Genomic DNA, 134,334 nt, shown 5'->3' on the forward strand with positions numbered 1-134,334 from the left:
GGCAATCAATTGTTTCTGGCATTCCATTTTATCTATTGAATAGGTTTCAGTAGCCCCTTCTTGTGTACATGGTGTGTCCCCACACCCGTGTCCTAATATGTCCCTTAAGACTCATTCAGTATTGTTACTCGTCATCTTTAGTGCATTAAGAAAGAGAAAGTGACTTCAAATGCTATATCACCTCCTGATTATCCTGCCATTTCCTGCTGCCCCTTCTTGATCTCTACTTCTCCTTCTCCGTATTTTTCCGTCTTCCTGTTGGTCACTGGCTCTCGCAAGGCCTACGTGTCCGCTCTTTTCATAGGGACACTCCTATCAAGACTCCTGCATTTCCTTCTTCTTCGGCATCTCCGCCTGCTTCCCGGGCCCTCTCCTCCAACCCTTTCCTTCAACCGTTGCCACCTTGGCTACTTCCATCCTGATCTGAATCGATGACGAACGTACCTGACCGATGAAGCCGTCGCTCGTTCTTCAGCCTTGTCTTGATCTCGACCAGCTTGGGCACAATGTCATCAAGAGCCTTTGGTCTGAGATGAGGCTCATTTTCGCAGCAGTGCTCTCCCACCATGACGAGCTCATCATCGTCAATAAACTGACCGATCATGTTAAGCTGTACCCCAACAGCGAAGATGTCCGTGCTGGCTGAAACTTGTGATCCAGCAATGTCAAGTAGCTCAGGAGCGATGTGTGGAAACTTGAGCCGCTGGGATTCTGGGATTAAATCTGAGAACGATCTTTGCTCAGTATAGGCCATGGTCGTCACCAGCCCCATGTCGATGATCACCCCATGCCAACGCTCTCCCCGATGTTCCAGGAGGATGTTATCTCCCTTGATGTCATTGTGGAGGAGACCAAAGTCGTGGATGATGCTCACACCCCGAACCAGGTCCTCGGCAATAGCAACCATGTTCCATATTGAAGGATATAATATGGGATCTATCACCTGCAATGCATCATGAAGCCGGTATGGCCTTCCCGTCTGACCGCTTCCAACGAACTCTGTTACAACACAAAGCTCTCTGCCAATGGTAATCGTACCAACCATCTGGGCGAAGTAAGGACAGCCCTTGAGCAGTTGTAAGACCAGAGACTCTTTTCTGGTGCGTCCTTGATTAGCCTTCCACTCGTTTTCGGCTGCCTCTCCCTTCAGATGAGCTGGAACGTATGGTCTCTTAATGGCCACTGGCTTGGAGAGTCCATCTAGATGACCAAGCAAGACAATTCCAAAGGATCCATTGCCAATCATATCCAGCTCCAGCTTGGATGAGTCGTCGGACTTTGATTCTCTCAGGGTTGAATGGTCGAGCTTCTTGCAGCGGAGAGTGGTCAATGAGGCAATAACAGCATGGTCGGATTGGCTCTGGACATCGTTGATGGCGCTGTTGGGATACATTTCATTGTATCTCATCCTGCAGATAACAAAACAATTAAATAAAGTTCAGAAATGAGCCACAACATGAATTAAAGTAGATTATGGATAATACACTATGTTTTGCAATTTTAACAGAGAGAATAGATATTGATATTATCTAGCCTGGAGGAACCAATTTACTATAATTTCTGGACAGTTGAATTCTGACTCCGATTGATCAATTCAACGTTATAATAATACTATGTGAGTAAACAAATTGGTGGAAAACATATTTCATCCTAACATCATTTCTTTTCGCTGCCCTACATTAATTTATTCTCACGCACTATGCATTTTTTAAATTGTCTCTCTTTTTGTGATGGTTTAATCGTAGAAATAATATTTTAAGATTAAAAATTTCTCTAACCTTTCCATGAGGTCGTAGAGGCGTTTGATCTTATCAGTCTGTCCGTCTGTCTCATATTCCAAGAGCCCGACTTTCTCCTCCATGTCCTGGTTTTCTTCTTCCAGAGTCTTATTCTGCTCCACCAGTTTCTCTGTGAGTCTCTTGGCTGCTTTGTCGCACTCCATTAGTTTCCCGATTTGAGACTCCAGAATGGCCTTGTCTTTTTCCAGGGAACTAGAAAGAAAAGAAGATTGAAATTCCGCAACATTATCCATTAGATGTATTTTAAAATTAGAGATAACTAACCAGTTACAATATTAGAATAAACATAAAAGCAAAGTATATTTTGCAATGGTTTCTTAGCATTACATGTGTAAAAAAAAATAGGAGACAGCGCTTTTCCATCAATTGATCTTCGATTTTGGAAGCTCATCCTATTCCTTTGTTCATAAACGATTAAAAGTCATCTCCAAACCAATGCACTAATTTTATCAGATTTATTTTAGTGAATGCACAACTTTCTCCGATTTCTATCTCTATTCTTTCTCTATCTCTCTCTCTCTCTCTCTCTCCATCTATCTCCCTTCCCGTTTATCAAAACTGTTCGTCTTGTACGTTATTACTTTATATGCATTTACATCTAGCCCTCTGCAGATTAGTAATCAAAACAACACAAATTTGAGTATGAAATTCCGATAGCATCAATATCAAATTGTAAGTTTTCATCTCATAATATTGATTGTAGGCTGTATTTACTCACTTGATGCGAGAGTTCATCCTTTCGATATGCCTCCTCAACTCAGATTCTTTCTCGACGATGAGATTTGTCTGAGCCTAAGAAATAGATAGATACACATTATGAAAAAAGAAGAACGATTTTAAAACCTTGATCTTAGTCAATTTCTCCTTCTCGTGATTTTTTGACAGTGAGAGAGTGGGGAGGCGAACAGAAAAATATTTTTGATGAGATAATGCGTGTTTTGAGTGATGTATTCAACGATTAGATAAAATGAAAGAAATATATCGAATTAATAAACTCATTAGTATGATATTGGCAAGACAAAGTTTATACAGACTGATAACGAATGAGAATGGATCATAATATCAAAATCCTTCGCATTTTGTCATATCACACTTCAATTATTTTCAAAGTTTTGATATATTTATTGATTTTTTTTTTAAAGTTCTAATATATATTTATTTCTGCCTTCTTTCATAATTTGACAAAAGAATATTTGATATTATTATGTTTTAAAAATCAGTTAAAAGGTGATTAGGAACAGAAAAAGGTTATGTGCATGGTTGTGTAATTATTCCAAAAAGGCTTTCTTCCTTCAAAACTTTATATGTATCATGCTATAAATATTGTGAAATAAGCTTGACGTAATTATAATCTATAACCCATACCTCTTGATGTTCGATGCCAACTTTGTTCTTCTTCCTGAAGAAGCGCCATTTCTTCGATCGCTTCTTAGGGGTGGGGACTTCTTGAGATCTCCTCAGGGCTGCTAACTCCTCTGTCAGTGCCTAGAAGGCAGAAATTTGTAATGATTATACTGTAGTTAAGAGTTAAATTCCTAAGAATATTCCCAAAAAGCAACAATCTATACTCCCCCTCCCCCCGTCCTCCATCCATTCCACTTTGGGATATAACCAAGGTTCAAAAGCTCTTTTTGCTTGATTAGGAAATTAAATCAAGAATCTTGATCAAGCAAAATATATATTCAAATATCCTCCTCAAGCGCTCTCTTGCATAATGTTAACATTCTTAAAAATGACTTTAATCACAAATGAAAGTTTACCCAAACTTTATAGGGTCAGTAAAAGGAGTTTTTGATGAAGAACTTCATAACATCTAAAAACTTTTTTGAAGTATAGTTCCCCTTCATATTGACCTGACCCGAAAGTAGTCAATTCCATTGTAATGACGGCTTAACACATTCCAAAAAAATTCTTAAAACGTACCTATTTCCTACTTGATTCGCTATTATTTTGTTTGTTCATGTGTTATGTTATGATTTTTTGTTATATTGTTATATTGCATATTATTGTAAGCGCTGTGAATATGGTAGCTAAATGCCTAATAATTATAATACTACCAGTATTTACCCGAATTTTGCTGGAATCTTCTCTGAACAGAGCTCTCTCCTCTCTTAGATATTCGATCTCTCGACGAAGTAGTCAATTCCATTGTAATGACGGTCTAACAGACTTCATACTACCGGTATTTACCTGAATTTTGCTGGAATCTTCTCTGAACAGAGCTCTCTCCTCTCTTAGATATTCGATCTCTCTACGCAGTTCAGCTGTCTTGGTGTGGATCTTCGAGACGAGCTTGACGGTTCGAATCTCAGTAAGGTCCTCGGCAACTCCAACATCAATGGCAAAGATCTACCAAGTAAAATTGGAAATGATAATTTTTGAAAATTGATTGTAAAATTAGTATTATAAGACATATACTTTCTGATGATTCATGATAAAGATATATCAAAGGGGAAAGCATTCCAAATGCCATGGATTTATTTTTTTACGATTTTTTTTTTTTTTTTTAAAATTCATTTTTGGTTTAATATGTAAAGTGATAAAGTTTTCTTGCACATTAACAAACAGGGGTTTATATTTCTATCGTTCACTTTTACGCAGCATACATTTAGATCATCCATTATTGAATTTAAATATTAGAATACAGAGAGTAAATATACCAAAGTCTGTAACGGTACCTCCAGTGACTTTGCTATAACAAAATGTCCGTAGTTTACACTCCAGAAATAGTGGACCTATCTACGAATGCCATGTACTTTAGTCTCCCATATTGACCTGTTAATTATCTAAAAAAAACTTATTTATTTCTTAGAATAGTCATAGGCAAATTTACCTTGATTCTCTCCAGAATCGACTTTGCTTCTACTTCCAAATTAACGATTTTCTTCATTTGGTCCTGCAAAACAATGATAACATTTAGACATCGTGATCAAAAATATATTATGAAACGAACTCAGAAAAAAATAGATAGACATACATGTATATCAATATTGAATTTAAACAAATTATTGCAAAAACTGTATCAATTTTGTTTCGTACAAGCATCATGTCATAGGTAAAATATCTGAAATATATATATTTTTTTGTATTGACAATATCATGAGAAGTATGTGTTTGATTTCTTAATAATACTCATGGGCTGAAAACGTTATTTCATTGATTGCACTTTTGTTTGTACATTTCAATCTTGTTATCTTTCTTAACAATCGTATTACATACAATATGATATATCTAGCCAGAGAAAAGTTAATCATTCATAAACAAAACACGTTTCCCTCTACACTGCGTATTTGATTTGGCCGCAGTACAAGACGACTTACGGTTCAATGAACTGGAAATTAATTATGGATCGTAATTATACCTTGATCTGCCTCTCAAGGCATATCATCTCCTGATTATCCTGCTATTTCCTGCTGCCCCCTTCTTGATCTCTACTGGCTCTCGCAAGGTCTACGTGTCCGCTGTTTTCATTGGGACTCTCCTTTGAAGACTCCTGCATTTCCTTCTTCTTCGGCATCTCCGCCTGCTTCCCAAGCCCTCTCCTCCAGCCCTTTCCTTCAACCGTTGCCACCTTGGCTACTTCCATCCTGATCTGAATCGATTACGAACGTACCTGATCGATGAAGCCTTCGCTCGTTCTTCAGCCTTGTCTTGATCTCGACCAGCTTGGGCACGATGTCATCAAGAGCCTTTGGTCTGAGATGAGGTTCATTTTGGCAGCAGTGCTCTCCCACCGTGACCAGCTCATCATCGTCAATAAACTGACCGATCATGTTAAGCTGTACCCCAACAGCGAAGATGTCCGTGCTGGCTGAAACTTGTGATCCAGCAATGTCAAGTAGCTCAGGAGCGATGTGTGGAAACTTGAGCCGCTGGGATTCTGGGATTAAATCTGAGAATGATCTTTGCTCAGTGTAGGCCATGGTCGTCACCAGCCCCATGTCGATGATCACACCATGCCAACGCTCTCCCCGATGTTCCAGGAGAATGTTATCTCCCTTGATGTCATTGTGGAGGAGACCAAAGTCGTGGATGACGCTCACACCCCGAACCAGGTCCTCGGCAATAGCGACCATGTTCCATATTGAAGGATATAATATGGGATCTATCACCTGCAATGCATCATGAAGCCGGTATGGCCTTCCCGTCTGACCGCTTCCAACGAACTCTGTTACAACACAAAGCTCTCTGCCAATGGTGATCGTACCAACCATCTGGGCGAAGTAAGGACAGCCCTTGAGCAGTTCTAAGACCAGAGACTCTTTTCTGGTGCGCCCTTGATTAGCCTTCCACTCGTTTTCGGCTGCCTCTCCCTTCAGATGAGCTGGAACATAGGGTCTCTTAATGGCCACTGGCTTGGAGAGTCCATCTAGATGACCAAGCAAGACAATTCCAAAGGATCCATTGCCAATCATATCCAGCTCCAGCTTGGATGAGTCGTCGGACTTTGATTCTCTTAGGGTTGAAAGGTCGAGCTTCTTGCAGCGGAGAGTGGTCAATGAGGCAATAACAGCATGGTCGGATTGGCTCTGGACATCGTTGATGGCGCTGTTGGGATACATTTCATTGTATCTCATCCTGCAAATAATAAAACAATTAAAAAAAGTTCAGAAATGAGCCACAACATGAATTATAGTAGATCATGGATAATACACTATGATTTGCAATTTCAAAAGAGAGAATAGATGTTGATATTAGCTAGCCTGGAGGAACCAATTAACTATAATTTCTGGACGGTTGACTTCTGACTCTGATCGATCAATTCATTGTCATAATAATGCTTTGTGAGTAAACAAATTGGTGGAAAACATATTTCATCCTAACATCATTTCTTTTCGCAGCCTTACATTAATTTATTCTCATGCACTATGCATTTTTTTTAAATTCTCTCTTTTTGAGATGGTTAGTAGAAATATCATTTTAATATTAAACATTTCTCTAACCTTTCCATGAGGTCGTAGAGGCGTTTGATCTTATCAGTCTGTCCGTCTGTCTCATATTCCAAGAGCCCGACTTTCTTCTCCATGTCCTGGTTTTCTTCTTCCAGACTCTTATTCTGCTCCACCAGTTTCTCTGTGAGTCTCTTGGCTGCTTTGTCGCACTCCATTAGTTTCCCGATTTGAGACTCCAGAATGGCCTTGTCTTTTTCCAGGGAACTAGAAAGAAAAGAAGATTGAAATTCCGCACCATTAACCCTTAAATGTATTTTAAAATTAGAGATAACTAACCATTTACAATATTAGAATAAACATAAAAGCAAAGAATATTTTGCAATGGTTTCTTAGCATTACATGTGTAAAAAGAAAATAGGAGACAGCGCTTTTCCATCAATTGATCTTCGATTTTGGAAGCTCATCCTATTCCTTTGTTCATAAACGATTAAAAGTCATCTCCAAACTAATGCACTAATCTTATCAGATTTAAAAATTTTAAAAGGTATAGGAGGAGCTTGGATACTTTGAACAGAAAATATAACGCCACATAAATACTGCGTATATTCATTAATATAATGATCATTTAAAAATTATTTTAGTGAATGCACAACTTTCTCCGATTTCTATCTCTATTCTTTCTCTATCTCTCTCTCTCTCTCTCTCTCTCCATCTATCTCCCTTCCCGTTTGTCAAAACTGTTCGTCTTGTACGTTATTACTTTATATGCATTTACATCTAGCCCTCTGCAGATTAGTAATCAAAACAACACAAATTTGAGTATGAAATTCCGATAGCATCAATATCAAATTGTAAGTTTTCATCTCATAATATTGATTGTAGGCTGTATTTACTCACTTGATGCGAGAGTTCATCCTTTCGATATGCCTCCTCAACTCAGATTCTTTCTCGACGATGAGATTTGTCTGAGCCTAAGAAATAGATAGATACACATTATGAAAAAAGAAGAACGATTTTAAAACCTTGATCTTAGTCAATTTCTCCTTCTCGTGATTTTTTGACAGTGAGAGAGTGGGGAGGCGAACAGAAAAATATTTTTGATGAGATAATGCGTGTTTTGAGTGATGTATTCAACGATTAGATAAATGAAAGAAATATATCGAATTAATAAACTCATTAGTATGATATTGGCAAGACAAATTTTATACAGACTGATAACGAACGAGAATGGATCATAATATCAAAATCCTTCGCATTTTGTCATATCACAATTCAATTATTTTCAAAGTTTTGATATATTTATTGATTTTCTTTTTAAAAGTTCTAATATATATTTATTTCTGCCTTCTTTCATAATTTGACAAAAGAATATTTGATATTATTATGTTTTAAAAATCAGTTAAAAGGTGAGTAGGAACAGAAAAAGGTGATGTGTATGGTTGTGTAATTATTCCAAAAAGGCTTTCTTCCTTCAAAACTTTACATGTATCATGCTATAAATATTGCGAAATAAGCTTGACGTAATAACAATATATAACCCAAACCTCTTGATGTTCGATGCCAACTTTGTTCTTCTTTCTGAAGAAGCGCCATTTCTTCGATCGCTTCTTAGGGGTGGGGACTTCTTGAGATCTCTTCAAGGCTGCTAACTCCTCGGTCAGTGCCTAGAAGGCAGTAATTTATAATTAGTAATATAATTTAATTAAGAGTTAAATTCCGAGGAATATTCCCAAAAGGCAACAATCTACCCCTTCCCTCTCCCCATCCATCCCACTTTGGGATGTAACCAAGATTCAAAAGCTCTATTTACTCGATAAGAAAATGAAATCAAGAATCTTGATCAAGCAAAATATATATTCAAATATTCTCCTCAAGCGCTCTCTTGAATAATGACAACATTCTTAAAAATGACTTTAATCACAAATGAAAGTTTACCCAAACTTTATGGGGTCAGTAAAAGGAGTTTTCGATGAAGAACTTCATAACATCTAATAACTTTTTTGAAGTATAGTTCCCCTTAATACTGAACTGACCCGATAGTAGTCAATTCCATTGTAATGACGGTTTTAACACATTCCCAAAAAACTCCTTAAAACGTACCTATTTCCTACTTGATTCGCTATTATTTTGTTTGTTCAATGTTATGATATGATTTTTTGTTCTGTTATATTGTTATATTGCATATTATTGTAAGCGCTGTGGTATAGTGTACTATGAATAACGTAGCTAAATGCCTAATAAAATTATTATAATACTACCGGTATTTACCTGAATTTTGCTGGAATCTTCTCTGAACAGAACTCTTTCCTCTCTTAGATATTCGATCTCTCGACGCAGTTCAGCTGTCTTGGTGTGGATCTGTGAGACGAGCTTGACGGTTCGAATCTCTGTGAGGTCCTCGACAACTCCAACATCGATGGCAAAGATCTACCAATAAATTGGGAATGAGAACTTTTGAAAACTCAATTTAAAATTAGTAATATAAGACATACTTTCTGATGATTCAAGATAAAGACATATCAAATGGGAAAATATTCCAAATGCCATGGATCTTTTTTACGAAAGATTTTTATTAATTTTTGGTTCAAAATGTAAAGTGATAAAGTTTTCTTGCATATTAGCAAACAGTGGTCTTTATTTCTATCGTTTACTTTTACGCAGCGTACATTAAGATAATCCATTATTGAATTTAAATATTAGGATACAGAGAATAAATATACCGAAGTATGTAGCGGTAAGCCGTACCTATAAAGTGACCTTGCTATAACAAAATGTCCGTAGTTTACACTCCAGAATTAGTAGATACACCAACAAATACCATGTCCTTTGGTCTCTCATATTGACCTTTCACTTATCTAGGAAAACTTGATTATTTCTTAGAATAGTCATAGGCAAATTTACCTTGATTCTGTCCAGAATCGACTTTGCTTCTACTTCCAAATTAACGATGTTCTTCATTTGGTCCTGCAAAACAATGATAACATTTAGACATCGTGATCAAAAATGTATTATGAAACGAACTCAGATAAACATAATATCAATATTGCATTTAAACAAATTATTGCAAAAACAGTATCAATCTTGTTTCGTACAAGCATAAGTCATATCATAAGTAAAATATTTAAAATATTAATCTTTTTTTTGTCTTGAAAATATCATGAGGAGTACGTGTTTGATTTCTAATACTCATGGAGTGAGAGGTGAGAACGCTATTTCATTTGTTGCACTTTTATTTGTATATTTCAATCTTGTAATATCTTTCTTAACAATCCTATTACATCCAATATGATAAATCTAGCCAGAGAAAGGTTGATCATACATTTAAAAAAAATACACTATTTTTACACTTGAAGCCTAATTTTGCCACAGTACTAAACGACTCACAATACGGTTCAATTAATTGCTGGGAATGAATTATGGATCGTAATTTTACCTTGGTCTGCCTCTCAAGGCGAGCATTCTCCTCCTTCATCTCTGTCCAACTCTCTACGATGTCATGTGACAGGTCACCTGATCCCAAGTCACCCGATGTTCCCATGACTTTTTTCAGAGAGTGAACAAGATCCTGGAATACAAATAATTAGTATTATAGTATCATATATATTATATATAGTATTTTATGAATCATATTTTGCAAAAGAAAAACAAATGTATCTAAGAGGTCATTTTATTAGACAAACAAGTGTGCTAAAAATGCAAATCCTGTTCAACTCAGTCAATACTTGCCGTTTAAAGGAACTCATAACACTAATCAGAACATTATTTCGTCCAGCATTTTTCTCTCTCTAACCAAAGAGCTCATGACTCAAACATAGATACTGTATGAACTATGAAGTAATATCTAATAGTGGAAGAGTACGAAGTTACGACGCCTTCACGGCTTTTTATGATCAATGTAATTCAGTATTAATTGTTAATGTTTATAACTTTCAGATAACACTTTTGACTTGTAAAATTATGTTTGTAAGTATTGTTTATCTACTGTAGTTTATAAAAGAAATGACTTATTCTCATTTTACAATCCATGTACACTTTTATATGTTCATGTATTCGATTGTACACTCATATCCCGAAAAGGGGTCGAAAAGTCAATAAAATCAACTCAACTTAACTAATTTTAATTTTGATAAAAATTGCTCCGGTCTCACTTCTTCCTCTTTAAAATCAATGTTATGCCAGTGGAGAATGTGAGTAATGTTTTATAAAGACTTGAAAACAAAGCCAGTAGAGCCTTCTTACTTTATAGGTAGATTTTCGAAATACTTGACAATTCTAGTTTACTATAATTAATCCTCGCCTCGTCCATGTTACCCTACATCATAATTTGTTCATTCAAATTATTGCGTATTATCTGGACTCATGGTTTAATAGTTCACGCAAGGTACTCAGTTTTGGTTAGAGGCACACGATGATTTTAAGCCAGGGTTACAGAAAGAAAAAAAAATTAATCGCACCCCCCCCCCCTTGAGCACCAATGGAGGGGCCCGTCTCCAAATAAAGGTAACATTAACGTGTTTTTACCTGTTTTTCCCCGCCCCCCCCCCCCTCCTGGATCCGCCACTGCCCCTCCCCTACCTCTCTCTCTCTCTTTCTTACTCTCTCTGTATCTCTTTCTCTCTCTCTCTCTCTCTCTTGTATTATTTTAATATTTGTGGACAAAATATTGATACCTTGAGCTCATCTTGGACCTGCTCCTTCTCCGTCTTGATGTGCTCGATGCGAGTTTCCATCTGGTCTTGATCGAACCTCTGCTCACCCCAGGCATCCATGAGACTCTTAGCCAGAGTCTCGGGAGGGGTGTCAACTGTGGATCCTGTAATTGCAGCAGCAGCATGGGCGAGACCCTCATACCTCTGAAATAAACATGAAATATTACCCCGGAATATTACACACAAATTATTATTGTAATTATAAGAGCAAAATTTGTATAAATTCTCATTTCCTTTATTTCCTCTCCCCTCCTCTCCCCTCCCCCCCCCCTCCCCCCTCTCTCTCTCTCTCTCTCTCTCTCTCTCTCTTTATCTATCTCTCTCTATGTCTCTCTTTTTCACTTCATACACCCATCTTTCAATTATTTATTTTACATGAATGAAATAAGCCGCCACTTGAATTACTATATAAAACGTTTGCCACGTATATAGGCCAATTTCCAATAGTTTGATCACTTTAAAAAATAAAATAAAATTGGCAACATGCACAGGTGCAACAGAGTCAACAACACCTAAGAAGTTAAAGATCTTCAGAAACTGATCAAATAAATTTTCAAACATTCTCAGTACACCATTCATCAATACTATTAAAATAAAAATGGTAACGACTAATACCTTAAGCTGGGCCTGGGCGGATTCAAGTTGTTTCAGAAGGTCTTCGTCAGCTTGGCCACTGCTCTCACCGGCCTGGCAACGAAAAACAAAAATAAAAGGTAAATTACCATCAATGTTTTTTTTTTTAGGCCTTAGTTTCTTTGGGTGAATTTGTTATTAATTCTGAAAAGTATATTGCGAACTGAACAATTTATTGTCTATTTTGTAAAGACATGGAGGAAGTGGAAATTCTCTTTTTGTAAATTGATGATGTGTAGCAATTAAACTTACATTTCAAACAAATGATTTGATGATAAATTTACTAGAAGTATAACAAAAGGTTTAGAGTTCCCATGTCACAAATACATTTTTAACAAATTCTTCTAATTATTAATTCTAACAATTCTGATATGTCCTACCTCCATATTCTTCTGAAAAGCCTCGAGACAGACGTCTGGTCTAGCGGTCGTCATCCTGATAACCCTCTCCTGGTTTACAGAGCGATCGTCCGTCTCAGGGGCAAGTAGTCCGGGTGCAAGTGATCCAGGGGCAAGTTGCCCGGCTGCTTGGCCACTCGCAACTAGTGCGCCACCATCGTCTGTGGCGCGGTTTGTCTGTTGAACTGCAGCAAGCACCTCAGCGGTGTGACCGTCGTGAGGCCCGCTGGTCTCGCGGCGGCGTCTGTTGGTCATCTGCTGGGCGCGGCGCTGGGGCTTAGGGGATGAAAGTCCTAGGTCGGGATTCTCATCCATGCTTCTGTGTATTGGGTTAGTTTAAAAAGTATAAAGTCAGATAAATTTTAATAGGATCTTAATTTTAATCAATATTATTAGTTCATCCAATACACCAAATGACATACAGCCTGTTAACAGAACCCTGTTTTATCCAAAACATTCCAGGCATAAGAAAAGCACTTTTTACATGATCTAGGAAGTTTTTACATGTACAATACAAAAAACATGCTCTTTGTCAATAGTTTTTTTTAAATTTGTTTAGCAAAAATAAAAGCTTTTTCTCCCTCTTTAAATATCTAAGCCTCAGTCTGATGATTAATTCAAGAAACTAAAGTAAGAGATCATGTGTAGTCCCCCCCCCCTCTCTCTCTCTCTCTCTCTCTCTCTCTCTTTCTCTCTCTCTCTCTCTCTTTCTCTCTCTTTTTCTCTCTCTCTTAGACTGATGACACCAATTACAAATAACATCTGAACATGAAAAAGTAATAAATCATGTAGTCTACGTCTGTGCATAAGAAAATAAGAAACCAACATGAATGTCAAAACTTGCTTGGATAAAGTAGTTCGCAGTGAACTCGGATGTAATGACGCATCGTTCATTTTCTTTCATAGGCTAATGTTTTTCTAGAGTGATATCTACTGTTTAGTCATTAAGAAAAATGATTTCAAATTTTGCACACGGAAATAGAGAGAGAGAGAGAAAACAAAATTACCATATTTTGCAAATGATTACGAATTGTGTATGGATATGATCATATAATGTTACAACCCGTTTGTGTGAATTACACATACACGCACACAACACACATCACGCGTCCGGGATATTGTATGATTTAAACATAGAATGATAATTTCATGAAATTTCAGTTCCTCATTGATTTGTTAAGTTTTCACCAGTGAATATTGCAATAACATAGCTTACCAGATATCCTTGATGACTTTTCGATTGAAATTTTCCAAGAATTTTGCCAAAATAATGACAGTTTTCCGCTTCCAAAATTCACACGATTCGCAAAACGCAGAAGAAAGAAATAATAGTTGTGGTAAGTATCGCGCATGCGCGCATGCACCTGTTTGGTGCGTTGCCAAGAAGGTGACGTCATAAAGAAAACTTTCCGCGAATCAGATGCTGGTTACAATTACTCAGCCCTCGTACGTAGAAGAAAAATAATTCCATAGCGCTGTATTTTTGTTTTGAGGGGGGGGGGGAATCCGTGGTGTGGGAAATATTTAACACCGACGATTTTTTCGTAATGTCGCTCTAGAAGGAATGTGATAAAATATGATCGACAATGGTCCGGTTTGGTAATCAAGGTTTTTCCCTCCATTTCAATCAATATGTCATTCATTTTCATCTTTGTTAACTTCCGTTTTGTATAGATAATTCTGGAATGTTCAAATATCAAAATGAATGAAGCCATTTGCCATTCAAGTTGGTCAATAGGCAAGCCATTTAATATCCATCAGTCGATTTTCGTCACTTCGTCTGACCAAAAGTACATTCTATAGATTATAATCTGAAAAAAAAATTCCGTTCAAAATATCGGAGTGTTTCCCCGTGAACAAGGTTTTCCCATCAGAGTCTGCAATGAATACATCTTCTTTCCTATTTTGGCATGCCTTCTTTCCATGCTTCCGTATTGTATAGACCAAAGATTTGTAAAGGTATTCAGAAGTTAAGAGCTTTACTGTTACATTATAAAAAAAATCGATGATAAAACCAATCGAGTAGATAGTAATCCTACATCTTATGACTTATTTCAATGCAGAATGAACCGGGGATATGTTCAAAGACTTTCAGTTTTCGAATTACTGCAGGAGAGTGAGACATAATATAATAGTGTATCAAACATTATCAAATGCTTCTTTTACTTGTGAATTTTTAATCGATACAACCCACTTCATCTAAATTATCTAAGTCTAGAAGAAAAGGTTGCACCTCAGCAATAGACATAAAAGGGATATTAATAAAATGCTGATGTGTAGAAATCCGGCGTGTCATTCATAGCAGAAACCACTTTCAAAAGTGAAAAAATTTAACATTAAAAGCAGCAAGCAAAGTTCAGAAATCAATCTTAAACAGATCAGAATAAAGACGGATGAGTGACGGAGAAGCAGTGAATAGAAGTAGTTTGTATGAAACGCATAGTCCTTAAAACTCTCTTTCTTTCTTTCTCTCTCTCTCTCTCTCTCTCTCTCCCTTTCTATCTAATCACCCACTCTCTTATTCTCTTTTCTTCTTTCTTTTCAAACTTCTCCCCTCGTCTCCCTCTGTCTCTATCTGTCTTTCTCTCTTCATAAATATTAGCATGCTTGATAAACTAGCCTTGCCTCCTCAATCTCCCTTACATTCTTGAGAAAAAATATGACCTCGTGTAAACAGTTTTTATTCTATGGATCGGGGGATCGTATTTTTCCTATTAATATATTATCCTCCCCTCTTCTAAATTATTAGAACTCTAAAAAAAAATGTTGTATTATATTGATACACGCCTTAAACTTTTTTTTCTTCTATATTTATTGATATACCTGGAAAAGCTTTAAAACCCTTTTCACTTAAAGAACGATATATGCTTTAAAATTATTGTTTGCGGATGCGAAGCTGACCCATTAGTAAGAAGACAGACAAGGTATGATAAGCGCCAGCGGTGGACTGCGTCAGTCTCAAAGTCTGGAAGAAGAAAAGAAAATCAAGGATTGTCTATCCTAAAGGGGAGAAAAAGCAATGTCTAAAATTTATGACAAGCATAGAAATATTGTGGCATTTAGATACATCAGGAGTGAGACTGCAATCCCTGCAGGTATGCGAAATGAATCATCTGTTTCATCGACCCCCCCCCCCCCCCCCCCCTCCACAACCACCATCACACAATCCCCCAACATTCAGCGTCGGAAAGGCAGAGGCTTTGAAATACAGGGTTTTCCCCTTCCTTCTTTTTTTTGTTGTTCATGCATTCCACTGAGTATGTTTTTTTTAAAGAAATTACGGCAATCAGCTTTAAGTACTTACCATGAAAGATCAATATGCAGTTCGTTCCTTCTCTCGCAATTGTATTAAAACAGTAACAATTTGGATCGACATGATGATAGCCCCGTCCATTAAAAGTGACAACTTTACGATTATTAATATTTAAAACAAAACGAAATGCACCAGAGTAACCATGGTAGCCTGGCGTTGGTATAAGGCGCCATTTTTTCACTCGTTCAATAGCTCTAAGTGCACTTGCTGTTAGCAAACACAGATGTATAATCCGTCATGAAGATGAATTTGCATTGCTGGTTTTCGATATGGTGGATAAGTGGCATTTCTCTGCTTACGAGCTGTCGGCAACATCGGGTAATAGATAGATAGATAGACTTTCCGTGAAAGTGTCAAGAGTAATCAAAAGTAATTACAATCTAAACTTGACACTTTCACGGAAATGTCCATAATGTTTTGATATTATCTGTAGAGTATAACGGAACGAAAACCACTCTTTCCCTGTTGTATAAAGACTGAAAGATTTTTAAAAAGGGGTGCAGAAAGGTGGAAAGTCGAAGAATGAACAAACATAAGGAGAGATTGTTCGACCATCACCAACCCAATCTCTAACTCGCATTCCAGCCACCATGAAATACACCCATCCAACCCCCCCCCCCCCCCAAGCGTCCATGGTGGACATCGTTGATCCAAATTCGTTGATCCTTTTTTTTTTTTTTCTAGATGATATGAATTCGATTAATTCTGTCGAAAGAAAACGTGGTGTTACCGCAAACCTGGCTCAAAATGAAGTCGGCTGGTAATCGTTAAAAAACGTTAAAAAATACAACACTAAGAAAGGAACACAAATAAATTTAGTGTATGAAGACTGACGCTTCTACAATACAAAACTGTCAGGCGATCTGTATAATCTAGAATCCTTACACCCCCCCCCCCCCCGTCCTCCTCCTCCTCCTCATCTCATTACGTACACTAGCTCTGGTCTGTATTATCTTCTAATTGAAAACAAATCAATAGTCTGCATCAAGCATGCATTCATTTCCAGGAGAGCTTTCAAGCATAAGTAAACGCTTCCGATATTGCCAATCACATCTAATGGACTGAAGGTTCCATATACTTACCGCATTTCCGATTCGTGATGGAGAATTAAAGGACTGGTAAACTCATGCCACAAAGGGTTTGACATACAATATTAAGCCGTTATATTTCATTCTCATTTTTTTAATAGGCCAGGCCGCGATTCCTTCAATTCAATTCAATTTGTTTTCCATTAAAAAACAAAATAATTACTTAATGAATATATACAAAAAAATAATTGGAAGGACCTTTAATAAAACAAAGCTTATTGCGAGGGGCCCTGTACAAAAAAAAATATTTAAAAAAAAATTTAAAAAAAATTAGCATACATAAAATTTGAATGAAATTAATCAACAGCCAATAGTAACAAAATAAAAATCATACGCCCACAAACACCTATTCATTCCAATACCTATACCACACCCGTATTTACATACGCGGACACAAACACACACATACACACACACACACACACACACACACGCACACACACACCACACATCAACAGTATATATTAAATACAACAGACGCAGAACCCTTTCACAGAAGAAGAAATGAGATGGACACCATGAGTTAGATTCACGCAAAACCAAGCACTGCCAATCTTACAACGAATTTCGGTAAGCTAATGATATCACTTGAATATTGTCTTTAATAATATATGACAGTGTAAAAGATATTTCTTTCTTTTTTGTTATCATTCATCGATTTTCACTTTGTCAGTAGGTATATTTGCGTTTCTCGTTCGGTCTCTTTTTTCTCTTTGGATTGTATCTTGTTTCAAACTTTCTTCATAGAAATCAAAATCGGACCTGTCAAGAAAGTTCTATGAATTATTTTTTTCTTCATTTAAGTCAAGTGAAGTTGCTTTATTCATGGTTCTATCTGAAGTTGACTCGGTCGATGTGGAATTAATTTTCTGAGTTTTCCTCCCATGCACTAGCGGAAGAATAATATAACAATATAAATTCATAAAAGTGACAAGAGTAAATAATATGATATAAAGTTGCAATGCGAATGGAACGTCACATTAATCATGAGTAAAACCAATGATACAATTTGTCAGCAGGTATACTTGCCTTTCTCGTTTGGTCTCTGGCCGAAGAATAATGTAACAATGCAAAGTCATAAAAATGACAAGAGTAAATAATATGATATAAGGTTGCAATGCAAATGAAACGTCACATTAATTATGAGTAAAATCAATGATACCCTTTGTCAGCAGATATATATTTGCGTTTCTCATTTTGGTCTCTTTTTTCTCGTTGGATAGGATCTTGTTTTATACTTTCTTTATAGAAACCAAAATACGACCTGTCTATCAAAGTTCTAAGAATTATTTTTGTCTTCATTTAAGTCAAGCAGAGGCTTATTACAAGTCACACTTTTTCATTCACGTAAGGGCCCCTTGTCATATCTGGTCATTGCCTCTTTTCAGGTGTGATAAGTGCCTCTTTTCACCTATGGTAATTTCCCTTTTAACAGTAATAATATCTTATATAATATATATTCATATATATATATATATAATAATATCTTATAAATGCCCCTATTAAAATCTAATGGGGGCCCTTTTTCCGTCGACAAATGCCCATTTCTTATTCTCATGACTGACTATTTTCATCCCTGGTGAGTGCCTCTTTTTGAGGATGTAAGAAATGCCCCATTTTTCACCTCTGATAATTACTCTTTGTACTTTGGCACATGCTCCTTTTCTTTCCTGATAAGTGTTCCCTTTTCCTCTCATCATTAAACGCGCCCTAGCTAATTTCAAGCGACTAAGAGCAATTTCCCCCAAAGCTCGCTTGCTACGCTCGTACAGATCTATAGATGATATACTTGTGTTACTTATCAAAGTTTTTTCAGTCTTCCGTTAAGAGAATGTGCTTTATAACCCCATTAGGATTGGGTTTTTCCCTCTTTATAAGATCTAATTTTTCGCACTGCGACCTCACACATCTTAAAAATTTTCCTCGCTCGCAAACACCTTTTTAGACAATCAAGCCCAACTGCAAGCATGATGCTTCAGCAATATCTTGTATGGTGTATAAAGTGAAACAAATATTGAAATCATCCCTGATAATTGTAATCCCAATGTAGGGGAATATACCAATGGCTAAAAAATCGTATATTTAGGCTTTGAGATTTCCCTTTGTAGGTGCCCTTTTTTCCAGAAAGTGCCCCTTTTTCTTGGTACCCCCCCCCCCCCCACTTTGGAAGTCACTCGGCCGCCCCTGAAGTCAAGTAAAGTTGCTTTATTCATGGTTCTATAGTTGACTCTATCGATGTGGAATCGATTTCCTGAGTTTTCCTCCCGTACACTGGTAAAAGAACAAAGTCGTAAATGTGACAAGTATATAATATGAAAAGGTTGCAAAACGTATGAAGCGTTACATTAATCATGGGTAAAATCAATATTACACTTTGTCAGCAGGTATATTTGCGTTTCTCGTTCGGTCTCCTTTTCTTCGTTGGATTGTATCTTGTTTCAAATTTCTTCATAGAAACCAAAATCGGACCTGTCTATCAAAGTTCTAAGAAATTTCTTTATTATCTGAAGTTGACTCGGTCGATGTGGAATCGATTTCCTGAGTTTTCCTCCCGTATATAAGCAGAAGAATAATGTAACAATGCACAGTCATAAAAGTGACAAGAGTAAATAATATGATAAGGTTGCAATGCGAATGAACCGTCACATTAATCATGAGTAAAATCAATAACACACATAGAAATGTCAATCTCCGCAAAATGCAATTTTATGATTAAAATCTGTCGTCTGCACATATTGATCAGTTGTATCCTGCCTCAAATGTACCCAATATTTGTCATCTTTTTATCTCCTTAGAAGATTTTTGTCACACAACACCCCATTTTTCCCAAAAATAATACTGTAACCTTCGTTTAAAGGAAACCGAACCCCAAGTAATAACGTTACTTATTCCGAGAGATTTATTATGTTATTACCCATACATCTAAAAGATTCCCCACCAAAGTTTATGAGAGAGGTATAAAGCAAAAATAAAGTACACTTTCTCAGCACGACATGGGCATCGCCATTTTCTTGATAATGTGACGTATTATGCGAAGTCGGTTATCAAGTAAATGTATTCAAATTTATGGATGCTTCTTTCCCAGACGTGTGTGGTGATGAAGCATTTCATTCACCTGCTATTATCCTTTGTACTATAATTGCCAGAACGCAAATTGCATAAATTAGTTAGTGCTCTTCTGGGTTGAAGGTTTCTCATAAATGAAATAGATTTGTCAACTGCTATAGTGTAGTATTTATAAATAAATTTGTTACAATTGTGCCCCTTTTATTTATTTTTCACCTTATATAATTTCTATCATCTCAGTTGTTTTTTTTTTCATTGAAAAGTAAAGGTTTCATTATTGATTTAAAAATTCTTTCCAACTAAAGCTTGGTGCATTATACATGTACAACTTCAACAGATACGTCACATTTTTAAGAAACTGGCTGCGCCCATGTCATGCTGACAGGCATCACATCATGCCAGGAATATCGTCATTTATATATATCTTGTACATTTTCGTAAGGAATATTGTACATCAAAGGGCAGGAATACATCTCATTTTTCAGAATACCTACACTTATTCTTTGGGTTTAGGTTTCCTTTAAGGAGGAGATTCATTAATATGTCTATTGGGAAGGTCATTTGGTACAATGCAATGCAAAGCCAGATTGTGAGAAGACCGTTCGAGCATTTTGTTTATAGATCTGCGCGAAAAAGTAATAAAAGGACGATTAAACGTGTTTGACAATTGCAAATAAAACCAATCAGACAAATTGCTTTAGCTGAAAGCCGCAAGACGGTGCCACAAGGTACTGGTGATATTATGGGGTGATACCGTTTATTTGCCAGTTTCGGGTGACGCAAAACATTCCTAATTGCCTTGGAAATATAATGGGCAGTTCTGGAAAGAAAGGAAAAAAAAACCTTTTAAAAACAAGGAGTGACTGGCTTGTTAAATCAGATACACTTGCCACCAGTTCATGCAACGAAGTGGTGAGCTCCGATCATCGAGATATGTTTGTATAGAGCTCATTGATTTTATTTATTTATTTTTTTTTTTTTTTTTAAACCTCGATCGCAATTCATATTGCTCCGGTTGTCTCATTTTCGCTCGCTGGACCATTGCCAGCACAAACGTAGCTAGTTCGCCGTCACTACCAAACTAGAATGTTCAACTATATTGCAGGATGTATATGCCATTGGGTATGATGTGTGAACCGGGTGTGCGGAAATGGTGTGTTGGGGAGGGGAAATGAGAGTGTTCATGTGTGTGGTAATTGTATGTGTGTCAACAATTAAAGACTAATACATGAAAGATGGCTAATCATAAATCTACAATGACGAGTAAACTAGCTGTCTACATCACAGTCCACAGATAAATGTGCCTTGAACGTATACAGCAGACGGCAAATGGCGGATCAGACGACACTTGATATTGATTTTGTATGTGAGATTGCTTTGCTAAATATAAAATACAAGAATCTTTTCCATATCTTTTAACTATCATAGATATCTGATGATTAAACAGCTGGTAAAATAAACCTACCAAACTACATAATACAATGAAATACATGAATGAAGGTAGGGGGTTTGATGTGGTACACAATTGCACCCCTCTGTAAATAATCGAATAGTCCATGACGTTCATGAATATTCATGTTTTTGCTTACCTCAGCAAAATGATTGCCTATACTAAATGGAAAAATTACGGAGGGGGGTTGGCTGAAATGGACATAATGAACCCATCAGAACTGATCTATGATAATTCATGCTTGTTATCTTTCGTGTGCTTGACCTATAACCTTACAATCGCGTGACAAATTGCGTCCAAAGTTCGACTTTTTGCGCATGTGTTATATAGGCAATGGCGAGCTGACGACCTATTTTGATCAAATTACATTGGGTGAACATGAGGGTTCCAATGACAGAGCTATTGCCAACGTACGTCGGGTTGGATGTGCTTTTCGTTTAAACAAAAAATGAATTTTGAACGATTATGGGGTAAAAGTCCATAGGCTAACATGTTAGGCTGGTGGACTCTGACGATAGGGGGCGTTGTCAGATGAGACTACACGGAGCTATTTTGAAAAGCCATATCAATGCTTATTTCAATGCCCTAAAGCATATACCCCGTAGAAATCGTGTTGAAAGGTGCAGCATAAGGCTATTTAAATAATTGCCCTAGGTTGATTTTCTCGAAAGTAGTTGCTATCGTATTCCAGTTTTTTTTGTGTTGTGTCTTTTTCTTCCTCTTTCAAAATACATCCATTTAACACAATCGCAAACAACTTTCAGTAGCATTATCCTTACAGAAATGTGCGAACTTTATTAGTGACATATTGCGTAATCCGAAGTTGATTTCTATGGGCTACGGGTATTTCCATAGCCCTTGGGTCAAATATTTCGAAAGTCTTTGTGATCTTGTCTATATTTGATTTTGTTTTTCTTTCTTTCATCAGACTCTAAGGATTTATTTTTCCAATAAACGTTTCAACCTGTACGCATTTTACTTCCCACTTTCTATCCTATTATAGGGTCGCCAGAATGGATATCGTGACGGATATCACAACGTTCATCTCGAATACAGAGAATGGTCCGACGAAACCAACGATACCTACCCCATCAACACCTGACATCACTTCAGGATCAACCTCAGTTTTCTGTGTTGAACTTCTAATATCAATTATCACAATGTCGCTAAACGTATTGATTCTACGAGCGTTCCACATCGAGAAAAGACTGAGGACCTACCCCAACTGGTACATCCTAAATATCACAATCTCTGACTTATTGGTCGGGTTCATCATGGCGATTCGTAGTACTTTTGCTCTCTACAACCAATGGATATTTGGTCCAGTGCTCTATCACTTGTTCGTCGGCGTACAGAACACTGTCCTCGGAGTATCTGTCCTCGGCATCATCGCCATCTGCGTGGACCGTTATGTGGCGACAGCCTACCCACTCGAGCACTTCCGACGTCGGAAAAAGAGCATTGCGAACATCGCCAATGGCATCACCTGGGTGGTGTCCACAGCTTTCTGGATACCTTTGGTGACGGTCTGGCATTTGGTGGAACCCACCGAGTTCACGTCCCGTGGCAAATATAAGATGAATTACATTGAAAATAAATACATAGTGAATGCAGTCACAGTCGCCCGGATAGGTATACCATCGTTTCTCATCATTGCCTTTTACGTGAGCATTCACTTTAAGATAAAAGCTGCTGGTATCCAACGTCTCTCTGGTACATTTGGCCAGAGCCGCAAACATAGTAGAAGCACCGGAAGTGAAGTCACATATACGAGTCAATGCGATGACCTGCACATTGAGGCCTCTGTCGCAGATTTGCGAGGCAACAAAAGAAAAGATTCACCTAAAGCAACAGCTCTGGCTCAATTTGATGTGTCTGTCACTGATAAGAAGGGGGAGGAACTTGAAGCAAAAGGTCACCAAAAGATTGATTTAGACGTTAGAAAGGACCTTGATGTGGATGACGATGTCATAAACCTTGCGGAGGTTAATGTCGAAGGCCTTAAAGATCAAAGCATTGATATTGGAAACCGAAAGGGTGTTGATGCAAAATACCATCAGGAACATGATGCTGAAAACCATGAGGAGGACAGTATTGAAAACCACAAAGATGTGGAAGTCAATCAGGAAGTTGGTATGAAAGCCAATTATGGAATCGTTGTTCAAGCACATCAGGATAATGACATCAAAGTCCATACGGCCAACTCTTTTAAGGAAGGCGTGTCAATCATATCCGATACAAATATCCATGGCCAACACGCCGACTTCAGAGTAGACCGATTGACAACAAATTTGCCAAAGCAAGATAAACTACAGATTCCATCACAGTGCCCATCAACTGGTGCCATATCTTCAAAATTGTCAGGACCCCAAACCGATCACAGCAAGCAAAGACGCTTAGCTCCATCCGACTTCAGCAAAGTAATGCGCACTTTGACCTTCATCATCCTGGCTTTCTTCGTGACCTGGTTGCCAGGCACCATAAACCTCATCTTTTTTAAAGTCCCGACGTTTGGTGAGGTTTCCTTTTGGTTGACCTATAGTAACAGCCTCATCAACCCGATAACCTATGTCATGGCACAACCTTTGTTTCGCTCGACTATATTAAGGATCATGAAATGTCAACAGTGAAAAAAAGATCTCGTCACAAATCACTCATCTATTTGTATTCTATAGAATGTAAAAGTATGTAATGTTAAAGACTCATAGTAATGGATTCTTATGGGGAATTCGACACCATTAGGGTATTTGCTCCATAATGGGTGTTGTCAATCACCGAGAGTGGACTTCACTTTTAAGATAGACAGGTTTTACGTAATACACTGTGTCCTCGACGTACTGCCTCATAAAGAATACTCATCATCAATTTCATCACCCTTTGAAGGCAAGCTTGAGTAATTTTCTGGAGGGCTACCGATTTGCAATCAACCAAATCTGGTGTCAGCGAACTACTGATGCTATGTATTTACATGGAAACATAGGACTGTGTGGATTTAGGAGCTTGTGTCTATAAAAAAGGATGCGTACACATGGTGTCAAGTTCATGTGGGCACCGGACTAGCCTAGGCCGTATTTCGGTACAGACATACTTTCTTTGCACTGGGTATGACGTTTAGATTTGTTTTATGTACAGTAATTTCCTCAGAATTATTAACCCTATAAATAATGAAAACTCTTAATCTCCATTGGCTCTATGCATGGATCACCTAGTTCTAGTATGTGATGGGTGAAATTTGCAATAACGCTTTCATGACATTAACCTTTCAAAAGAATGTTCGGCTAGAAAGATAGGTAATTACAGAGTCAAGATGGTGAAAATTTTGAAATTCTTTTTCTCTTCTCATCTTATTTTCGCTGCATTCTTGTGGCGATTCGTCGACATCGATACGCTGATTGGTTCAGCTCTCTCTAGAGAAGCCATTGGCTAAGTATATGATTACATCCACTTTAAGAAAATATATTGCCTTTGGAGAGCCTTCAAGAAAAATACGACAAATAACGGATTGCAATTAAAAAATGCATCTTTCTGAATATAGTGCAACTAAACGACCTATGAACTTCATTTACCAATAATGCCCTTTAGGACTGAGGTGTGTTTTTTCCCCTTTTCAATTATGTGTGCTATTATTCAGTTTTGTTAAACCTTGTTTTATTTCCGAAGTGTAAATGATTTCATGTTCTAGAAAGTAATCAATTAGAAATAATCAGATTAGGTACAAGAATTTTGTTTCAAATGTTGTCATTGCTGCTGCCAATGTTAGGCCTAAAAAAAAAGATGTCCCAATAAACAGAACACCAAAAAATAACCTCTTTTGGGAGTGTTTTTTTAGGTGATTTTAAAGTATGGTGCCTTTTGAACTAGATTTAAACGTTATCGACACGTGCCTTCATTTAAACAAAAAATGTACTCCTGTTCACGTTTTCATCTAACCCAAAAAATCGCGACTGGAGTAACGTGATTCGACTTACCTCTGTAAATCAAGTGTTTATGACCAAATAACCACTTGACCAAGCAACGAGTTTTTAATCCGTTAACCGATGGTGGTAATAAATAAGTAATTATTTGGTCTTTTAAGCACCTTTATCGATCGGTTTCACAGGTTATCCAAGGTTGATGGTAATAATCACGCTACTTACACCGGCTAATCGTCTTATTGTTCTGTCCGTGAATCTCTGGTTGTATTAAATTAATAATTTTGAGGTGTCTTACACCTGATTATTAATCTGAGCTGTGAATCCGTGATATTTAGGTGTGAAAAATTTGTAATTATTAGGTGTCTGAAAACACCTTTTGAAATGGTTTCACAGTTACCATAACTTTCTTGGTGATGATCACGTAGCTCAAGCTAATTACTAATCTAAGCTGTGAATCCGTGATATTTAGGTGTGTAAAATTAGTTTTTATTAGGTGTCTTAAAACACCTTTTTAAATGGTAGTCAAGGTTGCGATAAATTCCGCGGTAATGGTCTCGTGACTCAAACGGATTATTAATCTAAGCTGGGCATTCGTGATTTCCAGGTATGAAAAATTAGTAATTCTTAGGTGTCTGAAAACACCTTTTGAAATAGTTTCAAAGTTACCATAACTTTCTTGGTGATGATCACGTGGCTAAAACTGATTACCAATCTAAGCTGTGAATCCGTGATATTTAGGTGTGAAAAATTTGTAATTATTATGTGTCTTAAACCACCTTTTTAAATGGTAGTCAAAGTTGCCATAACTTTTTTTGGTGATGATCACGTGGCTCAAGCTGATTACTAATCTAAGCTGTGAATCCGTGATATTTAGGTGTGAAAAATTTGTAATTATTATGTGTCTTAAACCACCTTTTTAAATGGTAGTCAAAGTTGCCATAACTTTTTTTGGTGATGATCACGTGGCTCAAGCCGATTACTAATCTAAGCTGTGAATCCATGATATTTAGGTGTGAAAAATTTGTAATTATTAGGTGTCTCAAAACACCTTTTAAAATGGTTTCACAGTTACCATAACTTTCTTGGTGATGATCACGTGCTAAAACTGATTATTAATCTAAGCTGTGAATCCGTGATATTTACGTGTGTAAAATTAGTTATTATTTGATGTCTTAAAACACCTTTTTAAACGGTAGTCAAGGTTGCCAGAACTTCCGCGGTAATGGTCTCGTGACTCAAACGGATTATTAATCTAAGCTGTGAATCCGTGATATTTAGGTGTGAAAATTTTGTAATTATTAGGTGTCTGAAAACACCTTTTGAAATGGTTTCAAAGTTACCATAACTTTCTTGGTGATGATCACGTTGCTCAAGCTAATAACTAATCTAAGCTGTGAATCCGTGATATTTAGGTTTGTAAAATTAGTTTTTATTAGGTGTCTTAAAACGTCTTTTTAAATGGTAGTCAAGGTTGCGATAAGTTCCGCGGTAATGGTCTCGTGACTCAAACGGATTATAATCTAAGCTGGGCATTCGTGATTTCCAGGTGTGAAAAATTAGTAATTCTTAGGTGTCTGAAAACACCTTTTGAAATAGTTTCAAAGTTACCATAACTTTCTTGGTGATGATCACGTGGCTAATACTGATTACCAATCTAAGCTGTGAATCCGTGATATTTAGGTGTGAAAAATTTGTAATTATTATGTGTCTTAAACCACCTTTTTAAATGGTAGTCAAAGTTGCCATAACTTTTTTTGGTGATGATCACGTGGCTCAAGCTGATTACTTATCTAAGCTGTGAATCCGTGATATTTAGGTGTGAAATTTGTAATTATTAGGTGTCTGAAAACACCTTTTGAAATGGTTTCACAGTTACCATAACTTTCTTGGTGATGATCACGTGGCTCAAGCTAATTACTAATCTAAGCTGTGAATCCGTGATATTTAGGTGTGTAAAATTAGTTATTATTAGGTATCTTAAAACACCTTTTTAAATGGTAGTCAATGTTGCCATAGGTTCCGTAGTGATCTCGTGGCTCAAGCTGATTACTAATCTAGGCTGTGAATCCGTGATATTTAGGTGTGAAAAATTTGTAATTATTAGGTGTCTTAAAACACCTTTTGAAATGGTTTCACAGTTACCATAACTTTCCTGGTGATGATCACGTGGCTAAAACTGATTACTTATCTAAGCTGTGAATCCGTGATATTAAGGTGTGAAAAATTTGTAATCATTAGGTGTCTTAAAACACCTTTTTAAATGGTAGTCAAGGTTGCCAGAAGTTCCGCGGTAATGATCTTGTGACTCAAACGGATTATTAATTTAAGCTGGGCATCGGTGATTTTTAGGTGTGAAAAAATTTGTCATTATTAGGTGTCTTAAAACACCTTTTAAAATGGTTTCACAGTTACCATAACTTTCTTGGTGATGATCACGTGGCTACAACTGATTATTAATCTAAGCTGTGAATCCGTGATATTTAGGTGTGTAAAATTTGTAATTATTAGGTGCCTTAAAACACCTTTCGAAATGGTTTCACAGTTACCATAACTTTCTTGGTGATGATCACGTGGCTAAAACTGATTATTAATCTAAGCTGTGAATCCGTGATATTTAGGTGTGTAAAATTAGTTATTATTAGGTGTCTTAAAACACCTTTTTAAATGGTTTCAAAGTTACCCTAACTTTCTTGGTGATGATCACGTGGCTAAAACTGATTACTAATCTAAGCTGTGAATCCGTGATATTTAGGTGTGAAAAATTTGTAATTATTAGGTTTCTTAAAACACCTTTTTAAATGGTAGTCAAGGTTGCCAGAAGTTCCGCGGTAATGGTCTCGTGACTCAAACGGATTATTAATCTAAGCTAGGCATTCGTGATTTCCAGGTGTGAAAAATTAGTAATTCTTAGGTGTCTGAAAACACCTTTTGAAATGGTTTCAAAGTTTCCATAACTTTCTTGGTGATGATCACGTGGCTCAAGCTGATAACTAATCTAAGCTGTGAATCCGTGATATTTAGGTGTGAAAAATTTGTAATTATTAGGTTTCTTAAAACACCTTTTTAAATGGTAGTCAAGGTTGCCAGAAGTTCCGCGGTAATGATCTCGTGACTCAAACGGATTATTAATCTAAGCTAGGCATTCGTGATTTCCAGGTGTGAAAAATTAGTAATTCTTAGGTGTCTGAAAACACCTTTTGAAATGGTTTCAAAGTTACCCTAACTTTCTTGGTAATGATCACGTGGCTAAAACTGATTACTAATCTAAGCTGTGAATCCGCGATATTTAGGTGTGTAAAATTTGGAATTATAAGGTGTCTTAAAAAACCTTTTTAAATGGTAGTCAAAGTTGCCATAACTTTTTTTGGTGATGATCACGTGGCTAAAACTGATTACTAATCTAAGCTGTGAATTCGTGATATTTAGGTGTGAAAAATGAGTAATTATTAGGTGTCTTAAAACACGTTTTTAAATGGTAGTCAAAGTTGCCATAAGTTCCACGGTGATGATCACGAGACTCAAACGGGTTATTAATATAAGCTGGGCATCCGTGATTTCCAGGTGTGAAAAATGATTAATTCTTGGGTGTCTTGATGGTTTCACAGTTACCATTTAATATTCCGTGGTGATAATCCCGTGACTGTTGGCATATTTATATTTGCACCAGTAGATAACTGACTGTTGGCATATTTTCATTGCACCAGTTGACAACTGGTCTGTGTGCATATTTCCAGTTGAACCAGCTGACACCAATCAATTTGCATATTGAATATGGGGTGCGTGCAGATCTATGTTTTTTTAACAATTTATCTAAATTTACAGCATATTTCTTAATTACTGATGATTTAGTTATATGCAATTCATTTCGAAAATACTACAAATATAAATTACCAGTTATTAGGACATTTCGCTACTTCGTATAAAATACTTTTAATAAAACATAAGGGAAACATTAACCATGAACTGAAATAATTTCAATAACATACAATTATATGGGAAAAATTCGATTAATTGTGAAAGTCGACTTATTACCAATGTCTGTACATTGGAAATACAGACGTACCAGTATTGAAGTGTTGTTGCCGTTCAACTGGTTGGAAGTTTTACCGAATGGTTCTAATGGCTAAGCTAGACCAGTTGAATTTTAACTGGCCTTTATCAACTGGATCAATTAGCCCATTTCAATTTCCAGGTTTATCAGTTGGCATTAACTGGCTCATCAACTGGACCAGTTGCAACTAGTTGCACCCACCCACCCACCTTAAGGGCAATACAACATCTTTTTTTGTTAGGCCTTATCAATATGTATCATTTTTAAGGCCTTGTTGCCTTGTACATCATTCCAAATTGCAGACTTTGGTGAAAGTTTGATAACATTAACGAAACAAATACATGTACATGTACATCGCCGAACTGAGATTCACATTTACACCATTCCTTTCATGACATCTCTCAAATAAACGCTTCAAAAAAGTTTGGAAAATCGAGTTTGATTGATTATATCTCTCTTGTTATGGCATAATCATTATGTTCAATATCATAAGAAAGTGTGTTTCTTTTTTCAACATGATACCCCATTTGTTACGATATTTCAGTCATGGAATGTGCATTACATCAAACTAGGGTGCAGGGTAAAAAGTTAAAAGTTGCCAAATGCACTGCACTTGTTCGGCTGTGCATTCTTCTTTCTGTGAAGAGTGTGTGGTTTCTGTGTAGTGCACTGCATAACAAATGAGTATGTGTGTGTGATGGGTGTGTTTGTGTAAGGGGAGAGGCAGGTAGGAGCAGGCATTAATTGTTCCAGTAAAATTACCTCCATATTTTTAAGTTGTTTTTTTATACATGGCTGCAAAGTCACAACAAACATGGCATCATTTGAGGTGTTTAGTTATCAAGGCAAAAACAAGAACAAAAGTACAAGCAGGGTTCAAATAGTAATACTCTCAATATAAACATGTTTATTAAAAAGAACACAACGTTTGCAATGTACAAACAAAAATTGTCAAGCCATTACATCAAAGTTTGGATGAACTTCTAAAATAATGAAAAACATGGATCAGTAAAGAGCATAACATCAACTAGTTTAAAAATTAAAGTTAAATAATAATAAAGCTTGCACACTTTCCATGGTTTTGTTTACTGTTCCATCTATATTGAAAAGACTGAATTTCTAATTCACAGATGTCAACTTGAAAATAAGTAATGTGTGTACACTCAAAAACACACCATCAGATTAGTATTTCGAGAATCCATTTTAAAAGGATATAAATTGAATCTTAACAGCCAGCTCTAAACGTGTTGCATACACAAGCAGTCCAATAACCAATGCAGTACTTGAACATAACATCAACACCTTTTGTACTCTTATCTATCATACAAAAGCTTAAAATTATATAGCGTCTTTATTCGTACCATGTTACACATCGGTCCTAATCAGTCCTCCCAAACTGTTAAAGGGGTCCGGTAACTTTGTCTTAGATCCTTTTAAAAAAATCCTTGATTTAGCTCATGTTGCAATGACAATTATAAACCTTTAGGTCAGTCAGAAACCACATGACTTTTACAAGCCTGTCTGATTATTAAGATATTTATGATTGAAAATCAAATTTTGCGTTTGCCAAACGGTTTTCATAACACTACAGTCTATTGGGGAAAACGAGAATGGTAAAACCGGTCACTCAAAGGTTTTTACATTTTTTAGACCCTTCTTGGTCATTTTGAAGCGGAATTTTTTTAGGGCTTCAATATTACACCATATCACAGACACTGATAACACGTAGGGCCGTGCATCTCAGATTTAACATTGTTAAACGATCCCTTTAAGGTCCAAAAGAAAACTTAGGACAGTTCTCATGAGCTTGGCAGGCAACCTTGGAGTATGAACTGAAAGAGAGACGTGGGATCATTTATTTCATATCACTTTGCTGAACAGAGATGCTAGACTTTGAATAACTGTAAAAATCTTTTCGGTTTATTTGTTTGTTTGTAAGAAAAAGAGAGTAAAGTGCATGCCATTTTCAAGAAGAGTTTATGTTTCTTTATCCAGTTATTGAAGAAACGTTGCATTCAGGATTCTTGTACATTTCTACTATACAATAACTACTTATAATGATTCCTTCTCAAATGCATTGTGGGTAGAGGTGGCACTTGTAGAACATATTTTGTTATACGCAATTATCAGCATCCTATTAAGTTCTCTACACTGAAATGTGACTACATTCAGACAAACAGGTTAAGCTACTGTACTTTACAAGGCACTTAATAGTAAAATTAATCAAAATCACTGGTGATTAAAAAACAAATTGACAACATAATTGGATAAAATAGTGATTAAAATGATGATGACTGTTGATGGATGTAAGAAAGAAATAACAAAACACAAAAAACTGTGATGATTTCTGCTCGCGATTGCAATTCTACAAAACTATTACACATTGCCAAAGAAATTGTCATTCTCCATTGGATAGTCCACTGAGAATAGAAAAAAACTCATGCTATAATGCACGATAGTGGCAAGTGAATTATTAAAAAACCAGCAGTGTTACTAGGCGATACAAGATGCACATACACTCCCTCGTCTTCCAATCAATCGTAAAAGGAGGGTTGTCTGAGGGAAAAGATAACATAATCCTCTGCAACATTGTCATCTCTCTCTTGCATCACCCTGCTACTGTACCGGTTTATTTATACTTGGCATAATCTAGAAAACTTATATGTTCCTTGCTGATCGTCCAACTATGGTTGCATCAATACCTTAGGTAGTATTTATACACGGTATTAAACTACCAGTGTTTCAAACGTGGTCGGGAACACTAGCTCGGCTGTGACTGACAAGACTTTCAGAAGCAACTACAGCTATCAAGGGAAGGATTCACTAGTTCAGTAGATCACAGGTCATCCAAAATTATACCATCCCATTTCTAGCTGTAGCATACATAGGCCTCCCCTGTGAACAAACCCTCTTGTGTTCCACAGTTGATCCATAGAGAACCAAAGTTGTGACGTCATAAAAATCTATTTTTAGAATTTCTCAATTTTTTTCTTCATTTTCTGAAAGAGCATCAAAAATAATGTCCAAATGTCGAAAACCAATTGAATATGTTAAGTATTGGCTGAGATATGACCATCTGAATGAATATATGTCCTATGGGAACTCAGTGTTATATGCTCTGGCTCCTAATGGTAAGGAGCCAGAGCATATAACACTGAGTTCCCATAGGCAATCTTTTTATTCAGATGTTCATATCTCATTCGCACAATCAACTGGGTAAAATCCCTTACATGTCCTGATAGTTCTGAACTCACTGAAAAAACCCTGCATAAAGCAAAAACATGAGATTAAAGGATATAAGAAGTACAATCTTTATCAAAGACTCTTTCAAATTTCAGTTAACTATATACATGACATGGTTATTCCCTATCTGATGAATGTGTAGCCTTGGCCTGTAAGTAAAGTGAATTATGATAATTTTTGATAAAATACCTTGCCTTAGGGAATACTGAAAACTTGGTAATTCGTGTGATACATGAATTTTCAATAATTAGCTCTCCCACGACACATGCACATTTTAAGACCACTTGAAAGTATAAGTTTGTACACAAGTACCAATGGATGAAATGTAAATAGCATATATGAATGAGCGCCTCTGCAGCAAAAATTTCATATATGTCTTTGCCTCGCTCAGCATAAAATCTTCAGTCCCTTGGATAGGACTTGAAATGCTGGCGCTGCATTTATGAGACCCACAACCTGAGCATGTAAAGAATCTATTTCATGCTCTGTAGCATGGAAAACTCTGATGCAGCGTTGACACGAGGGGGGCGTTTCACAAAACTTTTCATCAGTGACAAATGACAGTTTTTGTTATAAGCTACTGAAATCCCTGCTTCTGATTGGTTTGTCACTGATTTTTGACATTTGTCATCAAAAGAAGGCTTTGTGAAAAGGGTCCCAGTACGTTCAGCATACTGGTAGAAGAGACCCCAAGTGTTATACCGATATATTCTGCAATTCTGTTCTCAGAACACAGTTAACATCAAATAATATAATCTAATTTAATGGAATTTGAATCGTTGTAGTAAACACAGAATTGGAACTGGTACAAAAAAGCTCTAGAGCTGAAAGTGCCTAACAAGGATGTATCGTGACTCGACAGTGTTTTTTAAAAGAAGTTCACAACAAGACTAACTCTGTCATCCTCTTTGAGCCTTTCTCATCATTTATTTATTTCTTTTCGGGGCATCATTAGATTTAAAGAAAAGCTTTAAGTTTGGCAGGTTTATGACATTCTCCTTACGGGACCACATTAACATAAACAAATTGTTTTGAAATCTTATGTAAGAGACTAGGCATCAATAGATCACCTATTTTGACATCCTATTTGAGGGACTGGGCCTGCATGAGGACCCTCTTGAGCTGTTTTGTCTGGGGATGGTTGGGTTGCGTCTGTAATACCATGGTGACCTGCCGACGGAGTTCCGTGATGACTCCGGAGAGGTGCTCCCTAGTGACGGGGAAGGTGGTATCCACGGCCAACAAAGCCTCATCAATGTATCTACGGTAGGCAGAAAACGGAGAAAGGAGAAACATTAGATTTGTAAGAGATTTTAAAAAGTAAATGGAAAATGTGATGTCATTATACAATAAAGGTATCAACATAGACAAACACTAATCTTTCTACCTTTTTTTTAATTGCCTCCCTATATTTTTCCAAAACACCCCTTCACGGTTGAGGCCGCCATTTTAATTTGCGAGTCAACATTGCGTCATCAATTTTTTTTCAGGCGCATGTATTGTTAGGTCACGGGCTGTGCTGTGAACTCATATCACATCGACACATGCGCTTTGCATGCTGCATTAAATGCTGCATTAAAATGGCGCCCATGTCAGATGAAGATGAAGAGCTAGTTTGCTGAATTTAGGTCACAGTTCCTATTATCGAGTCAAACATATCTTATTGAATACATGGTTATCTTTATGCTTTTTGAGCAAAAAAATGATGTAGCCGGAAGGTAATTTGGTTTTACAGGAATAGGAAAACTGAGATTAAGAAAACACAAAGTGAAATGTCATAAATTGACCAACATTTCAGAGGATTTCAGGGCATACTTTTATACAACTGCCATATGGACAGCGTCTCCTCACTTTGCTGTCATCTCCACGAATAGCATGTTCATTTTAGTAAACATGTTTCAACTTGTATTATAAAATGATGAAGCGGATCCTAATCCAATGATTGGTTAAGAGCGTACACATGACCAGGCATTTATTTTGCCTAACACATAATTTTTACTAATGACCGGTCATTAGTAAAATCATGTTATAAAACATCATTTTATAGTAAAATTACCCACACTCAGTACCTTCGAAACAGTCCAAACATCCTCAACCAGCGCCTCCGCTGAGTTAGACTGTTCCAAAGGTACCTTGTGTGGGTAATTTTTACTAATGCCCTCACTGCTGTGTATTATTTGTATACTAATGACAATTTTGTGATATACTGCCCAGTAAGTTTGGTAGGCTGCTTACATGCACTTGATCTTGGTTTGTGAGCCCAAGTCCTGAGAAAGCTGTTGAAGGAGGGAAAGAAGTACGGGCTGCTCCAGGAGACATCCATCATCGCTGAAGATGGTGTCTGGGGTCACCTCGTGGCAGGTGAAGACCACGACTCGCAGGTCAGCTGCATTCAGAGCCTGAGGGAATGAAATATTGATTGGTTAAAGGTAAAGACCAGTTTTGGAAACACCCCCTGTCAAAAAATTAAATGGAAGCTCTCATTACCAATCATGAATATGTTTTGACTAATAATAATAATAATAATAATAATAATAATAGCCTAATAGTCCACTCCAAATTTTATTAAACCGAAACGGAAATCTTTTTGCCCAATTGATCGTGAGCCCCGCAGCCACTGAGCAGCGCCAGATCGACGTTGCTCTATCCCTTTATTGTTGAACGCCAAACAAGGTAGCAACAACTCCCATCTTTAAACGTCTTTTGGTATGACGCGGCCGGGGTTCGAACCCACACAAACTTTGCCAGGAAACCGCCTACTAATTGATATATTTGGCAAATTATTATATCTATCCAGTCCAGACAGATATAATAATTTATCGTGTAGTCCCATTTACGTCTTTCTGTGTACAGTGCTTGTAACTTTACAAAGACTGGGCCAAATTTCTTATCATTTTGATGATTCCAGAACCTTGCAGTACACACCAATACTTATATGCTAGATGATTAACCTTTTCTGATCGATTCCACGTTTCTTTCACAATGCAATCGCATGACCAGAACTCAACTTTATCTTTAATACTGGTTCAAAGAGCTTTGGCTTCATGTGGTGGTGATGACTTTAATAGACACTCAAAGCACAATTGAATGATCATCAAGCATTTAGAGCATGTAAACAAACTTGTATGTCCTCCCTCAAAACAAAACAAATGCAACCCATAACAGTCTACAGAAGACCCCGTTCCTTCTACCGATAAGGGGTCAGCAAGTATGAGGAGGAAAAAATAATTAGATAAGTTGGATTTAAGGCAATACCTGTTCATTTACAATTTACATTTTTTTCTTTCTGTTGTTGAGTCCCGTCCAAACAAAGCCTATTAGAGATTACTCCTCCCTCCCTCCCTCCCTCCCTCCCTCCCTCCCTCCCTCCCTCCCTCCCTCCCTCCCTCCCTCTATACTTAGTGCTGGTGTTACCCACATGTTGGAAGGCAGCATTGATGTGTTTCTGTTCAATGAGTTGCCTGATCTTGGCCTGTATGTGCTGTATGTCCTGAGCCTGGGGTACGGGCGTGGCCGCCTGGGACCGGATGGCGGCCATCACGTCCTGCTGGAGACTGGTCTGCTGGTCCTTGAGCGCCGTCCCGATCTCCTCCTGGACGATGATCTGCACCCTCTCCAACATTTCTTTCTTTAACCTGCACAAAGAGAAGGGTTGTATGCATTTCTATTACCATTTTAATGTTAAAGTGTAGCAATCACCTTGAACAAATAATTTGATTATAATCAATCTCTAAGAACATTACCTTGCATTCTATGGGTAAACAGTTAAGAACTATGAATAAACTAAAGGATGTCATAACACTCCACGTATGCGAGGGTGCACTCTTGCATTAATTAGTCTACCGTACCCAACAAGACATGTTTCTGTTCACCAAGAATGCACTGAAAATATAATACCGGTATCTCTTTGTAGAGTTGGTATTTAAAGCTCATATTCTAAATACAGTATAGCTACATGGAACCCATAGAAGTGTCATAGTTGAGTGGTTTAAGCACTTCACTTGAAATTCAAAGGTTGTGGTTTGATCCCGGACACAGGACTAATGTCCTTTGGCAAGGCATTAATCTTCATTTGCCACACTCGACCCAGGTGAGGTAAATGGGTACCCGGCAGGAGTTCATTCCTTGAAATGCTGGAGCGCTGTAATGGCAGCATGGCTAAAGCCAGGATAATAATTAGTGCGCCTCGAAATAGAATTTCTAGATAGACAGCGCTGTAGAAATGCCTATTATTATTATTATTAAAACCTTGCTTCAAGAGCAAAACATGTTTTGGTGATTGGTACATGACTTTAAGCCCAAGACTTTGGATTGAACCACCATGGAAAGACATGCTAAAGAACAATGAAACTATTTCTAGCAATTGAAGAATAGTTCAATCTCAAAGCAGTTCACATACGTACAGGAAGGTTAATTCATTATAAAGTGTATTTATACATTTTCTCTAATAGTTAATGCTATAAGCCCTTTCTGAAGTCAAGGACAAATCACATAGTCACATACGTTTCACAACATGACTATAATTTAGTGTGCTACTTTCTTTTACACTGATTAGGCACACTTTAGGCAAATGTATACACACTGACCAGAAATCGTTATAAATATCCTCATATCAAATGCATTTTTAATAAAATACTTCAGTCTGCTTTGTCTTTGCTTTTCCTGCCTGCCACAGACACCAAAATCTGAGCATCTTTCAAGAGATTCATTCAATCCTGACTTCAGAGCTGACAACCTTGTGCGACCAAAAAAAGGAACCATGATGGCTAAAAAAAGGAATTTCAAGCAAAAAAAAAGGAATTCATTAAAACGAAACTTACAACCACGCCGACACACTTCTGATGCAGAAATGTCCATTCCTCATGCTGTTTTTTTCAATACAAGCAGGTATTTTTGGTGGTTATTTGGTATTATCTGCATTTCATTCATTGTGAGAATATTTTCTATATGTTCATATTTTGAATATGTTTTCAAGTATGTTTTAAGCTTAGTTTTCTATTAAATTTGTGATCAAATCAACATTTTAGGGCAGTTGTTTGACGTGAGGTATGTAAAAAACAATATAAAAAAAAAAAATTATGAAGAAAAAACGTACTACCGTAATTTGGACGAAAAAACACAGTATTTCCGGCAAAAACGGAATGGTTGGCAGCTGTGACTTGGATGTATTTGGTTCATTAATATAGGTGAATAATCATTTCTAAAAAGCTCACTTTTCTGTGGTTGTGTGGAGCTGCTCCGAGATCTCTCCCTGTACATTCGTGAAGATGGAGGATTTGAGGTCTTCGGCGCTCGTCCTTTGTGTTTCCACCACGGCTTTGAGCTCCTTCAGAACCGGCTCCTGTCCCTCCCTCTGCTTCTGCTTCATCTTGGCCAGGTTCGCCTCAAGCTGGTTCACATCTGAGGAATCAAACATTAAACAAAACGTGAAATGATTGTACTATGTCAATGCTAAGTTGACATTTTGCTATTTATAAAGAAAGAAAACACACTTTCTGACTGAAGATTCTCTTAAGATGCTCAAGCTTGGGTGTATAGTCGTTCGTGAAGTAGGCAACTTGGCGAAGACTGAGCCAACAGTTATTACGCTCCCGTACCGACGTACGCATAAAGGGACACTAGTACGCACCCGCCGGCTCAGTGTGCTGCCCTCTATATACCCAAGCTTGAGCAACTTTAAGATAATTCTCAAATTCTCCTTTTTTTTCTACATTAAGTTATTTTCATTTTTTTTTATTTATAGAAACCCCATTATTTTTATCTTTTTGTTTCCCCCATGTTTGTTTCAATTTGTGTATTTTTTTTTATAACATATTTTTATAATTTATCATTGTTTATATAATCACAGCTTTATTATTATGTTGCATATTTGTTCTTTTCTCCTCCTTTTTGCCCCTCATATATTTCTAATTTTCTTTTTTATTTGTGCATTTGAATGTATTTCCTCATGTTTATGTACAAAGTATTAGCATTTTATCTGTTTGAATTGTATTCTTAATGGAATCATGGAATAAACGAAATGAAGTGAAGTTAAACAAGCTGAACCCAAGCACAAAATGTCATCACTGGGAATAGCAAAAAGTGTACAATCAAATCTGAAACACTTTTCGACTGCTGAAATGACTTGACTTCAAACTGCACGAAAGGTGGTTCAAAACCTTGAACAGCACTTTAAATTATAAGTGAGAAAAAAGTGGATCAGATTGAGAATATAATGTAAAGTACCTTGATCAATTACATGTGTCAGAAGCATAAATATAAGCTGGATTTATATAGCTCTCAATACAAAATACAGTCTCTAAGTGCTTTACAGATGGTATCACCCTGGTCATTGGATTCATTCATGCACAATGTGCACCATCTCCACTCCCTGGGGAGTGTTCCTACCATATGGTCATTGTGAGGGCATATGGCAATTACTAACACAAAGGCTTTCGTCATCATACTGAGTCCCCATTTCTCTCCTGGGTATGGAGTGGCAAATGTAGATTAATGCCTTGCCAAAAGACAATAGAATACCCAGAAACTTACATTCTCTTGTGCCTGCATCAAAGATGGTATTGATCTGTTCAAACATGGATGGCAGATTACTGCCTTGCTAAAAGACATTAGAACACCCAGAAACTTACATTCTCTTGTGCCTGCATCAAAGATGGTATTGATCTGTTCAAACATGGATGGCAGATTACTGCCTTGCTAAAAGACACTAGAACACCCAGAAACTTACATTCTCTTGTGCCTGCATCAAAGATGGTATTGATCTGTTCAAACATGGATGGTAGATTACTGCCTTGCTAAAAGACACTAGAACACCCAGAAACTTACATTCTCTTGTGCCTGCATCAAAGATGGTATTGATCTGTTCAAACATGGATGGTAGATTAATGTCTTGCTAAAAGACAATAGAATACCCAGAAACATACATTCTCTTGTGCCTGCATCAAAGATGGTATTGATCTGTTCAAACATGGATGGCAGATTACTGCCTTGCTAAAAGACACTAGAACACCCAGAAACTTACATTCTCTTGTGCCTGCATCAAAGATGGTATTGATCTGTTCAAACATGGATGGTAGATTACTGCCTTGCTAAAAGACACTAGAACACCCAGAAACTTACATTCTCTTGTGCCTGCATCAAAGATGGTATTGATCTGTTCAAACATGGATGGCAGATTACTGCCTTGCTAAAAGACATTAGAACACCCAGAAACTTACATTCTCTTGTGCCTGCATCAAAGATGGTATTGATCTGTTCAAACATGGATGGTAGATTAATGTCTTGCTAAAAGACAATAGAACACCCAGAAACTTACATTCTCTTGTGCCTGCATCAAAGATGGTATTGATCTGTTCAAACATGGATGGTAGATTAATGTCTTGCTAAAAGACAATAGAATACCCAGAAACTTACATTCTCTTGTGCCTGCATCAAAGATGGTATTGATTTGTTGAAACATGGATGAGCAAGCCCTCTCAAAGGCAGGCACGACAGTACTGTGGAAAGCATCTCGATATGTGCTCTGAATGGTGTCTGAAAGAGCATGGGCTGCAGCTTGTCCCATCGTTTCTGCCACACCCTAACAACAACAACAACAATAACAAAATATTTAAAATGTGGAGATTTCTTTTAGTGTGTACTTTTAGTGAATATTCTTATCAATGTTTCCTATCGTTAATAGCGATAAATGTTCTGTAAATGTAAAGGTAAAAAGAGGCATTTTCATGCATGAATATCCTAGGTTGTTGTATCATTACACTGTTTAATGATGTCATTATAAATAGTCTAATTATAATGATAAATGTAAGCGTGGCCTCTTATCAAATGTTAGCACACTGGGCTCTCTATCATGACTTCCTTCAACTTCACTAATTTGCGAAAATTTACATCACATTATGTAAGAGAGCCATAAAAAAGATATTGGCAAAAAAAGAGGTGTCATGTCGTACAAATATTTGTAGATATTCATGGGTCATCTGAGTTCTAGAGTTGCTTGACCTAGGTCAAATTGAGCTCTCTATCATGTCATACTTTAGACTTGACCAGCTTGAGAAATATTCATTACATTTGTGTCACAGGGTCAAAAACAAAAGGGGCCCTGTTTTACATCTCTATGGGATAACTATTACTATTTGAGGGTCATCTTAATTCTTGAGGGTCATTTGCCCTCGGACCACTGTGATCACTGCTCCAATGCAGACCCTTTTTGATTGACTTTTCATGTGGCTCGTAGTATGGCAGGAGATCGCACATTCACTGTTGCAGCAGCTAAGGAGTGGAATAACTTTCCTCCAGTATTAAAGCTGCCTAATCAGTGGATGTTTTTAAGAAACTCCTTAAAACTTATATATTTCCTACTTGATTCGCTATTACTTTTGTTTGTTCAATGTTATGTTAAGATTTGTTATTATATTGTTATATTGCATATTATTGTAAGTGCTGTGATATAGTGTATTATGAATAGCGTAGTTAAATGCATAATAATAATAATAATAATAATAATTGCTAAGGCCCTGGATGAAGTCTTACCTTTGACTTGACCAGCTTGTGAATATTCTCCTTCATGAGCTGGTCAGTAGCGGTCAGTTTCTGGGCTATGCTGGTGTTCAGCTGCTCGGTGACCGGAACAAGCACTTTATGTAGCTCTAGACACGTGAAAGCAAAGAAGACATTTTACTGTACAAGTGATGAATTCATACGTCAACATATTCAATCTTTTGAGTGGTAGAGCAGTGGTCTCGTAACCGGGAGGTCCCGGACTCTAAACCAAGTTGATGTGCTGGTGCACTTTGGAATGTCATTACCAAGTCCCTCAGAGAGGACTTAAAGCTCTTGTTCCCCTGCTTGCTTACTTACTTATAAACATATACATTCTGTCTTTAATAGCAGTCAGGTAAAACAAGCAAACCAACCGAACCCCCAAAAATGTCAGAACATTTTAAACAAACTCATTTCGCATCTATAAAGAGTGCACAGTTTGCACGCTAGAGTATATATGATCTACATGTAGAGGGCCATTCATCATGACAGTAACAATGTGTCATACACACACATGAGCAGACAAATATTATGTCATGCCAAAAAATTATATCAAAGCTTTCGGAATATCATTGCTTATCACATATTACAAAAAGGGTCTTCCTTCTGTTTAAGAAAAATAAAACAGATTTTAAAAAAAAATCTCAATTAAGTTTGAAAATCCTTTTAAAACGATGTCACAAATGACCTACTATATTAGACCTCTGAAAATGTATTTTAAAATGTATGATCATTGTTATATCTGCAGTCTATTCGTTATAGGCAGCCAATTCTTTTAAAGCTGAAGTAGGAAATTCATGCAAAAAGGTGTGGCGAAGTAATCTGAAAACAATAATTTTTCATAATTTGGGTAAACTGCATGATTAACAATGGCCATGTAAAGTCAAGCACAGGAATCTTCAAAACAGTTCTTTGACACATGCTCCAGCAAAAATTCCTCTAAGAACTACTTCTGACACTAAAAGAATTCTTCACACTTCAACCCTGGACTAAGACATCACCCTAACCCTGTATCTCAACCCCTGGGGGGCGTTTCACAACACTTGTCATCAGTGACAAATGACAGTTTTGTTATAAGCTACTGAAATCCTTGCTTCTGATTGGTTATCAGCAGATTTGTCACTGCTTTTTGTCATTTGTCATTGAAAAAAGGCTTTGTGAAACGGATCCCTGGAGCAGATATGGCTGGATCACCTACAGAACTGTGGCCTCACCTGGTATGACCTTGCTCTCAATCTCCAAGCGGACAGTCTTGTCCAGTCTGCTGGTGACCTGTTGCTTGAGGGTCTGGCTGACCGTCTCCAGGAGACGCTCCTGCTTCTGTTTGTCCAGGTTGGTCTTCTCCTGCAATGCGAGGGTCAGTCTTTGGCCTGAAAGCTCTAGGTCAAGGAAATTCCTATACCAACCGGTAATGATTTTGAGTTGCAAATTTCTTTAAAGCTTATCTGTACTAGTTTATAGGAGGGATTAGACCGCCCTGCAAAGGTCACTGGACAGGTGGTTATCTCATCAACTCAGCTCTCAATTAACATAAGAAAAAGAGGATCATGGGGGACCAATAGTCACTGATTAGGCATTGTTTTCTATATAGAGGGAGAAAGTAGCTACAAGTAGGACAGTGTGGCTTTAAACATCCATGCAAGATGATACAAGATTTCTAGACCATAATACAAATCTATTTTTCAGGGTGTATAATTATGTTGACTCATCTCTAGGCAATAATCGCTTTGTCTAGTTGGGAAAATAATAACCTTATTGTCAACTCAAAACAGAGGAAAAGAAAAGATATATGTCAAACTTGAAGGAATTTTTTTACAGAACTGGTACTAATGATATACCAGTAGATCTTTATATAGCTCTCATGTCTGTCATACTGTGACGCTCCTGATGCTCCCATTTGCTGAGCAGAAAAACTTGTAGCACTCTATCATATCAGGTACTTATGTTTACCTGGGTGGAGAGTGGCAAATGTGGATTAATGTCTTTCCAAATTATGTAAGAGTCAGGCTTGGATTTGAACCCTAATCCCCATGCTTGAGAGTCAAGTGTATGAACCACTATACCAAAAAACCCTCACGGTTATGACAACTACAAGTCGGTAAAGCAAAGATACATTGTACAGGGATGCCAGTTAGAATTGATCAGAGGGCCTGAAAATCACCTAGAATGAGCTATTTTGTACACAAAAAAAGCCTAAACTATGGTCTAAAAATAACTCGCCAGGGTCTGAATTCAGGCTATTGCCTGAAAACTGGCATCCCTGATTGTAAAGGAACTGACTAACGGAGAGATAACAAAATAACTTTAGCAAGGCATGGTAGCAAACAAAAAATCTTATTTTTCTAATTGTTAAAAAAAAAAAGTCAAATCTAGTTGTGGCATTTGATGGTCAAGGATACGTTCTTGTTCTGATTGCTTAGTGAACATGGTATCCAGCTTGGTGCCCAACCCCTTCTCTAGCTTGTCTATCCTAGCCTTGGTGGACTGTATGATGCTGTTACTCAGCTGAGCTTTGTTCATCTCCTGTCTCAGGTGCTTGATCTCCTGTTGCTGAGTCTGTAGCAGTGACATCATCTGCTCCAAGCTGCCCATGATCTGGTGACCAAGGTTTAAAAAAGTTGTATTTATTTGTTTTTATTAAAGTACAAGTCCACTCCAAGAATAACTTACTTTCAATAGAAGCAGAAAAAACAGACAAACCAATCAAAAAAAGTTTGAGCAGAACCGGATAACAAATAAGAAAGTTATGGATTTTTAATGACATTAAAAAAAAAGATTTTTCTGCTTCTATTGAAAGTAAGTTATTTTTGGAGTGGACTTGTACTTTAAAGGGATGGTTGAGTTTTGTTGCAGAGGGCGCTACACAAAATAATTTTTTGTGAGATACATGTAATGGAAAACTGTCAAATTTGAAAGAACATACATTTTAAATGACAAAACCATCTATGTTGATCGAAATCGGTTCAGAGACGGCACAAATCAATTCAATAATTTAAACCAGCCGTTGATAAAACGAGATAGCGCCTTATACGTTTTTATTCCAGCCAATGCCGATGTTGGCTTTTTTGTCTGCTTTTTCGTGTTGGTTATAATATGCACAACCAGCCGACCTGCGTATTGTTATTATTGATTAATTAATTAATTAACGGTCACCATATTTTTTTGACAGTGGAACTGAATTGGTACGATCGTATTGGCTAAATTTCACACATTTTGGGGTCTAAAATTACCTTCATAGCAATTTTAGGTCCTAAAAGAGCACTAGAAATGTCATGAATAAGAATAAGAGCAATAACCATGCACTTTGAATGCATTTGCAGTCTGAACAAGAACTTAACTATCCCTTACAAATCTTTTTACTTATTTATTTCTGATATCTACCTTTCATGAGGTTTGGTAAAAGGTAAATGCAATATTAAACAATCATGAATACAACTCCTAACACTAACAGACCAAAACATGGAAGAAAATAAGTATAAACATGTATACAAATCCTTTGGTATCCTCGCAATAAATGTGGACTTTTTCAATAAAATAATGTTGTATGTATATTTGTAATATCGTATTACATGTACAGAGGGTAAACTGTTTTTTTAAAAGGTAAAATATAATCATTACTTTTTAGACATTTTCACCTTTTTTTTCAATAGCCTCTGAAGCTCTTAAACAAAGTAGAAAGACAATCTAGGCTCTATATAGATCCACGCTTGAGATACCAAAGTTCTATATACAGTGCATCCCAGAAAAAACAAAACCAAGAATTATCGAAGAAGACGAAAGACTTGATGCATGGCTGATCATCAACGAAACAAGGTTTAGTCTTTTGTCAACTGTTTGTTGCTACGGCAGGCAGCCAGTGAAAATGAACTTGTTTAATCAAATTATGGAAATGCAAGCATTACATTATACAAACAGAACTTTGTTATTCCTGGCTCATTTTTCCTGATGGAGATGTCATATGAAAGGGCAGAAATTGACATTTCTAGAAATGTTATTTTCTCTTTGAAATTACGATACTGCCCGCCAAATTACTTTTTTGTTTCCTCTCTTCATATCATTTTTAATCACTCATGCATGAAATATGCATCATATGAGTTGCATCAAACGAAAGAGGAGGATCTAAGCTTTACAACTATGTGTCATTTAATAATTATAATTGTGATTATGTTATGATAATTGTATTATTGTATATGAGTTATGATAAAACATCGTTAATTCTTGGTTTCGTTTTTCTGGGATGCACTGTGCATATTTCCATGGCATATATTACATATTCATACTGATAGCAAATGAGGTCATTCATTCAATTTGAAACGCTTCATGTCATTCTACATTGTGAGAACTATGAAGCAAAGTCCATCATCATATGAGCAAAATATGAATTCAACAGCGTGTTTTTGAGCCGTAAAAAGAAGATTAATCTCTACCTGTCCAAGATCTTGCTGGTTTACTGGTACTGATGTACGGTACATTCCATCAGGGCTGGATGTTTCATTTCTGGAGAGAGAGGAAAAAACAAACATGCATTTTGAGTAAGAGTCTTCACACTAAGGTAGCATACATTCATCTGCATACAAATTGTGAGGAAGCCTTGATTGTGGAATGCATGCAAAGTGACAGAATAAGTGAAGTGGGACAGTGTGCTTGTCTCGTATTTTCAAGAGTGACTGCGTGCATCTAGGGTCTGTAAATCTAACTACTTTTTTTCTTTTAAACATTTACATATGCTGCCAGAGAAAACTCTTCCCTCTTTTTTTCCTGCTCCCTCTTTTTTTCCTGCTCCCTCTCTATCCAGTATCTCCATCCCCCTCTCTTCCTTACTATTTCTCTCCCCTTCACTTTCCTTCCTCTCTCCTTCCTCTCTCCTTTCCCTATCACCTCTTTCCCCTCTCTCATTGTCTGTCTGTCTCTCTCTCTCTCTCTTTCTCTCTGTCTCTATCTCTCTCTCTCTCTCTCTCTGTCTGTCTTCCTGTCCGTCTGTCTGTCTGTCTCCCTGTCTGTCCCTCCCTCCCTCCCTCCCTCCCTCCCTCCCTCCCTCCCTCCCTCCCCCCCTCCCTCCCTCTCTATCTCTCCACACAACTCTAACTTTCTCCTAGCATCTTTATCTTTCCAATTTATGTATCCCCACCGTCTAGATGTCAAGTACAATCCTTCGCATGTACCTTGAAACCTGGTCCTCCAGCGGTAGGACGACAGGGCCTCCAGGTGACTGGACGCTACCCCTCTCCTCCTCTCTCATCTCACTGCCAGCTGATACAGCTTGCGAATCATCATCACCATCATCCATAAGATCAGTTCTACCCCAATACAATCAATCAATCAATCAATCAAATTAAATCAAATTAAATCAAATTACAGCATTTTGTGCATTGTGCAAAGCAGTGAAATCATAGAAAGTGACATTCTGCGAAAAAATACAGTGGAATCTGCTTAATAAGTGACAACTAACGAGTCTATTTGTAGCGTTTGACTGCACACTTGTCATAAATCAGTAATGACAAATAAATTCTACAAAGGAATAACTATATATCAGATCTCTTTTTATCAGGTATTGGCGATTATGTGTACATCTGGTTTAAACAAGAATTTAAATACCTTAAGCAAAATGAAGTGTTACTTTTTAGAAAAAGACTGCACAAGGCTAATGACCAATCATCTTTAACCTATCTGGGATCTAGCTAGTCGGGAAAGACTAGTTGTAATTCAGACTTTCATGTACGCCTGCCCCAGCTAGAATGACAGATAAGGGAAAGACATACATTGATGAATGCATGGATACCTTTGTTAGAATCATTGAGCATATGTATTATCTATACACTGTTTCAATTTATATTGTACAGCTATGTTTGACATACTAACAAGTGCCATCAAAATTAAGAGTAAATAATTGAAAAGAGAGATAATGATTAGCCTTTAATACTCAAGCCCCAGCAGGCACAAGTGAATTGTTGGTGTGGGGTGACTAGACTTACCTTGCAGATTGTACAAGTCCCTCAGTTTTCTTTTGGTCTTGCGTATTGGTTTCTTGTGCAACAAAGCTCCTGTTCTCATCCTGGTCAGCATCAACATCCGCTTTCCCTGTATCCATGGTAACAGGTGAATCATGCCCATCATCATCATCTCCATCATTAACCTCCTGTTCAATCACATCATCCTCTAATTCCTCCTCCTCCTCCTCCGCCTCTTCCCCTTCAATGTTCGCGCCGAGGATCTGCGCCACTTCCGCGCTCGAGTCCGAAATACGTTTCTCCTTGATCCTCGCACTCTTCTGCAAGAGCTCAGCGACGTTTTCCGACGACTCCAGCAACTGGTCGCCCTGGAGATCCTGGATGTCGCCTCCCACGGGAGACGGGGGTGGCGACTTTGGGCCCTCATCATCGTCCTCCTTGATCTGATCGTATGTCTTTGGCAGGTGACTTCCCCCGACCGGCGATGGTTTTCCCACCAGGGGAGAAACCTGATTTGACGGAGCAGACGAGGGCGTCGGGGTGAGAGTCACAGAGCTGTCCGGGGTGGCAGCCAGAGCGTTCATCTCTGAAGTCCCGCATGAGCTCAGGAGATCATCCACGGAGACATTGGTCCCTGTGATGTGGGTGAAACTGCTACTGGAGCTGGCGGTGCTGTCCTGGAGCAGGTTCTGAGGCGTGGTGGTCTTGGTGGGCGAGCGGGAGCTGTTCATGAGGGACTCCGGGGTCATGAGGTAGGGCTGGCCGGACGAGTGCGTGGACTCGGAGGTGAAGGAACTCGTCTCTGCCGAGGGGGTCTGGGGGTCGCGATGGGGTGAGAATAGCGATGCTGGGTCAATGCGAGGCGGTTCGGTGTCTGTGGATGCCACAGAGCGATCCGTGGCACTGAAGCTCACATCGGAGAGTCCATCCAGTAATGCTGCAGATAGAAGTTGAATCAAATGCAAAAGCCTAGAGTCAGCTCAATATTTCCACTTCAACATATATGTGAACTCTACTGCTTGACATTTCAGAGTTGTTTAGAACATGTCAAGAGATGCAAATGCGTGTACAGGATACTACATGTAGTGTCACAACCATAACAAAACTGGTTTAGAAAGTTACCTTGAGCTAGATGAGAGGAATCTAGAAAAAGTAAAATCAAACTCATTATTTATTATTCAAGGAACAGGAAATAATGTTTCCTTCCGGACCTGGGATGTATTACAGTGTCTTCCTCTAATCACCTTGATGGATATCTTTTCTACAAAATATATATACATATATATATATATATATGTATATATACGTATCAAACAAACCACATATACATTTTACATCCTAAATATGTGATCTAATTAAAGACCCTGTTGGAAGTGAAAAATGAAATAGATGAATTATATATCAACAGAAAGCTTATAAGCCGTAGATTACATTCATATTAATTATATGCTATGTTAGTGTCTGTCAGAGCAGTAACAGCTTTGAAAATCAGAAGTTGATAACCTAAAAACTAGCTTTCAACTTGATGATATCATCTTATGTAGAGTACATATATTCACAATGACTTTGCAATAATTTAGCACAGCCCATCGCCTTAAAAGCTATATAGCAGAGATAATCAGTTCCCCATAATTGGCCAATTTTACCCCTCTTGACCAGTTATTTAGAGAGGTGCGGGAATTAGGGTTTCGATTCGCTTCTGTGCAATACTGAAAGGGAAAATCTTTCTTATTCCTTTATATTTGTATTCTACATTTATTCAGCTTTCCATTGATATAATGTTGTGTTATCATTGGATAGGGTCTTTAAAGATAAACTTGAGTTGTGCTAAAAAAAAGAAAATGAATTCTCACAGAATCTAACGAAACTTACACTGAATGTTCAAGATTACAAATAAATGTCATGTGCCAAACAAGTTTGGAAGAAAATGTATACTGGCTGAGTAATGAGCATAAAAAGATAAGGAAATCAGGGTAGTACCAGCCCCGACACCATGTGTGTTGTCCCATATACATCTTTCTGTGTAAGTGATTGTTACTTTACCAAGACTCTGCCAAATTTATGATGATTTTGATGACTCCAGAACCTTGCATTACACACCATTACTTACATGCTGTATGATCAACTTTTCTGATCCATTCCACACCTTTTCTTTCACAATGCAATCGCATTACCAGAACTCAAGTTTATCTTTAAACTGTGCGCACTGTAAAATATTAGCAAAATATTTCTCCCATCATATCCTTAGGTAAAGTCATCAGAATTTTCGAGAAAAACATTCACAGACCCACATACACAGTAGAATATTAACAACACATTGATAGATACATGCATTTAGATATCTAATTTCTCAACCTTGTATCCTGAGATGTTTTACAGGAAATTTAAAGAAATCAATTCATCAAATAAATGAAGAAAAACAAAAACTGGATGGAATAACAAAGTTGTATAATTCTATGATTGATGAACAAACTATGCTTTCCATTTGTTTTGTGTGAGCCAGAAGGAAATTAAAGGTAATGCAAAATTTTGGGAAATTTTGAAAATTGGATTCTTTAACATTTCTATATATTTGGATGCCCCTGTGGATGTATTATAAGCACTAGAAAATTTATCCCCTAAAAACACTTCTGCTTTCAAGAAATTGAATAATCAACATTTACCGGTGCTCCCGGTAAATTTCAAATATTTCAAATAGAGTCTAAGGCCATTCCATGGTAGCTGCGACCATGAAAATCTCAGAATATGCAGTTCTGATATATAATTTCCAAGCGGGAATAGCAAATTGGTCGATTGTAGTAAAGAAACATTGTTTTAAAGCTAAAGTAATATCAGTCTTGAGAGGGAGCTATACAACATAAAGAGTTTATTATTTACAATTTCATCACTTTAGACTCGATTTCAACCGCGACAATGATCATTGAATATTGTAAAACCGCATATGCTTCCAATATGTTCATTTGAACCAAATTCATGACCCCATACCAAAACTTTGTATTACCTTTAAGTATTTAACACAGATTTAACGCACTCCTGGCTCTAAAGAGACACTTTGCAAGTTGCACTCAAACTTACTATTATCTCCATGTGATGTCGTTGTGTTTATAGAGCCAGCCATGATTTCTTGCTTCACTGATGGGGACGGCTGGAAACGGATCTGCAGTTCTTGAAGCGCCCTGTGCCGATGGCGGAATTCAAACAGAGAATAATACTTTACGTGATTGGCTCATAGTTGATATATTATAGGAATAGCTAGCAATAACAAACCCAAACAAAACATACCTAAATGATAATATACCCACATAAATTCATCAAATTGAATCAAGAAAGATTGACTAGATATCATTGTAGTTTAGGTTGAACTGCTAGCAAAATAAAAGTCTGAGGAAGAGTAATCTACTTTCACACGATGATTATCAATATTTTATTTCAACATAACGATTGATAAATTATATTCCTTGATTCGTTCCTTAATCTGATTTATTTTTCTTAATTTGTGTGTATTCGGAATGTTTTGTATTGTAAAATGAACAGTTTCAGCACTTAGGCTACATGAGACTGGATTCTTTAGGACAATGGAATTATTCAATCAATCAATTAATCAATCTGTATGGCAATGCATTTTGTTATGTCCTTCAAACCTAGGCTATGAAGATACAATTACATCCATTTATGCCTGTACAAGCTATCAGCTATCTCTGTCATTTCAAATCACATTTTTAAAAGACATCTGTGCCTGTAGATTTGTGGCATAATTATAGTAACCAAAGACAAGAACTCGGCTGCTCTTGAGCAAAATTCTGTAACCAAATGGACTGTTCTCCACTGGACATTACCTTGAGAAGACACAAAACATCTTGACCAGCACACTAACTGCTTGACCGTTGTTCATATTGTCACCGTCCTCTCCTTCTGCAGCTACTTCTTCAAATTCGCCTGTAATGGGGACGTTTCATAAAACAATTATGGTTAGGCCAAATAACAAAAATAATGTGTTTCTCGTCCAAATATTTTTTTAAAAGGAGGAGGCAGGGCATTACTATTAACTATTTTGCTATTTTTTTCCAAGATGGCTGCCATGCTACTTATAGATGGCCAAGCCTATTGTATTCACAGATATTGTGCTATGTGAGTATACTGGTGCAATGTAAGGCAAAACAAATGATTTGTATCACTTTAGTAGCTATTTAAACAAATTGTATATCACAGACTTTTTTTTGGGGGGGGGGCTTTTTTTTCTGAATAGTAAATAGTAAATAGTAAAAAAAAAAAAGGAGGCGGGCAGGGACGAGAAACACTTCATTTTTGTTAATTGGCCTTATTTATGTAATTAAATGTAGTCACACTATCAGTTAGTGTCATTAAAGATTCTGTCAGAAGCGAAAAACGAAATAGACGAATAATTTATCAACGGAAAGCTTATGAGCCATTGATTACAATAATATAAACTATTTACTATTTCAGTGTCCGTCAGAGGAGTACCAGCTCTCTGAAAATTCGAAATCTAAAGCTCATGGAACTAAAAATAAGCCATCGACTAGATGACATCATCTCATGTGAAGTACTGTACGTATATTCACAATGACTTTGCATTAATCAAACACGGCTCGTTATGCTGTAACCTTTCTAGCTTTTCACAAGACATGTATATATACATGTGATGTATTGAGTTCACTGGGGTCGTATTGTATATATCACCATGTATAAATAAGGAACATGAGGGCCCTGTCTTACAAAGAGTTGATATTAATCACAGCTTATTTGCGAACTATGAACATAAGAGATACAGAGCTGCCAACCTTGTGCGACCAAAAAAAGGAATCATGATGGCAAAAAAAAGGAATTTCAAGCAAAAAAAAGGAATACATAAAAACGAAACTTACAACCACGTGGGCACACTTCCAATGCAGAAATGTTCATTCATCATGCTGTTTTTTCCATACAAGCAAGTAATTTATTTGGTGGTTATTTTGGTATTATCGGCATTTCATTTTTTTTAGAGAATATTTTTCTCTTCAAGTATGTTTTAAAATTAGTTTTCTATTGAATTTATGATCAAATCACCATTTTAGGGCAGTTGTTTGACGCGCGGTATGTAAAAAAAAAAAAAAAAAAAAAAATTATTAAAAAAAAAAATACGTATTTTATGCAGAAAAAACGTAATACCGTAATTTGGAGGGAAAAACGGAGTAATTCCAGCAAAAATGGAATGGTTGGCAGCTCTGGAGATAGGAGATTGCAAACTTACGATTGATTAGAGGACTTGCGATTGATTTGGATCAATCGCAACTCTTTTTAAGACAGGACCCTGAGAAAACAAAGTCTGAACACAGATAGGGTTAACATAGATGGACCAACCTGTTTGGAGCTCCTCGCCATCTTCGGCCTCTTCTTGGGTCTGCTTGGTTCGACATCGTCCGGCATCGACGATGGCGAAGCTGAGCATCGGTTGCATCAGGAGAAACTCTGTCACCGAGCTGAAGTGAGCTGTGCCGTCATCGTGTTGTTGGTACAGCTGGATCACGTACAAAACCTTTGGGGTGTTTCATAAAGATTCTAAGTTGAACTTATCTCTAAGTTGGACTTAACAATTATGGAAAGCTGTTAGCATCTTTGAAAATATTTTGTAAAAGTTAGTTCAAAAAGCATTAAATGTTTGATTCAAATCATTCAAATTTTCTATTATTAAGGAGATTTCATGTTCTTGATGTGGAATTTATGAAAAGTCTAAAATACTTGAATTTTTGCTTTTGATTATATTTAATTTCAAGGCTACAAATGGCTCTCCATAATTTTTAAGTCAAACTTAGAGTTAAGTTCAACTTGGGATCTTTGTGAAACACCCCCCTGCACAAATAGAAAATTATATGAAACACCATTGTTATGTTATCTCCCAGACTAGACCAAAGATCTTGATTATCAGGGCTCTTGAAGAACTTCTTATTGGGTTGCCAGCTACTCAGCAAAGTAATGTTACCAAATTAAACTTTTAATGGTCATTGAGGATAACGTGCTTAAAATTCAAGTGAAACTCATCTATCAATCAACTGGTTTAATGATGTTGCCTATTACGTGTATAAATGTGTCCAGTATTTTTATCCTTTTATATGTCATTAATTTTATTTTATGTCAACATGTATAATGCTCAGTGTATTTTAAATATCATGTTTTTAACTTGTACAAATGATCTGCAATTCAGCTTCGGCTGCCAGAACATCATACGAATAAACCCTTATTGACTTGAATTGAATTGAATTGAAATGTTAGGAGACTTCCTTTAAGTTCGACCTGAGCAACAAAAGCAGTATTTTTCACTTTGCCTGAGAGGAATTACGGTGGTCAAATGCAACCAGTCAACTGGAAAATTGTGTTATTTCATTACACTGTTTAGCGCTTTTCGTGGCCTGGCTTAAATGAAGGAACTAAGGTTTTTTACACAGAGTCAATAAATAAAATCAAACCCGAAATCCACCAGTCAGTAGATGTATATATCCTATAGAAGCCTAGTGGGAGTAACAACTTAACCTGTTGACTACCAAATTCTGTTATTCCCAGAGGCTTAGTACAGGAATCAACTGGTTTTAGGTTTTAAGGGTGAACAAAGTAATAATAATAATAATAATAACAAAAGGCATTTATATAGCGCCGTCTATCTAGACAATTCTATTCCGATGCGCACAAGAAAAATAGAAAGGATGAGTGAGTTTGGATGAGTGTCATAGTGCCAAGTACAGGTATTGTTAAATATGATAAGATTTCAGCTTGGATTTGAAGGTCTCTAAAGAAGTTATGATTCTCAAATTAAATGGTAAATTATTCCAAAAAGAAGGTGTTGCAGCTAAAAAGGCCCTTTCACCACAGGCTACTCGTGTCTTGGGAATCTTAAGAAGATGCTGGTGTGATGATCTTAGACTACGAGCTGGTGTATAAGGCATAACAAGGTTTTGTAAATAGTTTGGTGCTAATCCGTTTACAGCCTGCTAATCCATTTACAGCCTTCCATGTGAGGAGAAGGATTTTGAATTCTATGTGCTTGCGGATTGGCAACCAGTGCAACTTTTTGAGAACAGGAGAAATGTAACATAATCTTGAAGACAAGGATGACCTCTGACCTTTCTCCTGATGTCCGTAGCCATGAGGAAGCTGGCGCTGAGGTCCAGCTTGACCTTGAGACAGGGTTGAATGTCGTTAGGCGAGGACCCAAAGCGGATCTTCTGGAGGCAGATCCACTGGACGGTGCACCACACCTTCAACTCTCTGTTCTGGTCTGCCCCAGTGATCAGGAATCGCCAGAACGGCAAGCTGGAGAGGAAGAAGAGACAAGTGAGTTACAGTGGGTGGCCAAATTTGTTTAGGTTCAAACAGGGTCAGAGCTTGGTACAGGGTTGGATGTTGTTGGTTGTTGGGTACTGTATCGTCACCTACAACTGCAACTACAAGCACAATAACAACCACAAACACAACCAAAGTTACACCAACCACTCTTCCCTTGGCAGTAAAGTCATTTTTTTCTCTATGTATCATTATTAGAGTAAACTTTATCACACTAAAACTGTTGAAATTTTTTGGATTTACAAGTACAATTTCAACCATACGCTTAATAACGCCATCCACAACTGTTAGAATAAGTAGATATTCACTTTTCATTTTGCATGAATCTCCATCACTCACCTCGCATCTTGTTGCTTGTGATTGTCACAGAATAGGAGAGACATGACCGGTTCACCGTCGTGGGGAGCGAACTGATGAAGACATCTTGGGGGTTCCTCAGACACCTCCCAGTACATCTGCCAGAACCTGACGGTACCGTCCAGACTGGCGCTGGCCAGGACTGACCCGTCGGGCGACACCGCCATGTCGGTGATTGCCTGCATCAATGAAAAGGGAATTAAAAGTAAAGACCAGTTTTGGAAATGCCCCCCTCTCAAAAAATGAAATGGAAGCTCTTATTACCAATCAGGTGAAAGAATATGTTTTGACTAATACGTGATGATACAAATTTTGCTGAGAAACCGCCTATTAATTGATATATTTGGTAAATTATTATATCTATCTGGACCGGATAGATATCGCGCACGTATCACGTAGTCCCATATACATCTTTCTGTGTACAGTGCTAGTAACTCTACCAAGACTGGGCCAAATTTATTATCATTTTGATGATTCCAGAACCTTGCAGTACACACCAATACTTATATGCTATAGATAATCAACCTTTTCTCGATTCCACACTGTTTCTTTCACAATGCAATCGCATGACCAGAACTCAACTTTATCTTTAACTAGAGCTGCATTAATACTGAGCACATATCCATTCCACGGCATCCCAGAGCTAGAGCGAGAGTCAGCAAGTAAGTGTCGCCAGACATCTTTTCAAGAACCCCCCTCCCCAAAAGAGGAAAACTTGTAAAATATGTATTTTATGGAAGGGCAGAACATGAAAGTAATCTACATCCAGGGGTGATAATGAGAGTTTTTTTTTTTTAATGGTTTTAGTAAGAAAACATGGAGCAATTGTATTTGGAAATTGTATCGTTCAATTCATTTCTCTGGTACATGAACATTCCCTCAATATAATATTACTATTAATATTCATATAATTCTATTACAATCCTCTGTAACTCCATTTGTAAACCTATAAATTCTATAAACCCTAATAGGTTAATTTTTTGAGTTTTTAAGCCACCTATGAGGGCCAATTAACCCATTTATTGGGGATTACCCCAGTTATTTTATCCCCCCCCCCCCTCCCCCCTCCCTTCTGCATACCAATTCATCCTCATTACTCATTATTTGTCACTTACTTGTTTGTCTCTTTATGTAAGTATTCCTCTGTACAGGAATATCATAATGTAAATTATATTCTATTTGCAAATTTTTTCTTTAAAGTCACACTGTCCTACTTGTAGCTACTTGCTCCCTCTATATAGAAAACAATGCCTAACCGGTGACCATCGGTCCCCAATGATCCTCTTTTTCTTATGTTAATTGAGAGCCGAGTTGATGAGATAACCACCTGTGCAGTGACCTTGCAGGGTGCTCTAATCCCTCCTATAAACGAGTACAGATAAGCTTTAACTGGAATGTGGAAAATAAATTAAAATAAATGAAAAATGATTGTACACTGAACCTACCTTTGTATGACCATTGATTGCGATGAGGCCATTGGAAACCTGTTCATACTTGATTTCACTGGTGCCTAACTCTCCAGCAACCGCTGTAATATCCCAGAGTTCAGCCTGTAGAAAAGAAAAAAGTATATATTTGGCACTTTCCGAGATTCCCTACACCATTTTCTAAAATGTATGAGAAAACAGTAACATCCAACAAGTAGATTAACACAACGTTTTTTTTCCAACCATATAACGGATGCCCCAAAATTATCAAAAATATTTTCCACGAATTACCCATACTACTTGTTGTTCTGTCTGGTAAGCCTCTCGCAAACTTTCTGGTTAGTAAGAGCAATTTCTGTAGCAAAAACTACACAAGAGATTCAAATGAATAAGTAAGATAACTACAAAAGTAATAAAAACTTCAAAAATCCAGAATTGCAAATCTGAACAACTCATTAAACAGTTGTGGTGTTTCAGTAATCCTTTTGCTCCAAAACTTAAGCCTCAAAATCCATCAGAAAAAGTCTTTCTTTGGAACAGTGTTTATAAAATATTTTGAAAGTTGAACTTCGATAAACAGTACCACTTAGCCGTTGCTTTCCTTACCCTTTCGCCATGTGAGACTGCAAGAAGGTTGCTCCACTCATTTGAAAGGTCATCATCGGGAAGGTACGGGCACCAGACGATACGATGGTAGTCACTCGGAGGCAGGCTCCTCTTCACTTGGATCTTGGGTTCATAGCTGAAATATCCAACAGAATAGAGGATTGTCTTAAAGGCCGGCTGTCCTATTTCAGCCAGAAGGGATTAGACCACACAGCGAGGTCACTGACAGGTGGCTATCTCATTAACTCAGCTCTCAATTAACATAAGAAAAAGAGGATCATGGGGGACCAACGGGCACCGATTGGGGAAGTTTTCTATATAGAGGGGGCAAGTAGCTACACGTAGTACAGTGTGGCTTAAAGAAATGTGGTCTCTCAATAATTGCTCCACACCTTTGTCTTATAACAATCCTTGACCCAACACTAAACCTAAAGGATTGTTCAGTTATACAGCGGCAAACCCCGCCAAAAAAAAAAAAGTTTTATTAAATATTTTTTATAAATGAATGGCCATTTTGAGGAGGTAAAAATAAAGCCGCCACTCCACAAATTATATTTTGTGCCATCTGACAGCAAGATTTGTTCAACCAATCAAACTTTTTACAAAGTTAGTATAAAATATGATGTCACAAGTACTTCCTAATTGGTCACAACGGCAATTCACAAATCGCAAAGATTTAGAGTTGTTTTACCATTACCTCATGACATGGGCCACTCACAAAATTTCCATTTTTGTTTTCATTTTACTGTGATAATAATAATAATACTCAGTTTTTATATAGCGTTTATTTCAATCACTAAGCGCTTCCAAACTTGGAGATTATTACCCCAGCTTTAGCTGTGCTGCCATTACGGCGCTCTAGCATTTCAAAGAATTGATTCTTGCCGGATACCCATTTACATCCCCTGGGCCGAGTGTGGCAAATGTAGATCAATTTCTTGCCAAAGGACATTAGTGCCGTAGCGGGACTCGATCTGCGGACCTTGCGATCGACAGTCTGGTGACGTTACCACTCGACCACGGCACCTGATAAAAACTTTCAAGCATTTTATTCACCTGATCACGCCGCCTTCTTCCTTGATGTGCCAGACGGAGAGGTTGCCACGCTGGTCCACACAGCCCAGGATATCTGCATTGTGAAACGCGAAGGCAATGTCGATGATGACACAAGAAAATCCTTTCAACAGCGCCCTCACAGTGCTGCGTCGGTTTAGAATCCTCAGGCCATAACCTGACTGAACTGAAATGTGAAAAGTAAAAAAGGACAAAATAATCAATATTCTGTTGGACACATTCAAGCTAAGAATATCTGGATTTTGCTCTAAAAGGGCAATCCCAAACTTGTAAAAGTTCATTCTTATTACTTAAAGGAAACCAAAACCTTCATACTAAGTTACTTTTATTGTAAAGTTTAAAAGCTTTGAATAAAATCAGTGAAAATTTGAACAAAATCGGGCAAGGAATAAGAAAGTAAGAGCTTTTTGAGATGACTAGTCACTAGAGGGCGGTATTCAATTTGATGACATCAATAGTGAACAACTCTCCATGCCTTTTGTACATAAAATTTCACAATTTTTTTGTTTTCTTTGTATTTATTTGTGTTCTTGATCCCACTTCATAACATGTGTAGTAGAATATCATTTTGCATTCTATATCTTGCTTTCGGGGGAGTACATTATCTCAATCACAAGAAAGAAGGAAAAACATGAAATTTGATGTACAAAAGGCATGGAGAGTTGTCCACAGATGATGTCATCAAATTGAATACCGCCCTCTAGTGACTAGTCATTTAAAAAAGCTCTTACTTCCTTATTCCTTGTCCGATTTTGTTTAAATTTTCACTGATATTTTTCAAATATCTTAAACTTTACAATAAAAGTAACTTAGTATGAAGGTTTTGGTTTCCTTTAAGAAGGCAGAAAAATAAGAGAAACAGAATGGCAAAAGTTTGAAATAAATAGGACCAAAAAAAAGAGAGTTATGAATGTTTGAAAATACAAGAACAATAGAACTGTGCGAATCTCACATTAGTAGTTTGGTCAGTGGATTGTCAGGTAGTGACGGACAACTTTCCAGTTTGTCATGTACAAAATATCATTAATTTCTGTTTTTCTGTGCTTTCTCCCTTGGAGTACTACTCAATATGTATTATGGATAGTATATTATTGTAAGTCCTATATAGAGCAAAGACCCTCCTGAGTCATACATTTGGAGAAAGAAAAAACATTTAGACTATGTGTTTGAACAAATGGGAAACTTATCCCGCACTACATCACAGTGACATTACCGATTCAGTCAATTTGAAGCTTCCATTCGTATAGTGATTACAATTTTCAAAAATTCATAACTTTCTTATTTTTTGTCCGATTTCTTTCAAACTGTCACCAGTCTGCTTCTCTGATTTTTCTGCTCTCTAGATTTTTTAGTTAGATTTGTTTGCTATTAAGGTTGGATTTCCCTTTGCTTCATAAGGTTATACATGCACTGTTCACTTTTTTTTACATCTAATAGAACAATGAATGAAATAGTGAAAACTAATATTTGACATTTCAAAGAAAATTAAAGATAATTTTGTTTCAGAAACATTCTGGTGGTCAAGAAGGATTACAGTCATATCGATCTGTGCTTTTTCACACAATTTTCATTATGATGAGAAGAAAAAAATTATCATTTACATCAAGTAAAATTATGTCAGTTTATATGCTATAAATTCACATATCGTATTAATTGAAATTAAATTCTCCATGACACTAGTCTTGCCTCAAGAAGAATTTCACTTGGGATCTGGGATGATACCTTGAAATCTCACAACCCTGAGAGCCTGAACGAAGCTCTAATGTACAGCTGGGCAATTCCAAGGTAACGGAAGGACACTCAGACAAGATTTTTGAACTTCAGGTTCATACTAAAAGAACTGTTTTATTAGTATAAGATGTGAAACAGTACAGATATAATACCTATATAAGTGCCTTTAATTCTCCCAAAAAAAATTGTCATTATAGTTAAGTAGTTTAAGAATGTGCATATTAATTATCTCGGTAATGGAAGGACATAAAAATGGACATGGTTTTTCCAGTTAATTAGTGTTTATCCAAACTTTGTGAAGTTGATGAAGCTTTCCACTTGACTGAAACACATTTTGTTCCCCATAGTTTTATACATACTAATAAAACATTTCTTTTAGTATGAACCTGAAGTTCAAAAATCTTGTCTGAGTGTCCTTCCGTTACCGTGGAATTGCCCAGCTGAAGAGAGCCTAAAGTATCCTTCAATTTGCATTGAATTACTCACAGGCTTTTTTCTATCTTTGAATGATCCCATCATTTCTGTAAAGCAAGTGTATTTCCATACAGATAATCCATACATCCTGAAATTGGACATTATGTACAACCATAGATTCTAGATAATGAATCCCAGAAACTCTCTGTGTTGAAACAAATCTCACTTTCGAGACAGAATTGCTCGTTTGTAAAATCAATAAGGGATTCATCTGAATTTGGACTCTTTTAGAGCTGCTTCAAATAACAATTTAGCAATTTGCCTATTCATCATAATATGAATACACAGTCAAAGTTATCAAATACTATCTATTCATGATTATCTACCTAAATCATAACTTAAATAAATACTTTTAATTAAGCATTTATTAAATACTTTTAAATGAGCTTTTATTTTGGTTGCGAATCCTGGCCCGATTAGTTACATTACACACTGTAGCTGCATAATATTCTAATGACAAACACAGATAAATGAACAATATAAAAGGGTGTCCACTTACTCCTAAGCACATACACAAGGAATGTGTCGTTGACCGCTACGAGGTTTCCAAAGTAGTATTTCGCCTCCCATTCATAGTTGACTACAGGGGTGATCTTCACCTGAAGATACAAAGAAACGGTTTGTAAGTTGACAGGGTCAGAATACATGTATCTGCTCACGGTTTAGAATGCAGAAAGGTATTTTTTTTTTTACCACTGTAAACAGTTATCTTTTTGTCTGAACTGAATAGCATCCAATGAATAGAAAAGTTTCAAAACCATACTAGTTCTAAAAAGTACCATCTTTTGTCAAATATTAATAATGGTAGTAGTAATATTAACAACAAAAACATCAACAACAACAACAACAACAATCATCATCATCATCATCACTTCCGGTATGGGTGTCACATATTTAACAATGTTTCTGTTTATTACAAAGCAGCGTTTTAAAGCCCATCTACACTAGTTTGGCCAGGGGGATTAGGCCTCACTGACAGGTGGTTATCTCATCAAATCAGCTCTCAATTAACATAAGAAAAAGAGGATCATGGGGGACCAACAGGCACCGATTAGGCATTGTTTGCTATATAGAGGGAGAGTTGAGTTCTGTTGCACAGGGCGCTACACAAAATAATTTTTTGTGAGATAATGAAAAACTGTCTGTCAAATTTGAAAGTACATACAATTTAAATGACAAAATCATCTTTGTTTGATCAAAATCGGTTCAGAGATGAAAATATTGTGTACCACCACAAATATTAGATAATTTGAACCAGCCGTTGAAAGCCATTGAAAAAACAAAATAGCGCCTTTTACGTTGTATTTCAGCCAATGCCGATGTTGGCTTTTTTGTTGGCTTTTTCGTGTTGGTTATATTACGCACAATCGGCCGGCCAAGTATTGTTATTATTAATTAATTAATTAATTAACGGACACCATATTTTTTTTTAAAGTGGAGCTGAATTGGTATGATCGAATTGGCTAAATTTCACACATTTTGGGGTCTAAAATTACCTTCTTAGCAATTTTAGGTCCTAAAAGGGCACTAGAAATGTCATAAATAAGAATAAGAGCAATAACCATGCACTTTAAAGGCATTCACGATCTGAAAACAGAACTCAACTATACCTTTAAATGTCATTCAAAAACCCTCAAATATCTCACCTTACTGCTTCCTGGGATGGAGCTTTCAACACATGAAGCCCTGCTAGGTGTTATGTCCACTTCACGGCCATACATAGGAACTGACCCTCCACGGTCATCACCTTCTAGGACACTGTAGTACAAAGAAAAACCATTTAGGACAGATTCAGTAATATAATAATAATCTGGATTTATGTTGCCCTTTATATGATATACTGTCTTTAAGCGCTTTACAGATATTATTATCCCGGTCATCAGCTTCATTCTTGCACAATGTGCACCATCTCCACTCCCTGGGGAGTATTCCTATTACATGGTCACCATGAGGGCATATGGCAATTAGTTACTAACACAAAGGCTTTCGTCATCCTACAAGATCCCCATTTCTCTCCTGGGTACTGCCTTGCCAAAGGACATTAGTGTTGTGTCAGGGATGGAATCCATGACCTTTGCATTTCAAGTCAAGTACTTAAACCACTTGACTACCACACCTACAGTACTGATTGGATATGTAATTGCACTTCATACTAGCTTAAGGGCTTAGAATGATAATCCTACTATGTCTACATAATCTCCACTTCCCCAAACTAAGACATCTATTCTCCTGTTATATTCAGTTTAAACGAGGGGGGATGTCATAGGACATGATGTACACTGTATCTGGGTATAAGACTTCATACGTAAACAATTCTACATGTAGGTGTGACCCGAGATACCAGGAATAGTTTCAATAGCGAAAAAACAATAAATTATGCATTTGTGTGTATATGTAGATCCACATAGGGACAAACTCAGCCATGGCCATCAGGATGAATGGTCCACAAACATGCATGTATATAAATGAAAGTGCTCTATTAACAGTATATAAAGGCTAGATCATTTGTGTACTCAAAAACAAATTCTTGGCTTGCCCTTCACTCTAACTGCCCTCGGTTATTTGGCAAGTTCTTTTCTCAAAGTCATTCCTTGGCATGTAGTGTCAAATGCTTACAAATGTGAATCTAAGCAGAAGTACATGCATAATGCAGTTTGACTGAGATGCTATAGAAATGCCAGATATGATACTGAAGGCATGATACCTCTAGATAGCAGTTGCATTTTTTTTTCCTTCCAAGTGGCGTTTCATATCATGATATCACAAATCCTTGAGAAAAAAATTAATCCAGTTGTTCCATTGTGATCTCAGGTAAAGTACGGCTCCCAAATAAATTACATCCATAACAACCATATCCATCTTAACCCGCTGGAGACAATTTCAAATCAAAGTTATCTTGGGATACTTTTCCATGGGTGAGAAAAGTTGAAATTGTTAGAAACAGCTGTGCCAAGAGGTGCCCTGCTTGATGAAACGTTCAGTGGAGCACCTCTGTTGACGAGGTGGCTCTAAGATTGTACATGTACCAAACATGATATTTACATACATGTACATCTCAAGAATACAATACAACATCACACCACCCCATGTTGCCATAGCAACCGGCTTGCTGAGGAGGAATCAACAGTTAAAAGATGCTGAATGTGAAGGAAACTAAAATATCCATCTGAATCAGTCTTATCAAAACAATCTAATTTAGGAGTATCTGTACCCAAACATATACAATTCAATACAACAACAACGAATCACCAGCTAAACAATAAAGAAAGTTATACTGAATATGACAATAGAGAAATTTACAGTGATATAAACATCAGCAAACATACATGTATTCTCTTTTCAAATCACTTTGTTTTATCCTGAGAATACATGACAATTAAAATCAAATAGAAGAAAATTAAAAGATCAGCCTACAGCGTTGGCTAAAAAGATGTATCATGTACCTGCGGCTGCTTACACCTGATTTGCGGAACGGTTTTGGCACGGCAAGATATTCCCGCACAAGTTTAAGCACTGTGGACAGAATGTGGAACCTGTGTGATGGCATCGTGATCACTTGCTCCAACTCATTTTGACAGCTTGTACATGTACATATTTCGCAACATGCCACATGAGTCATCACTCTGGAAATATCTCTCAGTCTCTCTCTCTCTCTCTCCCTATCAATCCCCTCCCATACTTAAATCTCCATTTATTACTTTTCTATCTCACTCTATCTATCCCCACTTAACAATGTAATATACCTCTTTGTGTGTCTTACTGTCATTCTCCCTCTTTGGCCTTTTTGTCTCCCTGTAAATTGTTTCTATCTTGCTTCTAGCTCCCTCCAGACTTTTTGTTTTTGTTTTTGTTTTTTGTATTATGTCTTATAAGTTATGGCCCCTCCTCTTCTCTTTCCCTCCCTCTTGAACTGGATCACAGTCTATATATAACTTTCTGCCTCTCACTCTTTCTCTTTGCTGCCCCTCCATCCTCCCCTCCACCCCCCCCCCCCTCTCTCTCTCTCTCTCTCTCTCTCCCTTTCTCTCCTATAAAATCTGTGTCTCCCCATCTTTCCCTCCACTCTGTTTCTGTCCGTCTCTGTCTCCGTCTCCCTGTCTCTTCCCTATTCTTTCCCTTTTCCACTATCTCCCTCTCTCTCTCTGTTTCTCCATCTCTCCTCTCTCCCTTCCCCATCTCTCTCTATTTCTCTCTCATACACATACTTTCCCTCTCTCCATTAATTTCCCCCTCTCTCTCTCTCTCTCTCTCTCTCTCTTTCCCTATCTTTCCCTTTCTCTCTGTTTATAAAATCTGTGTCTCTCCCTCCACTCTGTTTCTTGTCTGACTCTGTCTTTCTGTTCTTCCCTTTTCCACTATCTCCCTTTCTGTTTGTTTCTCAAGCTCTCCTCCCTTCCTTCCCCATCTCTCTCTAGTTCTCTCTCATACACATACTTTCCCTCTCTCCATTAATTTCTCCCCCTCTCTCTCTCTCTCTCTCTCTCTCTCTCTTTCCCTTTCTCTCTATTTATAAAATCTGTGTCTCTCCCTCCACTCTGTTTTTTGTCTGACTCTGTCTTTCTGTTCCTCCACTCTGTTTCTTGTCTGACTCTGTCTTTCTGTTCTTCCCTTTTCCATTATCTCCCTTTCTGTTTGTTTCTCCAGCTCTCCTCTCTCCCTTCCCCATCTCTCTCTATTTCGCTCCCATACATGTACACACCTACTTTCCCTCTCTCCTTTAATTTCTCTCTCTGACTCTCTCTTAGTCTCTTACCTACATAACCTCATTCATTGCATCAGGGAATCATTCAAAAAGAGCCAGCTTAAGAATATGGCTAAGAATAAACTCTTTTAAGGAAAATCAAAATCCTTTCAAGCCTTGAGAATCATCTCAAATTGATAAGCAATTCTGACAGCTACATGTATGTACATGTACATGCCAGAGGGAAGGGAGGAGATCGGGAAGAGATCGTAAGGGAACGGTGTCTGGCCACAATTGATCATGCCATTGTTTGTCACACAATGTTTTGTAGTTCCCATCACATTTTAATGCCAAACACATTATCTCTCCTTCTCTCGAGAGTTAAGGCCTATGATTTAATCTCACGCTCTCTCCCTCTCTTCCTTTTCTAATGATGCTTCCGTTCCAATTATGCACATAATTAGATGAAATCATCTTCATGTCAACTTACAAATAAGTAACTCCCTGGTTCAATGACAGAATCATGTCAAAATCTATCATCAACAAGGCTTCTTGAAGGGTCCTTTATGACTCATTAGAACACAACTGCATGCACTACAGTACTACCACCCTGAGGATTTGACAATCAAGGCCTTCATCTTCCACTCTTACGCAAATTATTTGCGATTGACATCAATCGCAACTGTGAACATGTACATGAGAGATCGGAGACTGCAAGCTTGCGATTGATTAGAGGACTTGCAATATCGCAACTCTTTGTAAGGCGGGGCCCAGGTAGTTCAAATTTACAAAATCCAGGCCTCCTCTACATTATCATAATTATCATCAGATATCAACTAATTATTTGTCTCTAAAAAGACTGAAACCAAACCCTAAACTGCCTCAATGCTTTTGGAATATATGATACATACACACTGTAACTGTGACAAAAGTCGACTGCTGCAATTCAATTTTTGTTCTGTAATGACAAGTAGTTAACAAAAGGCTGCTGAAATGGCAATGTAAATGTTCTTGTACACGAATAGAGATATCTCACTCAAATAATCAAAATTTTAATTTGAGCACAACAATTTGACTTCATCATTCCGAATAGGTGCAAGGTATCTTGGCCTGTGCCAATGTATGCACGTCGGATGTACCTAATGCAAGCACGTCAATATGTACCTAAATTTCCTCTCATATTACAAGTGGTTGCTACATACATCTAATGAGAAGGAATTAAGAATATAACACTGCCACACCCCTGATTTGAATTAGGCCTGCAAGTCTCAGGGAGAGTTTTTTCTAATACCCATTTCAAGTTCATGCTAGTCTTCCCTCTAGACTACAGTTTTCACAACAAATTTCACAAACCCAAGGAAAATGAAGGCAACTGCTTGCTTACCATTGTCTACAGCTGGGGATAACTCCCATCTCAAACTCACTTGGAAAATGAAGAGTATGTCTGCACTCAAGGAATATCATTTATAAAGTAAGCCTACCGGTACTTGATTTTAGAAGCCCCTGGTGCATGTAGACTGTGAGCATACTGATGAAGTGTTAGTTTGTTAGTCTATTGCAGCACATTGATGTCTAATTGAAGATTTAATTAATCATGAGGCTTACATGATTTCCCATAAATACACCACACAGAGTTTTGACGACAGGATATTCCCAATTACAATACATGTAGCAAATCACTGAAATGTCTTCAAACACATGGATCTCATTTATGCAATTAGAGATATCAATTTTTAACCAAACCTATTTTGTTCCCTAATAGAGTAAGAAATGGATATTTTCAAAATAGGAAAAGCCACAAAAAAATATTTTTCAATATTTCAATGTACAGTATATATCTGTGACTCTGTTGTTGAAATGTGATTGAGCCACAACTTAAGAGCTACGGTAATTGGCAAATGCTGATGATACAGAGATTATACCATTACATCAACGACTCTTAATTTATGGAGATAATGTTCTCAGCTAATTATAGGTTTCATGCATTAAGAGCACGTCGCTGTCTTTTTTTTAAAGCACTTCACTAAATCTTACAATTTCACACACTCCCTAATTGATATCACACATATCCAAATCTATCACTAACAGATTGTGCAACACGTGCTCCGGCAGCAATTTTTGCACACTGAATTCCTAAACTAGCAGATTAGTACAATTCTTTACCATTCACTACACCTATAAAAATAAAATGATTGCAGCCCTAACCCTATTGACGAAACAAAGCCAAGAGCATACATGTATCATATATGTCAGATCATTACTTCCACCATCAAAATTCTATACCCTATGCAGTATGCACTTGAAAATCTTAAAGAAAAGAGTTTCTAAAAAAAATGTTTTAATAGCAAATGCTTTTGAGTGTCTGTTTGTTATACCCGACTGCTATTATAGCATGTGTATGCTTGTAAGTAAGCAACCAGCGTACCTGGTAATGAGGATCAATGCCTTTTAATACCAAAAGGCACTACCATATTTGCCGGCGTAAAGGCCGCAGTATTTTTGGAAGAGAAAATATCAAAAAGTCAGAGTGCGGCCTTTGCGGCGAAAGAGTAAAAAAAGAAAAAAAATTGCAAGTCAAAACCATGAAAGACAGCACAAATTTGTACATATATGGGACAACAATGAAAGGTGATGGACATTTCTATAATAACAGTCTAGAATAACACATGTCAATCTCCTAAATAAAATTCATAACTTACCAACCAAACTCTACTGGTAGATCTAGATTTAAGTTTTTGCCATAGCTAAAGCAATCTCAATTTTCTCAGCTCGCGCGAGCAAAGCTATGGCGCAATCTCAATCTTCTCAGCTCGCGCGAGCAAAGCTATGGCACAATCTCAATCTTCTCAGCTCAGGCGAGCAAAGCTATGGCGCAATACACAAGGGAAGCAATACATGAGAGAAAGCTGCAGAAGAAAGCATCAGAGTCGGGATAGCCGAGCGGTCTAAGGCGGTGGTTTCGGGTCCCAATCTACATTTGTACGCAAGAGTTCGAATCCCGCCTTCGACAATTTTTTTTTTTTTTTATGTCAAAATCGGGGGTGCGGCCTATGCGGCGCTGCGGCCTTATCGCCGGCAAATACGGTATTGCATCGACTTGGTTTCCAACCCGGGACCTCTCGATTACAAGACCACTGCTCTACCACTGAGCCATTGCGCCTCAAATCTACAAGTACATGCAAAGTCCATGAGCTGTTCCAATATACAGAGAACATACAAATGAAAATGTGTGTGTTTATTTCTTACAGAATTGATAAATACTCACATGCTTTGTGCGACTTTCTTATCCAGGGAGATCATGTCCTCCATTGCTGTGGCATCTGGTAGTAGGCTCTGTTATAGACAGAGATAAGCATGGATTATATGCATGTACAGCAGGGGGGGGGGGGCATTTCACAAAGCGTGTTTTAAATGACAAGTAACAAAAATCAGTGACAAATCTGTTGATATCCAATCAGAAGCAAGGATTTCAGTAGCTTTTAACACAAATTGCCATTTGTCACTGATGACAAGTTTTGTGAAACACCCCCCTGATCATTCCATGGGGTTGGAGCATTTTTGTGACATATCTGAAGTGAGAAACTATGGTATAAGGTCTTCCATCAAACATCATAACGCCTGCTCAAACTGAGTTTAGCATAAAAAGCATGAGCAATTATGATTAGAAGAACTTAAGCTTCATGTTGAATCAATATTACATGTACCCAAAGTTTGTGTAATGTTTTATGAATGTGATGTCCATGTACTGTATGTAATGCTGCTAAAAAAAAAAAAAACTACTAAGCAAAGATTTTAAAGAGAAGTAACTGAAATAGCAACGATTCTGGCAGGGCTGAGGGTACTTCCATATTCACTGCATAAAAATCTTTAAAGTTGATACTCTAAGACAATCCCAAATACTGAGATAATTACATAAATAGAAAGCTTTTAACCCCCATAATAACACCAAATGGTGTCCACCCGACAAAACAAGTTTAGAATAATGAATTTATTCGAGTAAACTCTACCAAAATATCTAAGTCTGAAACCCGGAAGTGCACGTAGAGTCGGGCCTCTATCCGTGACGTCACGAACGGGACTCATGGGCTCAGTGAGAGTGAATGGCAGTGATATCCCTACGTAAATGCTATCCTGTCAGAGCTTAGATTTGTTGTTGTTAAGGATCTTTGATGGATTTTCTGTTTTCATTTGAATGAAGAATAACGAAGCAACATTTTCCAGTTGCTGATTCCTCATATTCACCTATTTGGTAGAGATTTAAGACGAGTTTACTGCTTAGGAATTAAAGTTAAATCGTGCATGTATGAATATAGGCGGATGCATTATATATTGTCATCAGATAAGGTACAGGAGCAGTTTTGTAAAACGAATAGGTCTAGAACTATGATACTTATCATAGATGTGTGTGACTGCCTCAAAAAAGGATACAGTACCAGTTAAACATTTTATGTTGTAAAATATCAAACTTGAACGAGATCATGCAAGCGCGCTTCCTCTATAATATTTTGGCGAGTGATGCGGCTCTTGCATGAACGTTCGTGAAGTGAGCAGAATCGGGAAGTAAGACCAATTAAGCCGCTGCTCTAGGCGCTGCTTGCTTGTGATGGAACGTACGTGCGCTAGTTATATGTTTATCGGCAATTGCAAGAGAATGAAAGCGACGTTGCCAGCTAAGAAAAACAACTAACAAAGACTTGCTCCTGACTACCGGTGTCAGAATTGGTAGATGAAGGATCTTCAGGGCCAAGGAAGGCGAAAAACATGGGAAAAAGGAAGAAGAAACCATCGGGAGATCGCTGTATGGTAATGAACTGTGCATGGGTAGACAGCTACTGATCACTCCGTGCCTGGGCCGATTTCAACACCAAAACAAAAATTACATGGTGAAAATATCGACTAATAGCACATCGTTGGCATGTATATGTCATAATTTTTAAAAGGGGAATTGATATTAATACTATAAAGTACTAGGGGAAGGTAAAGAATTGTACATAGAATTATGATTTATTAGACTTTTCAGCCTTTGAAACAAAAATATGCAGAAAATCGTATCACTCTGCACATGTTTGCTATGGAACATCCGGGTACGTGAATATACTCTTTCCCGGACGTGAGGTCATAAATAGTAGACCAGCGCCGTGACTGATTTTCTATGCAAAGAGAGGCGGATATTTTCGACATTTCAATTGAGGATTTCAAGTAGACAGAATTTTTTTGTGATATACTAATTAATTGAAAAACTTAAAAATAACATATACTTGCCGTAGGTAACAGATTAAGGGACATTTATTTGCTTAGTGTATCAACTTTAAAGTAGCAGTGCAAAGATTTTGTAGAATATTTGTAGGTTCTTGCTACAAAAAGGAATTCAGTGATACTCAAAAATTACATTTCAGATGATTCTGCATGTATATTAATAAGCAACAATTTCATATTTTATGAAGTTTTGCTACTATTGTAACTCAACTTCTCATAACCAAAAAGAGAGTTCTGTTAACTTCGTTCATTTGCAGTACCGGTAGGCTAAATGCTTAACTGACTCTAAACAGACAAAATGATCAAATGATTTGTTTTTTAATGTCAATGTTACTATGTAACATACCTGTACCTTGGCAGATTGGCTTGGTGTCGCATTCATGACAGCTGGGTCACTTCTGTATTTTAAAAAATGTATTAAAAAGTAATAAAATCAATCATGAAAAATAAGAAGAGGTAGCATATGAACACTACATATTTACACAAACATAAGTATGCATACATGATAATAGAGTAAGAAATAGTAAATGCAATCCGAACTGCGATGAAAAGGAAAAATAATTCTTCCAATAATATTAATGAAGCGTAATACTTTATGTAGATTTATTTCATTTTGTTATATTTATCATGAATGGAGGAAATTAGTAGGTTATGCAATATTATTGCTTGATATGGAAACGGTCAATATGTCTAAGCAATTTCACATTCCCCCCCCCCTACCCCTGTATTCATTCACTCTGGTGTTGTTGTGGTAGTGGTGGTTGTTGATAATATTGTTGCTTTTGTTGCTATTCCAAGAATTGTACGCTAAGACTTTCCTGTAATAGTGAATATCTGTTGGGTCATTACGTAATCCGTCAGATACAATCAACGATCTGGGGAATTCCATAATTATGTAAACCAGAAAAGAGACAGGAAGAAGGGTTTGAATGTACATGTAGTCCCTAATTATACCCAGTTTCTGCCTTAATGCACACATTGCATAGAAATTGTTTAAAATCTAGGATTGGTTTCTATTAACTTCATGTAGTTCATGCTGTACAATCACAGGGATTTGAAAAACAGATGAGATGTTGGAAATAATATTGCCACTTTGCCAGTGATATTCGTTTGTCTCGCAATGTATGGTCATTGGTCAACAAGGGATCTAAAAGATCACAATGTTTCGTGCGCCGCTCGACACTTCCTTGGTCCTGAGATCCCTTGTTGACCATACATTGCGAGACAAACGAATATCACTAGCGATATAATTTCCGATACTATATCCGCAATGTGTAATATGTATTTAGCATAAGATAAGATATTATTCATAAATGTGATGTATTTCTTTAATGTAAAAAGAAATACCATTATTACTACACTCTCACCTGCTAGCTTGGGATGACGATTCTGCATAAAAAAGAAATATGGAAGAAAAAAAAAAGGGGAAATATAGAATTATGAGTTTGAAATGAAACTTTCGCTGCAAATTTAGCCCTCTTGCCAGGTTGATTTATAAATTAACTTGGGAAAAGTACACTTCTTCTTCTGTTTAATCAAAGAGCATTTTCTCTTCACACTAAAATGAAACTACATGTGAATAAGAGAGTGTAAACTTTTTTGACTGAATTCTGAAGAAAATTTTTTTTTGGTCTGATCGACATTGAGAACAGCTCCCTCTATCAGCAAATTTTTTACAATCCAAGAATAAGGACTAATTATGAGATCACGAATTTTTCGCACTACTGCTATTTATATACAGATCATGACAAATCCTGGAACAAATTCTTGCTAAAACAGTTGCCTAAGGGCTAAGGTCCTGGGGCAACCAGAAAAGACTGAAGGGAATCAAATAAACTAAAGTGAATCAAACAGGATGATTTGGTTGCCCATTGAGTAACTTTGGCAACCAAAAATCATCAGGAAAACAATACACATAATCCTATATCAAACTGGACGAGAGACAGGCGCTAACCAAAAATGTTAAATTTGATGCATTGTCAGGTGATTTTTTTCTAAATTTGCCCTGGAAACATCTGCTGCAGCCTTCATTGGATGAAAGATAGAGGGTTACGGTACTGGATTAGGCAGCAGTAGTTCTAGAAGAATAATTGTTGAGTCTTTGGGACTTGGGAGGCTTGGATGCTATGCGCATCACAATTTTATTTTCTCCTTTTTTTTTTAGGGGGGTGGGGGCTTGAAGAAATGGGGTAGCCCTCCCCCCTCCGTTAACAAAACAAAAACAAAAAAATTCTAGAACTGCAACTGGGGCTAGTAAGAGCTCAGGTTGATTTCAGGTTTCAGCCTCAGGATAAGTTTAAAATACACACTTCATGTAAAAATAAGATTCTTAGGAACATAGCTTTGGTTTTAATGTTTGAAGTAAAGAATCTGCGACATACATATAGCTCTGGTTAAACATTTGTAAGAAGGAATTCTCGCTACCCTAAATAGGTACGAAAATCTCGAAATTCGCGAGACGAGGTAATTTTCACTCTCTCGGGTCGTCACTACAACTTCCAGTATAGAGTCCCATCCCGCTGGCGCTAGCGCCTGTGTTCGCTGTGCAGAGTTTTCACGCACGCTAAAATCAGGGTTCTTACGCTTGGAATCATGAGCCCAGCACTGTGCAGCCTCACAAAAGAAAACCATCGTCACTGATGTCAAAAGACGCAAAAAACAACGAATGAAATGTTCAAATAAACGTTGAAATATTTGCGAAAAAAAAACAAGACCGAGCAGACGACATATTCGGTGCATACACGTTGTGTGGCGACGGCGTTTTACGTTTGCGCTATCGCGCCTAGTAATATAGCGCCTGCACAGGAAGCTGTAATGTCGAAAAGCTATCCCATAATGCAATGCGCGTTTTCAGGATTTTCCCCGGATCTCGGCAGAATCGCTATTTGGGGTAGCGAGAATTGAGAAAGTGTTACCTACAGAACAGTTATCGCTCGAGCAGGTGATGAACAAGCCCTCCACTACTGTATATTCTATAGACTATAGATGTTCTTGAAGTTGAAAGGTTGTACAAACATGCTTCAGACACAATAACTCCAAAGTACAATTTCCTAAACTAGCCGAATTCATCACTTCAACATTGAACTAATGCAATACCTCAATCACCCTGAACCAAACAATACTTCAACCTAAGCCTAAACCTAACCTCACAGATCCCAAGATATTTCATAGACATGATCATATTAGTTGAACTTTCTACAGAAAAACTGTTGCCTTTTAATTATTTTTACTTCATTAATCTCCCTCTTGCTCACAAAAGGGGATAGTTTGAGGAAGTCAAAAGAAATTATCAACCTAAACCAGGTCAATCAGACATAATGTTCTCTGTCAAACCTCAATAACTTTTTCTTTATCTGGATTTGTCATTTCTGAAACTAGACTATTCAGTAATGAAGACAAAAATGCTAAAAGCATTTAAAGATAAACTTGAGTTCTGGTAAAAAAAGAAAATGAATTCTCACAGAATCTAACAAAACTTACACTGAATGTTCAAGATTACAAATAAATGTCATGTGCTAAACAATTTTGGAAGAAAATGTATACTGGCTGAGTAATGAGCATAGAAAGATAAGGAAATCGGGGGAGTACTAGCCCCGACACCATTTGTGTTGTCCCATATACATCTTTCGGTGTAAGTGATTGTTACTTTACCAAGACTCTGCAAAATTTATGATGATTTTGATGACTCCAGAACCTTGCATTACACACCATTACTTACATGCTATATGATCAACTTTTCTGATCCATTCCACACCTTTTCTTTCACAATGCAATCGCATTACCAGAACTCAAGTTTATCTTTAACTTGCAGCTGCATAAAGACAAAACTAAAATTCCAATGCTAAACATTTAAAAAAAAATAGATCTAAATTCTAAAAGTAAAACTTAAAATTTTCTTTTTAAAGGAGACAACTAGAATTGAATAAGTTTGATTGAAATTCACCCAAAATCATTAAATTTATACACAATTCATCAATGATAATGTCAAAGGCAAAGCCACCAATTTTGTTTGTACATGTCAAAGTATGTTTCTTTTTTAATAGAAGTTAGACCTAAGATTAGAATTACTAATTCCTAGGTCTAATTTCTATTCTAAGTTTTTTTTAAAGAAAAGAATCCTAGGTCTAGATCTAGATTTCTAGATCTAGAGTCTAGTCTAGACTCTAACTTCTAAGTAACTTCTAAGTAACTTCTAAGTAAAAAAAAAAAGAAATATACTTTAACCAACAAAATTGGCCGCCTTGCCTTTTACTCATTAGGATAGATCTTCCTTCCTTAATTTTCTTCTTCGTTCTTTTCTTTCTTTCTTAAAATACCGTAAGAATTAGACAATTTCTTCATTCAATTTCAATGAATGGAAACTCAGGCAATCATTATTAAATCAGAGCTACCAAGTGTCATGCATTAGGCGTGACGTCACGCATTTGGAGGGTCTGAAAACGGCTCTCACGCACGGCGCGCGCGCGCTAGATTTAAAAAAAACGCCATACCTAGAGGTCTATACGTGTGTTATACCCTCGCATTGCCAATCTTTTACCTTGGCGTCTCTGTTAAATTAATATTAAAATTATTACTAGATCTAGCTCAGCTCAGCTCACCTTTGCTGGAAATAAAATACAACTTATTTTGATCAAGACTTGTTAATGTTAACATTAATAATTTGACTGTTCATTCATCATGCACCCAATTCCAAACTCGTTCATGCTATGTCAATTAGATCTCTAGATCTAAAGTCTATATCATCGTGTTCGTGGGTTAGTACCTGTCTGTGGTGACGCTCCAACTCCATTATTGCTGTTTGACGGACTTCTCGAGTTTCCCACATTTAGCATCTCTTTTAAGATTTGTGAAGCATCTCCACCGCTGAGTAGCCGATTTAGTTGGCTCCCACTAGTTGGGCCTGGCTCCATGCTAAAATCTAGCAAGATTGTGTTTCAGGAAAGCCGTGAAATAAGCCCCCAAATATGTATCCGTTACTGGATAATCTCAGAATAGAATACACAGACAGTACATATGCACAAAATTGCATGTAGAAGGTGCACCTTAATTATGCGTGCTTAACCTTGCATGCGCTGTGTTGAGCTAATACACTGAAATACGATTGAAGAATGAGTATGGTATCTTAGGATTATATTTTCCTTTATTTATTTTTCAATCCACACGGTCCCGGGGGGAGGGGGGGGGGGGGGTAAATAATTAACCATGAATTTTGTTTCCATTTTCACTGAAAAACGAAGGATATCTCGTTGTTATCTCATTTATTCTAATCAAAAGGCACACTTAAAGACTGAGATAAATTTGGCCTTTGTCCCTTGTTAGTTAATTTATCAGATCGATTATTAGAGTAAATTCGTATTGTCAATGCCAATTAAAGGTCAACTAAAATTTTAATTTAAAACACTTTTTATCAAGTAGTTGAAAAGGCCTACAAAAGAATGGGGAGTAAACCCTAAAAGCTGAACCTAACATTATATGACATACCGACTCTGTGTAATACATGTAGTATGATGATCGAGTCATCAGAACAACAATACCCCTATATATAAAGACGGGCTAAATCTACTTTTTTAAAGATGAATATGTGCATCTGACACATGAAAACAGGGGCGGATCTACGGGGAATTTAGGGGGTATACCCCCCCCCCCTCCCCTTACAAATTTTCGTTTTATTCCAAAAGGGGCCAAACTCAAACTCGTTTCATTATTAAAGGGTCGAGTTTAATCATGAGACAGTAGTTCCTTTTGGAATGAAATATCTGAAAGCGTTGTTTGTCTATAGGATTTATTTTTAATCAGTTTTCAGTAACCTATAAACAGTGTAAAAAATGATAAAATATGTGTTTCGAGTTGAATTTGAACCGATGAAATGGGTCAAACATGAAATAGAAAGTTGACCGCACGAGTTCATTCATTCCAAAAGGGGCTTTAAAAAAAATCTTAAAATTTGTGAAAGAAATATATTTTATCGCAGCTAGGTTTGGTGAAAATGATGTCAGGTGATATCCCAAACATGTTATTAAAAAAAGAAAAAAGAAGTAATAACTTGCCAAACTGATGATGACAATAATCTGAACCCTTTCAAGGATACTTCAGAGTCCGGCTCGGTATCTTCAAAGTTTCAAGTGATATTTTTTTCATCAGGTTTATCATCGGTAATCCCCCCCCCCCCCTCTCTCTCTCTCTCTCTCTCTCTCTCTCTTTCTCTCTTTCTCTCTCTATCTATCTATATATCTATCTCTATCTCTCTCTCTCTCCCTCTCTCGCTCTCTTTTACTCCATTTCCCTAACCAACAAACAAAATCCACTTGCAGAGCTTTAATATTGGCCATTGAATTTTCAGAGTGCATCAGTACTTTTCACTCTAAATTCTTTGTGAAGCTGGAAAAAATGATTTCCACACTGTTTTGTTGTTGTTATTGTCTTGAAATTGGCAACTTGTACGTCTCCACGTCAGCCTGATTCAGAGCCAAAATAACTATGAGCCTGCTATATCAGCTCTATTATGATTTCAAAGTCAGCCCTTCTTCTCCATCAAAATACAATTAACTATTTACAAAGGGAAATGAAAAGAGGGTTAGAAGGATGCAAGAAAGTGGATCATTGATCCATTCATCCCCATCCATGCCACTGGTTCATTCTATACCAGAGCCTTATTTCATGCTTTGTTTCTTCATTGGTCGCGAGACATTTCAGTTCAATTTTCAATTATTTTTTTCAATTTCATTTTAAATCATAAACCATGAAAATAATATATATAGAGTCTATAGAACTAACATGAAACGATCATAATCTTACAATTCTGGAATGGAGAAATTGGAGACTAAACGATTTCTGGAAATCGATTTCTATCCATATGTAATATTCTGATTAAATTCATATTTTGGAAATGAATTTGTGTGATAATACTAATAGTCAGTCTAATAATTTGGTCTCTAGTGTTACATGGACGACACCGTAAGTTTTTACAGTCGACAAGTTCAGCACATACATTTCTCCATATTACAAGATCCCGCGCGTGCAGGAAGAGGAGGTGAGATCTCTAAAAATATTAATTTTGTAGCTCTTTGTCCCACTTAAAATAATTTTGTGGTAAATATTGAGGGAAAAATAGGACATTATATTTTGAACCCTGTGATTGAGTGACTTTCCTTTGTTTGATCGCTACTTATGTACTTTTACTTCGCCTCCCGGCCTCCGGCCAGCGGCTGTGCTCCTTGGCCTTTTAGTTACCTTTTTGGGATCCGCCCGGGGAATCCCCGTCCATATCACAGTGGCGCAGTTGGATAGCTCGCGTGCGTCATGCTAATGCACTATGCGTGAACTTTGTTTGATAGCATAGCCATAGTTGAAGCCAAACTAAGTAAAAGTTCTTAACAAGTTAAAACTAAATCTAGTTGTACTTTTTACTACTGTAATTCAAGTATAATCTACTTACCTTGATTGCGTCAGTGTTATGTTGTGTTACCTTGTTAATTTTATAAAATAATACAATTGTTATTAGAAAATGTAGATGTAGATCTAGGTCTAGATTATTATTGCTGTTGTTAATTGTATTTGTTGTTATTGTCCTTGTACTATATAAACCTACTGTAGACCACAAATTTCTGTCTCTTTCGTTCGTTAGCCTCTTATTTGGGTAGGGCCGACTGCTCTTTTTAGAGACAGAAGCAGGTCATAGGGTCTCCTGTGCAATATTTACTGGCACGATCGTGCCGGTAAACTTTGCACTAAAATGTCAATTTAGCAGATCTATATCCGATGCATTTATACTCTAAAATGAGGCCTTGGCTAAAAAACATCCGTTCCACTTACCAAATAACTGCTTGACTATATAATGTGTTTAAGGGTTTAAATATAACTCTGTGTTGAAATCCTTGCAGCCATATTTTAAACTTACTGTCAATAGATGATGTTGTCTTCATGCGCAGCTTAAAATACAACTACAAGAGTTTAATTAATATGAAGTAGTTATACAATATTTTGTAAATTAAATCAGTTTTAAGGTAGCACTAGACCTAATCATGTTTTTTTATAGTTTGATTCAATTAATTCCAATAAAGAGTCTAAAACTATTATTACTATGTTTCATGGAGTTTTTCTTCTTCTTTCTCTTCTTCACATACTCAGCTCCACAATCCTAAATTCAGTCTTAAGAGACTTAGAGATGGCATTGAGAACATGGAGTTATGCTACCAGAACTTTGCATTTAAAACCAGCACTACATGAGCTGTCCAGGAGGTGTCGTGTCAGAAGTCTGTCATCCACGAGCCATCTTTTTACAAATTCAAATTCAACCCAGACAACACCTCAGAACCCGCAAGTCACCATTCAAGGCAGAACATTTGCTCGAGATGACTTTACCACTGTCACTCCCAAAATCATCTCGCGGGTCGGCACCAACCTTCACAACCAGCCCAACCATCCGTTATGCATCATCAAGGAGAAAATCCGGGACCACTTTTACAGGAGCTTCCTCAATCGCCGTGGAAACCCTCTATTCTCGATCTACGACCACCTAAGCCCTGTCGTCACCGTCCAGCAGAACTTTGACAGTGTGTTTGTACCGAAGGATCACATTTCGAGAAAGAAAGGGGACAATTATTACATCAATGAGGAGTTTATGTTAAGAGCACATACATCGGCTCATCAGCATGAGCTGGTGAATGCTGGGCTGGATGCTTTCCTGGTGGTCGGGGACGTCTATCGAAGGGATGAGATCGATACCAGTCATTATCCCGTCTTTCATCAAATGGAGGGTGTGAAGCTCTTTACACATCATGAGGTTATTACAAGATCAGCAAAATAAGATTTTTTTTAATAAAGCAGTAGCATAGAGCAGTTTGGCTCAAACATGCAAATTAAGTTTTCAAGGGCAACAAAATGAAAGTGTATTCAAAATCATATTCTCATAAAATCATAAATCTCAACAGACCACATATTGATTATCTAGCATTCTTACCCAGGAAAGTTTTGTTGTAATGAATATTACTAAAATATTGGGATTGTTAAGAATTATTGAGAGTTACAAAATCAAAGGTACCTCTTCTTAAGCCTGTTATTTAAATTTTGATGAGAGCTAATGCGAAAATTACTATAGATGTTTGCCTGTAAGTTCAACATTCAGTTTATACATGTATGTAGCATTTATAAAAGTTTCAGATATAAACTGTTTAAACAGTTTCATTTAGAAATATATGTATTTTAAAAATTTAAATGGATATATTATTACAGCTTACCAGGTTATGTGCTTCTTACATTATTTGGGTCATTTTTTCTCATCAGCTGTTTGCAAAATGCAACAATGCCACAAATCTGAGCTTGTTTGAGACCGGGTCAACAGCTAGGACTCCAGACAAACAAGAGACTCATACCATGGAGGCTGCCAAGCTGCTTGAGTTTGAACTCAAGAGCATCATCACTTCCATGGCTGAGCTACTCTTTGGGAAGGGTAGGTGGACACCAGCTGTGACTGAAGAATATTTTCAATTGCTACTTTTTAGTCAATGTTGACTTTCAGCTAATCATAATAATAATGATAATTATAGGCATTTCTATTTCGCCGTCTATCAAGAAATTCTATTACGAGGCACATTAATTATTACCCTGGCTTTAGCCTAGCTGCCATTACAGCACTCCAGCATTTCAAGGAATTAATTCCTGCCAGGTACCCAATTACCTCACCTGGGTCGAGTCTGGCAAATGAAGATTAATGCCTTGCCAAAGTACATTAGTGCCGTATCGGGGAACGATCCAAGACCTTTGAATTTCAAATCGAGTGCTTAAACCACTCGACTACGACACTTCTAATCATACAATTTTTCTTGTTTTTACACCTTGCAATCGTGTGATTGAGCAGTGGACAAATCATTCCAATAATAAATTTGTGTCTAGTTGGAATACATAAATCACTCTAAAAAAAAAAAAAGATATACAAATCGTTCAGACTCAAATAGCTTGAGGGGAAAATAGGATGGAAGTTAACTCTGGGTAAACTTCTGTGTGGCGCGGACATTGTGTGTATGCCATGGTAAAGAAAAGGCCTGGTGGTACAGATACTGCCAACTTTGCCAAGATAGCAATATGTGTTGCAGGTTCAGTTTGCTTCTGGTTCTTAGATTCTTTTGTTTTTGTGACTTGATTTTTCATTTGTATGCATATTGTGCAGACAATGTCAATTCCAGTGAAAGCAAAATTCTCTCAAATTTCAATTGGCAGGATAAATCTGAAGTCACAACCGAGTTTTCTTGTAAATGTGAGATATCTTTGAAAATGTTTGTGTTCTGTTGTCTTGTTTAGACATCCAGTGTCGTTGGATTGAGGCAGAATTTCCCTTCACTCACCCTTCCTGGGAGCTGGAGATCTTCTTCCAAGGGGAGTGGCTGGAGGTACTCGGGTGTGGCATCATGGAGCAGAAGCTACTCCAGTCTGGTAAGCTTTTTCTACTGACTACTCTGTTTTCTGGGGGGTGTTTCACACAGATCCTAAGTTGAACTTATCTCGAAGTTGGACTTAACAATCATGGAAAGCCGTTAGCATCTTTGAAAATATTTTGTAAAAGTTATTTTAAAAGGAATGAAAAGTCGATTCAAACCATTCATATTTTTTTTTAACAAGGAGATTTCATGTTCTTGATGTGGAATTTATTAAAAGTCTAAAATACTTGCATGTTCGCTTTTGAATATATTTCATTTTAAGGCTACAAATGGCTCTCCATCATGTTTAAGTCCCACCTAGAGTTAAGTTTGACTTAGGATCTTTGTGAAACACCCCCCTGGTCCTTTCATTTGACATCACACTGTTCCTACACCCTTCTTGATGCATTCACAACAGTGAGACTGCCACCAGACCAACTAGGGCCGGGGGGGTGGGGGGGATTCAATGGCTCAGTGGTAGAGCAGTGGTCTCGTAACCGGGAGGTGCCGGGTTCTAAACCAAGTCTATGCGCTAGTGCCCTTTGGTAAGGCATTAATCCTCATCACCAAGTCCCTACGAGTGAAACACAAATTGGCAACACTATGACGTATCTCCAGCTCGCTCTGTACTGAAATTTCTTTTTTTTATTTTTTAAATAATTTTTATTTTATTTTCTTTTCTTAGTTATTGACGGAGGAATAAATTTGTTTCATACTGGGGTTGTACAGAAACGTATTTACAATAATTATAATAAGAGTAAACTGTAAATGTATGATTGTAAATTTTCTTATGGGAAAACCTTTTTTTTTAAAGTTTTTTAGTACAGGGCAAATGGAAGGGGACCTCGCATGATATGTCATAATGTTGCCTCTCTGTGTTTGATTGATCGCAACTTCAAAGATTCATAAATTTCTTATTTTTCAATCAGATTTTGCTCAAATTTTCACTGACCCATTTCTCTCATTTTTCTACTTATATTCAAACCGACCTAATATCAGGGTGGACTTCCCCTTTAAGAGATATCCCATACTTGTCTTAGAGTCCTTTGAGCACTCACATTTTGCTGCATATATAGTGTATATCCACTTCTGTGTGTTCTTACTTATTTATTTATCATTTATTTATTAATGAATCATAAAATGTATATTTTGTCCCCAACTCCCTGTCCACAGCTGGTGCTGGAACATCTGTAGGCTATGCCTTCGGTCTTGGACTAGAACGCCTGGCCATGATCCTGTTCGACATCCCCGACATTCGGCTGTTCTGGAGCACAGACAATCGGTTCCTGGCCCAATTCAGGGACCAGGACACCAACCAAGTCAAATTCAAGGTAGGCCTCAATTTCGCAAGAATGCAAAATATCTAATTCATATAAAGATAACGGTACTAAAGAAGTACGAAAGAACAGTTTTGTGTTCATTCAAGCCAAATCATGATCTGTATATTTAACATTGACATGTTTATGAAATTGACCTGAAGTTGGACCACTTGGAAAATCTGCCAAATTTTTTGCACACAATAAGTTCTGGTTTAACAGTATTCGCAGCTTGACAAAGTGCACAAGTTAGATTTGATATTGAGACTCAGTATTTTATTTTTATCTACAGTATTAATAGTGATTTAAAGATTTTTAGGATAGGCTCATTTCTTTACATTGAAATTAATTTTCTTCAGGGGATTTCAGTCTCCTTTAAGTTTAATAGCCCAATTGTGATATGTGGTAGGAATCTGAATGACACCTGCCTGTCAATGTTGGGCCTTCGTTTGATCTATTTCAGCCATTCAGCAAATATCCGCCGGTCATCCAAGATATGTCGTTCTGGTGTCCCGAGTCTGACTACGAATCCAACGACTTCTACGACCTGGTGCGGAACGTCGGGGGAGAGCTGGTGGAACAGGTCGCAATGATTGACGAGTTCACGCACCCAAAGACACACAGGAAGAGCCATTGTTACAGAATAACATACAGGAGTATGGAAAGAACTCTGGTTCGTGAGGAGGTGATCCAAATTCATGCCTTGATCAGAGAAACTGCCGAAAGAGAACTGAGAGTAGAGGCACGGTGATGACATCTGTAATAATTAGGATTTCATTTTGTAACATAAAATTCCAACAATTATATTTGCTACTTCTATAGTACTCATGCCGATTAAAGAGAAGGTTGAGTTCTGGGAAGAGGTTACAAATAATTTGTGAGCGTTATCATTGTTATTATGCAAGTGTGAAGAACATTATATAAAACGTGTTCCCTGAAAAGCATGACTCTTCAAATGCCTTCATATTCTAAATACGGCATGTAATATCGTAAAAATTGGGACAGATTTTTACACCACGAGTTTGTGTAGTCCCATATACATCTTTCTGTGTACAGTACGTTTAACTTTACCAAGACTTGGCCAAATTTCTGATCATTTTGTTGATTCCAGAACCTTGCAATACACACAAATACTTATATTGCTAGATGATCAACCTTTTCTGATCGATTCCACACCGTTTCTTTCACAATGCAATCGCAAGACCAGAGCTCAACTTTATCTTTAACTCTCATATCCACGGTAAAAGGTGTGCAAGTCAATACATTCTAATTATTACCCATGCTTGAGCAATGTTTTCTTATGTTGGTGGTCAAAGCATCCAAAGAATTTCTTCCTACTGGTACCCATTCAAACTTTAGGTGGAGAGTGGCAAATGTTGATTTGTCTCTTGCCAAAGGACATTAACTGTGCCAAGACTTGACCCCATAACCTTCTATACATGATGATGATGATAAATATTAAGTGCTTTTAACTAAGTTTTAACAAAAGCACATACCGGTATCCATACCATGTATTGCATCATTACCTTGGCTTTATCGAGGCTGTCGTATGATGTACCGGTACTAAAAAGCCTTCAAGGAGCCCCTTCTACAAGATACCCATTACTACACCTGGGTATAAAGTGGCAAATTGATCAGTGTCTTGCCAAATGATATTAGGGTCTTGGCTAGGGCTGTAATTCAGACCCGTTGATACATGATGTGATGAATTATCCCGTAGACGATGATTGGTGAAATTTACAAACAGGGGCCAAGATAGCTTGATTTGGAGGGATGAAAACAAAGTAATTATCAGTATTGATCAAATAGCAAGTGATTCCTATATGTCTTTGGTTGTGGATAGCATTTTGAACGAGGAATTTGAAGTCAATGAAGGAAAGATGACTAAAGTTTGCATTCAGATCTGAAAACGGGTGATGTCTGCATGTGGGTAGCATGGAATTGGAATACGCTAATTAATTAATGATTATTAATATTTGTTTACTACATGAAGCGTCAAAGGAAAAACTTGACGCTCAATTTCAGAGGACTCAAACTTTACAAAATCAGGTTCAGTTCTTCCATGTACCAATCATGTTTGAATTGTGAAGTGCAGTATATACAGCACTGTAATATGTGCGTGTAACCATGCATCATTCTTTTTACGATAATTTTACAGCAAATATGCTTGGTTTTGTGCAGAGGTTTATAAGAAAAAATCTACTCAATTTTGACTGCTATTTCAATTTGTTACATTCAGTGTTTATTTGAGTGTTCTCTTGTCCACTGATTATTCATTTCGTTGAGGATTTCATTGTAGGCCAGAGAGAGGGAGAGAGACAAGCAGAGAAAGAGAGATAGACAGACAGGCAAACTTTGGCAAAGAGAGAGACAGATAGATAGAAAGACAGACAGACAGAAAGGAAGGGGGAGAGAGGCAGATCTCTGATAAATACTACAAATATACCTTATGACAGTTTATCTGAATAGAAAATGGAAATACAATTTACAAAAGCTTTTTCATTCCTGAACAAGTAAAAGTTTTCTTTCACATCTTAATTTCTGTTGACAATTCTGGTAAACTGCACAAGTATCCTCTTTGAACTTGGCCCCTAGTAAATTTGACAGAAAAGAAACAAATACTGAAAGATATATATATATATATATGTACTATTACAATAGGTAAGAGAAAATGTGTGGAGAAAGAATACACAAGATCTTATCCTTCCCTCATCTCTATTTCCCTTTATTCTGCCTCCCCTCTCTATTTTTCTCTCGCTTGCTTTTTTTCCAACTATCTCTCTCTCCTCTCTTACTTTCTGTGTCTACCCCCCCCCCCTCTCTCCCTCTCTAAAGCAACAGACTTTTATTTTTCTTTACAATTCATCTTTTACACATATATGATACAAATACACCAAGTACATCACCATCACTGAAAGAAACCAGACCATAAACATGATTGTCAATGAAACATTTGATCATTCTCTTATAACACACAGGTGAAGAAATTTACATTGTACTCGTAACTGTGATGTATTCATATTCACAACAAAGCAATAAATTGTACATATTTGACACATATACCCATTCCCTGTACTATAATCTTACCCAATAGGCCATTTACGTAATGTAATCAAATTTAGCAAATTTATTTTACTGAAATTTATGAAATTTGCATTTTGACTATTGAATAATAATACATAACAGGTGAATATAATGGCTCGTTGCGAAGTAAACTTCTTTAAAGTGTGCCAGTCTACACAAAAAAATGTGTACACCTAGAATGTATAGAATCAACCTGAAATAAACCATCTGCATTCTATGGGCTAACGGATAAGGAGTATCGGTATGAAGATATATAGCATAACATACATGTAAAAACTACACACACGGACCCAAGTAAGACTTGGGTTCTGTGCGTGCTCGATCATATGTGAGCATGTGTGTGTGTGTGTGTATTGGGTTTTTACAGACGTGTATCAATCAGATATGATTATTTACGTCTGGGACCGACCTGCAAACGTCACCATCCGAAAGACGTGACTCAGTTTCGAACCTGCGTCCTCGGCTGAATCAGTTTGTAACTTCCACTTTTTTTAGCTGGATTACAGGCGCACGCCACAACGCCTAGCAACAGATGCGTCAGGTAGTCTACTCACAAGTCACTTTTATGTTTATTGATAGTGTATTTAAACTTGCAAAATCTCTTTATAGCAGCAATATTTCAAGCTCATATTTTGAATATGCATATATAATGTAGTATAGTTAAAAGGATCCTTTGACAAACGAAATTAAGATATTTTTTGGGTTGACTTTGACACTTTAAATTTGAAAACATTGAAAATCCAGACATTCTTACCACAGGAAGCCTCGAAAAACAGGGATATGCAATCTTTGCTCCAGTAACAATTGCTGCAAGCGTTATTTTGTCAAAGATGTAGGATCGGGTAAGGGGCCATGATAAGGTTAAGCTTTTAAACTGTATATAGCTCTGGGTCAAGGGTCAAATCTTGTGTAAAGAAATTGGCCACAGAGCAACTGCAAGTGGAGCACATGTAATGTAAATCAAAACAGAATATCAAAATTAGCATTCCTGCATTCCTTGTCATTCCTAGCAATATAAACATCTCGATCATTCAAATAAATAACAATTTTTCACCGAGTAGGGTGAATATGTTTTTATTGCTAATTTTTGCCCTTTGGGTTTTAATTCCCCCCCCCCCCCCTGATAAATTTGTGTTTAAGACCATATTCACAGTATTTTTTTTAACATCTTTGCAAAATCGGGGCAAGTATTTTAATAAGAGACCCACATATATATACATGAACACAATAGTAGATGTTTGTGCCAAATACATGTAGAAGGAACTTTCTTGATTTGTATATGATACACAGATATTGCTTGGTACTGAAGAATAAATAAACTATTAGTATTAATGTTCCATATCTTGTTTTGACAGGGCAGTACTTAAAGGATAAACCAACATTCAATTTTTAACAAAACAATGAATCATATACTTGCATCCACATTTAAATACCCCTATGCTAAAGCCAGGGTAATTATGCTGCATTATGTAGAGTGCTTTAGAAACTTCTGATAAAGAAAGTGTTAGGCGCTATATAAGCAAATATAATTATGCTATTATTTGTATGTTTGAATGAATGGACCACAACACTTTTATTTTTTTAAGAAAAGATACCTTTTAAATTCATTTAAAATTTAAAAGTGTACTATAACAGCTAATCAATTCAACCAAGATAAATTTATCGGTTCTCCCTGCAATTCATGCAAATGGTAATCGATTGGGTAAGGTGCCACACAAAGATATATGAAAAAATCTAACATATTTACATTCAAAAATTAGTTTGAAAAATAATTCTCAAAATATCTTACTTACATGTATATATTAGCATGAATACTTTTTACATCTTTAACTTAGAGGGAAAGTTAATTCAGGGCATTTTGCTCTTACAAAAACAAAGGAGATATGTGCTTGCTGATGAGTGCCATAGCTATAGTATAGTAATAGTATATTTGTAAAGTGCTTAGAGACCTTGTATTAAGGGCTATAGAAAAGCTACATATTATTATTATTATAGGCCTAGTAGGCATTTTCATATTCCTCTATTAAAGAAACTCGACCAAAACAGCATTTTTGACTCCTTGGAATTCTTCAAGTCATTGAAAATTAAAATTGGGCTAGAAGTATCATGTCCACTTTAGAAAAGTGACAAGTCCTTGATTAAATCTGCGCATTTCTAAAAATCTATTAAAAAATGAGTGAATTCTACATAGATTTTTATTAAATAGTGAATATAAATGAATCACAATTTCAGTGTCTGAAACTTGGGACACAAAATAAATGCAATCATGCTGCATTCAGCGATATTTCCTTCACAACACTGTACATTTCTTTTCTTAATTGGAAGCCATGAACTCAATCTGTACATAGTTCCATCGGTATAATAAATAGCTGCAATGGGTGACCATGAGTATTATCACAGCAATAAAGGCAACTTTTCAAACAGTCATAAATATTCAACAAGAAATCAAGACTACTGTCACTATATACTCAAAATTATATCTTACATACTGCAACTACAAGCGGTTCAACTAAATCCATGGCCGAGTTTTTATAATAACATTAAATCATACAGCTAATTACTATTTTTTAACATTCCTAATTTCATAAAATAATTTAAATTAACAATTGACAATTTAATCAAGATAACGATGATCCATACAAATTAAAATCTTGAGTCTTTGGCATTAAAGTTGCATATCTAAAGAAAGCTTCTGCTTGTTTATTCAAATTTTTAGATAATGTTGTAATAAGAACTTTTTTTGGACAGCGAATGGTTTTAAAGAAACTTCAAATTCATTGATTGTGAGATTTAGTGCAAGTTGTGTTGCCTTCTATATTCTATATTTCTGTGAATATGTCAGCAATTTTTGGTTTTTTTTTTCCTTGTCCGTACGACTCGATAAACAATTCAAAATTGCAATTCTATAACCAGAACTCAAGATAATAATATCATTCCATTGAGAAGGCGTGAAAAATTAGTTTTGTCATCCTTGAACTTCTTCCGTTGCAGCTTCTTCTTGGATCTCTACAGTGACATCCTGAATGTTGCCCATGTTGTGAAGCCAGGTGGCCGCTGCCAAGTCCTCCTCAGTCACCAACCGACCTTGCTGGTCAAACTCCACCACAAACTGAGTGATTGCTTCCCCTCCCTCCCCTGTAGGTACCACAGCCTCGGTTGTTTCTGTTGTACAGACCTCTGTCTCGTTCTCCACCTCTGGAACAATGACAATAGTCTCCCCATCTTTTCCAAGCGCAAGCTCTTTGTCAACCAGGCCGACATAATCTCCAAGATTGTTGCCATGGATAGCTATAGGCACCACGGATTCTGTCTCCTGTGAGCTGTGGCCTGCCTGCGCTTCCCCCGCTGCCTTGGCCTCTACCTCAGCGGAATGGTCTTCGAGGGCTAAAATCACCTGCTCAAGTTTCTTCTGAACCTCGACCCTGTCATCCATGATGGTTACATTCCTTTTCTTGCCCCCTTTCTTGCCCGGCACGATGGTCACAACTGAGAAAGACTGCAGATCTTCCTCACCCATCATTTCCTCCGTTTGTATTGCTTCGGCTGCAATGTTCTCCTCATTCTTCAAGGCTGCAGCCATATGTAGATTCTTCAGAGTCACACTCTCTGCCACTTCAAAGTAACTGATATATTTCTCATCCTCAGCATGGTTTTGGCGTATGTGGAAGACATAATCCCTGAAAACATTGGTGGAATAGTCGGGGCATATCTTGCACTTGTACATCTTCAACCCAAAGTGAGATTTAGTGTTCAGAAGGTGCTTCCGCAAGTTTTGCTTATTGTTACACGCATACAAGCAAAAGGGACAGTGGTAAGGCTTGATTCCAGTATGAATGATCTTGTGGCGGCTGAGATGGGTTGAGAGACGGCACTTATAATTGCAGTTTGGGTAGTCACAGTGGAACGGTTTCTCACCAGTATGAAGACGGATGTGTTTTGTGAGACTGTACTTGGTGGATGCTTTATATCCGCAGTCAGCACACAGGTAAGGTTTCTCTTGAGTATGCATTCGCTGATGAAGCAGCAGTGATGATTTGAACTTGAAAGCGTAGGTGCATCCTTCAAAGTCACATGGAAAACGTCTCTCAAGGCTGTGTTTCATGTACTTGTGCTGCTTCATCAAGTATTCTTCGCAGTACCCCTTGCCGCATATGTCGCACTTGTAATCCTTGGTGCGGATAAGATGCGTTCTCATATGCCTCTCCATCCCATGTTTAGTCAGACTCTCAGCCTCACACAGACCACACTTGAATGGCTTGAAGCCCATGTGACGATACTTGTGCTTCTTCATGTCTGCCCATTGTACACAGGAGTATTCGCAAATATCACATTTGTATTTGCAGTCCGGGTTGTGTATCCGCATGTGATTTCTAAGGTTACCCCTGTTGGAGAAACACTTGTCACATTCTGGACAGCGATTCTCAACTTTGTGACCCATCTCACTCCGGTGTGTTTCCAAGAGTTCCTCCGTCTCAAAGGTTTCTTTGCACATTCCACATCTTGGGATAACATGGAATTCGTGATGACTTTCAAGCTCCTCCTGAGTCTTATATTTTCGGTGGCACTTGTCGCATGCGTAAAGGTCCACCGAGGCTTTCTGAGCATGACTGATGGATGCAAGATGCCTGGCATAGTGGCCTTCGTTCTTGGTTCTGTAAGAACACATGTTACATTCAAGAACCTCCCGCAGAACTTTGATTTTAGAAGGGCTTTCCTCTTCGTCGGCAGGTTCAACTGGACCCAGCTTAAACCTTTTGGCATGCTTCTTGGTGACGCAATGCACGTCTATCTTCTTCTTGGAGGTGCAATAGACGCGGCATACAGTGCAATAGAATTTACCATCTTTTATGAGGATCGATGCTTCTTGATTCTGGGCTGCAGCTTCATCTGTCATTGCAGCTACATCTTCTAGAAATCCATCGGAACCACCACTTGAGACAGCTTCGTGATGTTCTTCATCACCTTCTTTGTTCTGTACTTCATCGCCTTCCTTCTTCTGTACGTTTATACTCTTTTTCTTCTTCTTTGCTGCAAGCTTCTTCTGTGCCGCTACATGCAGTTTCCTTCTATTTTTCCTGGTCTTCTGATTCTTCTCTTGGAAGGCTCTCATCTTCACCATTTGACCAACTGTTTGATTTTCCTCCATATTCTCTTCAACCATCTCCTCTTCGACTGTCTCCTCTTCAACCGACTCCTCTTCGACTGTCTCCTTTTTAACCATCGTCTTTTCGTCCATCTTCTCAGTGACCGACTTCTTTTGTTTGTCTGATGTTGTCTCTTCTTTTTTCCTTGGCCTTCCAACCTTCCTTGGAGAACTATCCTTAGCTTTGTCCTTGGCTTTGGAATCCTTAGCTTTAGATAACTTGGCTTTTCCATCCTTTACTTTGCCATCATCACTAGACATCCTGGCTTCACTCCTGTCTATACCAGCAGCTAGATCTGCATACGATATCCTGATTCCTCTACGACCTGATCTCCTGGGGGAATCGGCGGTCCTCTCCTCCACTTTCTGTGACTCAGGAGTTCTCTGAGGGGAAGTTTGCGGGGAGGTTGCCTTCCGCTTCCTACCACGTTTCTTCGGTGAGCTCTCAGCATCCAGATCGCTGGGAGGGTCTATTGCCAGAGGCTCTCCATCAATCAGAACATATCCTTCGCCAGCCTTTTCTTGTGTTCCATCTTCCTCCGCATCTTGTGTGCCATCTTCCTCCGCATCTTGTGTGCCATCTTCCTCCGCATCTCCACTTCCTAAAAATGAAAGAAAGAAACAAAAATAGCATTTACTTTTTGACAATTATGATGGACACATGGACTTTTACATTATCATTTTTAATAATTTATAGAGATATTTCAGAGTTCTTGTAATAACAGGAAATAGTACTATATATTTGAACATATTCCATACATTAATTATTCCTGCACAATGAATGTGACAGTGAATGAGCAATAGCGAGGTAATGAACATACACTGTAGTAAGATACAGAAATCAGCTAGACATGTCTACTGCCAATAGAAGGGATGTGCAAATTATTGTTTATTTTTGTCTACTGAAAATATAAGAACAGAAAATTTCATTTTGTTTCTCCCTCTTACTACATCTATTCATACTATGTCAGAGAATCCTAAAATCATTGATACTTTTAATAAAAGTCCAGCTGTCGATTAAGACTTAAGAGAGCATTCTATGTTCACCTTGAACATGTTTCTCTCTGAAAAGCTGAAACCTGTACTACAAGAATGTACACCGGTACATAAATACTGCCTGTATAAGACTTACCTGCGTTTTCAGGGCTGGAAGGCTTATCAGCTGCTGTGCATTGGGACTGCCGGTGCTCCACGTAAGCCATCAACCCCTTGATCTCAGAGTCGCATCGCAGACAATAATGAACATCGTCTCCGGACTCCATGGTAGTACAGTGAGTAATGCTGAATGAAGTTTCCTGCAAGAACAGACATGTCTAGGTTATTGCAAGACTCATACCATCTCATATTCTCATTACAATTGTACGATTCTGATGTTGAATTGTTGTAAGAGCAATCCAACTTTTGTAAGAAGATGCATTAAAGTTGAAAATCAGAGAAACAATAGGTGAATTCAAGTTTGTAAACAACTGAACAAAATGATACAAAAAATTTGAAAATGTTTGGAGAAAAAAAACTGAGATTACTAAACCTGTGAATCTAAAAGTGATGAATTTGTCCATTATTAGCTTCGACTACTTGGGGACAATTCTCCCGTTTGCTTGGACACTACCCTGATAGCAGACTGACGTCTTAAAGACGTCATAAATTGGTCGTAAAGTGGTAAACACGTCGTACGTCGTATGGACGACGTAATTATGACGTCATTATGACGTCTTCAAAAGACTATTTTTTCCAAGATAATTTTTGTCGCATTGACGACGTCATAACGACGTCATAATGACGTCTTTAAAGGACTAATTTTTTCAAGATATTTTTTGTCTTCTCGACGACGTCATAATGACGTCTTTAAAAGACTCTTTTTTCCAAGATAATTTTTGTCGTATTAACGACGTCATAAAGACGTCATTTTGACGTCTTTAAAATACTATTTTTCCAAGCTAATTTTTGTCGTATTGACGACGTGATAACGACGTCATAATGACGTCTTTAAAGGACTAATTTTTTCAAGATATTTTTTGTCTTCTCGACGACGTCATTATGACGTCTTTAAAAGACTATTTTTTCCAAGATAATTTTTGTCGTATTAACGACGTCATAAAGACGTCATTTTGACGTCTTTAAAAGACTATTTTTTCCAAGCTAATTTTTGTCGTATCGACGACGTCATTATGACGTCTTTAAAAGACTAATTTTTCCAATGTAATGTTGTCGTATTGACGACGTGCTAACGACGTCATTATGACGACTATAAAAGACTTATTTTTCCAATGTAATGTTGTCGTATTGACGACGTGATAACGACGTCATTATGACGTCTTTAAAAGACTTTTTTTTCCAAGCTAATTTTTGTCGTATCGACGACGTCATTATGACGTCTTTAAAAGACTAATTTTTCCAATGTAATGTTGTCGTATTGACGACGTGCTAACGACGTCATTATGACGACTTTAAAAGACTTATTTTTCCAATGTAATGTTGTCGTATTGACGACGTGCTAACGACGTCATTATGACGACTTTAAAAGACTTATTTTTCCAATGTAATGTTGTCGTATTGACGACGTGATAACGACGTCATTATGACGTCTTTAAAAGACTTATTTTTTCCAATGTAATTTTTGTCGTATTGACGACGTCATTACGACGTCATTATGACCTCTTTAAAATACTATTTTTTCCAAGATACTTGTTGTCGTATCGACGACGTCATTACGACGTCTTTAAAAGACTATTTTTTCCAATATATTTTTTGTCGTATTGACGACGTCATTACGACGTCATTATGACCTCTTTTAAAGACTATTTTTTCGAGATATTTTTTGTCGTAAGGACGACGTTATAACGACGTCATTATGACGTCTCTAATAACCTAATCATTTCCAAAATAATAATCGGGTAAAGACTACAACATCTAATATGAGCATAAGTCAAAGTAAATAGGGCAATTATCAGAATTGAAATTAGGGAACAACTCCCCCCCCCCCCCCCCCCCCTCAAATGTCATTAGTCATTATAGATTGTGCAACATCTTAACACGCACCAAGGTCTGCAATATCGATCAAGACTAAACATGCTCGCATCTAGTTCAAACGGGAGTGTGTACGTGTGTGTAGCATAGTACTCAAGGCATGCAAGGCGTAGGACTCGACTACATGCACTATGCGATGTGTATGTAATGTATTTGAATTCAGAGTAAAAAAGCCGTTGCATCAAGTTTCATCCTCCTGAATACTCTCGTTTTCTCCTGCAAATTTACAGTATGGGTAAGTCCCAGAATTACCTAATTTATTTACAAAAAGTACATAAATCTATAGTTACTGTTTTTTGTTCTGAAAAGTTGATATGTAGACTCAATGTATGATCTTATGTCACTATAATGTCAGTGATAGTGAGCTCGGACTTTCAACACTTGGTGACAAGATTTGGAATGTATGATCCCATATATGTATTTTTATGTAGGGTCTTGATTGAAGGTATGCATGGCATGGGGCATCATTTAAAGCAAAACAGTTTACTCATTTGCCTACACATGGGCTGCATGGCTTTAAAGGGAAATCTAACTCGAATATACAACTGCTCTAAAAGACTAAAACTAAAAGAAAGCAGAAAAATAAGAGAAGCAAACTGATGAAAGCTTTGGCACTAGATCTAGGTAGACTCGTCTAGATTAGACAGCAATAACCATCTGATTTGGGTCATTTCTTTAATAAAACTGACATTTGTTGTCATTCCCCAATACAGATGGCAACCCAGAGATCTCGTACCGTGGGGGTGGCTATGTACATATTTTCGTCCACGACATTTTCTCCCCGATTTTCTTTGTTTGTCTAGATCTAATTTCCTGATTTCTAAATCAGATGTAAATTAACGCCATTACGAACGTGTAGATGGCGCACAGTTTTTCCTTCATAATCATTTTGCCTTCGGCGTAGACTAGAAAGGATGAGATTGATTTAGATGACTCCGGCAGCGAGAGTTTAACACGGCTTGCAAGATTTTCAACATGGATGTCGATTTTGACCCATAATTTCCTTAAAAGGGACCATTAAACGGATTATTTCAATCAAGTTAGTAAGTGGAACCGATGTATTATAGCCTAGGCCTAATTTACAATTGGATATGGACGAGGTAAAATGACATTTTGGGGGATTTTGGGGGCATAACCCTACGACCTGAAATGGCCGTGGCGTTATCAAGGGAATGTGTATAGACGGTTTCCGACTCTAAAGAGAGAGCCGGCCGACCCTACCCCAATAAGAGGCTAACGAACGAAAGAGACAGAAAATTCGGTCTAGGCCTACCCCAAATCAAGCAAATATTCATGAAATGTTCAAATAATGCCGGTCATGATTTAAAAGTCGTTATGTTTCTAACCTGTTTCTGGTCAATTTTCTTATTTTGGGGGAGTATTTTTTCGGAAAAACATTGATAGTAGTATACACTTTCTCACAGGTTGCATGGCAAACCGCTGCACAATACAAGTGCATACAGATGGAGGGTTGCGGGGGCACGTAAGTCTGCGTGAAGTGATCTACCTCCTCATTGTACGGTAGATAACTTCACACAGGCGTGCGTCTGCCCGCAACCACCATCGGTATGCACTTGTAATGTGCAGCGGTTTGCAGTGAAAGTGAAACCTGTGAGAAAGTGTACTACCGGCCCGGGCCCAGATGTCTGGAAATTGAGCATTACGTGTCGATACGTAGAGGAATAAAGCAGTGACTTGTGTCACAAACATGTAACCTTAAACAAGTCGTTTCTATAGTCTTTAGACAGCAAATTTATCTTATAGGCTACCGCTTATACAGAAATCTTTATCTGGAAATAATCGGTTAGACCTGTAAATGGTAAACAAAATTCTTTCCCCACAGGCTGTTCAAAGAAGTTTGTAGTATATGTGTTGCACATGCATACATTATCAACCATTCATTTTGTTCTTTATTCATTTTCTCATTTATTTGTAGGCATCCTTTTTTAACATCTTTCGTCAAAGAAGTGGATTCAAAGCACATTGTGGCCTCGGTATATTGATGTGAAACCATGCAGAAAATGCTACTCTCTCTCAACCTTGTGGATGTTCCCTACTTCCCTAAGGATCAGCAGCCTCTTGAAACAGTTGAAGCCATTATCGGTAAATGTGTACATGTACTTGTATTATTTCTGTACATTTATTTGTCATATTGTGCATGATCACTGAGACACTGACCAATTAGACACTACATAATGGTTCATTTCATTTGAAAGGCTTATTTCAGTTATTTGTCATGAGTTTCAAATATATTTTTAATTCAATTAATTTTAGATCACTAAAACCTGCAGGTATGTTGCAATAACCGACAATATTATGTGAGTTTCAAAGTTCAAACAGTGTTTTTTTACCCTTCAGCATAGGTCAAGGAGCTTTCATTCTACCCTCATCAGCAAACTACAGGAATGCCAGTTTTCAGGCAATAGCCTGAATTCAGGCCCTGGCGAGTTATTTTCATACCGTAGTTTAGGTTTTTTGTGTACAAGCTAGCACATTCTAGGTGATTTTTCAGGCCCTCTGATCAATTCTAACTGGCATCCCTGAAACTACAATTGTATTGATAATTTACCAAACAAAATCCTGAATCACGTTTTGCATTGCCCACAAATGTTTAAAATCCAAAGGTGTGTTGACTTTATGTTTGTGAGCAATGAGAAATTATTTCTGATAAAACTTACCAAGCAGTACTTTTCTGACATAATTCATTATTTAATTCATTGTTTACGTTCCAGTTTTAAAATATATAAAAGTTTGTCTTAAATTGTATTCCTTTCTTTTTGCTTTATTCATGCACTAGAATTCCTTGCGTCTATGTTTTCTGGATCTGAAAGCAAAGCATAATGCCAGAGATTCCACCCAAAAGCTAACCCATGAGTCCAAGCTGAAGAGGAATATTTCCAAATCGATGGCTCCACTAATCCGATTGGTGAGTCATGGCCCTCATCAGCAAACTACAATTGTATTGATAATTTACCAAACGAAATCCTGAATCACGTTTTGCATTGCCCACAAATGTTTAAAATCCAAAGGTGTGTTGACTTTATGTTTGTGAGCAATAAGAAATTATTTCTGATAAATCTTACCAAGCAGTACTTTTCTGACATAATTCATTATTTAATTCATTGTTTACGTTCCAGTTTTAAAATATATAAAAGTTTGTCTCAAATTGTATTCCTTTCTTTTTGCTTTATTCATGCACTAGAATTCCTTGCGTCTATGTTCCCTGGATCTGAAAGCAGTGCATAATGCCAGAGATTCCACCCAAAAGCTAACCCATGAGTCCAAGCTGAAGAGGAATATGTCCAAAATTACATGTAGATCTACACTCACCCGATAGTTAAACTGCTAGAAAAAAGGTTTTTTTTTCACTTCATTATAATTTATAGAGAGAGATTGGGGGAGGGGGAGAGGTGAGGTGTAGCCACAAACCTGAATGGCTAAGCTGTGGAACTGAAATTCCCATTCATGTCACTTACAATTTTAATGAATTACAGGGTGTACAAACTGACATAATAACAGTTTGAGTAAAAGATTCCAGTATTTTGCATATATTTGTAATTACTATTTATGAGGTTGACCTGTTTCACAATGCTTAAATGTAGTAGACTTGATATGCTCAGTCTCATACTCACCCCCACCCCCCATCCGCTTCTTATCAGTTCTTAAAACCTGTTGCAAATTATATATAAGTTGGTAATAGAGAAAAATTGAGTGAGTTAAATACAATACAAATCGATTCCATTATTAAGCAACTAAGACTTGTTCAGATACGGAACGTGAACCGCCAACAATTTTCGAAAATGATGCAGTTTGGTTTTATGTGTAAAGCGAATGGCAACAAGTCTTTGTATGTTTTGGACTGCGCATATTCAGTGAGCTTTTTTTAAAAAATAATATACAGAAATGTAAAGCATATTGAACTCTATGTCAACATTAAAAAAACTCTGAGATTTTGTTTTGCAGCATCATATCTGAACAAGCCTTAAAGGGACTTGGTAACATTGTTCATATGAGAGAAAATGATGCTAAGGTATTGACTTCAATGCTATACTGTATGTACACTTAAAGATAATCTGAACATTTGAGTTAAAAATAGACCACTATTGATGATTAAAATTGGGAAAACTGATCTAATCCATTCCTTAATTCTCCCAACTATATTTTTATAATTTGATTAAATTGAAGTGAGTGTAAATCATCACAAAGCAACGAATTAGCTCCAATACCTTTTCCAAATTTAGGCGTTGAAAGATTTTTAAAGGCCTGTTTTATATCTTATTTTCATGGAAAAACGGTTGGGGAAAATTGAAAATTTTGTTGGGAGAATTAACTGTTAAAGAGTGACACACAGTAGCGCCTTCAATGGAAACCATAAATACCTTGTGGTTTGAAAAAAAATTGGTAGTTAAAAGTATAAAATTCTTGGATTGTATCTGTGATTTTGAAAGCACAATATGGCTTACCTACATGTATATTGAATTTGCTGTTAAAATTTAAGTTAAATTTTAATTCTTTTGTGAAACTCCTGGGACTTGCCAAATGAATGTTGTGACATTAGCAATGGAATATATCTCTTTGTGCTAAACTTTTTCAGCATGTTTGCTATTTTATCTTAAACTGGGAAATATCTTCTGAATAATTATTCCACCGTCACCTTGGAATTGCCCAACTGAGCCAATCGTACTGGCGGGAATGTTATCTGATATAAATTGTATTTTATACATGAACTTCAGCTTCTGTATTTGCAACAAAACTAATTTTTTGATATTTATAAAGATGAATGTTGCCACTAATGCCTTTTCTTATATTTAAGTCATGTGCCCGTAAGAAGCAGGTTTCTAGCACAGAGAATAGGTACAGTTGAGCTGATTTCTGCACAGTTTTCTAATATGCTGTATCGCCAAATGTGAACATCATGGTTTTGACGGGCAAGCAACCATCATCAGAAAACTCTGCAGGTATCAGTGAAGCTCTCCCTGTTCCCCTTGCTGCCAACTTGTTCCTTTTGAGTGTAAGAAATAACTTAGCTAAGCCATGTGTTTATCATTTGTGCCATTTTTCTCCTGTGTGTGATTTAGATTGTATAGTTTTATACTTTATACTGAATTCTTGCCATGAACTTAGATATTCCCCTTGTATGTAACAAGAATTGATCTTTCATGCTCAGAAATTCTTTCCAACAACCTTTTGTTTTATGTGATAGTCTTTATCTGCATTAAAGTCTTGGGGTTGTCAGGAGCGGTTTTGCAGCATGGAGACGAGGTAGAGCTGCACTGATGAATGCCTAGCTTTCCACTATGCTGTTTTGCTGAATATGAGGAACTTCCCCAGTGTGCTGTTTGCTTGTCTACTAAAATACTGCGGGTATCAGTATAGCTTTACCTAGTCTCTATGCTGCTAACCTGCTTCCCACAACCGTATGACTTATAAGTTTAGCCAATATGTCATAGTTTCTTGTAGCACAATTTATAACGAAACAGATATCTTTGTGATGGCCTGTTAACTTTCTTAAAATAAATTATGAGACTGACAGAAATACACTAGGTATTTATACAGCATGTTTTGGAAGAAGTGTCAGGATAGTGATGAAAAGATTTTGTACCAATGGAAAACAAAGTTAGATAGAATAAGAAGGTATAGAAATACATATTTTATATTTTTGTTATCCATTTTCATACCATATACGTGTACATTAAAAATATGAAAATTACTTTCTGTTTGGCATGTATATATATATTATGTGATGCAATATTTGTTGCTTTGATTTTACTGTGTGATTGTTCAGAATGTGTACATGAAGTGACTTTTACACTTTCTTCCTTGATCAGGTGGTCGTATAGATGTTATTTAGAGGACAACAAAGACGTAAAGATCATGTAAGGATAAAAGGTACATCGAAATGACCAGTAAGGTGTAAATATCACGTCAAAATTTGATGTCCATACAACGTATACAGGTCTTTCTTGGGTGAAAGTTGACGTCTTAAAGACGTCTTTATTTAACCAATAAGACCTAAAAAGAAAATATGACGTCCATACAACGTCTTTATATGGTACAAGTTGACGTCTTAAAGACGTCTTTCTTTGACTAATAAGACGTTAAAATCACGACAAAATATGACGTCCATACGACGTCTTCCTATGGTACAAGTTGACGTCTTACAGACGTCTTTCTTTGACTAAAAGACGTAAATATGACGTCCATACAACGTCTTTCTATGGCACAAGTTGACGTCTTAAAGACGTCTTTCTTTAACTAATAAGACGTAAAAATCACGTCAAAATATGACGTCCTTGTGACTACGTGCGCGGGTGCAAAATCAAGTCTTTTTGACGTCGTGTTATGTCGTCTTAAAGACGTCTTTCTTTAACTAAAAGACGTAAATATGACGTCCATATGACGTCTTCCTATAGTACAACTTGACGTCTTAAAGACGTCTTTCTTTGACTAATAAGACGTAAAAATCACGTCAAAATATGACGTCCTCGTGACGACGTGCGCGGGTGCAAAATCAAGTCTTTTTGACGTCGTGTTATGTCGTCCTAAAGACGTCTTTCTTTAACTAAAAGACGTAAATATGACGTCCATATGACGTCTTCCTATAGTACAAGTTGACGTCTTAAAGACGTCTTTCTTTGACTAATAAGACGTAAAAATCACGTCAAAATATGACGTCCTCGTGACGACGTGCGCGGGTGCAAAATCATGTCTTTTTGACGTCGTGTTATGTCGTCTTAAAGACGTAGTACAAGACGTAAATATGACGTGATATTTACCAGTCTCTGCTATCAGGGTAAATATCATGAATTCCATTTTTCTGCTTGGTAATTACTCTTTCACTAGTTTAATAGCTCCATTCATACTATTCTATACTCCACACATGAAATCTGTTCAGCAAATAAACCAAATTAAGAAACAAATCTTACATCATTTTGGGTGAAAGAGCTAAGTGAAACAACATTCCTTTTGGATAGTGATCTTACCCTTCAAAAAAAAAATGCAACTTCATAATCATATTGTATCCTACATTAATTAATTCAAACAATCTCTCTCTTTCTTTTCCTTTCTTCCTGCATTAATTCTTTACAACAGCTTTCTATCAAGATTGGAATTCCCTTTGAATCATAGTTTCACATATTTTTTTAGGATGGCACTATTTAAAGGTACTATGTCCCTTTTGCAGACAACCTCAAATGCTGTAGAACTTTGCAGAAATTATGAATATGTCATGTATGTCCTATCTGTGAAATTTAAACGTTAGCAGTGTCCTCATATTCAAATTATGCAAGGAAACCCGTTTACTTGCTAGACTTCACTGTCAGACACTATAGAGTGAGTGACTGGCTTTTTTTCTTCTTTGGTAATAACATACATGAGTTGTAAAGGGTACATGAGCAGTTGTCTACATCAATAACCCACTTCTTGTGATGGCCAAGATTAAACTGATTGAATCTTTGCGCAGCATAAAACGTATGACCATTCGGTACAATTGTCTGAAAATCAAGACTATTACTTTTGGGCTCTATAGCCCTAAAGTCGATTTGACAACCAATAGTCGTTATTTTCCCACTTGAAGACATTTTCAAGCCCCACCTTTTTTAGGGAAGTTCTAAATTAGTATTATCTTTCAAATGCAGTTGGAATTTAACTTTTTCATTTTTTGGGCCTGCAAATGGGACATAGTACCTTTAATTTGGAAAGAAAATCTGATGAAATGTTACAAGTGCAGTACCTTCCACTTTTTTTCCTTCAGAACCGGTAAATCAATTCATTGATACTTGTCACAGGCCAATATGTGTACGGTAGGCTACATTCTCCATTTTGACTTTGTACTTTGGATCCAGAAGGACATCAACTCAAAACACAGAGCTAATGTCATTTTGGCTCTGAACAGACATTGTGTCAAAGTAAGGTAGGGGATTCATGATTGATAGCAAGCTTTACAGTTAGAATGTCTGGGTGAAAAGTTGCAACTTCTTTTCTAAATCAAACTGTCAAGACTTGATTATATGGTACCGATTATCCTTATACATGTAGATATAGAATATCAAGGGCAAACTTTTCGCGTAACTTAAAGTTAGATAGTTAATCCCCTCCTTGCATTTGCACATGCAGCACGTTAGTGAATACCGTCAGTAGGGGCGCTGGTCCGAGAATAAGGATCGTCTTCATAAACAAGCATCACCTTTGTAAACGTGGACCGATATGCGTTTTCGCAGACTTTTTTTGATCGCCGAGTTGGCGATGCGAAAAATGGATTTTCTTGATGCTCTTACATTGACTTTGTACCGAGACTTTCACATTAGGTTCTATGAGCAATAAATCCTTGGGAAGATGGACAACCCATAATAGTAGACGGTGAACTAGATCTAGACCTCTAGGCCTAGGGTTATTTTCCCACTGGGATTCCATTTTTCGTATCACCAGCGGGCGGTTCTGTAACCCGAAACCTGCAGAGCGCCGATGAAAAAAAATGTACGCGAAAATGCAGACGATCCTTATTTTTGAGGACGCATTTTTTTCTGCGTTTATGAAGACGATCGTCATTTTCGGACCAGCGCACAAGCACAACGTTGACAAATGCCAGTTTTACCTTCTTTTTTTTAAAGAAATTTCAAAGCCACTTCTTTCTATCCATAATCCAGATCATCATCATGGGCCACTTGAACTGAAGAGCACAATCCTCCCATGATCCCACCCCCTGAAATTCCAGGGACACAACCACGCGACCCGCTTAGTTAGCAGCGCGCAGTACAGCCGCGGATTGGCCTAGGGAGCGCCAGCGCCAGTAGTAGGGGAGGAATGTTCGCAGGGAGCTGCTTTAGTGAGTCGTGCTGGCTCAAGCACCGGAACCAACGTAACCAGTGTGTACCGTATACATTTTTCCGTTGAAACGAACCCGTCGCGTTCTACCGTATCCTGTAGCACGCGCACAACATACGAAAGCACAACTTCATCACACTCAGAATGTAGCGAAATATAAATGATTTCCATGTCCAAAAATTATATTTAGCATGATGAATTTGTTCTTTAATATTTAATTTGAATATTAATGTTATTTTCTTGTTGAAATTTGTAAAATTCAAGACAGATTAGCTTACCAAAATTACAACAATCTCTGAGAAAATATTGGCGCTCGTTTAATTATCCGCTACCATAATGATGACTATGGAAAGCAAAATGTAAACTCGTAAAATGTACAGATACCGAATTTTCACCACAGAACCACTCACATATCCCTGACAGAACTGAAAATATTTTCAGTCCTGTGATTTAACCAGCGCCTCCTTCCCCCCTGGTCGATTACCAGCCATTTTTAAATTTCAGTGAGTGGATAAAAGATTCACTCAGTTCAATGGCGGCACTCCCGGGGGACAGGGGGCACATTGCCCCCCTCCCCACTTTTTCAAGTACCCCGAAAGTGCCCTTTTTTACATAGAAAAAGCGTCCCTAATTATACTTTGAAAATTGCCCCTATTTCTTTGTTGAAGTTCCCCTTCCCATTTTCACATCCGACAAGTTCCCACTTTACTTTGCAATAAGTGTCCATTCTCCATTCTCATAAACGCCCTTTTTAATATCAAGTAAGTGTCCCTTTTTCACTACGAGAAGTGCCACTTTTCACTCAGTTGATAAATGCCCCTACACTCTGATAATTGCCCTATTCAAATCTGAAAGGTTTCCATTTTACTCTGACTAGTGCCCCTTTTAAGCGCACCTTTTATTTTCATATGTGCCCCCTTTTTCTTTCTAATAAGGGACATATCCCCTTTTCATAAATGCCCCAATCAACATTTGATGGATGCCCCTCTTCCGTCACGACAAATGCCTCTTTCCTGTTCTCATAAGTGCCTTTCTTCATCCCTGGTGAGCAGGGCCGTAGCCAGAGTTTGATGGGTTTTTTTTTTGGGGGGGGGGGCACATACATGTTATTGATCGACGTCCTGGGGAGGGGTCTAAAAAAGTTCAACCAATCTTTGAAATTTGTTGGGGCACGTCCCCCCCCCCCCTCCCTGTGGCTACGGGCCTGCTGGTGAGTGCCTCTTTTCATTGTTTTAACGTGATCCTTTTCTTTTTTAATAAGTGTCTCATCCGTTTCCACAAGTGTCGTCTTTTCCTCTCATCATTAACCGTGCCCCTAATTTAAAGCGCCTAAGGGCAATTTCCCTAAGCTCGCTCGCATTTAACGATGATATTATTATATTACTTATCGAAGGTCTTTTCAGACTTCCTATATGAGCTTATAACCCCATTAGGAATGGGTTTTTTCCTCTTTGTAATACACTGTCGCTCATATAGTTGGAACATTTTGTTTTTATCCCAATTTATGGAATTATTTTGAAAATGATTTATTCCTAACTATAGATCTAGATACGGTATACATTCTCAGATTTTATTGAATAATAATTTGCCAGTGTTTGTTTTGCGTGACTGCTAAAGCATGTGTATGTTACTATCCTTATCAACTAGGGGACCTACGCCCTTAGGTCATCATGAACAGTAATGACTGGATAGTGCCCCACAAAAGGGCACTTATACTGAGCAGATCGACGCGGTTTTGATCCTGGGGCCTCACAGTTACGAGGCCATTGCTTTGCCACTGAACCATAACTGTACGCAGCGGGGGCTAAGGAAGGGGGCAGTTCCCACAAATAAAAAAATAAAAAATAAAATGGAATAATCAATAAATCATTGAATTTCCACCAGTCCCCAACAGAAAAAATCTTCTGTGCGCCCATGCCTTGAGCCATAATGCATGGCATTCTTCTTCCTTTTGTCTTCTTCTTTTGTATTGGTGTTTATAGTTCTGCTTTCCTTTTCCTTATTTCTTTTCTCAACAATACAGTGTATACTTTAAGGAGTTGACGTTCATATAAGGCTAATTGCGGCTTTTTGTTAACCCAACATTCCCACTGAAAATTTTGTTTGCTCCTTCCCTTCTTATTTTTCTTGTAATCAATCTTTTATCTGTATCCCATGTTTGTATGTCTTAATTTTTTTTTTAATGGAGAATGAAATAAAATGAATTGAATCTTCAGTATGGTTTCCCCCATTTTTTAAATCCACTGCGCCCTCTCCTACAGTATTTCAATCATTAAGAGAATAATAATTGTAGTTAGTGAATCATGACTATTTATGATTCAATTAATTTCACACTTAGGTCAAGCAGACACGCAGCGCGATATGGATATGATCATAATATGAATCATGCATGGGTGTCGATCTGTAATTCAGGGGGGAATGATCTATTCATTCATTCCCCCCTGAACAATAGGTATTACGTAAGGATCGACACCCATGATATGAATCTAAAGCTGTTCCAAAATTTCTTTTCTGTCTGTCTACAAAAATATATATATTGGCCATTAGATTTTTATTAAAACATAAACTAGTTTGGAAAAGAACGTTTTTTGTTATGTGGCTTACCATAGATCTCAGAGGAAAAATATTGCGCTTCGTCTATTGTCACGTGATACTTTTGGAATGACGACATGCCGTGGAATGTCACGTGACCTGGATATACAAACTCAATTTTGCATCTCTCCGCAGTTTCAGTGATGACAGGATGAAATTCGCCATCGTTACTTGTGAAAATACCACAAGTAGTGCCACATTTCTGATTAATAACTCATATAAGCCTCACCTTTGATGAAGTAAGTGAATAAATGTTACAATTTTTACATACCGGTAGGTCTATTATAATGAATTCTTTTATTATTTTAGAAATTGTTTTCTTTTAAATGTTGGTTCTTAATTTTTCCGCCCTTGCAGTTGCACTAGCCTGGCCTGGCCTGAAACTGAGTGAAAAATGCATGAGGGCCCGGCTCATCTCGAAGACTCGCAATCTCGCCATCTCGCGATCTCTAGTCGAGCTAGCCGTACAAAATAATGCCAAGCCCAAAGCTCAAAGTCAAAGGGCTAGGTGATAATTAACTCCAGGGAGCTCCGACGTCGGCGTTGGCATCGGAGCTCCCTCAAGCTAGGTAGGTGATATGAAATATGATATTGATATCACTCAATACTCATCGAATTCCAGACAACTCGCCACAAAGACAACCCGCTCCAAGACAACCCGCCACAATACCCTGGACATCTCGCCAGTCGCCACAATACCCTGGACAACTCGCCACAGACGAGTTGTCCAGGGTGGGGTGCCTTTTCAGACAACTCGCCACACTTTTTTCCCCTCATGATTTCTAGATCTAAAATCCCTTATCTTAGATGAAATTGTCATTTTTCATGATTTTCGTGCTTTTATAAACACATTCATTACAAAGAATAAAGAATAAAGCTGATTTCCCTTGCAACAATATTATATTTTTGACAAACCGAAGGCGTACGATCGCCAGATCATTGGGATAACTTGGTATTTAGATATAGAGGTCTATAGCAGCTGCATTTTTCCCCGCGCAGGTTCGAATCCTGCCGATTACGCCAATGTAGTGACGGAGCGGAATATAATCTTACTGGGCCTAAATGTCTACTGTTAACTTACGCAATGCTATTAATTACGATACTAAGGGTCAATCCTACCATAAGCTGTAGAATTGCAGTGACTCTCGAAGACTCGTTGCAGCACTGATGAGTGGAGCTCCATGAAGCTAGCTGCGTTGAGATCCGAAGAGATCCGAGGAGACCGGCAGACGGCTTGTGTTGCTCGCTTGACAGTCTCGATTCAATCTGCCATACCCAGTAATGAGTATGATCGCGGAAACTACCGCGGGTGTCGCCAAATGCGGGACTTGCGCGCATATACCCGCCAGAGCCATATTGGCTCAGGCTGAATCACTACATTAGGATACTGGTGTACTGATGGGGGGGGGGGGGGGGGGGGGGTTATTTGACCCGCGAAATAAAATTTAAAATGTGATTTATTTCTAGATTTTCTGGGTTAGTTTCGTCAGAGGCGGCATTCTTCATTGGGGGGGGGGGGGACACTGTGCCCCCACTTTTTCAGGTTCCCCTAAAGTGCCCTCTTTATCCTTTGTACATGTCCTTTTTCCCTTCTGATAATTTTTAATGGTAGGAATTCATGGAAGGGTACTGTAAGCACTGGCGTCCTGATGGGGGAGGGGGCAGTTGACCCGCGAAATAAAATTGAAATATGGTTTATTTCTAGATTTTCTAGGTTAGTTTCGCACAGTCCAAAATAGATTCTTGTTGCGGGTCTTGTTGCAAGCGCAAGGAAAATCATCTTTATTCTTTAGAACAGCTCTCAAAATACTCACAATTTCCATGTTTCCTGTCATGACTGTGTTTATAAAAGAATAATGAATACATAAAATGACAATTTCATTTAAGATCATGAAGATGAGGGATTTTAGATCTAGAAATCATGAGGGGAAAAAAGTGTGGCGAGTTGTCCGAAAAGGCACCCCACCCTGGACAACTCGCCTGTGGCGAGTTGTCCAGGGTATTGTGGTGAGATGTCCAGGGTATTGTGGCGGGTTCTAAATCTGAAAAATACTTGAAATAAAGCTCTAGCCTTTTGCTAAGGCAGGGGGGGGGGGGTAACCCAAATCCACACCTTTCTCAATGACAAACTTCTCCATGTTTCAGTCCATGCGCGATCGTCTCCAGCTCCAGCAGATATTGGGCTTCAGTTCAGCGTGCACACCGGTACTACCGGAGCAGTATAGCCACTGCTGACGGCCGCATTAGCTGCACGCTGTTTGTATCGGTAATACTTATAGAGATGGGAGAGAAAGCGCCATTCCATTTCATTGGTTTAAGGTTTGAAAATTGATACTCAATATTGTGTTAAAGTTATATAAAAAAATATAATCTTTATTTTATAATTCCACGGGGGCGATTTTTAATTTTGCAATCGCCCCCGTAAGCAACCTGACGGGGGCGATTATGGAGCTTACAGGGACGAATCGCCCACCGCCCCCGTGTATTTTGAGCGCTGGTTGTAACTGAAGAAAAAGTCATAAAAACAAGTCCTAAATTCAACAGGATAGTTGAAAGCTGATTTATCTCCCAAAAAAAATTGAAATTAAAAAAGCAATACATCAGATGTGAGATAATTTTATCAATTGCAAGGCAAAAGCCTAAGGTCATACAATCAGTTGGTATCACTTTTCACCACAATTGTAATGACAATCATGACATCTTCTCTCGAAATGAAGATTTCGGACCCTTTGTGATACAATGTAGAAAGTTCATATTCGTTTTGGGATTAAACGCAGAAGACTGCAAAATTTTGCCAATATTTTCATAATATCTCACTGAATTCCAAAGAACAAATCGTCTTCAGGTTCCTGTTTCCATTGGTGGTATCAGCTTTTCAAACGTTCAGTTTTTTCTAGATCTATAGGAAAATGTGCATGAACTTGTCATCTATACGAACCAGGGTCACACAATCACACACCAAAAAAATATCACATAAAATGAAACCCCCTCTTTCTCATTAAATAAAAAAATCTAGATGAGAAACTAGTAATTATTATTACTTGGCCTTAAACATGTGAAATATCTGGAAAATATTTTCCAAACAGAAAATCAAACACCTTTTCCTTTAAACAAGATTTTGGCCCCTCTTTAAAAAGTTTGCTGAATGCTAACAATGTTCTAAGTACAAAATTTTCTCAGAATCTGGTTTCACCTGCCGCCCCCACCATATAACGTGGTATGTACTTGTATTCTGCAGCGGTTTGCAGTGAAACCTATGAGAAAGTGTATATTATAATGACTTCATTTTTTAGGGAAAATACTTCAAAAAAGAAAAGAAAATTGACACATAACAGGTAAAAAAAAAAAGACTTTGAAATCATGGCCATTATTTGAACAATTGTTGAAGTATTAGTTAATTTTATTTCTGTTGAGTACGATAGCTTGATTTTAGTTTGACCTACATACTAGAGTAAGCATTTGGATACCTCGTCCACCCCCCCCCCCCCCATGTATAGGGTCAATCTGGACTTGATAGAATTTAGCAGTATTGTTATCTAAGAGAGCTGAGTCGATCGAAAATACCTTGTTGAAATGTTGTATTAATTATGGTCTTAAAAACAACTACATTAAATATTATTTACCCAAATAAAAAGTTGAAAATTCACAAATTAATTGAACAAAACTGAAAGTCACCTGACATTTTCTCTTTACCGGAACTTACATCATCATGTATCATGTGATATGTGTCATCAGAGTTATCTGTGCCTTCACGTGTTTTGTCACTTGTGATACAAGTCAAGTATTGCAAAAATCTTGGCATTCAACCTGTACATGTACATGTGTATATATTTATTTATTTTTTAAATTATTTCTCTAACCCCATTTTTTACTATCTGGTTACTTGAAATTTCAAGTATTGTATGACTTTCACATTGTGCAAACTTTGTATTTTTGTTGACAAAAATCTCAGCTGGTGGTTGTGTGACTGTCAGCGTTAGTAAAGTGTTGATACCCATTTGTTTTTATGTGCTTGTGGTTCAAACAGGATGCTACCAGTCTACACATGTACTTGTCCCATGTCCTGGGGCAACCAACATTGTCAGATTGGCTACTGACGTTTTATATCATATGCCCGATTTGGCAATTTTACTGTGAATATGTAATGTATGTTTATAATGTATTATGATTCTTCATATTAAAGAACACAGTAGACCAACACAGTGTTTGTTTATACACACACGTTACAAATTTGGTTGAAATAGAAAATCCATCTGGGGGCCGTTTCTCGAAACCGTCATAACTACAAGATCAACGACATCTCGCCACTGTCACGCAACTTGTCAGCTAAGTGTTTCACGAAGCCGTCTTTGCCAAGATGAGCGACAACTTCCGCGACAAGCGAGTTGTCACTGCTCCGAACCTGTCATATCTTTTTAATTGCTGTAAAGCGCCATCACAAGTCAGTTTGTTGCCATTCCATGGGCCGCGAAATGGACGATTAGTTTCACTATCATTTTGAGAAAAATATAGACGAGTTCGGTACGTAATTCTCTGGGATGCGAAATGCAAATGTACAAAAGTGAGAATACAAATTAAACAGAAACTTTAAAAAGCTGAATATAAACATTAAATCACAAATCATTAAACTATAACATATAAATAAGAGAGGTAAGAATGTTACACACCGTTTTCCATAGTCGATCCATAGTCTTTTCTTAGGATACCGTCATACCTTTGGGGCCTATGTGCATTATTATTCCCTCTCTAATTACTTCTTCCAAATGATATTTTCAATATCAAATCAATTATATAACAAGTATTTATGAGACTCTAGAATAAAAACTGGCTGAGAAAAGACATTTTGCCTAAAATTCCTCGTCACAATAAACAAAAAAGTATGTATTGATAAACTATCACATTACGGTATCCTTCAACTAACTTTTGATTCGACTGTCGAAAAAAAAACACTCACCGGTTTTTCTTCAATTTAAGAATCTTTACAGAAATATGCAAATCGTTTGATGATGTAAATATGATAATGACACTATTTATTATTTATTTTAGGAGAATTTATATGTATATATTTCTTTTTGAACAATTTTAGTCCCAAAACTTGTTTTGGGTTATTCTTGATAAATCAAATGGATCGTGACAAAGACTATGTTCTTGAGCTGCTAGTATCGCGATATATCGATATCATGTCTGTCATGGCTTTGTGAAACGGTTTATCCGCTTCATGACATCTCCGTAGGTCGCCGACAAAGATATGACTGTCGTGGAGTTGGTTTCGAGAAACGGCCCCCAGATCTAAAGATGGGGCAGGTGAATTCAAATAGGACAAGCGATTTCAGGATTTGCTTGCCTATTATGTTTTGAAGTTTGAACATCATTACTGCATTAATTGGTTAATTTCTCAGGATTTAATGAAAGTACCGTACCATAGACTCTGTTATTTTGAAATTTGGATGTATTCAAATTTCAAAACCATTTGATTTTAGGTTATCTTCTAGATGTATGATCTTAGATGATTTATTTACTTTTTTAAAGTTTATTTTGTTTTTATTTGTTTTTTTTGTTTTGTTTTAGTTTGGTTTTCTTCCATCCATGAAAATGGTGAAAGTTGTGCTTTTACACTTTACAGCATAGCTAAAAAACACAAATAAACTCAATAAAGTAATCATTGAAAATATGAGGCAAGAAGCCTTTGCAGAAATATTGAAGACTGCTTAAAAAATGAAGTTTCTCAGGGGAACAAAAATTATAGTGAATTGAATTTTGTTTTGTTTCTTGCTTATGTGCTGTGTTATTATTTGGTTTTATTTAGTTTTCATTGCATTCTGTCATGTTCCAACAATGTTGATTAATATTCAATCCAAAAATATCCAAGCCCTATCCCCCAAATGTTAAATAATAAATGCCCAAATTGTGCACTCTAATTGGCATATGATTTGTGCTCTGTTCAATTTAAACACTTACATGGATGGATGACTTCTATTCATGCATATAATATTCTTTCTTTTTATCAATTTGTGCTGGTTCTCTTTATTGTGCATGTAGGCCCACTAGTTACATGTACATGTACAGTGTACATGTACTTCCCGTCTGTACATTATGAGGCAATTTATAAGCTTACTAGATTTACCTGGTAGTCCATATCAGAACAATTACCCTTTGAGCAATCACCCCCCCCCCCCCTCAGAAAATTACCCCCAATGTCAACCGCCCCCCCCCCCCAGAACAATTACCCTATAGGACAATTAGCCCCCACCCCTGATAGTTACCCCACCCCCTGTTCATTAAAGGGAAGTCCACCCTGATAAATTGCTTTTAATAAAAGCAGATTTTTTTTATTTCTCAGGGGTTACTTGTCCTAGGGGTAATTTTCCGGGGGGGGGGGGGGGGGGGGGGGGGGATAAATTTCCTCATCATTCTAACTCCGACCATTACCACTGACTGACTACATGTACATAATGTAAATTTAGACCCAGCATACACATAAGGCCCTACATGTACATTATTTTATCATCATTGTGAGATTTACAGTTTTTCCTTGTTCTGAATGTTTCTATCATCAAAATCATCTCTCATACAGACAAAAAGCAATTATAGTTAAAAAACAAAACATATTCCTTTGTAAAAGAGTGGAAATATTGATAAAGTGTAGTTAAAAAAATAATAAAATCAAGTTGTCATACTGATCAATTTCATGCTCCCACCCTCTGACCTGCAAGTAAGTGATTTATACCCCAATCAGCTGTAGATCAAAAATAGGAGCTAGAGATGAATTCCCATACATGTCTGTCTGGGGTCATGACCTTACCAACACTGCCCAATACATCCCAATCCCATATCATACATCCCATCGCACCCAAATAGATGGCTAATTATAACCTGTTCCTGTCACCCTCTCCTTCATCAGTCTTTCCTGCCGCTCACTTGGGCTATGTTCACATCTGCCAAGTAAACTGCACATACAAAATAAAGATAAACTTGAGTTCCGGTAAAAAAAAGAAAATAAATTCTCACAGAATCAAACAAAACTTACACTGAATGTTCAAGATTACAAATAAATCTCATTTGCCCAACAATTTTGGTAGAAAATGTATACTGGCTGAGTAATGAGCATAAAAAGATAAGGAAATCAAGGTAAGTAGCCCAGACACCATTTGTGTAGTCCCATATACATCTTTCTGTGTACAGTGCTTGTTACTTTACCAAGACTGGGCCAAATTTATTATGATTTTGATAACTCCAGAGCCTTGCAGTACACACCAATACTTACATGCTACATATGATCAACTTTTTCTAATCCATTCCACACCTTTTCTTTCACAATGCAATCGCATGACCAGAACTCAACTTTATCTTTAAGGTTATAGATTTGTATACATGTATATGAACAGACCATGAATTGTTGGCTCTCAAATCAGAATCTGAACACACAGTCTCTTTCATATCCTAAATGTTGTACCAGTAGGCACAATACACCTGGGCCTGTCTTACAAAGAGTTGATAATTTGATATCTATCACAACTTATTTGTGATTGATGTACATAAGAGATTGGAGACTGCAAACTTGTGATTGATTTAAAGACTTCTGATTGATTTGGACCAATCGTAAGTCTTTGTATGACGGGCCCAAATGTCATGTTCACAAAGGGGGTATTAAAGACAATTTAGTTATTACTACATGACAGTACATGTACAGGTGTACATATACATTTGAGGGAGTCTGGTTGAGAAACAGTTGTGAAATTCAAGAAGTTGTTTAGTTCTGTTCATCCATTTTCTAATGTAGAAAAGAAGGCAGAATACTGCAATATTTTGAGATTCGACACTTGTAAAGTAACACCAACATTTGTGGCCCATGAAATGTAAAGTCATTGGTAGTGAAGTGGTCTGTTTGATGGACATTGTATTTAGGGTGATAAGCGATTCTCTGCTTCTTGGGCATAAATGACACAAATGCTATCATTACCATACTGATTATAAACATGATAATTTGGGAATGTGCCATACTAATATGAATAATTGCCACGGAAAACCACTTTACGTTTGTTATCATCAACAATAACACAATGTTTGCCAATATGTGAACATGGGGTTTAATGTGTGTAGAGAGAGGGGGCTCTTGTTAAACTTAGTGACCTGTTTCCTCTCCCATAATAGCAACCGCATGAAGGAGAAGTCACATGATGTACTCGGGAGTAACGTGCTCGATCAAGTGACTTCTCGTAAGTCGATGAATAAGTTGCTTTCATCCCTCTTCCCAGTCCCACAGACTCGTAGAAATTGTGATTCTGATGAGAGGTGTTCCTTTCATTGCTAGTAACTCTAGATCCCTTTTCTTTTGTGTGTCTTCCCTCAGATTGGTCTGTGGTTCTTTGGACGGAGTGTTCAATTTAACTTATAACTGCATTACAACTTCTAGAACAATATATATTCAAAGGTGAGTATTTTTGTTGTTTTTAGAAGCTGGAAATTTTTATTTCTTTTGTATTTGTAAAAGAGAAGAATGCCAAGATAGATGTCATGTTCTGATTGTTCTATTTACTATAATTTTTTTCTCTAATGTGATTAATAGGCCTGTCAGGACTCAGGAGTAGTCAAGTACTTGTGCAAATTTAACATTTACATATCACTCTTTCACTCAAGAGTGGAGATTTATGGCATACTGGCATCATCCACAAGTACCATATTTGTACTTGTTTCACTTGCGAGTAATTTTCTAAACGACCAATAAATCTGACTTTTGCCCAGTTTTTTAACAAATCTGTACACTGTACATGTATTCTTCAGAAGGGGTAGACTGATGTTTTGGAAAATTACAAGATACATGTTTAATTGTTTATATACTGGCATCTTCCACAAGAACCATATTTGTACTTACGGTAATTCACTTGTGCGAGTGTAAGCTTTACTCTCTAAAAGACCAATAAATCCCGAGTTTTGCCCAGTTTTTTAACAAACCTGTACACTGAACATGTATTTTTCAGAAGGGGTAGACTGATGTTTTGGAAAATTACAAGATACATGTCTATATATGGTTTATTTGTGCCAATTCTATATCTCAATGGCAAAATGCCAATTACACTATATCCTGATGCCATGTCATATGATGAAGGTTTTTTGTACAAACAAAGTCACTGCAAAGTTACTCAATCTATATTACTAATACGCAAAATCGCCGCGGGGGGTCCAAACGGGTACAAAACGGTTCCTCAAAAACGTCTTTCCCCGACCCCGCTCGCCTCCGCCGTGGCGCGGGAACGGTGGCACAATTCCACGAGGCCTGTCTCCCGTAACCCGCGTGCCACCTCGACCCCGCGATCGACGTCCATGCCATTAAACGCGGTTTCGGGGTGCCGGGGAGGACGGGCGGACGAGAGCACGGCGGGCGTGGTGGATTGCGAGGAGGCGACGAACCCGCGAGAGCGAGTCGACAAGGCGTGCACCCGCCCTCTGTCTAATTATCAAAGAGAGACGAAGAGACACACGATGGACGAAAATCCACTCGCGTCAACGGGTGTAGCAAGTCTTATTGTAAAGGCTGCGGCGTATCTCGAGTAAGGCCTCTTGCTATAGGATTCGCTTTGTAGCGTGTAATAGAAATACACATTAACAGATGACTCACGCGGGTGAGGGGGTGTAAGAAATATACGCTCTCACGGGTTGGGCTTACCCGTGTTATGCGTCTTTCTATAGGATATGCTTTGTAGGCCAGGCGCCCATAGTGTACGTGTATTTCACGCTCACCTTCACACACTTTCACACACTCGATTTGAGTCGTGGCGATTGCGACAATTGGCGCAAACCATGGACCTATTTTCGCGTAAAATCTTTACTCTGAAAATAATTGTACAAATTCTGTGATCTATGCCAACATATGCATAGTCCAAGCTTCTGTTTTATTGGTCTTTTTATGAAAACTACCTCGAAATAACAACAATAATAACGCAAATAGATCTGTGATAGTACGCCTAACCAATCTGCGATTTATGCACACACACAGAGCATACAGGATTTCAAATGCCTTCCAGCGCCCAACTCAGGCGGGTCATCACGGCGCTCAAGCCATCGTTTTACTGCGCCGCAGTTACTGCACTACACTGTATAGATTTGATTTCCGTATGTTTGATTTCGTTTAGCGTTGGTTATTTGAAACTTTTGAACTCCGAAAGACTGTAAATATGTTAAAAAGACTCTTGATGTTGGATTTCTTTTCTACTGACCTGTTAATGAAAGCATGAGGGATAAACAAAAAAAATAAGGACTGCTCTGTAATTGGATGGTGGTGGAAATTATCACTCCCTCGATTTCGTTCAAATACTGGCCCTTCTATACCCCCTCGGCTTTGCCTTGGGTGATAGAAGGACCGGTATGAACACCACCTTGGAAATGATAATTTCATCCTCATGAGCAGTCAATATTTGTATATTTTCACTGAGACCTCTGGGACCTCTCTGAAGTTCTTTGTATCATCCATGCAAAATATCATTTTGTTGATAATTTTGTTTAATGGAACATGTAGTTTTAATAATGTATGTTAAGCCAAATTGAACAATTATTGTTACTCATGTTTTGATTTGGAACAAGTTCTAATTAGAGATGAGTGAAAATATGAAAAATGAGAATGGGAGGATTGAGAACAGTATTCGTAAGAAACTGGACGGGAAATGGATAATGAGAATAAGGATATATATGGGAATGAATGAAAAACAATAATCATAAATAATGAAAGTGAAAACGAAAGTTAAAGCGTAAAATAGTTTGCATCAGTTCGTTTACAAATTACTAATTTAATTTTTTCTTTTAATCTTCAAGTTTTATTATATGTTACAAATAAAAAAAAACATTTCAAAATGATATATGAAACAGCAAACAAAAGGTTAATATTCTATCGAATTAAATATTAATAACAAGAGTAGAAAAAGAATAAAAGGATAAAAAGTAGGCCTATACCAAGAGGGAAAATGAAATTGAAAATAAAAGGGGAAAAAAAAACAGAAAAACAAACATGAAAATTTAAAAAATCGATAGCACATCATTAACAACCACCCACCCCCTAGAATCCCGTGGATTTTCCATGGGTCCTCCTAGTATGGTTATATTAGGGATGGGAGGGGATATTTGAATAGATTTTAAGGAGTTTAGGTTTTTTGTTTTTTTAGTTTAGTATACATGTATGTATGCATTGTATTTAAATTAAACCTTACTATATTGTTTTATCATTATTCATTATATAATCATTATGTATATATTGGACTCCATGGAAGAACAGTGCCATTAGGTTCTGAAATGGACTATCCAACCGTTTTATCATTGTATTTGCCATATTAGTCTTTGATTTTGTTGCTTTTATTTTACATTCGGTACAAAATTAAGGATAAACCTTTGACATATTGTACGTCTACTTATAAATATGTAAATTATACTGTTTTAAATTGTACACTTGTTTTTTAAATGCAATGTACATCCATGTGCAATTCAATAAATAGCATACACAATACAATATAAAATAAATATATTGTGTTATTTTTTTAATTATGATTTTCAGAAATAAAACAAACAACAAACAATGTTTCCACTCAAACATTTCCTCACAATATTAGTATATTATCCATTTGCAAAGTTCCACTACACAACTAAGATGGGAGATGTTCAAATTCAAAGAGGAATGATATGTAATTTGTGACAAATGTATCATTCCTCCTAATATCACTTGACATGTTGGACTTATGCAATCACTAATTATTGCAATCATCGGGCCTACATTTACAGGTACCTGAAGCATTAAGCTGTGCAGGTGTTACGTGACAAAAAACTTAAAGTACAAGGATGTATTTAATTGTATATTACATGTGCTTCCTGAGGATGTGGTTATTGTCGTGAATATTTCTTTTTTTTAATTTCTAAATGGTAATTAAATTGCAGATTAAATCAAGGATTTTATTTTCTATAAATAAAAGTACACTTTAGATAACGGACTTTTGCCCAAAAATGTGAAGAAAAAAATTATAGTGAATTATGTCATTGTATTGCCCTTTCTTTTCCCAGAAGAAAGACAGCATACCAGTTTATTTGTAGTAGTTTTGTGTTAATGCAAATACTGTACAATGTACAGGGTACATGAACATGTACTGTATATGCATCTGCAGTGCCTATTAAATTCATGACGGGCAATTTGAATGAAGTTGAGTTCTGGTCATGCGATGGCATTGTGAAAGAAACGGTGTGGAATCGACCAGAAAAGGTTGATCATCTAGCATATAAGAATTTGTGTGTATTGCAAGGTTCTGGAATCATCAAAATGATAAGAAATTTGGTCAAGTCTTGGTAAAGTTACAAACACTGTACACAGAAAGATGTATATGGGACTACACGAACACGTGGCGTAAAAATCCTACCCTGGATTTTTACGATGTTACATGACATATTTAGAATATAAAGGCATTTGAAGAGCCATGCTTTTCAGGGAACATGTCTTATCTGATGTTCTTCCACACTTGCATAATAAGAATGATAACGCTCACAAATTATTTTTCACCTCTTCCCAGAACTCGACCTTCTCTTTAAGCACAGTGCCAGTGATTTTTAGTGATTACCCATAGTATTAAGCAAACTGGAAATAATTGTTCTTACAACTATTCCGTGACTGCTGTAGAATAATGGCTTTGAAGAAAAAAATATGCTAAGAGCTTGTACTTTTCTACAGATTTGTCTAAACTTATTGGCCCGAATTGACAAAGGAGGGTTAAATTTAACCCATAGTTTAAATCTTCATTTACATAACCCATGGTCCAAAAATTAGTACAAAGTAAGCGTGACACAGTCAGAGGTCCAATACGCGCGCACGGCAGGGTACGCTTAATTTGCGTCAAATTTAAAACATGGGTTATGTAAATGAGGGTTTAAACCATGGGTTAAATTTAAACCTCCTTTGCGAATTTGGGCCATTGTACAATTTCATATTTTAAAGAGACTGTAGATTTCCATGTGAACACAAATTGTTCAAGCCATTGACCATTTTAGACTATTTTGTGCATTGTGAACTGACATATATGATATATATATATATATATATATATATAAGCTTAATTTATAATGCTTTGGGGCTGTAAAAGAGCAATAAAGTAAAGCCTGTAGTCAGTACACTAGCTCTTCTTTTTTAATGCAGAGATTATAACTACCATTGTACACCAGAGTATCCTACTTGTTTTTTGTCATTTAAAATTGAGTAAAATAAACAAATGCAGCATAGATATCGTAAGCTATATGTACCTTGTCAGAGAATCAGACACATCCGTCAAAAATTTTGGACCGTTTGTATCTGTCTCTTTAAAGTAGTGTATTAATGTGCATGTAAGTGGTGTAGACATTTGGTTGTGGAGTAATGTATCCAGCACTTTGAAACTGCATGGAAAAGGCATGTTGAGGAATGCCTATTGGATTTAATTTTATTTTATTTAACTTGACAACAATGCATTTTCAGTGTATTTTGCTGAAAATTTATATTGTAATCACTCATGGCTGGCACAACCGTTGACGAGTGTTGTGGTTTACACGTATGCTTGAATGGTAATCAGAATTTTTATTTGTGGTTTTACAGTATCTCAAAATTTTCATTGCTTTTATTCAATTTTTCATTTTCTGTATTACAGGTGAAGATGTGACTGGGATGGACCGAGAGAAGCAACTTCCATCATGAAAGAGAATGAGGAATCCTCCATTCCTGGGAGGGTCCTGGTTGAGCCCATCGAGTTTGTTGACTTGCAGGAGATTGCCAAGGGGAAGCACGGCAGTCATCGAGCTAGCCCAGAGAGGGACATCCCTGTGGTGAAGAGAGGACCCAAGGGTGAGCCATGTCACCAGGACCACTCATACAACTGCCTCCAGTTTGCTCTGCAGGAGGACAAAGTTTCACCAAGAAGAGACGGGAGTGTTCACAAAGAGGTATCTCCTAGACCGCAGGCATCGCTAAGACCACCCAGCAAGGATGAGGTGCTGTCTGTTGTCATACAGAAGCTCACGGAATTGGTAAAGAACAGCGAGCAGAAGCAGAAAGATTACCCTGACCTGAGCAGTGAGGACGGGAGCGAATATGAACAGGGTACAGGAAAGAGCACAGAGGGTGGGAGAACTAGACTTCACCAGTGCCCCAACTGCCCTTGTCTCTTTGCTGTGGATAAACACAGGAAAGGTCAGCTGTGCTCCTGCTGCATGCGGGAGAGCCGAAGCACCAGTCCTGAGGAGATCTTTGAAGAAGACAATCCTGAGGCACACTGTCTTAAAGATGGCCAGGATCACGGAGGAATAGCGTGTGATGTATGTATATTCAAGGCCACTACATACCATGAACTCCTCTATCACCTTGCAACACACAATGCCAATATCTTCCGCTGCAAGTTCTGCAACTTTGTCACCACACGGCATCGTGCTATCGAGAACCACCAGGGTGTCCATGTGACAGAGAAGGTGAAGAAATGTCTATGTAATATATGTGGGTACGAGACTAGTGACTTTAGCAGCCTTCAGGTGCATATAAAGAAAGAGCACCAGAACATCAAAGAGATTCTCCTGAAATGTTCTGAATGTGGATACAGTACCGGAAGTGAGAGTAGCCTAAGAGATCACATGTGGAGCCATGTCCATCCGGACAAGGATATTCAGTCACCTGAACTCGAGATTAGGAGACAAAAGTCAAAATCCCCAGTAAGATCTTATACAGAGGAAACTAGGCAGTCAGGACCTGGGAGGAAGGAACCGAAGAAAAGTGTCCAGTCTACTGGTGAGCAGGATTCAAACACCAAGTTGTTTAAGTGTCTGCTGTGTGGATATCTTTGTGAGAAACTGTCCACCCTGAAGGCGCATGCCTGGAGACATGCAGGACAGGAAGGGTGCTCATATCCTGTCATGCACAAAGTACAGGACTCCAGTGAAGTAACTTCTGAGGAGAACTCCGCAAATCACAATAAGGAGACTGGTTTAAATTATGTGGAAGTAACAGAGGAGGTGGAAATTACAAAATACGTCAGAGACGGTCCAAAAAGAAAGCACACCAAAGACAAGCGTAAATGCCAATGCTTTCCCATCATGCTGCCAGAAGAGGAACATGGCATCGTACAGAAGGTGTTTGCAGATGCCACCTCAGTAAATCCTGAAGCGAATGGCAAAGTGTCCACGACAACGAATGCTTACCAAGATAACTGTCCAGCTTCCTCAACTGTCAGTGTGATTAAGAAGGCACCTGATACAACAAAGGATTGTTGTAAAAAGGCCCAACCTCTGTGTACCTCTGTGATTAATGAACATTCAATAGTCACTTGCCATGACCAGGTTTCTGAGACCTCTGCCACTCTCTCTATACCTCTTTCAGTGTGCTGTAGTGATGTTGTGGTAGAAGAGGTAGTGATCACAGCCAATGAACAATTCACCATGAACCAAGATGATGTCAATCCTGCAAAGCTTGGGCTTTGTGATGAGACCAGAGACAAAGAAAATGAACAAAATTTGGCACTGGAATCTGTTGAATCAGATGTGAAGGAAGATAGTGTAGAAGAGAAGCATGGTAGGAACCAGAAGAGAAAAATACCCTGCAGTTCACCTGGTCAAGATAATAAAAAGGTTTGCACCCAGCCAGGTATTAGTAAGATGTTGCTAAGTGCTGTAGATAATGCATTACAGGTGAGAGGAGACATGGAGAAAGTTGTTCAGGACAGTTCAAGTAGTAGCCCTGGAAAAACCAAAGAAAGCAATGAAATTAACGTTGTCACTGCCACATCTATGCAGACTTCAGAAGACCATTACCAATGTCCAATCTGCAAAGAGATGTTCCCCTTATCTGTCCAAACCCATGTATGCTCCCAGGGATCAACGCCAATCTTCAAGTGCCATCGGTGCTCAGCCACCTTCTGGCATCCTCAAAGGCTGCAGTACCACATGGACACTCATGATGCTATTCTGAAATGCAGTGATTGTCCCTTTAGTTGCAGCAGTGAAATAGCACTCAGGGATCACGTCAAGAAAGCCCATCTTCCTGCCAAATCCAGCATATGCCCAACTTGCCACAACGAGATGAAAGACGAGTTGCCCAAAGACCATGAGCAGACCTGTGTGCTGAAGTGCTGGTATGGTTGCCGCGAGTGTGACTTTGTGACCGGCTCCTTGGGAGATCTTCAGGCCCACGGTCGAGAAACCCATCAGAAACCATACAAATGCGGGATGTGCGACTATTCCTCAGCAACCGCCAATGGCATCAAGAACCACATGAAGTTCCACAATGCAGACAAGCCTTACAAGTGTAACAAGTGTGACTTCAGCGGTGCCTACCCGCAGAGCCTCCGCTCCCACATGAAGAAGCATTCGACGAGCAGCCCAAGCATGTCCAACGACCAGTACAAGTGCAAGTTCTGCCCCTATGTCAGTGGACACCTCCCATCGATGAAATCCCACATGTGGCGCCACACCAGTCACCCAGGCTATGATTATGATGGACAGGACATCATCAAGATGGTCCTCAAGGTCAAGGATGGAGACTCTGAAGGTAATGACCAAGAAGAAAAAATATCAGAGGAAAAACGTGATGAAAGCCCTCGAAACGATACGGCTGAAGAGAGGAAAGTTTCAGCAGTAATTCCTTCCGCTGCTGTATCCGAAAACCCCAAGGATCCTCAGAATTCCAAGCAAATACAGTATGGTTCTGTAATCTTCCAGTGTTCTCAGTGTGGCTTTAAGAGTACTGATCACACTTGCTTGGTAGAGCACTTGAGAGAACATCTAGCAGGCACTGGCAACTCTGTGAAAAGTTAATGATTTTGTTTTCTTCTTGATTTCTAATTGAAATTGGTAGTACATTTACAGCAATGTAAGAAGAAACTTGATTGAGTGATTTGTATGTGTATTTTATATTATGATTTATTATAATTATGTATTCCTTTTTTGTTTTTCTTTGCTGAATTATAGTAGATCAATGCTGCAAACTATTTTAGTGCCATATTCAATCTGTAGAAATAAGTTTATCTTCTTCCTGTAGCAAGTTGTTCATACAGAACTTTGTTTTCCTTAAAACGTTACAATTCTTGACTTGAAAGTCAAAGTATGCTTTCTTTTCAAGTCTAAAATATCAATTTTTTCAGTCTTTAGATTATTGATTAGATTCTAACAATAGTTTAAATTGTTTTGTGTTGTTCATTACTATTCCTTTGCCATAAAGATCCAAGGAGATTTTCCTTTGCAAACCTCTCTCCAAACTGGCATGTTTAGCCCTAGCCTTTGAACAAGCCTTTAAAGATAAAGTTGAGTTCTGGTCATGTGATTGCATTGTGAAAGAAACAATGTGGAATCAATCAGAAAAGTTTGATCATCTAGCATATAAGTATTGGTGTGTACTGCAAGGTTCTGGAACCATCAAAGTGATAGGAAATTTGGCCCAGTCTTGGTAAAGTTACAAGGACTGCACAAAGAAATATGTATATGGGACTACAAGAGCATGTGGCATAAAAATCTGTCCAGATTTGTATGCTGTTACATGCCATTTTTAGAATATTATGGCATTTGAAGAGCCATGCTTTTCAGGGGAGATTTTTTGTCTGATCTTCCACACTTGCATGATAACTCTCACAAATTATGTTTAACCTCTTCCCAGAACTCAACCTTCTCTTTAAAGATCACTGCACATCATTTTGTCTCTGTTTCTTGTACCGGTATGTAAATGTACATGTAAGTGTGCACCCATGATATTTTAGGATAACCATAGACCGCCGATGTATTTATATATATATATATATATATATATATATATATATATATACACTTTTATTTGCAGTGTGCTACAAGACTTGTACAATATAACATTTTGTCATGGGTCGGCTAATGTGCACCTTGAGTTATGCTATATTGGAACAAGCTAGAAGTAATTGCATTTTAGATTTGACCTTAAAATATGCCTTTTAAATATATGATATTCTAAATTATATGTAAGCATTACTCTGCCCAAGTCATGATATATGATAAACGTGAAAAATACTGAAAAAGAAAGAGTAGTATGGGGACTTTCGTGGGCTAGATATATAGCCAAGAAGTTTATATCTTCACTTTCTACTGGTTATATGAATAAAAAGCAGATATACAACAAACATTCCTTGATAAATGGCTGTAGTTTGGCAGACTTTATTTAACCCTCTCATTTCAACAAGACTCCTGGGCCATCTCTCCATATTCATACAAATGAAATAAGTTAGTCTTGGCTTTTACTCGATTAACTGGTTTATGGAGTGCCAAGTGTCAACCTCTTTTTTTTTAATACATGAATTACTTTATTCTTTATTATCAAAACGAAATTGATAGCAAATTATAAATCAGTTACTGGAATTAAATAATCTTAATGAAAATGAATAATTAACTATCGATGAAGTCATCAAGAGTAAAAGGAATTTTTAAAATTGTCATGATTCATGCATGATATCATTACCGGTAGTAGAATCGTGGCTATTTTACATGATGAAGAGTTTGACAATGTGACCCACCATAAATTTGTGCACCAACTCTGCTTATTACTTTTGGGTTTATGAAAGGTTTTTCTTTAAGGAATACTGGTACTGACTAATAAGTTCCGGTATGTATTTTACAGTTCTTGGTTTTGACAGGGTTAACTCATTTCAAATCTGCCAAAAAAAATTGTGCAACGTCATATTTTAATCCCTTTTTAACACATGTACAGTTTACATAACCTCTTATTATTTATTCAGTATATGTATCATTGTCTTAAGCTTTGTTTGTATTATTGGTGTGTTAGATATTCACCTTTTATTTTGCTGCCTTAATGGGGTTATATTTCTATGGGTTTACATTCATCATTGTGTATAACTGGATTTGATTAACGCTAATGATTATTTCATCTTTTCTGTAAAGTATTTGTGAAGGAAAAAAATGTAAATACCTCAATTTAAAGGAAATCAAATTGCAATATTTAAAAGAATTGAAAGTTAGAATTAATCCCTAAGAAGAGACGACAGATATTTGTCAATTACATTCTTTCTATCATTGTGTAAAGTTTTTTTCTTCTCCCAAACAAGATATCAAGTTTAAGGTTGGAATAGCGTCTTCAGTTATATTTTTTGAACTTCTACAATGAATATCTTTCACGAAAGTGACAGGTTACATTGCATGATGAAATGATATTTTCTTTTTTCTTTAATGTCCTATTCCTTTCTGAAAATGCTCCTCTGCAATCCAAGATTGGAAGTCCAATAATATCCATTCTTTAAAATCGAAAACATATATTTAATTTCAAAGGATGAAGAAAGAGAATGAATTACTCTTTTTTCTTTCTTCAAAGAAATAATTTCTCTAGCTATTTTGACCGGAAAAATAGCAATACAGCACAATGGAAACTGCCAAAAGACTTTTACAACTTTCTTACTGGAATTATATTTTTTCAAAGTATGGATGAAAAATTATACATTTGAATTATTCAAAGGAATCTTGTGTGGGGCTCTTTAAGTTGATAGAGCTCCTGAAGGAAGGACAAGTTGATGTAAATGCCAAATTTTAGCTATAAAATAATTGAACTTTCCAATTTCCCAACAGGAAAAAAATATATATTATACGGCTGAATGCAAATATCAGAAATATATGTTGATAACAGCCATTAATTGTGCCCAAGCAGTTGGCAGTATCGGTCATTTAATGTGGTCTATATTAAAGGGGAAGTCCACCCTGAAATTAAGTTAGTTTTAATAGGAGTAGAAAAATGAGAGAAACAAGTCAGTGAAAGTTTGAGCAAATTCCGATTAAAAATAAGAAAGTTAGGATTTTTGAAGTTGTGATCAATCAAACACAAATTGGCAACTCTATGACGTATCATGCGAGCTCAACTTCCATTTGCTCAGTACTAAAAAAATCTAAAATTTTCATTTTCCCTCAAGAAAAATTTCAACCATACATGCACCCTAAATATAATAATTGCAAATATGTTTCTATACTCCCCCTGCAAGGAACAAATATATATTCCGTCATCAATAACGAAGAAAACATGATTTTATGGAATATTATGCACAAAGCAAATGAAGGAGAGCTCGTATAATAAGTCACAGAGTTGCCAATTTGTATTTGATTGATCAAAACTTCAATAATTCATAACTTTCTTATTTTCATTCAGAATTTGCTCAAACTTTCACTCACCTGATTTTCTTATTATTCTGCCTCTATCGAAACAACTTATTTTGGGGGTGGACTTTCCCTTTAAAGTGAACCGAAACATTGTTGAAGGTTGATGGAAAAAAACTGCCTTAGTTTTGTATGAAATGTTACTTATTATATTTCATCTACTTTACTTAACCTCTCACATGCAAACAATCCTGAAAAATTCTCAAACCACAAATATATTTATGGTTTTCTTTCCATGGCAACATGACATAAAACAGGCTTTTAAAAATCTTTCAACACTTGAATGTTTGGAATTGTATAATAGAGCCAATTTATTGCTTTGTGATGATTTACATTCACCTAAACTTCAATTAAATTATAATAATATAGTTGGGGGAGAACTCAGGAATCAATCAGATGAGTTTTTCCCCATTCCTATCATTAATAATGGTCTGTTTTCACTCAAACTTTCAGATTATCTTGAATTGTACATCTATCATTGAAGTCACTACATTAGCACCATTTTCTCTCATCTGACCAATAATAATAGTAGTAATAAATGTTACCAAGTCCCTTTGATGCCCTTTTAGCTTTTAACGGATGATATATTAAAACCATTTCCTTGTTTCAAAAAGCTCTTGTAATTGTTTCATCTCCACTCGTGCTTCATCAAATTGGGCAACTATTTTTCTTGAGTGCCTATCATTCATAATTAATGTACGGTTTATAAATTGACATTGTAAAGTGCATGCCTAAACAGTATTCAAAGTGAGCTCATGTGTAGCATTGGTATATATATATGTAAAATTGTAAATTGTATTTATTGAAGAAGAAAAAATAGTACTGTGACAATAAAAAATATTTATTTCTGTGTACAGTCAGTATTCATCATTCATTATTAATATTAACTCAAAGAAAAGTTTAGTTTCAAAAGATGTAGTTAGCATTGGCAGAAAGTTTATGGGTGGCATTTTAATTAGCCTAAAGTTGTGTAGGACAAGTAGTGTTTGGTTCTTACTTCAAATGTTTTGTAATTTTATTAGGATGTCATTTTACTGAGTGATGGCTTAGATATCAAAATGGGAGTTTTAAAAAATAAAAATAATAATCATCAAGATATGCAGAAATGGACATAATTCTATATGAAATCATTTGCTGATTGCCACAGAAATATATTTTCACCAAAAGTATTAAACCCTTTTTATTTTGACACTGAATTAAGTCACAACATATACGTTGTACCATTGCTGCAAGTGATTGAATTACAAGAAAATAATATTAAAAATAAATGCAATTGTTTAATTAGCTGATTTTGTTCATGGTTTGTAAATTCTCATTTAATATTTATGATCTAAAGATTGCAAAGTATTAAAGGGCAGAAATTAAGCAAGTAAAGCAGCTTTGCTCAGGTATTAAAAAGCTGATTACGATATATAATATTTTGTTGATTCCCGATACCTAATGCAAGATCATTTTTTATCAGCTGTGTAATGTTTTCACTTTCCGCACAATGCAGTACATTGTACCTTGTTATTTTTTTAAAGTGAAATTGAGTTTCTATTTTTCTCTTTGTTCTTATTTCAATCATCTGTACTTTTATCATTATATTATAATTACCTATATAGCCATTATTGTCATTTGAAACATTTCATTATTTTGTTTTACCCCTATTTCATACATTGTGTTGGACATCAATTTAGATTTGGTAGATGTGTTTATTTAATCCCCCAAATATGTGGACAAGGCCTAGCTTGCAATGATGCAGCAGATAATGTCTATTTCTTAAATGCTTACAGTTGTTTCAGTTGGGAGTCTCTAGGTTAATGGTAAAGGCACTTAAAATAGAGGTCTTAGGTTCAAAGGCTATTGAGAGCACCGGTATCCCTTGGCAAGGCATTACAACCAAATTTCCTTGCACCTTGGATAGGATGTTAAACCAAAAATTCATTCGGTTGCTTTAGCAAAATAAAAATTCAGTGTACTTGAACAATACCTAGGTTACTTTATTAGCATCCCTGGTACATCTAAGCTTTAAGTGAGCTCTTTCTTGGCTTTGTTCAAGTAATGGAACAAACACTGGTCTGCAACAGTTGACCATTATCACACTACAGTATATATGTAGCATAATACTCCTAATAATGGCAGTCACACGTTTCAATCCATAAGCCCCAGTCCCATATAAAGCCGGACCAGCACGGACGAGCACGGACCACTCCGGACCATCCCGGACCATGGTCTGGGGTGATCCGGGATGGTCCGGGATGTTTTGTTCAAAAAAAGTGTGATGCTTTTAAGCTACAGTCCCATATATGTCCCGGACCGTCCCGGACCATCCCGGACCCCATCCGGGGTGATCCGGGATTCGGTCCGTGTTGACACCGTGTTGGCACCGGGGTGGTCCTGGATGGTCCTGGATGGTCCTGGATGGTCCTGGATGGTCCTTGGCGGTCAATATCTCACTCCCGGACTGCCACGGATGAACACGGACCGCCCCGGCGCCACTACGGATGACCCCGGACCCAGCACGGTGGCTACACGGATCACCCCGGATCAAACTATTGTCCCGGAGCGTCCCGGACCACCCCGGCAGTTTTTGACCGTCAAAAACATCCGGGGTCGACTCCCGGACCGCCCAGGACCATCCAGGACCATCCAGGACCACCCCGGTGCCAACACGGTGTCAACACGGACCGAATCCCGGATCACCCCGGATGGGGTCCGGGATGGTCCGGGACGTATATGGGACTGTAGCTTTAGCAAACAAAGAGTTCAAAAAAAGAGACCAGGTCCCCGTTTCATGAAAATTTAATATCAATAACAACCGACGTATTTCTATAAAAAATGTGCTCAGAGGCAGATCCAATCAAATGCAATGATACCAGTAGCTTATAACAGTTATTGTAACTTGTTATTGATAGCAAGATTTGTGAAACGGCCCAGAACTACCGGTAGACAATATTCTGGGCACTTGATAAACAAAAGAGCACCCATTTATCCAAATACATTTGTAAATGATGAAACTTGACTTTACAACATATTTATACAATATATGATTGTATGATCGAAAGTGCCCAAAATATATTGTTTTAAGTTGCATACCTCATTGGAAAAGATAGCCATTTGCAAATGTTCTATGTTTTTCTACCTCGATTGTGCATTTTTGGCGGATACCAGTTGGTTTTACCGATATGGCTAGAAGTATTGGATCCCTAAAAATCGTACCGCACATTGTATATAATACTGGTATCACTATGAACGTGACTGACAAAGGAAGCGGACAAAATATACAGTTCCTCAGGTAGACAAAGGAACATCCCTTCACTGCTATTATGTAGAAAGGTGAATATGCATGTGACACCTGTTCTACACATTTTTACATAATAGCAGTGAAGGGATGTTCCTTTTGTCTACATGAGGAACTGTATATTTTTTCCCCTTTAATTGTTAGTCATGTTCATAGTGTATGGTATCATTTTTAGTTCTTAAATGGTGCTAAAAGTTTTAGAATGCTAAGAAGATTTGTGTAACTAATGCTTGATGTGCTTTTACTGCTGTATAATCAAAATGAAACCTTTATGTGGTAGTCAAAGGGAACACAATTTTGTACACCATGTTTGCCATAAAACATGTTGCCATGTTTTGTTTTGTTTTGTTTTGTTTTAGAGGCCTCGTGTTGTTTTAAATTGTCGTTATTTTGTTGGCTCTAAAAGATTCCTTATCTACTCTCAATACTTGATATGCAACCAAAGCAAAACCGAAGCAGTTTGTAGTGATAGTTGTGCATATAAACTATGGTACACTACAATTTTTAACCTCAGTAATAACCCTATAATGTTGCATTAACCATAATGTTGCATTAACAATCAAAAATATAGTATCCCTTGAGCCTTTTTAAGGCTTGATATGCACATACATGAAATACATAAAGCAGTCTATCGCCATTTTGTACAGACTAATACAATGTTGTTTAAAGGAGCCAATCACGACTCGGTTTCGGCCAATTTTAAGGGTACATATAACATGGATGGGCTTTAAATTTGGAGATATCTGAATGAAGAATGGCCAATTTCTGTAAGAACTATCGCAATTATAGTGAGTAATTTGCAATGTGAGCTGTTATAAAACTATGCCCTTACAAGATGTGTGTAATTTTGTATACCTTTGTGCGAATGCAGATGCAAACATTTTTCGAATGTAGATGCAAACATTTTTCTCACGTTTACTCCCTATGATTTCCTTCTTTACAGTTGCACGTCATCTCGCTTGATGTCCGTCATTCCAAAGGCTTTCATATCCCTAAAATTTATTATTTAAACAAATATTTGCTTAATACTTCAAATATCTGGACTTTAACGCCCAAATCCATTTCCCCAAAGAACCCCTTGCATTATGATATCCATTTCCTTATATACCTAAGCTCTTTTCAGAATCTTGTATTTTAGTATAGTGGGTGAGAACAGACTAGTGTTGTATAAATATTCATTTTTGCCTCGAAGCAGAATTGGGGTTTGTGTATTGCATAACGTTTGCTGCAATAAAATGTTGAACCATTTTGTTTTGTTAAATGAACTGTTATGAGTTTTTTCTTTTGTGTACAGAGGATGATTGGAGAGATGATACACTGCAGATGACCTTGTTATGAATTTGTTGTAAGAAATTGAGATCACTATAGTGGTATAGGAATGGGGCGAGTCAGACATTTGATCATGACCTAACACAGGACAGTCATAAAAAGCACTTCAGTTATTTGTAGTCAAACCTGCTTTAGTGACCACCTGTCTACAAAGGCCACATTTGTTGTTTCCCTTGAAAAGTTTTCTCATTGAATCATGTACATGTACAAGAGGACCGGTCTACAAAGATCACTTTTTGTGTTTCCCTTGGGTGGTCGCTTATAGACAGGTTTGACTGTATATAGAGCACGAAGGAGAGCTGGGGGGTGTTTCATAAAGCTGTTCGTAAAGTTACGTATGACTTTACGAACGACTTCAAAAGTGCCAGATAGGAGGCCCAAATTTTGTCCTGATGTTTTAACAAAGTGTGACTATATTTCCAATAACCTCAATTAAATTATGACAAAAACTATACCTTTGCGTTAAAAATGTTTGTTATAATAAGAATGTTAATCTACATCTGCACAGTTCAACTTTAGTTGATGCCGTTAAAAAAGATTGAGCATCCCATTTGGCTTTTCATATATAAGTCGTTCGTAAAGTCATGTGTAACTTTACGAACAGCTTTATGAAACACCCCCTTGTCTGTACAATTGGATTGCAAATACAGAATGATAAACATTGATAACAAAATCTCGGGTTTTTCCAATTTTTCTCTCAAAAATTTGCTACTGTCCACTTTCCAACTCACTTATTGTTTTAATAGGTAAATGCTGTACTGTACATGTACTGAAGAACTTCAATAACTGACAAGGGACTTCTCACAAGTTACAAATTGGTAATGTTTATTTTAATTGTACACAAAATAACTGAACTATACACATCTCACAAATGCAATATATCTCTTAAAAGACCTTTAACAAAAGGTCCAACATCAAACAAGCTGGGCAATACAATGTTTGATATTATCATACAGAAGAGGTTAAACTGATGAATCAACTATTTTCTAGCAGACAGATTTTATCTCATGTCGAAATCCTACTTCAGACGTGCTCTGAAAGAAATCCTTTACATTCCTCGCTCGACTTTGTCTTTCAATAATTTGGGCTTCAAAAAATGTCAATGGCCATTTTTTGAGGTTACGAAGACAATTGCTCATCTCACCACTCCCTTTGTATTTGCTTGAAATTTAATCGGAAATTCACATTTGAAAAAATTGATGCACTCTCTCTCAAGCTTCAAGTGTTGTATCGCCCATATATCCAATGATTCTAGGGCTTTTACACAAAATTATATTATATTGATTTGAGCAGGTCTTGGTCTCTTCTGGACCTTCTCTTAAGCCCTTTTTTTTAAGAAATCAGAATTCCATTACAGATTAGACCCTGTAAAACAAACCGGTATTATATTCCAGATTACGATCAAGGATAGGATCACTAGAAAGTGAAATTTGGTGGGTTATAAGGCCTCTTGCTGGAGTAAAGGCCAAAATGGCTTCAAATCAAAGACAATCGCAGAATGGGTTTGATGTCACTACTTCATTCTTGATTTGGCTTTTCCCGCCCCAAATAGGCTTGCAAAACATTCAAATTACCCCCCCCCCCCTCCTTAATGGTTATGAAGACCCTTGATCATTTAGTATTTCACATATTTAATTGTTCATTTAAAATGCTTTGCAAATTCCTTGTAAATTCGATAGCAGTCAGATCGTGGGCTTTAGTTGGACGGCTTACAAGAAAGTATCAAGGTTCAAATGTTTACATGACCGAATTTCCTGTTACAGTGGACCCTCAGACAACTAGACTGCACCCCCAATCAACAGTCCTTCATATCATGGCATCAAACACTATAAACACTGCACCAACCTAAAAAATATACATAATTTATTCACATACATTCCTGAGGACATCTCATGATGATCAAAGTCATCACTTTTGTCTATTAAAAAAAAATATATAAAATATATATATATGTCAAGTGACTTCGACAAAGACTCTCCTAAGACTTAGCCAGGTGTATTTGTCCAACTACGGAGTTAAAGAAATAATGACTAAAAAAAGAAAACTTGGTTTAAAATTTTGAATAAATTAAATGGAGATATATAACTTGAGAAAGTGCTAGCTGAAAAGTATGAATATTCATGTTTAGTTCAATATGACCAGCATGAAGAAAATGGGCAGCTTATCCAGTAAATCCTCACGAGACTTGTACAGGGAAAAACAATACATGGGGGCTCGGGGCGAATTAGCCCCGAAATGCCAAAAAGAGCCCCCAAATTTGCACAGTGTTCAATGCAAAACAAATTAGAGAGTGTTACTTTTAGCTTAAAAAGTAGCCCCCGAAATCATTAAAGTATTTCTTTCACTGGACTTGTAAACCTGTGAAATAAAAGTACATGTAGGATTGTATGATTAAAGTTGGGTTTGGAACAACCAGCCTTGAGCCTTTATCATTGATCTCGGTAGATGCAAGTCTTTCTTTCTTTTGTAATGATACACAAATAAATCGACATAAACACACACTAAAAGAAGTACACAAGCCTCAAAAGACTTTGAATACAGTATACGGACGGAAATAGAAACCACACAGGACATGATTGCGTACACAAGGTGAAAAACAAAGAGAGTTGTATGTGCAAACAATACTGATAAACATCACATTAGAAATGGCAGTTTCATGTTCAGTTACCTTAATTTTCTATGTGTCTTGCATTTCAAAAGTTATCCAGAAGTTAATCGATGTTATTTTTCGTTTTGATTGGTAATTAAACTAACAGAAATTTGCTGTGAATTACCGACACATCCACACAGAAAGTGCTTAAAGGGTTCATAATTATTTTTTTTTTACTGAAGATTCAAGAAGCTCAAATTCCTCAGCTTTCTTTTGGTCACTTATCTAATATACAATTTTGTGTGAATTTTATTTGTTGTGATTACCAAAGATGTTAACCAAGTCATAAAATGAAATTTCCAGTCAATTTCGTGTTGGTGTAAGAGGATTACCGGTAACCAAAAAAATTACAGTAACTGGTATTGAAGACGATTCACATGAAAGACATGAAGGAAGGAAAGAAAAACATGGACAAATGCATAACAATTATAAGTACTATACCAAAAGGCAAGCCATCAAAATTATTGATACCATATCTCCTCCTCCCGCCCCCCTCAAAAAACAATGTTAGTGCTGCAGCAGGGATTCGAACCCTAAACCTTGTAGTTCACAAGCTGGGGTTTAAAGGTTGTATTCACTAGACCACAACACCTCTAAGGAAGTGTTCCCAAATGGCTAGCCTGCAATGGGATTAATTCTGATGACTTGCCTGTCTTCATAATAATAAACAAACAAATATTTTTACATTTCTGTGATTTCAAAACAACAGTATTACTATGCTGCAATAATACATTTGCTACCACCTCAAATTATTGATGTACTGCATAATACTAAAAAAAATTATCTGGATTTATATAGCGCTTGATACGGAATACCGTCTCTAAGCACTTGCTTTACAGATATTATTACCCCGGTCATCGGATTCATTCACGCACAATGTGCACCATCTCCACTCACTGGGAGTATTTCTACCAAAATGGTCACCGTGAGGGCATAGGCAATTACTAACACAAATGCTTTTGTCATCTTACCGGGTCCCCATTTCTCTCCTGGGTATTGAGTGGCAAATGTAGATTAATGCCTTGCCAAAGGACATTAGTGCTGTGTCGGGGATCAAACCCACGACCTTTGAATTTCAAGTCAAGTGCTTAACTACGACACTTCTAACATTCATAGCAATGATTCAGAAAATACAGTGAAAACAAAATGCATGGATTCATCCCTTTGCTAAATTAGATTCACACGTATACAAAACACAACCTCTGGTTCCTTTGACAGAATTGAATAAAGGGTTTTTCAAATTTTATATTCAGAACAAGATAGACTGATATCCTATTATTCTCTATTATGTACACAAAATGAATATTTTTGTTTTCTATGTACATTAAACACCACGCTTCTGGCTCTGAACAGACACAATTTCATTGAAAGACAAGAACAATTCCAAGATTACAGATACCCATTTTCCTGATGAGAATTTACAATTTTGTGCAGATATCCACATGTTTACCATATCACATACACGTTTTTGTACTAAATGTACATCTATACTTTTTAAATAAAGATGATGGCTAGCTAGCAGTAGTATCTATACATTTATTATCAAAAATGAGTACAACTCTCTCCAGTGATAAATTACAATTCTTATAATTGAACTGCAATCAAATACACTGTAGCCTACATTTCCCATTAACATGGATATTAACATACTACTAATTCATAAGGGGAAGGGAAGAAGAAGAGAGAAAGAAAGAAAAGAAAAAAAATCAAATTTGTGGAAAAGTGATAGTGACAAAACTGTGCATGATTAATTTTGATAAATTCACAACTTTACAAATAATTCAGCAGCTTTACTATAGACCTTTCTCCTCCTTCCTCTAAATTCCTTTTTTTAAATTATAGAATGTTTATCACCTCTCTCTCTCTCTCTCTCTCTCTATATATATATATATATATATGGTATATATCTCTTGCTCTCTTATTTTTCTCTCACCCTATGGAGACCAACTAATCTACCCCTTTTTTTAATAAAATGTATAGCCATTAATATTGCATGCGACTCTATTTTGCTACATATACTACTACACACACACATACTAATGGGATGTGTACAGAATGTATCATGCATGCAGTGGCAGGGATGATTGAAAAGTCACGTATCTGTTGCAAAAAACAGTGTTAAATCCGCAAATATCCCAAGTATTCTGCATCACCTAGTATAAGTGGGATGGGAAGAGTAACACTAATCACTTTAACCCTCGAGTCCCTTACCAGAATTACTGATTGGGAGAACTCTAATAATTATAATAATGATTCAATTATATGTGTTAATTCTTTAACTCAAATTTCTTTGGGCGTTCACAAACTTTACAATGATTTCTTCCAATTGTCAAATTGTATTTAGTCTCTCCCCTCCCTTACCTAAAAGTATGTACATGTATAAATATCTATCTCTTCAAACTGTCTTTTCATCTCTTTCTCTCTCTCTCTCTCTCTCACTCTCTCTGACTCCATTCCCTTCATTCCACCAGTTTAAAGTTCAATGACCCCTCTCCCCAAAGTCGAGGTCACCTGACATGCTTCCCACAAACCCATTTGAGGTCATGA

At 37.2% G+C, this 134,334-nt stretch overlaps 6 protein-coding genes and 1 long non-coding RNA gene across 10 annotated transcripts in view; 4 read left to right on the forward strand and 3 right to left on the reverse strand.

Moving 5' to 3' along the window:
• Positions 1-22,361: 22,361 nt before the first annotated feature.
• Positions 22,362-24,577, forward strand: LOC588650 (muscarinic acetylcholine receptor M5-like). The gene is made up of 2 exons (XM_030976127.1): positions 22,362-23,862; positions 24,558-24,577. Exons 1-2 carry the CDS (start codon positions 22,362-22,364, stop codon positions 24,575-24,577), a joined length of 1,521 nt encoding a protein of 506 aa, XP_030831987.1.
• Positions 24,578-32,434: 7,857 nt separating this feature from the next.
• Positions 32,435-75,055, reverse strand: LOC579162 (enhancer of mRNA-decapping protein 4). 3 transcript variants are annotated; one of them, XM_030975215.1, is made up of 25 exons: positions 74,743-75,055; positions 71,348-71,369; positions 70,333-70,378; positions 67,990-68,057; positions 61,690-61,801; positions 60,543-60,642; positions 57,821-58,004; positions 56,765-56,900; positions 56,177-56,281; positions 54,714-54,910; positions 54,155-54,344; positions 52,401-52,575; positions 50,879-50,978; positions 50,118-50,218; positions 47,067-47,979; positions 46,257-46,391; positions 45,522-45,591; positions 43,494-43,689; positions 42,309-42,464; positions 41,086-41,201; positions 39,970-40,135; positions 37,770-37,956; positions 35,975-36,191; positions 34,792-34,955; positions 32,435-33,817 (listed from the first exon to the last, which is right to left on the reverse strand). In XM_030975215.1, exons 1-25 carry the CDS (start codon positions 74,888-74,890, stop codon positions 33,640-33,642), a joined length of 4,182 nt encoding a protein of 1,393 aa, XP_030831075.1. In that variant the 5' UTR covers positions 74,891-75,055; the 3' UTR covers positions 32,435-33,639. The 3 variants fall into 3 exon arrangements, with proteins under 3 accessions (XP_030831075.1, XP_030831074.1, XP_030831076.1); XM_030975214.1 differs by having other exon boundaries at positions 32,436-33,817; positions 70,327-70,378; XM_030975216.1 differs by lacking the exon at positions 46,257-46,391 and having other exon boundaries at positions 32,436-33,817; positions 70,327-70,378.
• A 1,926-nt stretch (positions 75,056-76,981) lies between these two features.
• Positions 76,982-82,627, forward strand: LOC580714 (phenylalanine--tRNA ligase, mitochondrial). The gene is made up of 6 exons (XM_780755.5): positions 76,982-77,010; positions 78,108-78,762; positions 79,263-79,428; positions 80,277-80,408; positions 81,566-81,723; positions 82,172-82,627. Exons 2-6 carry the CDS (start codon positions 78,145-78,147, stop codon positions 82,457-82,459), a joined length of 1,362 nt encoding a protein of 453 aa, XP_785848.1. The 5' UTR covers positions 76,982-77,010; positions 78,108-78,144; the 3' UTR covers positions 82,460-82,627.
• A 3,741-nt stretch (positions 82,628-86,368) lies between these two features.
• LOC580656 (zinc finger protein 37) lies at positions 86,369-102,139 on the reverse strand. 2 transcript variants are annotated; one of them, XM_780702.5, is made up of 3 exons: positions 102,064-102,139; positions 91,068-91,230; positions 86,369-90,537 (listed from the first exon to the last, which is right to left on the reverse strand). In XM_780702.5, the coding sequence occupies exons 2-3, from the start codon at positions 91,195-91,197 to the stop codon at positions 87,758-87,760; spliced, it is 2,910 nt and encodes a 969-aa protein (XP_785795.3). In that variant the 5' UTR covers positions 91,198-91,230; positions 102,064-102,139; the 3' UTR covers positions 86,369-87,757. The 2 variants fall into 2 exon arrangements, with proteins under 2 accessions (XP_785795.3, XP_030830944.1); XM_030975084.1 differs by lacking the exon at positions 102,064-102,139 and adding an exon at positions 101,556-101,708.
• On the forward strand, positions 93,102-96,844 carry LOC115920139. The gene is made up of 4 exons (XR_004062194.1): positions 93,102-93,197; positions 94,899-95,065; positions 95,760-95,888; positions 96,165-96,844. It is a non-coding gene; the product is annotated as an uncharacterized LOC115920139 (long non-coding RNA).
• Positions 102,140-104,455: 2,316 nt separating the features above from the next.
• Positions 104,456-121,596, forward strand: LOC105436617 (zinc finger protein 507). The gene is made up of 3 exons (XM_030975357.1): positions 104,456-104,616; positions 112,728-112,808; positions 118,021-121,596. The coding sequence occupies exon 3, from the start codon at positions 118,064-118,066 to the stop codon at positions 121,166-121,168; it is 3,105 nt and encodes a 1,034-aa protein (XP_030831217.1). The 5' UTR covers positions 104,456-104,616; positions 112,728-112,808; positions 118,021-118,063; the 3' UTR covers positions 121,169-121,596.
• Positions 121,597-129,945: 8,349 nt separating this feature from the next.
• The window catches only part of LOC587747 (protein C8orf37), a 10,609-nt gene continuing 6,220 nt past the window's right edge, over positions 129,946-134,334 (reverse strand). The window contains exon 5 of the mRNA XM_030975487.1: positions 129,946-134,334. This exon is cut by the window's right edge and continues 67 nt beyond it. Within this exon, the coding sequence (XP_030831347.1) occupies positions 134,295-134,334 (40 nt within the window). The 3' untranslated portion in view covers positions 129,946-134,294.

This window comes from Strongylocentrotus purpuratus, unplaced genomic scaffold (genome assembly GCF_000002235.5).
Source record: "Strongylocentrotus purpuratus isolate Spur 01 unplaced genomic scaffold, Spur_5.0 spur5_scaffold_8, whole genome shotgun sequence".
NCBI lineage: Eukaryota > Metazoa > Echinodermata > Echinoidea > Camarodonta > Strongylocentrotidae > Strongylocentrotus > Strongylocentrotus purpuratus.

Excerpts from the sequence above, each read along its gene's own strand:
- LOC588650 (XM_030976127.1), top strand. The coding sequence starts at position 22,362 with ATGGATATCGTGACGGATATCACAACGTTCATCTCGAATACAGAGAAT. Across the intron at positions 23,863-24,557 it reads TTTTAAAGTCCCGACGTTTG|TTCTAGTATGTGATGGGTGA; the intron begins GTGAGGTTTCCT and ends TGGATCACCTAG.
- LOC579162 (XM_030975214.1), bottom strand. The coding sequence starts at position 74,890 with ATGGAGCCAGGCCCAACTAGTGGGAGCCAACTAAATCGGCTACTCAGC. Across the intron at positions 47,980-50,117 it reads GACATCACATGGAGATAATA|CATTACTGGATGGACTCTCC; the intron begins GTAAGTTTGAGT and ends TTCTATCTGCAG. Across the intron at positions 37,957-39,969 it reads TGATGCAGGCACAAGAGAAT|ATGTGAACCAGCTTGAGGCG; the intron begins GTAAGTTTCTGG and ends TTGATTCCTCAG.
- LOC580714 (XM_780755.5), top strand. The coding sequence starts at position 78,145 with ATGGCATTGAGAACATGGAGTTATGCTACCAGAACTTTGCATTTAAAA. Across the intron at positions 78,763-79,262 it reads AGCTCTTTACACATCATGAG|CTGTTTGCAAAATGCAACAA; the intron begins GTTATTACAAGA and ends TTTTCTCATCAG. Across the intron at positions 81,724-82,171 it reads CCAACCAAGTCAAATTCAAG|CCATTCAGCAAATATCCGCC; the intron begins GTAGGCCTCAAT and ends GATCTATTTCAG.
- LOC580656 (XM_780702.5), bottom strand. The coding sequence starts at position 91,197 with ATGGAGTCCGGAGACGATGTTCATTATTGTCTGCGATGCGACTCTGAG. Across the intron at positions 90,538-91,067 it reads TTCCAGCCCTGAAAACGCAG|GAAGTGGAGATGCGGAGGAA; the intron begins GTAAGTCTTATA and ends TTTCATTTTTAG.
- LOC105436617 (XM_030975357.1), top strand. The coding sequence starts at position 118,064 with ATGAAAGAGAATGAGGAATCCTCCATTCCTGGGAGGGTCCTGGTTGAG.